Raw genomic sequence first — 144,179 nt, forward strand, 5'->3', positions numbered from 1 at the left:
GTTCAAGAAAGGCATTTGGAATTCTATTACTTTAAATCAACCTTGCAAATAAAAGTTTGCGAACACGATGCTATTAAGCCAGCCCGGGGTTTCCTTCCGGTATCACAGCTGTGTTGGCAAATGATTCCCAAAGCCATTATGTAAAGCGTGCGCCACGGCTTTGGGCTGCATTTTACATGTTTACTAAAACTTCTGTTTGCCATTACTCTAAACACATTAGGGCTCAGCCTGTAAAATCTCTTCTGTATCACAGCAAACACACTACCTGAGCTTCTCAGAGAAAACGCCGCAGCATTTATGTACTAGATTTTGTGTGGACGGCTGGAGAAGTCTAAGTTTATAAGCTTGTTGGAAGACGGAAGACTGAACTCTGTAGAGAATTCTTATCCATGGTAATTCTAGGAATACGTCAAGGCTTAGCCATTGCTAACCATAAGGAACTCACCCCCTCTAGCTGCTAACATTATCCTGAAACGTCAGACAGTGTGTTCAAGTACAATTTATGGATTCAAAATGCCAATATCTAAGAGCTGGCGCATCAGAGAGAATTTGGAGGCTGTGAGTCTTCTTGGATCCTTGACTCAAGTTTCTGGCAGATGGGAGGGACATCCTGTGGTACAGTATTGGTTTTCCCTGATGACTCACGCGGATGAATGTTTGGTTGTTTCGATTTTAAACTGTTCTTCTCAACCAAAACTGAAACTTAAGAGACGCTATCCCCCTGGAATTTTTTTGCACCTGCAAAAACAGTCATGTTACTAAAATCAACTGTTTTTGCTGCACGGGCCATTGCACATGACAGTGCTGTTTCTCCAGTCATGTGTGTAAGCAGCCGTTGCACAATCCAGCACAATCTAGTCCAGAGAGCTCACAGTCTCTGTCTGAACATGTTTGAAGCAGATATGGAGAAACTGACCAGCCCTCTGAAAGGCCGTGCGCCTCGTTAGAAGAACAACAGGTCAAAGCACTTCAGAAAAATGCTCTTAGGCAGTGTGAACTCTGAAAAGCCCTGCATCTTGATCCTTCCCCAGCATGACTCAAGTTCTTGGACAGACTTAACATTTTTGCTAAAACCCGCTATTAAGCCTGGCCACTTCCTTCCTCCCAGGCACTATTTTCAGTAGCAGAGACAGGAGCCCCTGCACCTGTTGCCACCAAAACCCTCATCTGCCCGCAGAGCAACGCCCACGCTGAGACATGGGATGGTCTCAGTGTCCAGAGGGCTGGTCGGGGTGCAGAGGCCAGAGAGCCTCCAGAGGGAACATCCCATGGACCATCTTCCTGCATCTCCTGACCAGACTATGTGCACAACCTGGGGCTCTCCTCTCCAGGTCTGTGGCGGGCTGTGTTCTTTTTTTTTTTTTTTTTTTTTAATTTTTTAAATTCATTTTAGAGAGGCCAAGGGGAGAGAGCAAGAGAGAGACAGAGAGAGAGAGAGAGAGAGAGAAGAGCTGGCTGTGTTCTTAAGGGGTGCAGCCAAGAGTCCCAACCCCCTTCTTTTGACATTGATGTGATGATCCCAGGGGAGAAGGAGGAGACCCAGGGCGACCGCCTACTGTGAAGCCTACCTGAGTCCACACGCTGGGAAGTAAATGTGGGCGAGACACAGCCCTGAGCAGCTTACAGTGCTGGGGACTGCGACACCCTGGGGGGAGGGTCTACGCAGGCAGCCGAGGGACAGAGAGAGAGAGCTGGCTCCCTCACCAGCTCTGATGATCCTGGCCCTGGGTATGCCGCAGGGTGGAATTTCCGGATGAGGTGGCTGAACACCACCAGGAGAAAACCAGTTCCTGCCTCCGTTCTTTCCAAACCTCTTTCCAAACCCAGACTGGTCTGAGACTCTGGAGAGCTGTCAGGGAATGCCCGGGACCCATCTTGGCTACTTGCTTGCAAGCCTCTTCCCAACATGCCTTTTGTCTTTCTTCTGTAGACATTTGGCAGAATGGCGGGGATTCTTATTTTTCACCTTTTATCTGGTTCTGTTTGTCCATTGCTAGAATAACAGGGGGCTTTTTCAAACCTAATGAATGCAACATTCAAAGAATGGCCTCAAGCAAATGGAATGTCTAAGGTTTCATCCTTCTGGCTTAGACCAGGAGGCCTCTTGGGGCTTAACGTCTTTTTCATTCATTTGCAAAATACTTCCAAAAGCACAAGTTTGAAAACTCAGGAGATCTGAAGCCAAATCACTGATCTTCCTATTCCTAACATGTTCATCTCAGTAGCAGTTACCCGATCTCTAGTACACCTTAGATTGGGGGAAGTGGGGGATTCTATTTTGGGGTTTTGATTTCCAGTGGATTTGTGTTGTGTGCTTCTTATCCACGTCTATTTCTTCTTCTCTATAAATACATTTAAATAGAATAAACACCTCCTTTGGCACAGACTTCACCAAAACATGGAAAATACGCTCTTGCTGAACATGGATTTATTTACAGAGACTTGCAAATGGTGTTCAGGAGGGACGTGCTGGGTTCTCTCCACGTTAGGACGAGGCGGAAGTCCCCGTCACTGGGGTCACAGTTCCCAGCTGTACAATCTCCTCGTTTATCAGGGAGGGGCCTGGGTGCTGGCGGTAGAGAAGGGAGACTGTTGTCCCCAAGGCCACCGTTGCGCGGCCCTCCCTACTGAAGCGCACACACCACCAATCCCCTCAGGGAAGCGTATCAGCCCGCACAGATGCCAGCCGCAGGAAGCATGTGTCCCCAGTCCTTCCTCTAACCGACGGCTAGTCCGAGGCGCGGGTCCCTGGGACGTCCCACCAGCCTTCCTTCCTCCTGTCCGCCCTCGGCATTGCACTGGGTACCTAGCTTGTTTGCCTACAGACGGGCGTGTGGCCCTTAGAAACGACACGGCCTTCCTCAGCAACCGTTTAAAACAGGATTCTGTTTCTCGTGGCCTCATCAGCCGGCCGGGGATGTACTTCCACGTGCTTTTCCAAATTTTGCATTTTCTTTCACCCGACAAGGTTCCTTCCATCCAGGAGTCTGGTGACAGCCACGGACCGACATGTAGGAGCCGGTGGGATGGAGGTGGGGACCAGCGGAGAGCTACCGAAAAGGGCGGGACGTGAGCTGGGAACTCCTTCTGTGCTTGGTAGACGGAAGGGGGGCGAGCCAGACAGGCCCCCCTGGACCCTTAGATCGCCAGACCCTGGGACTCAGGGCTACCTTCTGTTATTGCTTCTTTAAAATCTGTTGTAAAACAGGGTGACTAAAGAAAGAGACTGAGCTGTAAGTCACGACGAACTAGGGGAAGAGGAGGGCTTCACTGAGGCAGCCGGGAGCACATCTTGTCTGCTCCCAATGCTCCCCTTCTCTAAGAAAGTGAGGTGTCCCCGGGAGACGGAGGCAAACCCAGGCCCCCAAGTGCTCCTCACAGCCGGGCCACCATCGGTGCACGGCATTGCGACACCAGCACATCCACCGGGATAAGGCTGCAGTTAATTTTTGTTTAGGGCTGGATAATTTTATGACCACTCATTATATCTGCAGCCACACACAGAGAGAGGCATAAAAATAGCCCTTTGTCCTTTTGCTGCAGGAAGCTTTTTCAAAGATTAACTGAGCAGTCTCCTCCACAACCCCCCCGAGGGGGGAGGTAGGTAGGTGGGTAGGTCTCCGTACCCCGATTTCACAGATAGCACCGGCGCCTGCGCTCAGTGCAGTGGTTTCCCCAAAGGTCAGGGGCACACCCTGAAATCCTGAATGGGTGGCAGAGTCCGGGGTCCTTGCATTCACATTTCCCACTCGAAAAGACAGGCCCTAAGTTCTGAGACCTCTGTCTAAGGCCCCAGGTCCTAGGAAGAAGAAGGACGTAGAGTGGGAATAAACATTTCCTGTTCTTGAAGATGTCCTGTCCGTGGGCCCGGTATGGGACATAAGTACAGGTTTTCAGCCATACTGAGAGGCTTCTGCATGAGAACAGGAAAAGCACAGAGGTGGGTGGCCTATGCTCCCAGCAGAGGATAGGGGTGAAGTGGTAAAAAGGGACCCCCCCCACCCCGTCATCACACCAGACTTGGGCTAACCTCATGCCCTTGACTCTGACGACCTACGTGACCTTGAGTAAAGGTGTTTTCATGTTAAGTCTGTTTCCTCCCTGTGGAACGCGGATTAGTCCCTGCTCTGTAGACAACCCTGGACGGCAGAGGGTGACCCCAGAGAACACCCGCACAGCGTCGGGCCCAGGACGAGCCTCGGCAGAGGCAGCCACTGCTGTCCTCACAGTGGGCACGTCTGCGGTTTCTCACGGTGGAAAGAACAATGTCTGGTCCCCAAGAAGAAACGATACTCTGTCAGACCTGTCCCCGACACAGTAGATACAGACAAAGCCAGGTGGGATGCCCATTAAAAATTTAACTATATATCATATTCATTTATTATCAATCCACAGGATAATTTGATTGCTACATGAGCTCATAAAAGCTTTTTTCACCTTTACAAAATTAAAAAAAAAAAAAATGTGCCACAAGGATGTAATAACAACTGCTGATAAACAAGAAAAGGAATCTTAAAATTATAAATTTGCTGTAGAAAAGATAAAAAACAATTATATTTTCTTTAGAATTTTACCTTGAATAAAATATTCCCCTGTATAAAAAATAAAAAAGCTTGCTCTGGTTAGAATTAGAGTAGTTTTTTCTTTTTGTCTTCAAATCTGGGAATTTGCATAAGGTCTCCATGATAAGTTTTCCTTGTACCGCGTGGCATTCAAGCATAGCAGATTAGAAAGATTTTTCTTTCTTTTCTTTTTCTTTTTTTTAAAGCAGTCTTAAAACGGGATATGTGTGAGGAAGTTGGGGTTTCCTCCTCCTCCTCCTCCTCCCTCCTCCTCCTCCTCCTCCTCCTCCCTCCTCCTCCCTCCTCCTTCTCCTCTTCCTCCGGCAGGTGGAACACAGACTTTGCTGGGAGGAGAAGGAGGAAAGGAACAGGGAAGGCTGGGCTGAGAGGTGTGATAAGGGCGGGGGAGGGGGACTGAATGTGCTAGAAGTAGGACAAGGTCACAAAGTCAATTTGTAAGTGCTTTACGATAAGGTGCAGAAGCCGACGGCAACGTCGCTAGTACTGCCCTATGTACATATTCACAAGAATAAAAAATTCCAGCTAGTTCACATTTTCTCCTCCGTTCCCGAGGCATCCACGCCACCGTGCTGGCCTTGACCGCGGGCAACGCAGCGCCTCGCCGCCTGTGTGGGTGTTGGTCCTATGACGTCCTTGAACTTGAGGGAGCAGCCCTGGGAGACCCAGCAGGCTCTAGAGAAACACGTCTACCAATGGGCTGGAGTCCTGAGTTAAAAAGAAGCTCCGGAACTGGAGTTGGACACAGCAATCAATGTTCTATTGTCAAGGCTTTTTTTTCCCTTAGATTTGTCTAAAACAGGTATCAGAGAGAAAAATAAAATACAAACAAACAACAAAACAAAAAGCCAAGATTATCCCAACAACCACCAGGGGAAATCAAAGGCTTTTAACAGCTCTTGACACGGGCCTGGGCGATGTCCGACGTCTTCTTGATGACGCTGGCCCGGGTCTCCCGGTCCGGCCGGCTGCTGCTGGGCGCCGGCGCCACGGAGGACGTGAGGGGGTGGTCTGGGTAAGGGGGCCAGGAGCTGCTGAAAGGCAGAGGATAGCTCTCTTCTTTGATGGTGACCTGGAGGTCCGGCTTGCTGGACGTCACGAAGGTCGCCATGCTGGGCAACAGGTAGGTGCTCCGTGTCCCCATGTTGCTGAGGTACTGCTTGCCTTCAATGTTCCTCTTCCGCCAGTGTGGCCGTCCCTTTCAAAGAGAACAATGAACATGTGGATTTGCTTGGCCTTCTACGGAATGGCTGTTTTAGAACATGTCCCTCCGCTTCCCACGTGTGGGTGTTTAACTGCATTTCTTAAAAGAGTCGTCGAAGGAACAGCAGCTTAGCAACTCGGGTGAAACCCATGCCCAGCTGGCTACGCACGGCCCAAGCCATGGTTTCTCTTCCCTTTTCATCAGTCCCGACGGGCCCCCTGTCCCAGAAACACAGCCAAGACAGCTCTGGGAAGGCAGGAGAACAAGGCAGCCACTTGGTTTCTAGTTCCCCTCTGCTCTAGCTGCACCGCCCAGTCATCGGGCAGGTGGCAGGCCCTGATGGCTGCTTTGCCATGCTGACTTGGTTCCTCTCGATGGCCCAACCCGGAACTGAGAAACCCAGCACCGGGCGGCGAATGCCCCTCCACAAAGAGCTAACTAACTAGCCTTGGGGGTCGCGTCACTCAGAGAAGGAGCTGGAATTCTGACCTTAAAGAAACAGGGTCGGAATGTACGGGACAATCTCACCCCGTATTGTCTTTTCTGAATTCCTGGACAAGACTTGAAACTATTTAGCATACTGGGAAACCACTAATTCAAACCACCACCAGCCAGTCTCTCCCTCCCTCCCTCCCTCCAACACAGACACAAAGCCAGCTTTAGCAGGAGGGCTTCCCATCACCATTACAGCAGTTTCCTGCCATTGTGCCAGCCCAGCCTAGAGCAGGGAAATGAGGGGCCAGGCTTCTGACTCAGAGTCAAGACTGAACACACACCTGGGCCCTGGCCCCTGGGCAGGGATGGGGGGGGACTCCAGGTGCACCTGGAGATACTTTTGCTTAGTGCTTTCTGACATTTACTTCTGGCTGTAGCTTTTGGTCACTTGGACAGATTATTTCTGCATGTGAATGAGGCTGTTTGGGGCGGTTAAGAATATCAGTGTTTTCCAGGCCTGGATGTCAGTTTCCTTTTCCGGCTGTCACAGCCTCTCTTTCTAATGGTTTAATGTCCCGCCCCCTTTTCCTCCAGGTCAGTTCCCGAAGCTTAATTGTATAATTCAGAATCCAAAAGTGCGGTAAGTTTTATGTTCTATATACTTGACCCCGCCCCACACATACACACACAAAATCCAAAAGTAAAACGCATGCCCAAAAGAAAAGAAACTTAACGAGCAGCTAGGAAAGCCGAGCGCCGGTCGGGAACGCGGTCTGCGGCCGCAGCGCAGGCGCGCGCGCAGGCTCACCTCGGTGCTCTCTTCGTCGCTGGGCACGCTGTCGGTGGTTTCGCTTTCTGTTCACAGAGAGAAAAAACAGGCCGTCATTCCTGCCGCACGAACTGCTCCGAGGCTCGGGCAGTGTTTAACAAAAATGTATCAGCATTTTTTTCCAAAAGAGAAACGGGTAACTTAACACCCAACATCTCCGTCCCCCTGGTAAGGTCGAACACTTGCACTCGGTAGACGCCCTAGTGAATGGGTCTCTCTGATCTGATCTGGCCCTTCCAAGAAAGAGGGCTTGGTCGCTGTGGTGGCCGTCTGCTTACTGCTCCCCTCGCCCTCTGCTGGCTCCGGCCTCCTCGCGGGCCTGGCCTTCACCCCTGCTCTGCCCACAGTGCCCACTGGTCTCTTCTGTCCGTGCCCATTAGTTCATCAGGTCCCCACTGAGAGCCTTCCCACATCACCCCCGCTGGACTCAGATCCCTACCGCTGCACACCCCTTGAGTGGTTATGTCTCAGCTTGTAAGCTGTATCTGGCTCCCAGGTCACAGTGGGATCCTAGTGAGCGGATTCTAGGGTGGCCGCCTGATCTTCATCCTGGGGTTAACTTTCCTGGTTGATTCCCTCCTGGGAGTGTGGATGGGACCTGTGACTTGCTTTACACCTACCGAACACGGCGAAGGTGACGGGACGTGTGCAATGACACCACGTGAGGCTGAAGCCTGTTTTGAGGACTCTTTCCATTGTTGGATTCAAGGGAGCAAGTGGCCATGTTAGGAAGACTCTCGTGACAACAAATAAAGGTCTGCTTCCAGCTCACAGCCAGCAGGAACCCAAGGCCCTCAGTGTGACAACCCGCAAGGAGCTCTATTTACCGTGTCCCCAACAGTATGTGCTGAAATGTAGACACCCCCGCCCGCCCGCCTGCTGTGACCCTCGGCTAGGACAGCAGCCGTGGGCTGCACCTGGCCGCAGGTCTGTGCAGGTAGAGCCTTGAGCCACGCAGTAGGTCACCTCCCGTCACTGAGCTGCAGCGTCCGTCCTTGTCTGCAGTCAGGAGGACACCTCCTCCCAAGGAGGGTTACGTGACAGGTGAGAGGTGTGGGGCAGGGCCCGGCAGGTGGCCTGCGTCAGCAGAGGTCACTGCACCTTTGAACAGAGCTGGGCCAGCCACGGGCTTGTACAGGCTAGCTAGGCTCACAGCGACCCCGTCATGAGCTAGTGGTTACAAAATCGCCCGTACGTAGGTTATGAGATGTTTTTAAGTAAATAACATTTACTTTGTCAGTAAAAAAAATTTTATTTACAAACTGAGCCACAGGTCTATTCCCTAAACAAGGGAGGAGAGCTTGCTGACCACCAGGCTGGTCCTACCCTGCAGCCTTCTGGCACGTGTCTTGGCTCCTGCGCTCCAGTGACTTCTCCCGGGCATGCGTGATTGCTGACGGGGACCATGAGCAACTACAGGGCAGCCTCTCCTCTCCCCAGACTGAGCAGACATCCCCAGAGCTTCCCCGACTGGGAGGGACAGTCCCTCGGCTATAATGGCCCTCCCTAGCTGTCACTCCCGCGGCTCCAGCCTTGGACGGAATTTCAAAACCCCTGCTTGGCTTGTCTGTGCTCTGAAGCCAAGGTTTCTCTTCCTTCACTGGGTCTAGGCCCCTCCTAGATACAAGCAGAGGACAACAGGCATGCTTTGGGGGTGGGAAATATGGGAAAATGAGCAGTTATCACCGAGGTCCTGGGATTCCACCCCAGCCCAAGTCACAGTGGCTGGAGGGGTTTGGAAGGCGGACCCTGGGTGAGCCCGTGCACTGACCATGAACATGATCAGAATGTTACCCGCCTAAGGCATCCAGTTTCCAACGTCAGAGAAACAGCCGGAGACAAGAAAAGACCCGTTTTGAACTCGTGTTTTTGGCTGACACAAATGTTCACTGAGAGTATCGTTTCTAAATTAACATCGATGGTTCTGGAGTAGCTATGAAGACTCTCCATATCAGCAAACTGAGATTTCTAACGTCACAGTTGAAAAGAATGGCTCCGAGTGCCTTCAGTCTAAGAGCAGGAGACGCTTGAAGCTCAGCCCAGGGACCCAAGGCCCTTCTCTCTGCAAGGGTCCCCAAACTTTTTACACAGAGGGCCAGTTCACTGTCCCTCAGACCGTTGGAGGGCCGCCACATACAGCGCTCCTCTCACTGACCACCAATGAAAGAGGTGGCCCTTCCGGAAGTGCGGTGGGGGGCCGGATAAATGGCCTCAGGGGGCTGCATGTGGCCCACGGGCCGTAGTTTGGGGACGCCTGCTCTAGAGTAACAGTGGCTCTCACAGCTACCCCCAAAACAATGTGCTTTGTTGGGAGGACTCATGCCTGTTTTTCTGGCTGTAGGTCACCATTATTGTCACTTTTAAGATCCATTCTTGTCCCACAAATGAGTTCATCGCAGCGGCTGCTGCTGCTTCCAGATCAACGTTACTGCCTGTTGGTCAAATAAGTTTGTAAATATGATATATATATTTGCTCACTTATATACATAGTTTGCATTGGGTGTGGGAGACAGGCTGTAAGCAGGCAGGGTCGTTATAGCCTAAGGCTTAGTTTTAAGACTAAGCCTTTCCCACCCTTTTAAACTAAGATCTTTTCAAAACTAAGCTTTTCCCCACACCCTTGACTGTTGCATGATGTGGGGTGGTGCACTCTCATGAAGAATCCCATTATGCCTCAGATAAGTGACTTTGTATCAGAGACTTCCTTGTTTGAATACTGGATTAAAGGTTTTGATTTCTACACTATAAAATGGGGCAGAGGAGTCCATGCTGGAGGAGAACAGAGAAAGGCCATGTGGAGGAAAGGAGAAGCAGCCAAGATGGTGGAGTGCTGAAGGAGAAGCCAGTTAGTGCAGAGAGAAGGCGATGGGGACAGAGGTGAATAAGGCTGATGAGGTAGAAACCTTGGATTCTAGGAAACTCGGATAAGTCAATGGTTTTGGGAGCCCTGAATGGAAAGGGAAGCGTTTTTCCACTGTGTGTATTACTCGCCCGCCGGGTGCAAGCTACAATTAAAGCTAATGGCCCACCAGTTCTTGACTCCGTTGTTTCATTACCGTCTGTCCAAATCAAATTTGAACCTTCACGGGCCAGGCAGCTGTGATGGTGGCCATGGCTACTGGCTTTACACTACCGAAATACCCACGCGAGTTACTTCATTTTCCCTTTGGGTTACTTTGGATTTTTTATTTTTTTATTCTGAGTACAACAGAATAAAAAAAAAATTGGGAGCTGCTTCCCCAGCATGGCCTGAATAAGTTCTGAGAGTCCTAACAGGGACACGAGTAATTCACTTCCTCTCTCTGGCCTCAGTTTCCCTGAAAGCACTGGGCTGAGAGGGAAGGGGGAGGTGTGGGTCAGAGGATCCCAAGCTCCTCTTCTAGAGCTGCAGTTCCAATTCCAGGGTGAAGCTCATCTTGGGGTCCCACTCCACTTCAGCCCAGCATTACTGTCCAACCCTCAGAGAAACATCGGGGGGGGGGGGGCGGGACAGTAACTTTTATGGTCAAGTCTGTCCGCACTCTGACATCCTGGTACGTTTTCTGGAAGGCTCTTGTTCAACAAGTTTTATTAAGGTTGACAAGGGTTTCTTCCCCTCCATCATCTGCTTGATTCCTTTTCACTAGAAGGCTGGATTAAAAGGTTCCAATCAGAGCCGTCTTCATCTCAAAGAGACTTTTATCTCTGCCCCACCCAATGGAACGCAATGGCTTCCATGAGGACCTGAATGAAATCTTTAGTGCTGGCTGTTGGTCGGGAGGGGAGCCCCAATCTCTGGGCTACCACCGGTGACTCCTCCCTCTGGGCCGTATCCCCCCCCCCCCCCAGCTGGTCTCCCTCCTCCCATCCAGCCTGCTCCAAATCGCTCTGGCGCTGTTGGATAAATGAGTTTGTAAAATTTGTATTTTTTGAGTTTGCTCACTTTCGGTGTGTGATCTGTGACATTGCAAATTACAAATTACCTTCCTGTTTGGGAAGGGCCATTGTCTTGCTAATGTTTGCTGGAGGAGAGGTTTTGGAGCCAGAAAAGTTTAGAAAAAGAAGAGAACATAGGGAGAAGCCATGTTGGCAGAGAAGGGAGAAGGGATGCGGATGGGGAACCAGAGCTGAGGGGCTTTGCGAGCTCTGCTGAGACTGGTGAGGCCTTTGATTCCAGGAGGAACCGGAGAAGACTCTTCTGGTTGTGGAACCGGAGAATGTGTCAGGGCTTTGGGAGCCCTGAGTGAGAGGGAAGTGTTTTCCCTGTGTGTTCGCTTGTTGCTCGGTGCGAGACTTGGACAAAGGAACGGCCCACCCTCTTTTGGCTCCCCTGTTTCTTTGCCGTCTGTCTGGATTCAGCGGGAACCTGCACGTACCTGGCCGCGACGGCGGCGGCTGCTGGCCAGACGGGTCGGTTTCTCTCTCAGAACCATCACAACCCAGTAAAATCCCGGGGCCACACACCAGGCAAGAGGCCACGTAATGGGAGACCTTTAAAAATAAAACGACTCGCCGCTCGTTTCCCAAGGTTGGGCTCTGAGACATCCCTCGCTCGCCAGGAGGAACGTTTTATGAATCCAACTAGGATTTTATGTCGCCTTAAAACATCCAGTGCAAGTACTTCGAACTCAAAGACACTGTCTCCCCTTTTGCTCGCTCACCATCATGTTTAGACCGGGGAGAAAACAGACTTGCCACATTGACTGTGGTTTGGTCATCCCGCTGGGACGGTATTTCAGTGATGGGGGGGGGGGGGATAGCTAACAACAGCCTCCAAATACCAGTGTCCTAAACAGATGAATGGAAGTGGTTAGAGGAGGTGGAAATTCAATTGAATAATCAGAACAAAACAAAACAAAACAAAAAACCCTGTCAGGAGGAGAAAAAAAAAAAGCCAACAGCCAAGCCTGTTGGGGGAACATAAAGGTAGAAAGGTGACTATAACCAAAACCAAACCAAAACAAAGCCCGAAACCTGCCCTTCCCAGCAGTGTGCCCTAAGATTCCCGACGAAGACTCAATCCAGCCATCCTCAGTAACAGATACGTTGCTTCAGCATCTGGAGGCTCAGAAAAGCCACAGTGACCGAACATTCTGGCTCCAACCACCAAGCCTCCCTCCAACGGGTTCTGGAGAATTCAGACAATAAAAACAACGGAAAGATCTGAAGGCCAGGGTCCCAACAGAACCCTGCTGCCTGCCAGCCCGGTGCTGACATCTTTCTTTTCAAACCTATGCCAACGTCCCAGAAAGGGTAGTGACATTTTCATTTCTCCCTCCTGAGTCAGCTGTCCTCGCCCTTCTTCTGCTAACGTGAAGTGCCACTCCTGGCAGGACAGCAAGAGGAGGTCCCACCAGAAAACCCGAGGAGACTTCGGAAAAGTCTTACTCAACACACAAAACAGGAAAGTGCATTCTAAAGCTCCATCCCCTTAAAAAAACAAAATAAAACCCTACCTGGGGGGTAAGGATGCAGCAGGCTGGAGCAGCCCCACCATACCGGCCAACACTACGTCAATACAGGCAGGGCAGCTTTGGGTCCCGAGCCTCAGCTCTCTCTACAGTAAAGCCAAGGCAGGAACACTGTGCCCCGCCCCCTGTGGTGGGTCTAGTGGGAGGACAGGGGGTCACAGGGACGTGCGTGTGTTCTGATGGCAGAGCGCAGCATTCAGGGGGCAGGGCGGAGAGCAGGCCTGTGGCATAAGCTCCATGTGGGTTCTAACTGCTCCCCTGTTCTCTGTCCCTGGACACACTGCTTTACCCACGTCGGCCCCCGTGTCTGGATTTCAAAGAGAGAACCACGAAGGTACCCAGAGTGATGAGATGATGCCCACGGTAACCAAGTGGCTGGGTCCCGAGCATCAGCAATTTCCAGGGCACAGTGAACATGCCAGAAGCCGCAGTGGCTTATCACGGGGGACTGGCAAAGACCACCCAGGGACTCACGCAGGCGGTCGAAAGATGCCGGATGGTTCCACAAAGGGAGACGGAGCTTGTCCTGCTTGACAGAGTCTAAGCTGCTCGTGTGTGGCCAAGGCTATGCTCACACTGCTTCCGTGTTCCACACACAAACTAAAGTTAGGGCCTGAGCGCAGGCTGCTACGTGAAACGAGCCCGTCGCACAAGGACAGGAGGAGCTCACCTCTAAGGGGGACAGGGTTTCGGTTTCGCGAGCTGAAAAACCTTCTGGAGACGGAGGGGGCGGTGGCTGCACCAAGACATCAGTGCGCCGGACGCCACAGGAAGGCAGGGCTGGCCAGTCTGACGTGATGTATGACTTACCACAAGTTCAAAAAGGAAAGTTGGGGTTCAGATGATTTAGAAACTGGTCATTCACAACCAAGCTGTCACTGGGATGGCACCCTAACTGAAGGACACTTGATGTGACCGCATATGCAAAGGACAGTGGGGAGAAGTCCTGGACCAGTCACTAGAGCTGACCGCAGTTACATGCTCGGGCCTTGGCTTATGTCTGTTTAATGGCTGCAAGCAATAACATGGACTCAGAATTTATATTTCCTGATGAAAATCGAGCCCCATCCCCCAAAATTAAACAGTGATCACTGGGAAGAGTATATAAGATGATGGGACAACGGGGCCACCACTTAAATCCGGAAGGACGGAAGGACCCACTGAGTCCGGTTCTAACCGGTGACTGTCTGGGCCAATTCCTGCGATGAGGCGGCCATTCCCCGGGGAGGCAGCAGCGGGCCCAGCTGCCTGGCCCTCTTAGAGGCTGTGCTCAACTGAAAAGGAAGGGGACACACGTGGGGTCGCGAGGAAGCCTGGTGGCATGGAACGCGGCTTGGGGTCTGACGGCTTCGTTCAAGTCCTGACCCAAACACTGCCCGGCTGCGTGACCGGTGCCCTGGAAGAAGGATCCCTGAGGTCCTACCCAGCTTGGTCCGAATTTCTGAGGATTTGTGCCATGTATATAAAATAGGCTCAGACGAACTACTTCCTCAGAGAAACCTTCTTCTTTTTTTTTTTTTTTTTTTTCATTTTTCTGAAGCTGGAAACAGGGAGAGGCAGTCAGACAGACTCCCGCATGCGCCCGACCGGGATCCACCCGGCACGCCCACCAGGGGGCGATGCTCTGCCCATCCTGGGCGTCGCCATGTTGCGACCAGAGCCACTCTAGCGCCTGAGGCAGAGGCCACAGAGCCATCCCCAGCGCCCGGGCCATCTTTGCTCCAATGGAGCCTTGGCTGCGGGAGGGGAAGAGAGAGACAGAGAGGAAAGCGCGGCGGAGGGGTGGAGAAGCAAATGGGCGCTTCTCCTATGTGCCCTGGCCGGGAATCGAACCCGGGTCCTCCACACGCTAGGCCGACGCTCTACCGCTGAGCCAACCGGCCAGGGCAAGAGAAACCTTCTTATTTGTTAGTCATGCATGGAAACATCACGGGTGAGCAAGGAAAGAAATGCTGTGACCACGTCTTCTGAGGATAAAAGTGTCCAAGGTCCGTTGGTTGAGAAAATTAAAGCCAAATCCATCCCCAGGGGAGAGGAGAGGCTCTTTTCCCAGGAGGAACGCGGGCGACCCTGGGTTGAAGGGCTGCCCTTCGCCGCCCCTGCTCTGCCCCAGAGCTCCCCCCCCCCACCTGCTCACCTGCATAGGAAGACACTGGCGAGATCTGCAGAGGGTACAGCTCACTCATGCTGACCGGCTGCTCGTCACTCTCGGTGGTCACCTCTACCACCTGGCAGATATCTGGGGGATTAGTGACGATCTCTTGATCCTCGATGTTGTTGTCCAGGTGGGATTGTCCTACAACTTCAAAGAAAAGAAAGCCATGAATGCACCAACGTCTCCTGATCTCACAATTCCAGCACTCGCTCTTAAGATACATAACCTTCCAAAAAAGAGCCCAAGAGCCAAAAAGTCAAGATGCTCGGCCGCCATGTGGTATCTGCATGAAACTGAAGAACGAGGCTTAGCTTGGGTTCCTGTCTCCAGAGAAGCTGTCTGCCAACAGCCTGGCCCCCCGGGACCCTCCACAGCGGACCCGCCAGTGGTGCTTCCACGGGGCAAGGTCCCCAACTCAACCCAGGCACAGCCCAGGCGGCAGGACCACAGGCTGCACCCAGACCTAGCCCCGGGCCAGACAGACAGTGCCTGAGCCCGACCCATCTCCGTCTTCTGCTCTCACTCTGAACAAACCTGCTGTGCTAGGTTCTGGGTCCCGCGGTTCAGAGAGACACGATCACATCTCAGGAAGAAGGAAGGGCCACCCAAATGACCCCACTGTGGCCTTTCTAGCAGTGGGGTGCTCTGTTCACACTCCCAGCCCCCTTCCTCCTCTGCAGGCAACATGACCCCTGGCTGGAATATCAGAACGATGACCCCTGGCTGGAATATCAGAACGATGGAACACAATCAAAGGCGGGTTTAACAGACGGCGCACTGGGTGCACGCCCTGGGCCCCGAATTCTGAAGGGCCCTGCAAAACCCCAACTTTACATTTTTTTTTTCTAATGACACCAAGTTTGGTTTCATCTGCGCAATTTTAACATTAACAGTACATAATATTTTTTATTTATTTAAAAATATGGTTAACATGTGTTTTTATTTTCCCTGTCTCTCTCTCTCTCTCTCTCTCTCTCTCTCTCTCTCTCTTTTTAAGGGGCCCAATATTTTCTTCTGTGCCCGGGGCCTCAACCGACCTTACTCCGCCTCTGAACAGAATGGTTTCCCAGTCCTAACACACATGAGGAGCGCCGACCCCCCACAACACGGACAAGATGAATTCTGACCACCTGGCTCTGAATCCTGCCTCATTTTTTCAAAATGAAACTTTTTAAGTTTGAGAAGATGACAGATTCACAAGCAGGCCTAAGAGATAACCGAGAGAGGTCGTGGGGGCCCCTGACCCCAGTTCCCTCCCGTGCTCACTCCGAGCGGAACCGTAGCACCCGGTCAGAACACTGACAACCGTCCGTGCCTCTTGTCCAGACCCCTTCCGTCTCACTTGTATTCTTGGGCGGGTGGGTGTGCTTAGTTCTGTGCGACTGGATCATATATGTAGCTTCCCACACCCGCCACCCCGGTCGTCACACGCCTCTCCTACGTTCTCCTGTCGTAACCATGTTTACCTTCCTTCGGCCGCCTCCCCTCACCTCTGCTCCCTGACGCTGACTCATCTGTTTCCCATTCCTCTCATTTTTGTCATCTCAAGGATGTGTCAGAAATAGACTCACTCCGTCATCTTCTAAGATCGGTTTGTTGTTGTTGTTGTTTTTCTCTCAGCACAGTCCCCAGAGATGTATTCATTCAGGCTGTGTGCAGCACAGTTCCCAGAGATGTATTCGTTCAGGCTGTGTGCAGCACAGTTCCCAGAGATGTATTCGTTCAGGCTGTGTGCAGCACAGTTCCCAGAGATGTATTCGTTCAGGCTGTGTGCAGCACAGTTCCCAGAGATGTATTCGTTCAGGCTGTGTGCAGCACAGTTCCCAGAGATGTATTCGTTCAGGCTGTGTGCAGCACAGTTCCCAGAGATGTATTCGTTCAGGCTGTGTGCAGCACAGTCCCCAGAGACGTATTCGTTCAGGCTGTGTGCAGCACAGTTCCCAGAGATGTATTCGTTCAGGCTGTGTGCAGCACAGTCCCCAGAGATGTATTCGTTCAGGCTGTGTGCAGCACAGTTCCCAGAGATGCATTAATTCAGGCTGTGTGCAGCACAGTTCCCAGAGATGTATTCGTTCAGGCTGTGTGCAGCACAGTTCCCAGAGATGTATTCGTTCAGGCTGTGTGCAGCACAGTTCCCAGAGATGTATTCGTTCAGGCTGTGTGCAGCACTAGCTGCTTCCTTTTCACTGCCGAGCAGCAGTCCCTGGGCCGGATGTCCCCCGGTCCAGCTCAGCACCCTCCCAAGGATTTCTGGGTCATTTCCATTCTTTGGCTATTACAAATAAGGCTGCGATGGACGTTTGTGCACAGGTTTTGTATAAACCTAGGTTCCTATTTCTCTGGGATTAATGTCCAAAAAGGCAGTTGCCGGATCGTGTGGCAATTACACGTCCAGTTTTACAAGATGCTGCCAAACTGCGGTCCAGAGTGGCTGCACCATTTCCCACCCCCACCTCCAGCGGACGGCTCATCTAACTCAGGCACGTGCTCACCAGCTGGTGGTGGCGGCGCCATGATTTTCCTTCAGCCGTTTTGACGGATAGGTATGGAGTAACAGTTCATCGTGGCTTTAATTTCAATGCCCCTAATGCCCTACTTTTATACAGAGCTGACCTTATATTTCGGCTGGCTAAAATTAATGAGATGGAATGTACCTGGAAACTGACACCAATCAACAAATGAGAATAACATTGCTTTCCCGAGGGTCTCAGCACTTTGCCATCAGAATCAATGGTGTACCTATGCGTCACGTGTAAGTTATTTTAATATTTTTATACCAGGGAACATGACAGGGAAAAGTATCACTATCCTGTTATACATAAAGAAATTCAGGCACAGAGAAGGAGAATGACTTGTCCAAAGTCACAGTTTGGATTACACGCAATGCCCTTTGCCTCCGACATTTCCGCGGCCATCTGCAAAACGTTCGGGTCGGGCAGCAAGGCGGCCACATTCCCGTCTCCTCGCAAACGCAGCCTCGTGGATGAGTTCCTGTTTTCACTGCTCCCAGTATCTTAATTGCTCGAGTGCTTTTGTTTATAACTGAGAACCTGTTTTGGTTGCATTTTTTTTTGGGGGGGGGTGTGATGAAATGACCAGCATAAGGCAGGGATAACAGTACCTGGTTTCAGCTCAGGGAGTGTTTTAGGAGGAGCGAGAACTCACGAGTTCTGTGATGAAGACAGGAGAGGCCCCACAGAGGCTGTGAGAGGAGACTGCAGGATGTGAGAAAAGCGTCCACTAGCCGCGGCACACAGAAGGGAAGGGAAACTGGATGCTGCTTGGGTTTTTCCTGGATGGGATAAAATTTTTAAAAAGGCAGGCCAGGCTAAATCTGGCCGGCAGACTCCCAAACTCTTATTTTATCCTTTAGACTATCTATTTGAGCATGAGAACATCAATTATGCAGCTCACTAGACACAGACTGAGCGCCGACATTGACCTCTCTCAAGTTTCTTCTGCCTCTGCTCCCAAATAAAATAAAACAGCAGGGAAATGAGATTTCCCAAGTCCTCAGAAGCAGTGGGTGGAGACAGAACCCTAACAGGGTGTAAGAGTGTGTGTGTGTGTGTGTGTGTGTGTGTGTGAGAGAGAGAGAGAGATTGAGGAGGGGGTGGGTATAAGCAATACCCACGCTCAGGCAATTAAGATCTTGTATAAATGTGACTTATACGAAAGCCACTTTAACTCCACATACTGCAAAGTTCATCTCTCTCTTTTGCACCATCGTTCCAAATAGAGCGCAAGCTAACTAGATGTAGCAACAAGGGGCAGCAGTTCAAGCATCTTTCTGATTATATCCCTTTGTTCTGACCAAGAATTCTCTCCCTCCCTGTTTTCCCCATAATACCCAGGTCTGTGATTCAACGAAGAAAGATTTACTGAGCACCTACTTGGTGCAAGACATTCTTGTCAAGGATGGGGAGGGGCAGCGAGACCACTCTGGCCAGGGACCCGGTGTGTGAGAAGTCCGGGCGGGTTGGGGGCCACACGGAATAACGGGAGAATGAGTTTAGCCCAGACGTGAAGAGAGAGAGACGGGGAAGCAGGGAGAGGCCGTGTGACGAGAGCTGAGGAAGTGGAGTGTTTTTTCCAGTCCGAGGAATCAAAGGCTTCAATGGGGCAGTGACGCGGAGTTGGGGGGGGGGGGCGGAGAGGGAGGACAGCGGGCAGGATCACAATGCCTCTGTTTTTTCAGAGCCTTTTTCTGACCACCCCAGAACAGACTGACCTCTCTTTGCCGAGAGCCTCTCACTCACTGTCCCCGATGTTGAGCTAAAACTACAATGTGACACGACCTTGTGACCGTTCTTGACTCTCTGCCTCGCACTGCAAGTCAATTCCATCTATCTTTCCTTAGGTTTTTACTGGAGTGTCATCTCCCAGTCCTGCTGGGGCCCGTGAGAGGGTGGCGGACCTGGGGGGGGGGGCAGATGGTCCTGCCTTGCCCAGAGCAGCTCAGTGAGCCCCCCGCTGAGGAAACCAACAGAGGAGTGGACGGACAGACCCAGGCTCCCTCACTGGAGCCGAGGCCTCCAGGGGTCCACGGCCACTTGCAAACACCGGATTTAACAATGCATGTTTTCTAGGAATTTTCAAGACCTCTAGCAAGTGCACCTGATTAGATCTAGAAGGAGTGTGAGAAAGACATAGCAACCCATAGGTCCAGACGCTGCATGCAGGGGGAAGGAAATGACCTGGAATGCTCAAAACGTCCTACATCTCGACAGCAGTGGTGGTTACACAACAGAGTGCATCTGTCAAAATTCATCGTATTGTACGCCCCAACGGGGTTACTTTTGCTGTGTTCCGCTTAATGTATTCCACTTAAGGCAAAAGCGGAGAGATAAGCGCCCCTACTCAATTTTCCAAATAAAATTTATTGGGGCAATGTTGGTTAAAAACATTATGTCAACTTCCGGCGTACAGCTTTATAATAACACCACATGTGTCTACGCTATCGCCTGCCCTTGACCCAAAGACTCGTCTCCTTCTGTCACCACAGATTTGACTCCCTTACCCCTCTTCTTCTGAGTGCTGGTGACGGGGATTCAAAAGGAAGTCTTTGTTTCCCGGGCTACCATCTGGACCCCCAGTTAATATCATTACAGTATCTTTAAGGCCAACCACCCGCTCGGTGTGTGGCTTTATGCCTTGGGCAGGAACAACCACTTGTCTCCACCTGAACATCACTATGGACACTTTAGAACTTTCCAACTCAGGAGTCGCAAGCCCAAGAGAGAAGCAGGGAAATCCCAGCATTGGACATGTTCTCTGACTGTGCCGCAGCCCCCTCCCTAATTAATCGTGTGTGTGTGTGTGTGTGTGTGTGTGTCTCTCTCTCTATGTGAACTCATTTCAATCTTTGCCCCAACTGACAACACACACGATAACTTGAATCATGACAACTGAAAAGTCACAAGAATAAGCAAACTTTGTAGCAATCTGCTACAGCTAATAAGGTCACAAGCAGCAGCCCGGTAGATGCTCGAGTATCCCGATAGATAATAATAATAAGAACAAAACCTAACATCCCCTGCAGGATTAGCTTTGCCTCCCCCCAGGCTCCCCTACAGGACCCCACACCCCACGAGGAAGGTACGATCATCACCCTCATTTCAGACACGAGGACAGACATGAGGGAGAGTTAAGTAACAAACTCAAGGTCAGTCAGTCAGTTAAGTGGCAGAACCAGGACTCAAGTTCAGCTCTTCCTGACCCCGAAGCCCAACTGGAGTCCTTCGCAGCCAGGTCTTCCTAACAGACAGAGTGAATGAGTTCAAACCGAGCAACTCTTGCCTTTCTAAGCCCCTCCTAGGATGAAAACCCTCGATTCTCACCTTAATGAGACTCTGGGCTCATAACCAATAATGAAATTGCTTTTCCCCCAGCTCTACATCAGATGCCAAGGGACGGACGTCTTCCAAAGGTCAGGGGAGCTAGAAGCCCACTAAGATCTTCTAGCTTATGAAGGTCAGCACTCGGGGAAGAGAGTCCCCCACAGGGATGCAGTTTCATCAGGACGGAGCTGCTGAGAACTGCAACAATATTAATGGCTGGTTACTGATGAACCGGCTTGATTCCTTCAAAGGTCATTCTGGCTTTATTAACACTTGTTGACTTAAGGTAGGGCCCCGCCATCGAAAGCCGTGGCCCCCCCACGCCCCAGAGAAAGCTCTTATTAAAAGTGGAGACTATCGGACGCGAAAAGGAACGGCTTTACAGCCGAAAAGAGCTGAAACCCGGGGGGGGGGGGGGGGGGGGGGCTGGATCAATCGTCCACGTTGCCAGGCAGCTGCAGAGTCAAGAATAAAGCTTGTGAAGGAGGGCATCTACTACCAGGCCGTCACATGGTCCCGTGGAAATTCATTCTTGACCCGATCTGAAAGTTTTGAGATTTGAAACTGTTACTATCAGCCCCGATGACACAGCACAAAAGGGAGGCTACTTTCCTCACTCAAATATATTTTCAATATATTTTGATGAGAGCATCGTCATAATCATGATAGATAGTATATGTTTTACTATCTGATAGCCACACAGTGACTTTTCCGTTACACGCTTTTGATCCTCGTAACAACCCTGCGAGGGAGGCAGGGTCGGTGTTATTATCTCTCTGCTTTACATATGAGGAAACTTGAGTCTCAGCAAGGTTAGGGGATTTGCCCAAGATCACACAGTAAGTAAAACACTGCAGAGCTAGGTCTAGAAGCCAAGTGTTTTAACTTCTGATCTACTGTACTTAAGTAATAATAATAATATTCAACTAAAACACGGCCCTCGTTTGGCTCAGGAGCCCAAGAGCAGTGGCCGGAGAGAGAGAGTGTGCGGGCCAGTCAGTGCAGAGAAGGGAGCGCTGTCCTCACAGGGCAGGCTGTCCCCGCCCGCAGCAGGTGGGTGCAGGCGCCAGGTGGGGCAAGAGGGTGACTGACATGGCGCTCGCTCGTACTCTTCCGGCCCCACCGCCAGAGAAAACAGCACCACAAACAGGGGAGCAGATACCTCGTCCCAGCAAAACTCAAGTCGAGTTCAACAATATGTCTCAAGGCTCAACCGTCTGGGAGCAGAAGTCTGGGTCCGACTTCTGGGGCTGGCAGCTTGAATTGACCGGTGGAACTACACTCACTGGGCTGTGTTGGAAACTCCCAAGCAGCCGGCTTTCTCTCTGCCTGGGCCCACGGAAGGCGCATTGTGCAGGACAATTCAGATTCAATCACAAGTATAAAAGAGGTAGGCAGGAACCAGGCCCCTGGGGCATGAGGGAGACTCCCGGTCTTTGTCCTGGTGAGACTGGCACTTTCTTTTTTAATCGCTCAGTGTGGAGGAGGGATGGGGAGGGGAGAGAATGAAAGCAGAGAGGAGGTGACTGGGAGGAGTTTCAGAAACAGAAGGGAAGGATTTGGGAAACACAAGGACATGACAAGATGACAGGACAAGACGCAGGAAGACAGGATTTCAGGTTAATTATAAGTGAGGGGGAGGGGGAGGGGGAGGGGGGAGGAGAAAATATATATAGCCTCATAAAGAGTCAGCCGGTGTCTTGGGTAAACAAAAACTTCGAAAGTTGAAAAGACCACAGCCAAACTCCACCGGCAGCCGGGGCTGCCGGCTGCACCCGGTGACAGAGAGAGCGAGCCAGGTAGCCCCACCTCTGTGACCAGGCTTTCCGAGGCGGTGCGCTGGAGGAAAGTAAGGTGTAGTGCTGGTTCGGAGGCTAGGCATAGGGTGATACCTTGGTTCACTTCTCACATAGAGTTCCACATCGTTCCGAGCTTTCTAGGGGTCCTGGGGAACCTGGACACCTGTCCCGTCTCTGGCCCCTGCTCCTGGGGGGTGGGGGGGTGGTGCACACACAGCTCAGTGCTCCCAGGACAGCGCATGGGGCACAGACAACCCAGGGACCTTCTCTCACTCGCTCTTAAGAGGGGGTGCCGTCCCGCTAAAATTCCACCCAAAACTACCCTTTATCTTATAGATGGCATTATTGTTATTATTATTTTTGCATCTTAAGCACCAGGAAAAGTGGCAAAAACAACAAGGAACAGAGGAGCTGGGAAAACTGAAGATGCAGTTCCACAGCCTGGAGACACCTCTGGTGCCAGAGGCCCTGCGGGGGTCCTGGGGGGGGGGTCTCTATGTTGTGAATCACTGTTCTGCAACTTCCATCCTTCCTGTGGACACCTGAGTATTCAAGCCTGCCTAAGGACCTAATCAACGCTTAAAGTTAGTCAAATGTGGAAACAATTACCAAAAAAAAAGTTCATTCTATAAGATGTATTTTGGGCAGCCAAAAAAAAAAAAAAATCCAGACAAAGTCCAATGACACTGCTTCCTAATTTCTGTATGGGTAGTCACACAGGATTGCTTGACTTCAGGGTATAATGAATAGCCTCCCTTTTTCGTGGCAATCTTGGCTTTACTGAAGGGTGGGGTTACCTTTTATCAAGAAACACAATGGAGTTATAAAGCACTGCCCAGGCAAGTCTGACAGACCGCCGGCACCTGCAAACCTCTCACTCCGGCCTGGAGACCTGTTCAATGCGGTTCAGCAACAGCGCGGCCCACCCGGGCACTGCGCCAGCGGACCACAGTCCGCCCCCGAAAAACAGAAGTTACCGCACACGAAATAATACAGCGCTGAAGAAAAGGAAAAAGAAAAATAAGGCGTGTTTTCTCCTTCCTCTTAAAGGGAAAGCAGGGACAGGTCTGGGGGTAGGGGGTGGGGCTGCTAACTTGTGCCTCTAACCGCAGGGAGAGACGGGACCTTAAAAGACGTTTGTGTCTTGAACACAGAGAGTCGTGCTCCTTTTTGCTGTGCCCAGCCAGCCTAATGGGAAGGGGCCCTGGGGTGTTAGGGGCTGCAAGGCAAGACCTGGATACAGCCCACTGACAACTGCAAGTGTGCGTGCATGCGTGTGTGTGTGTTTGCACGTGTGTGTGCACGTGCTTTCCTGTTATGATCTGTGGCAAGAACTCAAGTAAAACCCAGCAGTCCAGCACGAGCTCATTCGCCAGGGCAAACAGGGCACTTCACGTTCCACACGCCGCCCGGACCCCCGACACACCGGCCACCCTGTCCCGGATGGACCGGGCCAGGGGGCCAGTCTCTGCTGGATTACGTTAACGATTTGTCAACCATCTGGCCCAGCTGAGAGCCTACGGACACCGTGAAGACACACTGCTGTCACGTGAACCGCTCATTTCCGCCCCGGTTCCAACCTCAGCAAGGTGTGCTCCCAGCGGCGGAATGGAAAGCTCTGGAAGCTTTCAGCTGGGTGCCTCGTACAAAACTGAAACGAACTCTGGGTTTAGAAACAAGTGAACTGAAAGCAAAAAAAAAAAAAAAAAAAAAAGGTGTCGTTTGAAATAAAGCAAGTTTCAGGAGGTTCCCATTCCACGGTGGCCTTGGAAGTGGAGGCCCGGTCACCGCTACCCACCCACCCATCACCAAGACGGGGCATCGAGGGTCACAGGATGCAGACAAAAGCCCTGCGAAGGGTTTACCGTCGGAGGCAGCGCGGCTGTCAGCAATGACCACAGGTGACCCATTCTTCAAAATACTCGTGTGGAGCCACATCGCAGATAATTACATACCTGCATCAGCCACCAACGACAACGAAAGGGGTATTCCAACTCATCTGACTGCCACCCATTATTATTTTATTATTGAGCTGAGGAAGAGAATCACATAATTCTAATAGGTAGTTCCTAACCAAACCTGCATGCGTCTGGGCCCCAGAAGTAATGGCTAAGTCAGTACCACGCCCCGGTGGCGCCCATCACAGCAGGGGCAAAGAACAGTATCCTGACTGTGAAGTTACAGACTGAGACTCAACCTAAGTAAATAAAAGCCCGCTGCTGCCCCGACGAGAGGGTGGTGAAGGCCTGAGGGCTTGGAAGGGGGGGACCCGGGGGAGGACAGCTGGGCTTCTGGTCAGGCCAGGAGCCTCACTGCAGAGGGGCAGTGACAAGGACGCTGGACCCTGATGGCCTCTCTCAGCTCAGAACGACTGTGAACTCCACACAGACAGCCCAGAGTAACGTGAGCATGGGGGGGGGGGGCAAGGCCAGCCTGCCCTCAACGCACCCGCTCCTCCTCCTCTCCGCGTCCAGCCAGACCCCCACCGCCTTGCTCAAGGGGCGCCCTGCATACGTGGCCCCCCCTACAACTCCCAGACCAAGGGGAACGAAGGTGACTGACATCCTCAGCCACTGCGACCTCCCAGCCATATCGAGCTGAGAACAGCCATGGGGGGGCCCGGCAGGAGGCCCGCCCAGGCAAGCCCTGCCAGTCCCGCTGGTATCTCTCTGGTTCCCACCCAGCGTCATGCTGTCTACAGTGGACAGCAAAGCTCAGTGAACAAAAGGTACCTGAGGGCCAAGCCCACCGCTGGATTCCGGCCTGGGGCCGGGCCTCCGCAGTGACACAGAGTCCCCACCAACCATTCATGACAACATGGCAGCGACCTCATTGAGATGTGACTCACCCTTGTCGCCCTCCTGGCCAAGAATCTCCAAACGGTGCTTACATTGTGTTTGCATGTCAATCATCTGTGCACTTGACTGTTATACTTGACATTTTTTAAAAGTATAGTTTTTTTTTGAAACACACCCTCCCGCATTTTGGAAAGAAAACCCAACCTCCTTCCCATGGCCCCGCAAAGACCCCCTGTGACCTCTTCTGCCACCCTCTCCGAAGGGCCCCACAGGGCCCCGTGGTGCTGAGTCACCCTGGCCTTCCTTCTGGGCCAGCCCCCAGGCCTGCCCTGCAGGGCCCTCCTCACCCACCCGGCTGCAGGGGCACCGCCACTCCCTGGAGAAGCCTCCAGTCTAAACCCAGTCCCTGACCCTCTCTCCTCTCCACTCTCTTCCTCTGCAGCCTTGGTTATCTGTGGTTTGTTTACTGTCTCCTTCTGGGGAACCCAGAACTGGGCTGCCTTGTTCCCCAGCCTAGTTCAGTTCTTGCTCATGGGGCCGAGTCTGGCATATCGATGGTGCTCAAACCTCTCCGTGGAACCAAACTGTGCCCTTTGGCAACATGTCTCTGTGCCCCAGGGTCTTCATCTGCTAAGAGGAGTGCCACTGTGGTGCTGAAGGAAGTCTCCCCGCTCCTTGTTTCCAAGTTAAATAAACAGCTTTGCCCACGTGAGCAGTCACTGAACAACTGAGAACTGCTAATCATCAGCCACTGGGGAAATAAAACCCTTCGCCTCCCTGGGCTCTCCAGGGAGGTTACTCTCAGCCTGTTTCCTTGAGGCTGAGCCCTCCGGGTCCCTTTGTCTGACCCTCCAAAATCTTTCTTTTTTAGCCTTGCAGCTGGGGACCAGAACTTGCATTCTGAGATGGTTCCAAGGCCCCCTCCCAGTGACTTTTTTCAAATCACGTTTTAAAACCCCAGAGGGCTGTCCATGTGTATATATATATATATAAAAAGAGATGTCAAAAACAGTTTACCTATGATGTTCACCGTACTATCCACTTCATTTTTTATAGCTGAAGTCAGGACCGCATACTCAGGAGAAAGATCACTTACTCCATTACTAAGCCCCAAAGATGACTCAACTGGTTCTTGCTAGGAAGAAGAAAAGAAAAAAGAATTGAGACCACTTCCTTTTTTCTCCCTTTCCTCAGCTTAAACCCTACCCTGGCTGCTTTCTTTCGTGCCAGGGTGACTTCATTCCCTCACTCGCCCAATCAGCCTGGAGCCTGGGGAGCACATTTCCACGTGGAGCTCCTCCTTGGAGGAAATAGGAACAGTGCATCTGCTTGCCTTCTGAACGCCTCCACCTGCAGGCAGTACTCCAGGGTTGAGCAGAGCTGCGGAACTATCTGTGTAGAGCAGGGGTCCCCAAACTTTTTACACAGGGGGCCAGTTCACTGTCCCTCAGACCGTTGAAGGGCCGGACTATAAAAAAACTGAACAAATCCCTATGCACACTGCACATATCTTATTTTAAAGTAAAAAAACAAAACAGGAACAAATACAATATTTAAAATAAAGAACAAGTAAATTTAAATTAACAAACTGACCAGTATTTCAGTGGGAACTATGCTTTTCTCACTGACCATCAATGAAAGAGGTGCCCCTTCCGGAAGTGCGGCGGGGGCCGGATAAATGGCTTCAGGGGGCCGCATGTGGCCCGCGGGCCGTAGTTTGGGGACCCCTGGTGTAGAGTGTCATGTGCCTCGATGACAAGTCTTCCTTCTCTTGGTGGAAGGGGTGGGGGGGGGGGGTGCTTAGAAGACCCAGTGCTTGGCTTTCTCTCAAAGAGAGGAATCATGCTACTTCCTCTTTAACAATTATTTCTAAGGAAAATGCCTCAACCTAGGAGCCCAGAGGATGCTGTGGATACATTTTTTCTCAGAAAAGGTTTGCCCTGGACTCTGGCTACTTGAACAACCTGCCCTGAGTGGGCGGCTGCTAACAGGGCCAGACTCAGGGCCAAAGCCCCCCTCCCCCAATGGAGGGACGTGGAGCAAGCCCACCCACAGCTCCACACGAACGCCTTTCCAGTGCCTGCGCGCCCCGCCCCCTGCCGCCCGGGAGGCTGCGCGTTCACGCGGCTGAAACAGTGGGGCCCCTCTCCCTCTCCTTAGGAGAGCCCCCGGGAGCTGCTGCAGTCGGGACGCCCTTCGAGTGCCTGCACGGCCCCTGCCCTGCCGCCCGGGAGGCTGCGCGTTCACGCGGCTGAAACAGTGGGGCCCCTCTCCCTCTCCTTAGGAGAGCTCCCGGGAGCTGCTGCAGTCGGGGGCGCGCTGGAACCCTCCGCGCTTCGAGGGCGCCAGCCAACCCCGGGAGAGCCGGTCCCGGGGGACGTGCGCACGGCCCGCACCGCGGCGGGAGAGCTGCTTTTCCAAGTGAGACTGCACGTGTGTCTGTGACAGCAGTGGAGCCAGACACACACACAAAAGGAAGCCACACAGGACGAGTCCTTTGGGAAACCACGCTGGAGAGGAGGGTGAAGGGCGGAAAGCACTGGACGGGACGGAGATCACGTGAGGCCGCCATGACTGTGCTTTGAAAAACCCAGAATGTTGGACACCTCTAAGGCACATGGGGCACTTTTATCAATTTATTTATATGCTACTTGGAATCAGTGACAACCCCCCCCCCCCAACACACACACACACACAAAGAGACTTAGGGAAGTCACACAGAGAAGGAGGGAGAAATGACTTCCTCCTTCATGACCCCACCTGGCAAACTCCTACCCACAGTAACTAAGTTCAAACACACCACTTCACTGGACAACTCATTTCTAAAAACAAACAAAAATCGTACACTGTGTGGTTGACCAGATGGCAACCAAGGGCGAGCGTTAAGGAAGGTGCGGGGACAGTCTCACTGGGCAGGACCGTCACCCCTTCTCCTGAGGCCTCTAGCACTTTCCTTCTTTTACAAGTTCCACATAAGGAGTCTGTCCTTTCTGGGGAAAACCCAATTGCTGGTGACTTGAGTCACCATCTTTTCTCTTCCCTTCCAGCCAAACTTCTGCAGGAGCCCCTGCCTGCCTTCCCCGCCTTCGCCCAGCGCCCCGAGTTGGAGCCTGCGGTCCCCCCGCCACTCGGCTGCAGACACCCAGTATCCGGCTCCCTGGGCCCGAGCTGCGCGGACACGTCGCTCAGACCTGAGGTCAACGCCTGGCTCCTCCACTTCTCACCAGTCCCAGGACTGTACTGAACCTCTTCAAGCCTCTCTCCCGGCATGGAAGACAACAACAGGACCCACGTCACCAAGATCGGTGCAGACTAAAACGTGGTGAATAGGCACCTGGCACTTATTTTAAAAATGCGATTATCTAAGGTCGCCGACACAACTCTGCGTGCCCCAACTCAGTGACCTTTCCTCGCGTCCCTTTCCCTCAGCGCCACACTGACACCTGCACCTCCCTCCGGATGAGATGAGCAGGTGATGTTGCTGCGACTCCCCACCTTCCTGAGGACTCCTTCCTTCCGCCCCGTTTCCCCAACGCCCCCTTTGCATGTCCCTGCCGTCTGGCCCACGCCTCCATCACGTCCACTCGCTCAGTCCTCCCTCAAAAGCAGCTCCAGAGCATCTGAAGGGATTACAGAAAGAACTGCCACGTTACGGGGCTCTTCTGTCGTCTCGGCTATATTTTTTTTTACTCATTCCGTGTCTAGCTTTCTTTTAACTAACTGTAAGGAGGCCGTCAGTCTTGCATCTATTTAAAAACCTACATTATTCTGATTTCTCAGTTGAAGACCTCTCAGTGTTTCAGAGGACCTACCGTTTCATTAGTGGCGAGTGATACTTTTATCACTTTACACGCGAGAAAACCATGACTCAGAGACTAAATTAATTACCCGAGGTCACACCGCTTTTAACCTGCGGACACACAGGAACTGAACTCTGTCTCTGATCGTGGAACCTGGGCTGATTTCAGGAGCTTTCCGTTTCAGTCAACCCTGTGTCGCCCACCAGTTCCAACGGAGACTGAGACAGAACGATCTGCAACACCGCTGACCCCTGAGGCCTGCCTGGTGTCCTGCACTGCCTCCGTAACGGAACGGAGTCTCCAGTGGAGACTGGGTCTGACCCCCCAGGCCCGCCTGGTGTCCTGCACTGCCTCCATAACGGAACAGCGGAGTCTCCAGTGGAGACCGAGTCTGACCCCCCAGGCCCGCCTGGTGTCCTGCACTGCCTCTGTAACGGAATGGCGGAGTCTCCAGTGGAGACCAAGTCTGACCCCGCTGAGCACTGCTTCACTCCTCCCATCCCGCACTTCAAAAACGACCTGTCCATCTCAAAGTTGCCAGTGCTACCATCTTGACGGCACAATCACTCTGGAGGACAGCGCCGTCAGCCGTAGAGTGAATGGACCCGGCACCTCCCTGAAAGGTCTCTGACCGGGTACAGAACAACAGGGATCCTCACTGGACTCAGCCGGAAGTTTTGAAATGATTGGAATAGGATGCAAGGGTGATCTGGCTGCGACATCTGTCACCGCATTGATCGCCAGGGTTGAAATGATTGGAATAGGAATATCTACACCTAAACTCACTCTCTCTGTATCTATCTGTCCATCCATCCATCTACCTACCTACTTATCTACATTTACTTATTTATTTACAGCAAGGGACCCAAAATAAACACAGGAAGTACAGTTCTCAGTGGAACCTGTGCCCGGACACCCTCCAGGGCGTGAACGGTCTTTGTCCACAGTGTCCCCTGTTCCTCTGTGGTGGCTGCCCCTGCCCTGTCCCCACTCTGATTCTCCATAACCGGGCCTGGTCAATCCCAAACCAGGCTGCTCTTTCTGTTCCCTTTCTTACTGTAGACAGAGGCTCTAAGTCAGGTCATCTTGGTTTCTAACCCCCTCACCTCGCCACAAAAAAAAAAAAGAAAAAAAAAAAAAGAAAAGACTGCTTGGGTTCAGAGCCCACTGGGGGACGGGGGTGCATTAACGCTGCCAAACAGTTATGTCCAAGAACTTCTTCTCTCCTTATAAAAACCCAAGGTTTGGTCCACAGTTTAAGTGATTTTAGAAAAAAAGCAAACCTCACAAGACAGAGTTCCGAGGTGGGCCAGCCTTCTTGAGACCTCTAAAGTAATACAGTGTTGGTTGGCCCCAGCTACGCTTGCTGGAAGGGTTTGAGTCACAGGACAGCAAGGGTCACTCATCCTGTTGCTCCAAGCCCATTGTGTCTCATCCCTGTGCCACGGTCCCTTGTCTAGATGTCCCTTCCCTAAGGCCAAAGATAATGGTCATAAGACCATTTCCCGCCCCAACCCACCCCCCACCCTCATAAGTGAATTCTGTGCAAAGCCAGTCAGTCTCCTCGAAGCCAAATTTAAGAGCATCCTTACGTCTCTCTACTGACTAAAATGTCAGGCTGACAGCTGACCTTCATCAAAGTAATGCAGGGAATGCACACTGCACACCACAGAGGCCACGAGGCCACCAGGGACAGGAGCTCTAGGAAAACAAGCTGAAGCTTCCTGCCTGGTCCTCGAAACACCTTCCGTCCTGTCCTTCTTTCCCGGGAACGAGACCGTCTTCATTCTCTCCCTCCCCACTCTCGCTGCGGCTTCCCCTTGCCTGGCTCACTCTTCTCTTGTCTTCTCCTTGGGCCTCTGTCTGCACGTCCTACAGCTTCCCCGTGGGAGAGGCACCTGTTTCCATGGCCCCCGAGAGCACCTGGAGTGAGGGACCACACGTCTCCCCAACACCTCCCCGAGCTCTCCACCCACCTGCCAGAGCCAGCTTCCTACCGGGACGCCTGCCGTAGAGGCTGTCATTTCATATTCAATCCGTTCGAAGTTAAACTCATCCTTCTCCACAAAGCACGTGCTCCTCCCAGCAATCCCCTCTATGAGGGCTGAAAAGGCAGGGCCTCCCGTTTGACCCACTCCTGTCTTCAGCCTGTGTCCTCTTCCCTTCTCCAGAGGAAGGTCTCCTCCTCTCCTCTCTGGTCCAACTGCCACCGTTTTCATCCAAACTTCCTACCACAGTCTCTCCTCCCCGCATTCCTTCCTATCACCGTGAGAAAACCTCCCTTAAATAGCGATTCCATCACACTCCCCTCTTCCCCAGGGAGCGCACCTCGATCACACTGCCCTCTTCCCCAGGGAGCGCACCTCGATCACACTGCCCTCTTCCCCAGGGAGCGCACCTCGATCACACTCCCCTCTTCCCCAGGGAGCGCACCTTGATCACACTGCCCTCTTCCCCAGGGAGCGCACCTCGATCACACTGCCTTCTTCCCCAGGGAGCGCACCTCGATCACACTGCCCTCTTCCCCAGGGAGCGCACCTCGATCACACTGCCCTCTTCCCCAGGGAGCGCACCTCGATCACACTGCCTTCTTCCCCAGGGAGCGCACCTCGATCACACTGCCCTCTTCCCCAGGGAGCGCACCTCGATCACACTGCCTTCTTCCCCAGGGAGCGCACCTCGATCACACTGCCTTCTTCCCCAGGGAGCGCACCTCAATCACACTGCCCTCTTCCCCAGGGAGCGCACCTCGATCACACTCCTCTCCTCTTCCCCAGGGAGCGCACCTCGATCACACTCCCCTCCTCTTCCCCAGGGAGCGCACCTCGATCACACTCCTCTCCTCTTCCCCAGGGAGCGCACCTCAATCACACTGCCCTCTTCCCCAGGGAGCGCACCTCGATCACACTCCTCTCCTCTTCCCCAGGGAGCGCACCTCAATCACACTGCCCTCTTCCCCAGGGAGCGCACCTCGATCACACTCCCCTCCTCTTCCCCAGGGAGCGCACCTCAATCACACTGCCTTCTTCCCCAGGGAGCGCACCTCGATCACACTCCTCCCCTCTTCCCCAGGGAGCGCACCTCCGCCTTCCTTCACAGCATCAGCCACAGAGGCTACCGAGCCAGTCACTCTTCAGACTGAGCTCTGCCTCCTACCACCCTCACCCCAACCCCGTCTGATTGAGGTTGAAGGACTGAGCGCCTCCTGCGACCAATGAAGGGACTGCTCTAGTATCGGCCCTGCCAGGTGGTCATCTAGGCTGCGCTGGAACAGTGACCGGAAGCGTGTTGTTTTTGAATCCGGCTCAAGTCACTGAGAGCCACCAGCTCTACTAGCGAGTTCTGCTAAACCACTATCTGCCTTCTGCAAGGTCTACCCAGAGGTCTGCACTCAGAGCCCAGGCAGCCCAGCCGCCTCCCTCCCCAGTGCCCTGGGAGGTCCTAGACTCTGCTCTCCACCTCCCCCAACACAACGATCCTTTGATCTGACAGCGATTCATAGTTTCACAGCATGCATCTTTAGTCTGCAAAGGACACTCTGGGGCAGGAAGGATTCGTTTCTGATCCGCCCTGCCCACCTGTTTGTTTCCCATTGTTCCCTCACACAGGCTCCTGCTCTACTTACAGCCGGTTTCCTGACTCATCGCTGAAGGCCACACAGCAGCTCTAATCTCCAGGCCCTCATTGTAGGATGCTCCGGGGAGGGGGTGCAAGGGAACGACTTCCCTCTGTCCGGGCTGTCCCCCAGGCCCCGGCTCAGGTCCCACAGCCTCCGAGCGCTGGGAGGCACCGAGCTGGTGAAAGACGCAGGTTCTGGGGTCGGACTAACCGGGATTGAAACTGCAGCTCCATGACTGTGTGACCTGGGGGAATGACTCAACCGTGTTGTGTCTCCAGTTCCTTGTGTGCAAAAGGGAGGTGACCTGCCCATCACAGGGGGCACTCGAGGAGGTAACCATGAGAGCCGAACACTTGGTCGAGGCCCCAGAACGCCAGCTACCACGCCTCTGTTATACTCACTCTGTCCTTACTGATCTTGACCTTGTGACATTTTTGAAACACATATCTGCACTGATAACGTACAACCTAGTATTACTCACTATTGCGTTCCTTATCTTTACTTCCTTGAACAGCCAGTTACCTCCACACAGGTGGGGTTTTAGTTCACGTGCAAACAGCTCACTGAGTCCCTAGGATACACTCACTAAGAGAACATCAGGGAACACGGAGGCGGCACTTCTGCGCCTACTACACGGTCAGTGGCCTCGGGTCTCAGGGAGCTGAGACAACAACATACGGCCCGGAGATACACTGCCTGAGTGACCCAGGAAAGGTTCGGAGGGTGGGCCCGTGCACTCGGAACATCCTGGGCTGGTTAAAACCTCCATCCGCCTTGAACTGAATGAAGGTTGAGAAAGAGCCGGCTTCAACAGCAAGTTTTCACACCTAGTGACAACACACAGGCCGAAATGTCCTCAGTGGAAGCAATCTACCTAGTCTATCCAGAGGCACAACTGCACGGGACACACTGACTCAGAGCCCAGGTGTTTTCACGTACAACAAAAAGCAACGTATTGCTAGGTCAGAGAGGAGAAGGGCCTCCTCACACACTTCCAGACAACCTGGAGAGTGGACTTTCTCCAGAAACAGTAAGAGAACACTCGGGCATTCCCAGTCACAGGCCACAGAACTGGGGAGGCCTTACCCACGGTTACACTGGCGGACAGATGCACGCAGATTTAAATTCCAAAGATGAGTCACCTGCCCTCTGCCGAAGGAACAATGTCCCTTTGAAGGGAGGTTTCCGATATTAATCACATCTTGGCCACAGGAAGATTTCACAATGGCCACTCCGCTGGGATGGGACTTGCCCTGCACCTTGGTCTCCTCACAGGAGACCTCTCTCCCTGCTTCCCTGGACTGAGACGACCGAGCCCCGCCCAGGGCTGTGCCTTCCCCGACTTGCTCGTCTGAGTGGCCTCGAGGAACACAACGCTACTGCTGATGTGACTGCCACGGCCCTGCACTTATGAGAACGTCACGTGTCACTTCTAAGATGCACATTTCCACATCCCTGAAAACCAATGATGTGTCACAATTTTGTTGCAAGCAGCTTTTCTTGCTTTGAGATACATAAAATAATGATGTGTTTTATAATCATTGGCATTGGATCGTCACTGGAGTATGGTGGACCACGTTTCAGGAAAGCTGGTTGAAAAGTGAGCATCTGTTACTCCATTATCATTTCTCCATTAACTGAGATTATGAAATTAAATCTGCATTCATGTAAAACCTGCACTCCTACCCTACATGTTATATTGATTTATACATCTACGTGGTGGTCCACCAACACTCACACATGTGTTTACTGATCCCATTTGTACTGATTATCTGTTCTGTACCAGGCACTGAGCTAGAAGCTGTGAAAACAGAAGTAGGATCTAATCATAATGAAGATTGTAGGAAGTTCTTCAAAATTACACATTTGTGGGGAAGCTCTACTTTTCTGACTAAACAACACTAATCAAAATGTAGGCCTAAGCCCTGACTGGTTGGCTCAGTGGTAGAGCATCACCCCAGTGTGTGAATTTCCCAGATTTGATTCCTAGTCAGGACACACAGGAGAAGCAACCATCTGCTTCTCCACACCCTCTCTCTCTCCTTCTCTCTTCCTGTCCCACAGCCATGGCTCAATTGGTCAGAGCAAGTTGGCCCCAGGCATTGAGGATGGCTCTGTGGAGCCTGGCCTCAGGTACTGAAAGTAGCTCAGTTGTCGAGCAATGGCCCCAGATGGGCAGAGCATCACTCCTAGGGGGCTTGCTGGGTGGATCTCAGTTGGGGCACATGTGGAAGTCTGTATCTCTGTCTCCCCTCCTCACACTTAAAAAAAAAAAAAGTTGGCCCTAAAATATTCCAAACTATGGAAATCATAATAGGTTTTTTCAATTACAAGGAAAATTTAAATGTTTTAAAAAGTGATGTACGGGAAACCTATAAATTAAAAAACACTTGAGACATATCCAAAAATCACAATGTATAGACCATCTACGAATTTTGATTAAAATAAACAGATGGTCCAAAAATTATAACATTTATGAGACAACTGAAAACTTGAACCCGGACTGGGCATTTGACGATACGGGCAATTGCTGCCAGTGCCTTCAGATGCAGTCATGACACTGCGTTTTTAAACACCACCTATCTTTCAAGATATACAGTGAAATACTTATTTATGGAAGAAATGATATATCTGGAATTTGTTTGAAAAAATTGAGTTAAACCACGTGAAATTGTTTTTGTAGGTAAGAAATGACTATCTGCCATTTTTTTTTATCGGAATAGGGAAGTAGGTAGAAGAACTAATAAAAATCAAATGGCCTTGAGCTGATGAATGCTGAAACTGGGGCGATGGTCTACGGAGTCAATTGTATCCATTTGTCTCCTTCTTGAGTGTAGAAAATTATTCCACAGTAAAAAACAAAACAAAACCAGGGCTTAATACTGTGTTATATTTAAAGTAAGTAAAAAACAAAAACAATGAAAATAAAACTGGAGGTATGGCTCTTTAAAATGCTCTGCCTAAAATATTTATTCCCTGTCGCAGAAGTCAATATGTCTGAAACATTATGTATTTATCTAAGTTTTCCCTCAACTCTTAACTACCTTCACAAGTTTAGCTTTCTATCTGAAGTATAAGTTTTAATATTTTTTTCTTCCTAGTTTGAGTAACTGGCTTGTGTTTTAAAGATCGTACTATCTGGACAATCCAGTTTTTTTCTTCAGCAGTTATTCTAGATCAGAAATCAGAATACTTGGGTGTCTCCTTTAAGTTTAGTTCTAAATAATAGAGTGGCCTTGGCCAAATGTCCCATAGCTTCTGGGTCCATGTTCCTCGACTCTCTCAAGCCTCAGTTTCTTCATCTGCAAACAGAGCGTCGTGAACCAGACTATCTTCCCTCTGATGGTCCAGGGGTTGGAGACTGCAGGGTCTGCCCTTCACCCAACAGCTGAAACTCACCCGCAGTTCTGCACAGGATATTGGCCTCTCCACTGCCAGTTAACAAGTCACCCAACTTACACACCAAGATCCTTGCATACGGGGGACTTCAGACCACACAGCCGACTGAGCGGCTTGCTCACAAACACAGCCCTGTGGCACACCTCAGAGAATGATGAGAGCTGGCTTCACAGCGGAGCAGGAAAAGGCCTGTGAGATCCACACTGATACAGAGTCTGATCTCACGGCTGGGTCCCTAACCTAATGGCCTGTCATGGGATAGATCTACAAAATATAGATGACACATATTAATACAAGTATATAATATTTAATGTACTTTAAAATATATTTAATGGTCTGAAAATGTGCTTAATGGTATCAAAGAGTGGCTGGTTGCTGGGGCTTAGGGGGTACCGAGGGACCAGCTGGCGATAGTGTGGGGACTATCATTGTCAATTTGTGACTTCATTCATCAACTCCTCCATGAAACCAGATGAGGCGGGGATATGTGTACTTGAGTCTACAAGTGGGCACATGCCGAAGAGGAGACAGGTAAAGCATGTAACACACAGCAGCAAAGGAGGAAAGATTAAGTACTTCCCAGAGGTCACGGTACTTGTCTCTAGGAGACAGACTATGAATCATTAACACAGCCACAACCTTGGCCTTCCCCTGAACAACCAAAGATTACCTTGATGTGCTTAACTCTGTCTTCTTTTTCTGTCTTTGGTTTCTTTCCTGTGGCAACAGAAAAACAGTTTGGGGTGAGTTCAGGAAGAACACGCAGGGAAACAGTTCCCCCGAGTTACATGCGTGAACCTGCACGTGCTATATCTGTGCATGGCCCACACTCCTAACGTGTTACTGCCCTTGGTGACCTGACAGTCATTTTTCCCCAGTGCGGTCAGGGCACAATTATCATCCGTGGTGTGAACTACAGGTGTGGAAATTAAGAAATCACAAAGGTAATACAACAGGTATTAATAGATACTGAGTGACCGTTGTGTTGGTAAATCTCTTCCTCTACCTTTTTTGGAAGGCCGCTCAGACAAGGGTAACATCCGGTACACTCGGAAGGCATTATTCCCTTTCTTGATGCTTTTATCCTTGACTTCTTCAATGTCAGGCAAGGAGTTCATGGCACATCGAAAATTCGCCTTCCATGTTTTTGGATCAGGTTTATCGACTCCTGGTTGATGCTTTCCTAATAAAATAGCCCAAAAAATTAAGGTTAAGGAAGAAGGAAAAAAATTAGGTTCAGAGGAAACATTTCTGGGGACACTGGATTGATAGCCAAGTAGTACAGAGAACCCCTGGAATCCCAGGTTATGCCAATAGGGACCAGCATACTGATTTCCCTGGGACTAAAGTTATTGGGATGCGGGAATTTTTTTTTTTAAATCTGGACAGTTCTGGGCCCTGGCCAGTTGGTTCAGCGGTAGAGCGTTGGCCTGGCGTGCGGGGGACCCGGGTTCGATTCCCGGCCAGGGCACATAGGAGAAGCGCCCATTTGCTTCTCCACCCCCCCTCCTTCCTCTCTGTCTCTCTCTTCCCCTCCCGCAGCCAAGGCTCCATTGGAGCAAAGATGGCCCGGGCGCTGGGGATGGCTCCTTGGCCTCTGCCCCAGGCGCTAGAGTGGCTCTGGTCGCGGAAGAGCGACGCCCCGGAGGGGCAGAGCATCGTCCCCTGGTGGGCAGAGCGTCGCCCCTGGTGGGCGTGCCGGGTGGATCCCGGTCGGGCGCATGCGGGAGTCTGTCTGACTGTCTCTCCCCGTTTCCAGCTTCAGAAAAATACAAAAAAAAAAAAAAAATCTGGACAGTTCCAGGCAGATTGGTACAAGGTGGTCACTCTGATTTTACCAAACAGCTTGATTAAAAGAAGTTAATAATGGTAGAAGAATGGAGAAATAATGTAAATCAGTGGTCCCCAATCCCCGACCGGTCCATGGGCCATTTGGTACCGGTCCGCAGAGAAAGAATAAATAACTTATATTATTTAGTTTTATTTATATTTAAGTCTGAACGTTTTATTTTTAAAAAAATGACCAGATTCCCTCTGTTACATCCATCTAAGACTCACTCTTGATGCTTGTCTCGTAAGTTCGACAATTATATTTAGAAGTACCACAGTTTTTACGCCGGTTGCATAATTTTATTTTGTGCATTTATCCGTCCCACCCTAAAGGCCGGGTCCGTGAAAATATTTTCTGACATTAAACCGGTCCGTGGCCCAAGAAAGGTTGGGGACCACTGCTGTAAATGACACAGAAGGCTGGCAGGCAGGGAAGCCAGTAAGCACAGACAGATAACCAGTGTTTCGTTTTCATCTGACTCTCAAATATTAAGTCACAAGCCCATTCCTGTAAGTAGCTCCTTACTTAAATTTTGTTGTAAATAGATATATTTTTGACTTTGGGGAAATCGATTCTACCCCAGTGTACAGCTACAGACAGGTAAGTTCATCATGCTGGCACACGCCTGGGGAACTTAATCCCAGCTCTACGTGCTAGGAAACTTTAGGACTCAATGGGGTTGTTGGAACATCACTTCTGAGTGATGAAGTTTGTCCCTGAAGTGTCCCTGGGTGTGCCCGGGTGCAAGTTACCAGCTTTTCAGAGTTGTCGTCACGAGACCATCATCCAGGAGATTTTATGTATGTAGTAAAAACAAAAAAATAATGTATCATAGAACTGAAATTTGCTAAGAGAGCAGAACTTCAATGTTCTCAGTAAAGAAAAACAAAAACACAACCAAAAACCCACAAATAATTAAAAGGTAAATAGGCGAGGCAATGAATGTGTTAATTAACTCAATGCGGTGCATCCTTTCACAAGGATGATGGCTATCAAATCGTATCTTTACATAATTAAAAGAAAATGAACTCACGAAACCAACAAAGAAATAACAGCGCCCATCTCTGTCAAGGAGGCAGGGGCGTCGATACCTGTGTGGATTGCCCAGTTTCTAAAGAGCGGGGCATCCTTCTCCACATCCCACCCGTGTCTGGCTGCATGCATCCAGGGGATCTGAAAAATCTTCTTTTCCTGAAAAAAAAAAAAAAAAAGGAAGTCAGAACTGTAGCCCTGGCTGTCAGGCCCCCACTGCGGAGGGCTCTTCAGTCCCAGCTGGTAGGATTCACTGAAACACCCCTGCTTCCCCAGTAAAATCTACTGCCAACCAAACCCACTTCCCCATGGGGCACCAAGTCGTGACAGTCCACCCGGGTGAGATCGGGGCCCCACGGAGTCCAGAGGAACAGGAATGCACCCCGAGGGCGCAGGGGACGCGGTGGGTTGCGCCCAGGGGGTCCCGTTATCTGTGCCGTTTTTCTTTCAAGAACCATAGATAACTAGACGCTGGAGGAAATTTCTCATGCTTATTCTTATCATTTATTTCCACCAGTTGGCGAAGCAGACCTCCAGCTTCCTCAGTAAATTAAAAATTAGGCAACTGTCCAAAAATAACACCCATTTGTGCTGCGAAAGGGAAGTTGGGCATATGTAGCCACTGGTTGCAGAGACCAAGTGCCTCACTCCGCTGGGTACAGAGATGTATCGATTATGTGGAGATGATACTCCTCGAGCAAAGTCCCTCCGTAAGATTCCTCTTCTATCAGACACTTTCCTCCCTCTCACAACCCAAAAGACAACTCAAACTCGCTTCTACCAAACCCCGGCAAACGTGTGACTAGAAGCCACTACTTTGGGAACAAAGTCACACTCATAGTACAACTACACATGGGTAACCTGGTTCAGCCAGCAGCACCTGGGCACCTTACATGTGACTACACGTGCTCACATGGCCTCAGTTCTGGTTTTTTTGCAACAGTCTCATGAGCTACACGTATGTTATTATTTCCACTTTACAGTTAAAGTGGCTGAGGAACAGAATTAAATTACTTGACCCGAGGAACTCAGGGCAGTGAGCGTCTCAATTCCGGACCAAGGTCAGGAGACCCAATCTCCATTCATTTTTCACAGCACACCTGGCCTCCAGTGTCTGGATTTACAAGGTTTCCAGTTTTACAATGCATCTGTTGACTTGGATTATGTGGAGATTAAAGCCCAGGAAAAATAAATTTGTTTTTAAGCTCGCAAGCCGGTTCTGAGGATCCCCAGGTCTGGGCATCCCTGCACCACGCCCCGAGGAAGGAGAGGAAGGTCAGTAGGGGTTTCCCGCCACTTCGGGCTCACAGCGCAGGACAGAAAGGGACCCAACCGACCTCAAAGGGGCTCGGTGCCTCTCCAGGGAACCGATGACAAAGCCTGAATTCAAAGTATTTCAGTACATTTGAGAGTTCCCCCAAAATGGGTAGAAGGGAAAATCCTGCCTTATTTAAAGCTCAGTCAGTAAAGAAGAACCGAAAGTGAGACTTCTCATCAAGTCCATCTGGTATCGCCCACCCAGAGGGGAGCGTCTCTGGGTCGCCGTGTCTACCCGGGCGGCCGTCAGAGACGGACGCGGTGAAATCTTACTTTTCCATGGACATGGAAACCCCGAAAGGACTTATTGGAGGAAAGAGCTTTTCCTGAAATGCACGGCCAGCACCTACAGGTCCAGACTTCAAGACACAGCCCCTTGAAGAGTCCTGCTACTTCACAGGTTTCTAGGTCAGAGGAGTTCGGGGCTGACGCATCTGAAATCTATCTCATGAGACACAGAGTTCATCTGATAAGGTCTTTTCAGGCACGGCGTCCGTGCAGTGGGACGTGCACACAACCCAGTCTCCTGGAAGCCATGCCAGAATCATGAAGTGATGAAAGTAATAACTGAACTCCGCAAATATCCGCCATGGATCCCCTTGTAATGCGCGAAGATACCTAAGGAGGCGGAATTAATGCCAGATAAGCACATAAAAAGACTCTTAACACCACTAATCGTTAGGGACATGTAAATCAAAACAATAATGAGATACCATTTCACACCCAGTAGGGTGACTAGAATAAAAATAATAATGATGATGATGATGAGTGTTGGTGATGATGCAGAGAAACCGGAACCTCCAGACGCGGCTGACGGGGCTGTAAGGTGGGATAGCTGCTGGGGGACACAATATGGTGGTCCCTCCAAGAGTTAAACTCAGATACAAAGTGCCACATAGGATATGCTTCCACTTATATGAACTATCCAGTCTAGGCAAATCCATGGATGGATGGATGGATGGATGGATGGATGGTTGGAAGGAAGGGAGGGAGAGAAGGAAAGAAAGAAAGAAGGAAGGAAGGAAGGAAGGAAGGAAGGAAGGGAGGGTAGGAGGGAGGGAAGGAGGGAAGGAGGGAAGGAGGAAGGGAGGGAGGGAGGGAGGGAGGGAGGGAGGGAGGGAGGGAGGGAGGAACAACTAATAAGCATCACACATATTCCCTTGAAAGACCGTGTTGAAAGGTAACGGTAAATTCATTTAAACCTGAAAGAGATTCTAACCAGTAAATGTCCCGGTCAGACCACTGTGTTGTATGGGATGGATCTGAGTGGACTGTGACATCAGACTGCGCCAACAGCCCTGACTGCCCAGCCTGCACACATGGCGGCTGCACACACCATGTAGGACCACATGAACCTGAGTCCACTCACGTTTACATCTAAGAGCGTTGCTTGATGGAGAAGAACATTAAGATGACCTTGAGCAATGCAGAACAAACATACCTTGGCCCCAGGTGGAAACCAGTTCTTTTATTTCCCTCTGCCTCTTCTCCCCTCACCCCCAATATTCACAAGATGTTCCAATTTCACTTGCTAGTTTTGTGTGGACTCCTTACCCTGTTCCAAGACGGCCTGATATGTGCACAAGCCGGTACCTGCCTTCAGTGAAGAGAACGGGGAGGTCTGGACCTATCTGCTGACCTCTGCTGCTGGGCAAACGGCCTGGCCTGGGTCCAGGCAGATCTCTGATATGAAATGAGATCATTGGTGAGCAGAGTGGGAACTGATTGAAGCTACCAGAGAAACAATGAACCTGGGCGCCTTCCTTCCTTCCTCTAGAAGTGGCTCAGGAAAACCACGAGAGAGCAACTGCACAAATCCAGAGCGAAACTGGTCCTTTCAATGAACCAATCGCAAGAAGGCAGAAAAAGAGGGGGTTCTGTTCACAATCAGGAGAACTTTGAATGACAACAACCAAACACAACGTGTGGACCTTCTCTGGGGTCTGACTGAAAAAAATCAATTGTAAGGAGGTGTTTTGGGAATATTCAAGACATTCTGAATATGAAAGGGGCAGAGATGAGTCTAAAAACATGATTAATCTTTGTAATGGACAATGGTACTATGAATATATGAGAAAACATTAAGTCTTATAGATGTCAGAGAGTTGCCACACACACAAAGATAAAACAAAATGTTCGTAACGGTTAACTCTAGATGTGCATTACCAGATCTAGATGGGAATCTGCTATATTATTTTTTCTAGTCAATAAGCTATTCAAAAATACTATGTGTATTTGCAAATAGTTACAATAAAAAGTATCTGGCCCAAGCCGAGCCCCCTTCATGAGCTCATTGCAATGCTGCTTTGCCCAACTTCCCCACGACTCCTTCCGAGGGATCCACCCCCTTTTCACAGCCACCCTCCTCCCAATTTACTGAAAGCAGGAGATGGAAACAAATCTAAGGCATTAATCAACCATCTCTTTGTCTCTTACAAGAATGTAGTAGATTTGATAGACCATCCATTTGAGAGAGAGGTGACAACTGGCAGTGTTCTTAAGTCTAATTACCTTAACAGAACAGTCAAGCCAGTCAAAATCAATGGGTGTGTCAAAAAAAAACAACCACAAACAAACAAACAAACCTGAAGAAAAACTCATTCTGTTCAGATAACAAGGAATATGCTTTAATTTCACACTCTAAATCAATATAAGCAATGTTATCTTATTCTTCAAAATATAACCCCCTACTTACTGCTCTGTGCTTTGATTTCCTTGTCTATAAACTAGAAGAAAAAAATAGCAGTTATGTACCCCTGTGGTGGGGATTATGTGAGTTAAGGCACATATGTTACTTGGAAGCTTACCTGGTACTTAATAAAGGTTAGTCTTCACTGTCAGTAGTATCACTGTGACTGTTACCCAGTGCCTGATGTCTCTTCAGCTCTCCTTGCCTACCATCGCCCCTTTCCTCAGACCTCGCTGTGCACCCCGCTAACCGAGCAGGCCAGGGCACAACCTTAGTTCTTATCTGCTTTTTTGGAAGAGGCTCGTTGCAAAGCTCCTCCAGGATGCAAATCCAAAGCACGATAGAAATAGCAAGCCTAGAAAAATTATATTGCTTGCCATCAGACCTTAAGATTCACGACAGGTCACATGGAATGATCATATGGCTTCCTTAAGTTATTTCTGTGGACTTCGTACCCCCATTAAGCTAAAAATTAGTGGGAAAAAAAAGTTGATGAAGGAAAAGGAACAAAAAGAATTAAGATTTGAGAGATATCTGAAATGATCAAAAGAGGTCAGAAGTGATATTAGTTAAAAAAAAAATGAAGCTGCAATATCCTGTTCAGTTGCTAGAAGTGGCTGCAAGCTGGCCCCGAGCTCTCGGCATGTGATACAGAGATAAAGCCTGACCAGCTAAATGATTCATTCATCGTGCCCTTAAGATTAAAAATGAGGGGGTAGGTAAAAGAGGAAAAAGAAATTTGCTCAGAAGAACTGCAATATTCTTGGTAGTGGAAGAGAAACATCCCTTGAAGGCCCTCTTTAAAAAAGCATAATCTGCCCTGGCTGGTTGGCTCAGCAGTAGAGTATCCTCTTGGCATGTGGGAGTCCCGGGTTTGATTCCCAGTCAGGACACACAGGAGGAACAACCATCTGCTTCTCCACCCTTCACACTCCCTTTTTCGCTTCTCTCTCTCTCTCTCTCTCTCCTCCCTTCCCGCAGGCATGACTCGAATAGTTCAAACAATTTGGCCCATGGGCTGAGGATAACTCCATGCCTTCGCCTCAGGCAGCTGAAATAGCTTGGTTGCCGAGCAACAGGTAGATCCTAGTCCAGGCACATCTGCCTCCCTGCCTCCCTACCTCTCAATAATAATAATAATAATAATAATAAAGCATAATCTATTATATTTACTTACTTTTTTAAGTCATAACTATCATCTCAGGTGTTCTTTACTATTACAGACACTGTCTTCCTTCCTTCCTCACCCTTACCAGGTAGGGTCAATTAAATTGAGAGGTTGAGGCAGGTGAAGTAAGGAGGGTTTATGTCTACATGGGGCTGTGTATGATAGAATGGTTCTCTTTTTTTTAGGACAGGTAGGCACATAAACAGGGTTTCACAATGAAGATAAAGAGAAGACATTTTATTACTATGTTGTAGACCCGAAACTAAACTAAGATGGAAAATCAACTGTAATTCAAAAAAAAAAAAAAAAAAAAAAAAAGAAATGAAAAAAATTTTCGTTTAAGAAAAGACATTCTTAAAAGACAAAACAAGTTTTCTTTACAGAGAATATATTGGAAAACAATCAATGAGCTCCATTCCCGATATGAACCCCTGCAGCCTCTGTGTCCTTTCACCCTCAAAAGTCAGGAGAGGCCAACAAGGAATTTAGAGGAGGAAGAAGGTGATAAAAGCACAGGAAGAAGCTTCCGGAAACAGTCATCCCAAATACCCAGGGTGAGCTGAAACGTAAGTCAAAGGTGATAAAAATCTTTCTACGACAACGATGTTTTTATGATCATTTTTGCTTGGCTGATTTTGCAATTAACAAGCATAACATGTTGAACGTGAAGAACAATTTTGTTTGCGGAGGTCCGCATGCACTCAAGCGCACGCGCACGCGCGCACACAGGCACCCAGCGCACTCACCTTGTTCAGCCACTTCAGCCCCGGTATAGTGTTGGAGTTGATCTGGTCCTCCAGCCACGGGCGCATGCGCATCCTTTCCACCGGCATGGTGCCCCTCTGCGGGGAGAAACACAGCGTGAGGCGCTTCTGCTGCCGTGCCCACACTGTCAGGTTCTACACCCCAGCCCGGTCCTCTTCTAGTGTCTCCTTCCTATGACCACACGGCTATGTCTGTGGGGACTGGTGGGGTACGGCATGCTGAAGGCCTCTGCCTAGAGCCCCCTGCCCCTGCTAGAGCCCCTTGCCCCTGCTAGAGCCCCCTGCCCCTGCTAGAGCGCCCTGCCCCTGCTAGAGCCCCCTGCCCCTGCTAGAACGCCCTGCCCCTGCTAGAGCCCCTTGCCCCTGCTAGAGCCCCCTGCCCCTGCTAGAGTGCCCTGCCCCTGCTAGAGCCCCCTGCCCCTGCTAGAGCCCCTTGCCCCTGCCCCTGCTAGAGCCCCCTGCCCCTGCTAGAGCCCCCTGCCCCTGCTAGAGCCCCTTGCCCCTGCTAGAGCCCCCTGCCCCTGCTAGAACGCCCTGCCCCTGCTAGAACGCCCTGCCCCTGCTAGAACGCCCTGCCCCTGCTAGAGCCCCCTGCCCCTGCTAGAGCGCCCTGCCCCTGCTAGAGCCCCTTGCCCCTGCTAGAGCCCCCTGCCCCTGCTAGAGCGCCCTGCCCCTGCTAGAGCGCCCTGCCCCTGCTAGAGCCCCTTGCCCCTGCTAGAGCCCCCTGCCCCTGCTAGAGCCCCCTGCCCCTGCTAGAGCGCCCTGCCCCTGCTAGAGCCCTTGCCCCTGCTAGAGCCCCTTGCCCCTGCTAGAGCCCCCTGCCCCTGCTAGAGCGCCCTGCCCCTGCTAGAGCGCCCTGCCCCTGCTAGAGCCCCTTGCCCCTGCTAGAGCCCCCTGCCCCTGCTAGAGCGCCCTGCCCCTGCTAGAGCCCCTTGCCCCTGCTAGAGCCCCCTGCCCCTGCTAGAGCGCCCTGCCCCTGCTAGAGCCCCCTGCCCCTGCTAGAGCGCCCTGCCCCTGCTAGAGCCCCCTGCCCCTGCTAGAGCGCCCTGCCCCGCTGCAGCAGGCGGGTCGGGTCATTCCAGAGGGGCGGCCCAGCCTGCTCTCCGAGGAGAGGGTCCCAGGGAGGAGGCCGGGCAGGCAGGAACTCAGCTACCTGGAGGGCCCGGCCACCTCTGAGTGACCTTCCCTGAAGCCGGGTCCGACCGGCTCCCAGTCGGGCTGTGTTTCCAGCAGACACCGTCACTGCCCCAGGCACACAGGGCGCTCATGCTGTCCAATACCTGCGGCTAGCGTCCTCCCACAGACCAAGGGTGGACAATCAGTGCAAAACGGTAGTCGCGAGAAAAGCCTTCTCATTAACACTTCAGTCCCCTGTGTATGGGGATTACAGAAATGCCTGGAGCCCCTACCACTGCCACTTGAAAGCGGCAAAGGAGTCCATTCACGGGCGAGGTTTTGCACTAAACAGGAGTCCCTCCTGACGCCGCCCACCTACTCCCAGGCCCCCGGCGTCCTGCTCTGGCTTCAGCCTTGCTCCTAGTTACAGCTGCTCTCAGTGGCTCCCCCAAGGACCTCTGGGCACTGCCCTCTCCCGCTGACCTGATATCACCCTCCTTTTCCCTTGCACTCACTCTCCCTCTGAAAAGTGCTTCATGAGCTAAACACCTTTTCTCTGCCATCCACTTGATGTTCTTCCCTCCCCCCCCAATCTAGACGGCCTTTCCTTTGTCCATCAGGTTACATCGAGTAAAACCACTAACAAAGAAGTACTGTCAACCACTCATCTTCATCCCCCTTACACATGTATTTCTATTTAATGCGGATTCAAAAGCCAAGACGATGCCCGTTCAAGCCTCCATTCTATAGGGCCTCGCGACAGTGTGACATCATCCTCTTTCAACCCTTAGCTGTCTCTTTTACTCATTTCCTCTCCAAAAAAAAAAAAAAAAAAAAATGACCTCTGAAGATTCTATTCAGATGAATTGAAGCTGAGATGACTGAAGTCTCATTAACTCCCCTGTCCAGCTCGCAGAGGACTTCCCCTCCTCTGTGCCCTGCCTCCAGCTCCTGCCAGAGTGCAAGCATCACTGCCCCACCGCGTGGGGCCGCACCTTGTTCCTGGGGAGCCTGATTAACTCTGGACTGAATTCTAGAGCCCTGGTCGTCTCTGTGTTGCTGATGCACTCAGTGTTCCCGATGCCTGCTGCTCCCTGCTCACACCATGCCCTCTCTCCTTCCTCCCTGGGCCTTGGCAATCCTTACCCATCCTCCCTCTCCGCAGGACTCGCCAGACCACGCCACCCTGAAGGAACCCGCCCTCCTCCCATGCCCACAGTACTCAATGACCTTACACGCACATTTGCAAACCAAACATAACTGTCAACTTTCAGCTGTGTACACTCTCCCTTCCTAACCAAGCTGTCAGCTCTTTGAGAGCAGGAACTCTGCCTGTCATGGGTCTCTTTATACCGTATTTCCCATGTGTAAGACACACCCTTTTTTGAAAACTTTGGGGTCTAAAACCTGGGTGTGGCCCTGGCCAGTTGGCTCAGCGGTAGAGCGTCAGCCTGGCATGAGGAAGTCCTGGGTTTGATTCCTGACCAGGGCACACAGAAGTAGCCATCTGCTTCTCCACCCTTCCCCCTCTCCTTTCTCTTTCTCTCTCTGTTCCCCTCCTGCAGCCAAGGCTCCATTGGAGTGAAGTTGGCATGGGCGCTGAGGACGACTCCACAGCCTCCGCCTCAGGCACTCGAATGGCTCTGGCCACAACGGAGCAATGCCCCAGATGGGCCGAGCAGGTGGGCTTTCCAGGTGGATTCTGGTCAGGCGCATGCAGGACTCTGTCTGTCTGCCTTCCCACTTCTAACTTTGGAAAAAAACAAACAAAAAATTGGGTGCATCTTATAAGTGGTTGCAGATTTTTTTACTTGCATTTCCCGCTTTTTCGCATGGATGAGGAGTTGTATGAATTTTATGATGAATAATACTTGAGTTCAATAACTTTATATAATACATATTTTTTCAAATTTCGGGCCCCAAAATTAAGGTGCATCCTACCATGGGAGCATCTTATACCTGGGGAAATACGGTAATCCCACACAGCCCCAGTGCTGCCTTCCTCCCAAGAGAGTTCAGTATGAGAACCAGGCCAGTTCTGAAGACCAGCGGGCAGGCTGCTGCTGCTGCAGGTTGGCTCCGTCCACTCAGCTGGTGGCGTCAGGCCATCCTTCTCTGAGACAAGCAAAAGAAACGTCAAGGACAGTCCATAATAAGAACATGGAATGGCCACAAGGAGCCCCAAATAGAGCTGCTCTTAAAGGTGCTCAAGTCGTCTCACTCATTCAAAGATCCTTTACAGAGAACGATACTCCAGGAGGAGGACAAGGTAAGACATTCCCTGCCACCTAGGAACGCGCGGAACGGTGGGACAGGAGAGAAGAGACTCGGCACAGCACACACACAGCGCTGTTTACAGACTGCAGAGCCGGGGGCGTGGGGAAACACTGTCCACAGAAGATTCCCTGGGGGACTGACCACAGGGACAGCTCTGCCCAGCAGGGTGATGAGCACCAACCCGGGCTCAAGATTTCAAGACCCAGAGAAGGGCAGAGCAGTGAAGAAAGTCGAGGGAGCAGCAGGAGTAGCTACGGTAGTCACGAGTCCTTCTGAGGGGACAGCACAGCAACAGAACTGCTATGGACGACTGTCCTGGTCTGTCTAAACTCAGCAACATAGAAAGTGACCGGTAAAAAATGACCCTGCTTTCAATCTGCCGTGATGGTCACATGATATTTCCTCCCATATATTTCTTACAAACTATTTAGGGGGAAAAAAAAAGGGTCACACCTAAAAATACTTCAAAAAGCTCTCTTTAGGCCCTGGCCGGTTGGCTCAGCAGTACAGCGTCCACCCAGAGTGCGGAAGTCCTGAGTTCGATTCCCAGTCAGGGCACACAGGAGAAGCGCCCATCTGCTTCTCCACCCCTTCCTCCTCTCCTCCCTCTCTGTCTTTCTCTTCCTCTCCCACAGCCAAGGCTCCATGGCATCCACTTCAGGCCGTAGAATGGCTCTGGCTGCAATGGAGCAACACCCCAGATGGGCAGAGAATCGTGGGCATGCCGGGTGGATCCCAGTCAGGAGCATGCGGGAGTCTGTCTGACTGCCTCCCAGCTTCTAACTTCGGAAAAAATACAAACAAAAAAAAATAAAAAAGCTATCTTTAAAACAAAAGTTTATATGGGGCAGGACGATCAATGTCATTATTTGCAGATTCCATCTTTGCAAACTCTCTTACTCACTAAAATTTATTTGTAGAACCCAAATCAATTCTCGGGGTACTGTCATGGTCATTAGCAAACAAGCATAGAGAGGGGGAAAGTTTGGGTCTTCCAACATAACCATTCCCAGCTGAGGTCTGACCAGACGACCTTCTGCCTTAGTTCACACTATGAACAAGTATTCTCTTCACTGTCTCAACACTTTTCTGCTCTGTAATACCCAGCAAGGATGGTTTGTCTGATTTGTGGTCCAATGCTCCTAAGCGCAAGAAGGCTGTCACGTGCCTTATGGGGAAAACACATGTATTTCTGGCATGAGTTACACAGTGTTGTTGGCTGTGAGTTCAATGTTAATGAATCAGCCATTATTAAAGACGGAGTCTTTAAATAGAAACAGACATAAAGCAAGATCACTGATTGGTGGGTGAAAATGCTGTGATCAGAGGCTCACAGGAGCCTTAAGTTCTTATAGAAAGAGGGGAACTTTGCACAGAGACTCACACAGAGAACGCCACATGAAGACACACAGAGGAATGGTGGCCACGTGAGGACAGACGCGGAGGCTGCAGGGATGTTGGAGAGGCAAGGAAGGGTCCTCCCCGTGAGGCTTCAGAGAGGGAAGAGCCCTAACAAGCACTTCGATGCTAGGACTTCTGGCTTCCAACACTGTGAAGAGACTCATTTCTGTGTTGTCAGCCACCCATCTAGTACATGCACTCTGTCCGGCAGCCCCGGGGAACTAAGACAGGGGCCCTCCGAGTAGGTCACAGGGCGCCAACCCGGAGCACAGGTGAAGGCGCCCTGAGGGAGTGAGAAGGCAGGGGAGACTCGGCTCCGGCCCCAGGGCAAGGGGGGGGGGGCAGGGCACCAGAGACAGGCTGGCCCTGCAGGGCCTGGAGCACCATGCTCACGATGGAGCCCGCCATGCCAAGGCTGAGAGAACACTGGAGACTTATATGAATAAAAGGTATGATCAGTTTTATTAATAGTAAAGGTTAAGAGCTGATTAAACTATCTAGACCAGTGCTTCACCCACTCGAATGTGCAGACAAATCTCAACGCAGGAAGTCTAGCTCAGCCCTGCGATGAATAAGCTCCTAGGCCCTGGGACCGCACTGAGGAGCAAGGCCGCAGGTTAACTTACATTTTTACTTGGCACCTGGTTCTTCCGTGACTTCCTGCAACGTCTGGTCATCCTGGCACACAGACCTCATTAGTGTCACTGTCAGATTCCGGTGCGTCACTTACCTATTGGCTCAATCCTTATGTACATACTAAGCCTTTCTAACCAGGATGCCACTCTGCCAAACCTCAAAGTTTATCACTTACCAACCAAAATACTATGGAAATCACACATGTCAAATTTTTTCTTAAGTCTCCAATCAGGACTGTCGTTAATTATAAACAGATTTTTAGGGAAAGTAAATACGGCAAGGACCTTATCAGAGAAGGGAAAGGGGTATAAAGGGCTTCATTTATTTGGGGTTTTTTTGTTTGTTTGTTTTTTGGGTTTTTTGTTTTGTTTTGTTTTAATAGACAGCACATCCCTGCTGATACAAAATGAAAAAGCAAGCCTTTTACATGAAGGCACTTCCTTTTTTTTATTCGATTTTATGGAGGGGTGCCACCTCCCACGCTGAACAGGTAATGAGTGACCAGTGGTCTTGGCACACGACACGACTGAGAGAGGGTACAGCTTGACGCGGAATGTGAGAACGCACTCGTCCTCTGTGGAAGAAGCAACGGTGGAGCCCTCCACGGACACTAGCGCCGGAAACTCCCCCTGCAGTTTGGCACTGTAAATGTATTTTATTTCCAGGGATGTAAAGGCTTCGGTGACGGTCCCAGAGGGTCCGGGGACTGAGTACCGAGAGTGCTGAGTGATACTCGGCGTGCATTTTCTAGCTTCCACCAATGACAAAGTGACAGGGTGGTCTTCTCTCTACAACACAAGTTTCCCACAGGCACCAAGGCCGCGGGCACAGGAAACTTAAAACAAAGCAGAAGAAGGCAGGGAACAAGGTAGAAAAGACCCAGAGAACTAAAATACCCCAGGAACCCAAGACTGGGTTCTAGTCCTGATTTTGGCCATCACTACAGTGTGTCCTTGGGCTGGTCACTCAGGCTTTCTAGACTGCACTTCGATCGTCTGGAAAAAAGGAGGAGGTTCACCACGATAATGGCTGAGGTCATCGAAGATTCTAGGAATCCTTTTGTAAGGCGAAGACTCATTCTCTGATTTATCTCTTTTATAAGCCTCTAATCTTGTGCAGTGTTGCTTTGCAAAGTGAAATGCTCAGATTTTATGATTCTCTAACTCTAAAACATGAAGCATCTACCCTCAAGCCTGAAAAGTTCTGTATATATTTTTTAATGTTTATTTTTACTGATTTGAGAGAGAGAGGGAGGGAGAGAGGGAGAGAGAGAGACCAGAACATTGATCTGTTCTTGTATGTGCCCTGACCCAGGATCGAACCGGCAATCTCTGTGCCTTTGGGATGATGCTCTAACCAACTGAATTATCCGGCAGGACTACCCTCAAGCCTGATAAAAGGTACTTTCTGAAATCAGCTACCACGACCCCTTTGAGTCTGGGTTGGGATCAGGTTCCAAACCATGGTGTCGTGCTATAAATCAGTTCGTTACAGGGCGGGTAGACAGAATGTTACTGCATAAAGGCATGCGAGTTGACCGCTGTGATTTATAGGGCGGGAATCATGTTCCCTGTCAAGTTGACAATGCTATTAGTGGCCTTAACAGATCTTGGTGTAGTCATAGCAATGACAGCTAGTTATTGGACACTTACTGTATGCCAGGCATTAACACCAGGGTTTTCTACGAGTCTCTCACTTAACTCTTATAACCCCAGAAGGGAGGACCGTCATTACCCGATGTTACAGATGAGGGGAGCGCTGGGGAAGTGCTTGTAAAGGCCACCTGCTGGCAAGCAGGGAGGCCCAGACTCTCGCTCAGGTCTGTTGGAGATGCCCGAGCTCAGAAACCCCAACCTCAGCCTGCATCTTACTTTAGGAAGCGGTTCTGAGGGCCTTTTCCCTGTTCTGCCTGAGCCTTTCACTACTCCTCCTCTGTTTTGCATCCACTGACATATTAATCTTCCTAAAATATCACTTAAACAACTTACTGTCCTGTCCAAGAGTTTCTGAACGTCGCTGCTAGCCTGAACGCAATACAATCTTCGGCTGAGAGAGGGGTGCTCTTGGTCAAGCCCAGGAACCTCACAATGACTACTCAACAGAAAAAATGGCAGACAGGAGACCATGGAAAGATGCTTTCAGTTAGTGCAAGAAAATAACTGCTATTCAAAAACTTTACATACGGCAAACGTTTCCTTCAAGAATGAAAAGGAAATAAAGGCACCAGAGAAAAACTTAGGAGAATTTCCCACCAGTAGCAGGGCTTATCAGTTACAGAAGATAGGTCACGCTCCCCAGGGTCAAAGGAAATAGGTCAACACTGGGCAAGGGTGAAGGTCCAAGTATGGGCACGTGGACACGAAGAAGCGGGGTGACGCTCGAGTCTGCGTCACAGAAGCTGACACCGCAGTGCTTGGCCCCGCCTTACAACTGCATCATCTGTTCCAAATGAACTCATGAGGGTTCCTGTCCCCTAATAGCCCTCCTTACGATGCCACGTGCCCACCCCTCTTACCAACCCACGGAAATGCTACCCTCCCAACCGGAGCGAGCTCAAGTCCATCCTCCTCCTCCATGAAAACATCTCTCCCAACTCGAACCTCTTGACCCTCTTCTCTTACTTACTGCATGCATTGCCGGCAGTGCCCGGTCAACCAGTGCACCAACACGTATGTACTAAACATACCTTATTACAAAAGAAGTAAATAAACCGTGCTATGAGCAATGGAAGAAGATTCCAAGTTGTGTACGACACGATCACTACCCTCAAGGAATGAATACATCAGCTGGGGCTATGAGACATAAATCATGGAAAGGTATCTAATACTGTAATTATTACTACAAAGGACCGCACGAGAGATCAGAAGGCAGCATGTGATTAATTGCCAGGCAGGCGAGCGAGCTCATAAAGGACACATAAATCACTATTAGACGGGTTTGCAAGGGGAAGCTCGATGGTAAAGAGCTTCTAGGACAGGGAGGAATTACCCCGGCAGAGAGAAGGCGGCAAAGCCAGGCAAGGGAAAGGGTGGCGTGGGTGGCCAGAGCAGGACAGAGGAGGAAGACGTGCTTGCTGGTGCGGGCAGAGCAAGTGGCTTACGCACCAACAAGGTCAGCTGGCATGCGGGAAGCACACACTGGGTACTTTACATAAGTCATCTCTCACCCTCACAACAGCCCTCATCAGTTAAATATTATCGTCCCCACTTTACAGATGAGGGAAAGTACAGCTGGAAAAGGTAACAAAAAAAAAAAAAATAGTAAAAAAGAAAAATGTGTCCTAGTCCCCAGATGAAGGACCAAGGTTTGAACCCTGGTCTTTGTGGAAGGTCTCCAATGCCCAGCTAGAGACGACTGAAAACTTCTGAATACCCACGTTTCACCGCCATCAACCGAGCAGCGTTCTCTACAGGGGCCGACGGAGGCAAGGGAGGTGAGCTGGAAGCTACCGCTCTGGTCCAGGATTGTGGCTACGGGAATATACAGAAACACACACACACTCACACACACACACTCACACACACACACTCACACACAAGTGGCAATACACTTGTGGGAATAGGACAGCAATTTTTCGTAGTAATTTTTCCAGGATATATAGTGATCCTCAAACCACAAGTTCCTCTTACATGACACTCTACATGCCTCACACTGACTTTTTTTTTAGCAAAGGCAAGAATTTCAGCACAAAATGATGTGAACTGAGAGGACACTGGAGTTGAAAACTGAACAATCATCATCGTCATCCCCATCACATTCGTTCAAGCGTTCCCCAGAAACCGTAGGCTTTCCCCGCACCGCTGCATTTACCCTTCAGACCAGCTACGTGAGGCTACAGTATCTCACCTCCCTCCGGCAGAGCAGGGCATAAAGCTGCAGAGCTATGAGGTGGTAAAGCCAGCATTTCAAATCCAGACCCGCCTGACTCCGGAGAATACGCCAGAAACCTCTCGACCAGTGTTGTTTCAAACCTCAGGGTGAAACCCATCTGAAAGCAATTTATTGGATTAAGGTCAGCACTGTACCGTTCGCGCTAGGAGAAGGCAGAATAGAAACTGTGCGAGTCCCCCACATAAGAGTGAGCACTGCTTTATTAAACTCTTGTTTTCCATTTTACGTTCTAACTGGCTCTGTGGTCGAAAAAGTCTAAGAAGCACTGCACCAGGCAGAACTGCTTCCCAGATGTGGAAGCAGATGTGTGCGAGCGTGAGCACGTGGGTGGCGGGTGGAAGGCGGAAAGCAGAAGAGAAGGCGTACGCCCTTCGAGCTGGACCGACTCCTGGCAGACGGAAGGGAGATGGATGCAGGAGCAGTTTCACGGCACGCTCAGGGCTGAGAGAAGAGACGATGATTCTGTATTGGGGGGCTGGCGGACTTTGGGACGTACCCATTCAGCTCTACTTAATACCGCTCTGACTACAGTGTTGAGATCGCCTCACACTCCTGTGGGATCCTGGAGGATGCAGTCAACACGTAGCGTTAAGTCATGACATCAGAAAGACATTACCGCCTGGATGGCGTGCCGGATACAGAATAAAGCCTGCCTCTGGGTGAGCATACTCTTCATACCAGTGCCGAACCAAGTTTTAAGGATTTGTTCAACTTCAGGAAGAGTTCGTTCAGCCATGGCAATCCGCTGTAGGAGAGCCATTGGGTCCCAGATGTGGGACCTTAGTTCACGGATTTATTGTTTTATTCTCCTGAACTTTTCAAAAGATGCATGGCAGAGAGTCGCTCAAGGGATTGGGTCTCTAACCCAGTTTCTCTCAAGGTTTTAGGCAATTCAAGCATGAATTCTCCTAGTCGGTGGAAACCCAACCTTGAATGATGTAGCAGGATTGCTGTATATGGTTAGTCTAAATAGATCATAATCCATAGTTACACTTTTCTCTTCACCTAAGTCAGCATCCCAAAACTCTTTCTGCAATGTTATTATTACCTGAGGAATTTAAAAAAAATTCTGGCCCCATGCTAGACCTACTGAGGAAGGATCTCTGGGGCTCAGGAATCTGGAATGCTTTATTGTTCTGGGATCATTCTGATCTCCCTGGGACGTATCACTCCATTTAGTGCCCATTCACCCAATGGTCTTCCAGTTTCCACGTTTAGCAAACATCTTCTATTGAGTCATGGGAAACGGGGAGGCCAATGGTGAATAGATTTCGTTATGAATGGATATAAATGCATACAAAATTAAAATTCTAAAATGCCTTTAAATACCACAGAATGCGTTTCCCACGCTGAGAACTATCCAAACGATAGTTTTGCATATTCACCGTTCTACCCACAATTTTCTTGTTCAGCATGTTTTCTGTTATCCTTTTAGAAGATATTACCATAGCTCCTTTACCGAAATTACCCCGTCTCTGACCACAAGCGATGCTGGGATCTGAAACAGTGTGATTTGGCCTCTGACACTGTGACTGCACTGAGCCCCAACCCGAAGTCAAAAGAGAAACTGACATATGGCCTCCACGTGTGTGCTCGAAAGACACCAAAATATCAGTGGTTTTCAGTAGTGTTAGGGGCCCCACAGGCGTTCTAGAAACAGTGCCCCGTCCAGGGAGGAAGCCTGGAAAATATACGGAATGCGTGACATCTATGAGGATGTGCGCTTTCCCCAGAGAGACAGTCCGTCCTGTACAGCCGGCTCCGCTCCCCTGCCCCCTCCCCCTGGAACGTCCACGCTCTGACCCCTTCTCACCGCTCCTGTGCACCAACTCACGACAACGGCTGGACGACACCGTCAGCACAGGGAGACCACGAGCGCCTCGCCTGAGCTCTCGGGCTCTGCAGACCCCGTCTGCCTCTCCCTCATGGGTTCCTGGTCCCCACAGCAGTGGCTCCGGCTCCTTCCACCCTCACACTCCCTGATTCCCCGCCATGCTCATCAGTCCCTGCAAATGACCTCGCCTCCAACGTCAGGGAGAAACACAGAGCCCCCCACCCCCCGCCCCCAGGCCCTTCTTTCTGAACTGCTGACGCCCGCCCAGTGGTCCCTCTTCACACTTATCCGGGCTTCTGTGGCCTCTTTTTGCCTTCTCCCGACCAGGTGGGTGGCAACGCCTCTCCACGACAGGGCACGTGGAAGGTTTGAGAGGAGAAATACTCTGGTTCGTTTCTGGTCTACTGGATTGGAAATACCTTCGGGGTATGCAAAAAGAGGTGTCAGGTGGACATTCAGGCTCAGGAAAGAGGTTTAGCGTAGAAATAGCCACGCACCCCTTCACGTATTGTTCAAACGCCACCTCTTCCAAGGCCTGTCAAGCCCAACACAAAACTTCCCTTGGATTCGTAAAGCACGCCGCCTGTAACATGTGTCCTATGCTGTCCCCTTTCATTGTTATGTGCCTTACTCCACTGAGACAAAAGCTCCTTCCCAGCTGGAAACCTACCTGAAACCTAAGTTAATATTGCTACGTACGTCAATTATGGAGTCTTGTACTTGCACCCTGCAGGTAACCAATAAATACAGACCAGCCCCATCCGGCAATACTGGACATGTTCTCTATCCCCCCCGGTCCGGCAAGGGAGCCACTAGCCAGATGTGGCTACTGAACACCTGCAGTGTGTTGGGTGTGAATGAGGAGCCATCCGTCCTCAGCAATGGACAGAGTTTCAAGGCTGGTTCTAGTCTTTCCAAGCCACACTGAGTGGTCAGGTATCTGGTAAAAACAAAGTAGCTACACAGAACGCCCCTGCCCCGCGGGATTTTCCTGAAGAGGCAGGTTACGTACCTGCCTATTTTGAATAAAGCCCCATTTTTAAAAGCCTGACTCATGCTCTAGCCTAACCCTCTTTGGGAAGGCAACCTGTGGGTGGGTGGGGAGCTCCCGTGTAAGTCTTATCCTGGCCGAGACCTGCCAGCCCATGAAGACACCCCGAGCAGGCAGGCATGGCGCGCACACCCCACAACGATTTTAACCAGGGGTCCCCAAACTTTTTACACAGGGGGCCAGTTCACTGTCCCTCAGACCGTTGGAGGGCCAGACTATAAAAAAAAACTATGAAAAATCCTTATGCACACTGCACATATCTTATTTTAAAGTAAAAAAACAAAATGAGAACAAATACAATATTTAAAATAAAGAACAAGTAAATTTAAATCAACAAACTGACCAGTATTTTTCAATGGGAACTTTAGGCCTGCTTTTGGCTAATGAGATGGTCAATGTCTGGTTCCATATTTGTCACTGCTAGCCGTAACAAGTGATATGACACGCTTCTGGAGCCGTAACGCGTCTGTCCCGCGTCACCGGAAGTAGTACTGTACATGAGCGACACCGTGCTTTGCGGCGCCGCCACATACAGTACACTGACCACCAATGAAAAAGGTGCCCCTTCTGGAAGTGCGGTGGGGGCCGGATAAATGGCCTCAGGGGGCTGCATGCGGCCCGCGGGCCGTAGTTTGGGGACCCCTGATTTTAACAGTAGCTAATGGGTAGTGAGTGCGCAGTGGGGTGAGGCAAGTTCTCAGCTCATTAGGACCATCAGTGTACTTGATTCTCAACAACCCTGTAAGTTAGGTGCTACTTAAATCCCTATTTTATAGATGAAAAAACAGAGGCGCATAAGGTTAAGTAACTTGTCCAAGGTCACAGAGGGACTGAGTCATAGAGCTCAGGTTCAAACAGGAGTCGTAGGCCCTTACTTAGCCTTGGGACTATGAGGCCAAACTGGGGTCTACATAATGAGGTATGGGGAGCCCCATGGCTCCCAGTCCCCAGTCACACACAGTGTCCCCACCGGGAGCCTGTGCTGAAGGCTCCCCAGCCAGGGCCGAGAGAGCTGCCACAGACACACCTTTCTGGTCAGGGATGTTCAATGGAGCATTATTTATAACAGCAAAAAACTTACATTGATCCAAATACCAGACAGCAGGACGATAATTAAATACAATGTGGCAGAGTCAAACAATGGAAATATTGTGACTATGGAAGGCTATTTCATTTGTGTGGGAAAATACTCACCATATATAAGCTAATATGGAATGGCTTTATAGAATTATACATCCTATGTGTATACGATATGTATCCTATACTAGTAATACTTAAGTTAGTATAGCTCAGAATATAGTACAAGTTCGCACGTGAACAAAAGCAGGGAGTGGGGGTCGTTGTCCAACCATCGGCGCAACACACTTCTGGGACACACTGGGCCGTGGTGGCTTCCCCACGCTGTTGGGTCCCAGTGCTGAGACAGTCCTCTGCTCTTGGACAGCAATGACAACAGTCAGAGCTCACCCAACACGAGGGCTGCGGCCAGCTCTCACAGACCGCCACCACCGCCTCGAGCGGGACTAACAACTGCACCAGGACAGCGTTATGTGGGCTGGAACCGGACAGCTACGGGGGCGGGGGGTTGGCACCCGAAACCCAGGCAGCACTGGGTCAGCCAAGTAAGTTTTCCGAACAGAGTCACGGGCTGCGATGCTTCTACAGAACGGGGTGTCTTGAGGGGTGCAGTTCCACGAGGAATCATCTAGTCCTACAACATCGCAGTGGGTGCCATCCTGCGTTCACGCCAAGCCCTGAGATTTCCCAGAGTCCCAGCGTCAGCACAGCGCACTCATCTGAGATCAGAAAATAAGAACAGTGTGACGACAGGCCTTCTCCTTAAACCACCCGGGAAAGCGTCTTCCTACCCTTCCTTCCTCAGTCCCTACCCCCCTTTATGAATAATTTAGTCCCAAAGCCCATTAAATGAAATGGAGCAAAGCAGATATACTAGATTGAATAGTGTCCCCAAAATTCATGTCCCCCTGGAAAGAGGCCTTCTTTGGAAATTGAGTATAAGTGAGCTCACACTGGATCGGGATGGGCCCCAACTCCAACATGTCCAGTGTCCTTCTAAGAGGGACATTTTGCACATGGACACACACAGAGGAGAAGCCTCATGAGACGGAGGCAGAGCCTCAAGTGGGGCAGGCACAGCCCAGGAAGGCAAGGACTGCCAGCTGCCACCAGACCCACGACAAAGGCCCAGAGCAGATTCTCCCGAGAGTCCCTGGAGGGGACCAACGGCCAGCACTCCGATTTCTGACTTCAGGTGCTTTGTTATGGCAGCACTGACCAACGTAACACAGAAGTCATTAGAGGTGGGGGGAGCAGTAACAGCTCAGTGGGGGGAAATGATATAAAGAGAGTGTCTGTGGGGGGGCACTGAAGCCCGTGGGGGGGGGGCGAGGACAGACGCAGTAGGGACGCCAGGCCAGAGCGGGGTGTCAGGGCCCAGGACGAGTGAATGGCAACAGCCCCACCAGGGTGCGGCAGCCCGAGGAGGGAGGTGACGAGGGCATCTTCGCTGAGGTAGGGCAGGCAAGGGGGCATGGGATTAGATGCATATAGGCAACTGAGTCCATTAATATATATATGAAGGACAGTGGGAGCCAGGTGTCTCCCTTTGCAGAAGGAAGTTCAAATACAGGGGGAAAATAAAAAATAACTACTTTCACCCTGAGTATTAGATTAGAATAGGGTGAAATTCATGGTTTTTACATCTCAATAAGTACAGAGATTAAGATTGATATAAAAAAGTAGGTCTGTGTAAGTAAATGTATCAATAGTTCATATATTCCCTAACCCAGTCTCTGCAGAAAGGCCGGGGTGGCAAGACACCCATGGTGACGGGCACAGGTAGTGCCCAAATCTTAGTTTCTAAATACCATTCTCCACTAAAAGGAATCAGGGCTTCTTGAGGAAATGGCTCATTCTATGGCAAGGACAGAGAAAGCAAGAGATGAGCCTGAACCATCCGGGTGGGGGGGGGGGGGGGCTGCAGAAAGCAAGGAAGCGCACCAAGAACGCTGGGAACACACTGGGAGAACGTCACCACCAAGGTAACGGGGCGCCCCGATCTGAGACAATTTGAGCACTCACATAATGATTTTTAAAAAATGAGTTACAACCGGCCCTGGCCGGTTGGCTCAGTGGTAGAGCGTCGACCTGGCGTGCAGAAGTCCCGGGTTCGATTCCCGGCCAGGGCACACAGGAGAAGCGCCCATCTGCTTCTCCACCCCTCCCCCTCTCCTTCCTCTCTGTCTCTCTCTTCCGCTCCCGCAGCCGAGGCTCCATTGGAGCAAAGATGGCCCGGGCGCTGGGGATGGCTCCTTGGCCTCTGCCCCAGGCGCTAGAGTGGCTTTGGTCGCGGCAAAGCGACGCCCCGGAGGGGCAGAGCATCGCCCCCTGGTGGGCAGAGCGTCGCCCCCTGGTGGGCGTGCCAGGTGGATCCCGGTCGGGCGCATGCAGGAGTCTGTCTGACTGTCTCTCTGTTTCCAGCTTCAGAAAAAAAAAAAAGAAAAAAAAAAGTTACAGCCCACTGAACAACATAGGGACCTATGACGAAGGACACAGGGAGAAGAGAAAGCTTTTCCACACAGTAGAAAGCCAACTAACGTGTGGAAAGATGACCGAACTAGAAGATGGCCGTGTGGCAGCTGTCACAGCGGTAATGACTCAGCCAGGAAACATCAGTGGATGCCAAAACCAGCAGGGGAAAGGCTGATGAGACACGAGACACGTGCGTCCTCTCAGAGTGCCTCCCAGAAAATGTGTTTTATCACAAAGGGAAAAGGAGTACCTTGATTGACAATGGAGAAGCCGGAGGGATACGCCCTCGGGTCAAATCATCAGAAGAATATCACCAATAAGGGAAAAGCCCTGCGCCCCCGAAAGGACGCAGCAAGGAGCGAGAGAGCCAGCCGCACGCCTGGGATACTCTCACGGAAAACGAACCACCTGACTCTAACCACGAGAAAGCCACCAACAAACCCAAACTGATGGACACTCCATAAGGTAACTGGCTTGTCATTGTCAAAGATGTCAAATTCATGGATGTTCAGGAGAGATTCAAGAGGACTGACCCCTGAGCCTGAATCGGATTCTTCTGCTACGAGGGACATTACTGAGACAACTGAGACAACTGGCACACCGGCAGGGGCCTGTGGCTCAGAAGGCACTCCGATGGCACGGCGGTCACACTGGAGAGTGTCCTTGAATGAATGCACGACACTCCAGTGTTCATTTTGGCAAGTCGGTCTCTGAAGGTTCAGGAAACACAACCATTGTGCTATTTTTGCAGCTTCCGTGTAAGTCTGAAATTAGTTGCGAAGAAGACGACTTGGGAGAGAAAGACATGAGCAAAGGACACAAGTGATTCATTCACACGCGGTCCGGAGGGGAAATCACAGCATTTCTGCAGATACAAGCAACTCGAGAAAATTCCCTCCTGTGGGACTCAAACTAAACTGCTGCAGTTCCTTCTTCCTGGACCCCAGGCCCCACGACTGGACTAAGTACAGCCATCGATCACTGTGCCGCTGCGTCCAGGAGGGCGGGCGCAGTCAGGCAACCATCGTCTGGACCGGGAGTCTGGAAGCTTCACTTCCTGGGGAAGAGGAGGCGTGATGTTTCAACCGAGGGTTATGTAGAACGCTGAAAGAGAGATGGCCAAATAGCTCGCCTGCACGGTTTTTGTTTCTTCCTTTTTACTGAGTTTCTTGAGATGACACTGGTTAACAAAATTATACAGGTTTCAGGTGCACGATTCTACAACACTCCGCCGGTACACTGTACGGAGTGTTCCCCGCCCTCACCAGCCTGGCTTGAAGACGGTGCTCAGATCTAAACGTCAGAGACAACCTCCAGTCCAACTTCTGCAAGTCCTCTTTACTCGCAGTTATTTCAATCTTACAAACACAAGGTTGGCCACCACGTGAACTGCCTCACCTCGCAGGTTAAGTGACAACAAAGGAAAGGGGTCAGCCTGTTGTTCTCAAGATGCACCCATGCTGTCACAAACAACACGAGCCCACAAAAACTCACAGACACGGACCACAGTGTGGTGGCCACCGGAGGGGAGGGCAAGGGAGGGAGGGTAAAGGGGATCAAAGAAATGGTGACTGAAGATTTGACTTGGGGCGGTGGGTACACAGAGCAATACACGGATGATGTATCGGAGAATTGTATACTTGGAACCCATATAATTTTGTCAACCAATGTCATCCCAATAAATGTAATGTTTAAAAAAGTACAAAAAATGATTAAGATGGCAAATTTTATGTTATGTGGGCCCTGGCCGGTTGGCTCAGTGGTAGAGCGTCGGCCTGGCGTGCGGGGGACCCGGGTTCGATTCCCGGCCAGGGCACACAGGAGAAGCGCCCATTTGCTTCTCCACCCCTCCCCCTCTCCTTCCTCTCTGTCTCTCTCTTCCCCTTCCGCAGCCAAGGCTCCATTGGAGCAAAGGTGGCCCGGGCGCTGGGGATGGCTCCTTGGCCTCTGCCCCAGGCGCTAGAGTGGCTCTGGTCACAGCAGAGCGATGCCCCGGAGGGGCAGAGCGATGCCCCGGAGGGGCAGAGCATCGCCCCTGGTGGGCGTGCCGGGTGGATCCCCGTCGGGCGCATGCGGGAGTCTGTCTCACTGTCTCTCCCGTTTCCAGCTTCAGAAAAATACAAAAAAAAAAAAATTTTTTTTATGTTATGTGTATTTTACCACAATAAAAAAATTGAAAAGGAAAAAGAAGAAGTCAGGAGCACCGCCCCGGGCTGCGGGGACGGCGTTTACTAGCGATTCGGCCCCTGGAGGCCCCCCCCTGTTCTCTGCAGGACACCTCAGGCCAGCTGCCCTCTCCCCAGAGCTCCCAAAGCTGGCATCCCCAGAGCACTTCCATTTTCTTTCATGACAACCCTGCCACTTGCCACAGCCTTCCATGAGCTTGGCTCAAGGAAGGCCTACCATGAGTAAGGGTTTTGCATTTCCTTTCTCATTTACACCTTATCCTCCACTTGTAGAATCCGGGGCCTGAGTAACCCTCAGGTGGACGTGCTCGGACTTGGCTGAGGAGTTCGGTACCGGCTCTGGCCTCAGAGGAACACGCCGGGCACACACTCACAGTCCTCCCAGAGAGCAACTGAACTCGATAGGAACAGAAAGTGAAACCGACGATGGGTAGGAACAATTCCTTCCTTCAGCACAGCCGTACCAAACAGCCAGCCACTGTGACGGCTCTCCCCACCCCCAGCCCCAAGCTGGCATCGGCCCTGCAGCCCGAGGACTTTGTAAACAGCACAGACACGATCCACGCACGCCCACAGCTGTGTGGGGGCCGGCGTCACCTCCCTGCCTGGTCCTTGCTCCCTGGACCTCTAACCGCCGGCCTGCGGTCCACCCACGGCCTCCACAGACTCACGACTGTCCCCTTTCACTGGCTAACTGTCTTAGCTTCGAAAATCACTTCCATAGCAAGCCTCCTGAGTCTCCCCCGGCCAGGCCGGGCCCCAGCTAGACATTAACCTCCATGAGGCCGGAGACCAACGCTGTCTGCTCCCTCTGTGCCCGGGGCCTACAGCAGGGCCAAGGCCGAAGCTTAATGAACGAACTATGAACTCACTGTGTGGGCTGGCAGCGTGACCATCAAAGGGGGCGCACAGAGGGACTCTCCAGCTGAGTAAAAGCAGTTACAGTGAGGAAAATGACGATGTGCCATTAATAAAAAAAAAAAGGGTACATATAAATGCCGTGAGAAATGCCGTCTAAGAAAGTAGTGGGGTATATACATTTTAAAAATTATTTCTCATGAATGCTTTCTATTATTTTAAGTTTTCAAGACATCATCTGGAGCTGGTTTATTGCAAAGCTTTATATATGAGTTCCTTAGGAAAGTACTGATGCTTCCCAACATGGCGCTGCCCATACCAAGAGTTCAACAGATGTTTGTGATGGTGACCATATCCAAATGGAGCACCTTCAAGTGTGAACGGACTCCTTGTCTTGAAGTGAATGTAAAGAGGGACTGTCCCTGTTCAAACCAGACAGTCCTCTGGTTACAGGAGGCAGGTGCTCTGGGAACAGGTTCAATATCTTTTATTGAAAATGCCTGGACCAGGCGATGTTGCAGAATTCAGAACCTTGTGGGTTTGAGAGAGAGGATATGGTGCATACACCATAGAGAACGTAACTCCCACAGCCATCGGAACCCCTTATTCCAATCCAGAAATATAACATGTCTGTAGTGAAATGTACACATTCACATGGATTGGAACGGCATAAAGCTATCTCTATGCCAAGTCAATGCAGCCTACACTGTCCAATGAGTCATGCCCCAAATTTCCAGATTTCAGAGCTATCTGAATTGCAAATGAGGGATTTCGGATCTGTTCATTGATTTCCAGTTATTTCTATCCTCGGAAAATACTGTTCCCGTGTTACACAAGAAAATCGGCATCTTCTCCTTTAAATTGTACTTAAATTACAAATTAACCTGGAAAGTACTATATTTAAATTAGTGAATAACAGCACATTTTTAGTCCTGAAGTGGAAAAGTTTAACGCAAACTGTGCTGGCAGAGTAGAAAGTGGGCAAGACTTTTACTGAATGTTTTTATAAAATTTGAAATCTTAAGTCACCATTTAAAAATGATTGATTTTAAGTTAGATCTGCCTAGTAATATGTATACATGTTTTACTTTACCAATTTAATAAATAAAAAAACTTATTTATAAAATAAGAAAAGCTTTCAATAAGATTCAAAATTTCTTTTAAGTAACTTCCATAAGGTTCCTTTACAATGATGACATTCTTTCTAATATTTTAAATTTCGTTTCAAAAATTAAACTGATTACAAAGAACACTTTCATGAATATCAAGTTAGGTTGAATGTGTTGGTTTATTGTTGTTCATGCAGTACGAACGAGAACTATCGTCATCTGTTGAGATGGGTCCTCCTGTTTATTATAAGCCCTCCTGCTCTGTGGAAACCATGACATGAAACAAAAAGAGTACTTCTAGTAGCCCAAATGCAAACGTACTCAAGCAACTGTCTGGAAAGTTCACCTCTTGAGTTCGGAATGAAAGGGCAGCAGCAGAAGTATGTCTGCAATGTGGGAAGTTAACACGCACCGGACTGGTGAGTATTTAGGCTCAGAGCGACTTGGGTAGAAATTCAGTTCGGAGATCGCTGGTTACGTACCGGGCAGTGTGAAGAAAGAAAACGAAGTCAGGCTCACGATGGTCACGGTGAAGAAGCCCGCAGACTCTACCCTCCCCCCCCCCCAGGGTTAACAGTCACATGCACTGAATCGAATTGTTTATCAATATATGCATAAAAAACATCAAAACCTGTTTCCAAAACTAACCGTCTCCTGATTCCTTGGGAGCTGAGGATGGTTAGGTGACGATGGCAATGACCGTTCACAGCGCACCTAAGACGCGCCTGCTGGTAAGTGCTATGCACAGTGTCTCCCTAAACCCTCACAAGAACCCTGACGGGCGAGGACTACCTGTCACCTGTCTTGTCTTAAGAACAGGAAGCTGTGGCTTGGTCTGTGCCCAAGCTGATTCTCTGTCGTGGAACTCCATGATCACTGGGACAAGCGTCCAAAACTGGGCATTCACCTCGACTGGGCAGCATTCACCTCCACGTGCTCCCTGGGTGCTTGAACACGAACGCCAGAAAACTGGTGTGTTTCCCACGCTCAATCTACCTGGACAGCACGCTGCTTCCTCATGCTTGGAATATTCTGGGAACAGGAGTATCACTGTCCCCCGAGACTAAAGAACAGAGATGTTGTGGCATTTCCTAACACTTTCTGCTTAGCCGGTCTCTGTTCTGGGGGAGGGGCCTTTAAGAACACAAATGCCCCCCACTCGGGGATAGAACTAGGAGATGAGTGAGCTGTCTGGGGCTTTTCCTAAAAGAGGAAGTCTTCTGACCCTGCATGACTCCAGGGCTGCACTGTGAACACACTTTCTTTTAGGGGATTTATCTCACCACATGTGACATGGGTTTAAAACCTGAAGTCCCTAAAGCAAAACTTTGTTAAACTTCCACTGCCTGGGGTGATTGACGGTGACCACATGAGACCCCCAACAGGCATCCCTGACTATCAGGCATGGGTCCCACCAACACCTCAGTAAATGAGGCAGGGGTCATAAAGATAGAAGAGTTAATAAACACTGTCTCCTGTCTTTTCCTTAGCCTTTTTCTTAGTCTGCGGCCAACAGGACAGGGAAAGGTGCTGGGTCTCTTCTTTCTTAAAGAACACCTTCCCAGTTTCATGGAGAACTCCGTGATCCAAGGTTTTGCCTCAGGAAAAGCATTCTGCCCCTACCTGATGAACCAAGAATGAGAATTAAAAAAAAAAAAAGAGGTCAAATCCATAGCCAGGGACTCACAGAAGAGTCTCATCACAGCAGTCCTGTGTTAATTTTCCCAAGGGAGGAACAGCAGAAAAGGCAGCAACAGTGTGGGCTGTGAACCACCTACGTTTCCAAAGCCCAGCTTCGCCACTGATCAGCAGTGTGACCTGGGGCAGGTTACTGACCCTCTCTGATCCCATGGGGCTTTGTGAGGATGAGATGAGGAATTAGGTCAAACATCAAGTCTAGCACTTCCTATCTCACAGGTGCTATGGGTTGGGGTATAAATAGGTACAAGATTTCCAGACAGCAGCTTGGCAGTAACTATCAAGAAAGATTTTTAAACGGCATCCTTTGAGCCAGCCACATCACTTCTAGGAATGTTTCGCAAGCAATTTAATCATGTGTGACGCATGTTTTCTTTAAAATATATATTTCTTCAATGATCATTAAATCTGTTGTAGAGACAAGTATAATATTCTGTCTTACAAAAAAATAAAAAAGATGAGCCCTGGCCAGTTGGCTTAGCGGTAGAGCATCGGCCTGGCGTGTGGGGGACCCAGGTTCGATTCCCGGCCAGGGCACATAGGAGAGGCGCCCATTTGCTTCTCCACCCCCCCTCCTTCCTCTCTGTCTCTCTCTTCCCCTCCCGCAGCCAAGGCTCCATTGGAGCAAAGATGGCCCAGGCGCTGGGGATGGCTCCTTGGCCTCTGTCCCAGGTGCTAGAGTGGCTCTGGTCGCGCAGAGCAACGTCCGGAGGGACAGAGCATCGTCCCCTGGTGGGCAGAGCGTCACCCCTGGTAGGCGTGCCAGGTGGATCCCGGTCAGGCGCATGTGGGAGTCTGTCTGACTGTCTCTCCCCGTTTCCAGCTTCAGAAAAATACAAAAAAAATAAAAAAAATAAAAATAAAAAAAATTAAAAAGATGAGAAAGTCTTAGGAAAATGCACAGATAAATTACTTTCCAGATATACTTCAGTTAGGAAAACCTAACAGCATTTTCAAAATCCATCGACTTTTTAAAGAATACGTTCTGGCAGAATTCATAGAGAGTAATAAGAACCTCAAAGGATAGATCGACTTTGAAAAATATTTCATAAACTGGAAATCCTGCCGGGACCACTGGGGGTGTCTGGCTCCAGACCCCACTACCTAGATGGCACCAGATTCTGCAATTCAGCAGAGCAAGAGTGGGGCACAGACTTCAAAGCATATGGGCCCGGGCTCGTACTGCACATTCGAACCTTCTCCCCACATGGAGAACAGGAAAGACACAGCCCCCCTTTCCCCTGAATCAGCATGTCCTCTGAGCGCTGCCTCTGCAGTTCAAGAGTGAAGCACACTCTGAAAGGCACAGCTTCTCCTCTGGGGCGTTACGTGGAGAGTTCGTTTAAGACTGTCCCTCTTTCCGTGGGTAGGTTGGCAGCCCTGGGCCATCCATCAAAGTCAGCAGTTTGAAAGGCCGGAAGAGACATCTTTGTCCTCAAGGACACTTTAGGTAAAGTAAGGAAAAAGTTACATAAGATGGTGCAACTGAGAAAAGTGTGGCCAAGAAACTGGACAAATGACACACACACACTCGCTTGGGGAAGAGGAACGAGGCAGGAAATGGGTTGTTGATGTCATCCCCAGTCCCTGCATCCCTACCACTTCCTTTCCGCCCTCCCAGACCTACAGTGGGTGTGCTTTGTCCCACCAGGGACACAAGAAAGACAACGGGACAGAGGAGAAAGGAGATGGCAATGCTCTCGGTATGTAAGTTTGAAAAGTCAAATGACAGGGATTCTTAGAAGGGCCAGCTTACTGGAACCTTCCAGGAAAACCTTATTTGCATAAAATGACAACACTCTTTGCTGTCATTTGTTTTCAGATCCATTCCTGGCAGACTGGGCCTTCCCTAAAGACCGCCTGCTCTGAAAAAGGCTGACCTCCGAGGGGGTTGCCTCTCTTTTCCCCTGGATGAGAGCGGGCTGGGCCTGAAGCCCCCCCTTCTCCCTGTGGCTGCCACTGTCCTTTGGGGATTTCCTTTGAGTTATCCCCTCTGCCAGTAACCTCTCAAAAAAAGGTTACCTAATATTACTGTTGTTGTTATTATTCTTACTAAGCCACCAAATTCAACTTTTTAAATACAAGTCAGGCAGGAACACAAACTGTGAACGTATGCACTACAGTGTTCATGAGTCTGAGTCTATTCCTGAGATAAGCCATCCTGAACACCAAGGAATTCCAATCAGAAAAGAGAGCCAAAATTGCTACCCACTGTAAGTACAGGAATACCTCTGAAGCAAAAACTCATCTCTCCTCCACACACTGCAGAACTGTCTTCAAATATTTTTAGAAGTCACTTACTGCGGCTAAACAAGTTCCAAATAGTCCCCGGAAGTTGGATTTGGCGTCCACCATACTGTCACTACCTCTCCACCACCACCACCACCGCCACCGCCACCACCACCCCTGCCAATCCTTCCCGGGCCACACTGGTTTCCTCCCAGGTCCTTGTTGAGGCGGAATGTGCTGGAGAGAGCTCGGGTTTGGTGTCAAGCACACCGGGATCTGAACTTCCGCACTCACAACCTGTATCTTCTCCAAATCTTAGTTTCCACATCGATAAAGACATCTTAATAGCAACTTGGACGACCTAGTCTGAGAATGACTGAAAGGGCAGTGTATATGAGAAGGAAACGCCTGGCATGATTGCTTTGGTCTCCCCCTGAGACTTCCCCAAAGAAGTTTCAGACAGGAGAGCCAGTACCCCTCCGAGTAACGAGCGGACCAAGCAGCTTCCTCGTGAGGAGGCCTTCTCCTCCTCAAGGCCCGTCTCCTGGAACACCGGCCGAGTCACCACTCCGCACAGGGCGGGCCAGGTTAGTCTTCCCAAACATCTCTTCACCTCCGCTGAAATCTTTCAGTGGCCCCACAGCACCCCTTGAACAAAACCTGGGCTCCTGGCCACCACGATGGAGCCCCATCCCAACTATCCGACTTCCTGTCCCGCTGACCCCTTCCACCGTCTGAACAGCCCGCAGCTCACGGCTTTGTATACTGGACTTGAAGTCAGACGCCTCTCTGTATAAAGTCCTTGTGAGCAGGAATCCCATCTCATTCACCTTTAAACCTCCCAAAATACCAAGCACAGTACCTTGCCCATAATATGTAGTAAGGATTAAGAAAGTAGATCAGTGTCTCCCACAGAACCCTCTGGGGGTGGGGAGTGAGGAAGAAAAGGCAGAGGATGTCAACTGTATGTTGTGATGGATAAAACTCAGTAGGAACCAGTGATCAACGAGCAGGGGTAAATGAGTGCAAAAACATGCAACCTATGAAAGAATCATTTTACTCTTGTCAAGACATTTTCTGGGCAAATCAAGCCAAGAACGATAACAAACTTTTCAGTTATACTTACTGAATATTTCATTCAAAAAAAAATAATAAATCTTATTGAGCCAAGTACTGTGTCAAGCACTAGGAAAAACTGCGTGTGTGGGCGGGGTGCAGGCTGCCACAAGGAGGACGCGATCTCTGTCCTCAAAGGTTTGCACTGCCATAAGCAGCCGCTCTGAAACCAGGCGTCGTGGCCCAGAACTCACCCTGCGGAAAAAAACGAGGATGATGAAACTTTAGACCGTGCCCTTTATGGGACAATGTCCCCCATGAAAACTGAACACAGGCCCTCGACACAACTGGCTCTCTGTTCATTCTCTGCATCAGACTCACCCTACCATTTCATCAGCCTCACAGTTGATAATGAGCCTGCATTTTATACGGGTGAATTTTTGGAAGGTATTTTGGGGGAGTTTTACTATATTATATAAAAGCCTAGGAGAGAGAGAGAGAGAGAGAGAGAGAGAGAACTCTGGAAGGCTTCAAAGAAGAGGGGTCATCTGAACTGGGCCGGGGAGGGTAGGAGCTACTCAGGTGGGTAAGGAGGAAAGACATTCCAAACAAAATTAACAGTAAGAGCAAGGGCGAACGGGAGGAAGGGCGGACGGCGCATTTGAGCCATTAGTCACCCCAGGAGCCATGTCCCTGGGAAAATGGGTGCATGTGGCAGAAAACCAGATTGACCAAGACTGGCTGCCTCGCAGAGAGCCGCTCGTCCTTGTACCTGACACAGTCCCAAGGCACATCAAACTGGCTGACGAGCTTTGCACCTGCTCCCTGGCCCTGTCCCTTACCGGAAAACACGGCCCACGGGCCCTGTAGCTCTAAGGTGCTACTGATGGGTCTGTGTCTGGTCAGAAAATAACAAAGGTTGAGCATTACAATTCAGTTCAACCACCTCTTATCGAGTACTGGGTATTGCTGAGCCCTCACGTAACGCACGGGCACTCAAAAATTTATAATGGGGTAAAAAAGGCAATCACTGATCACAGATATAGAATGTGATATATTGAAATATAGCAAAGAAATGTCCAGGGCCCTTGAATAAAACCCTCAGAGCTTATCCCTACAATGAAACGAGGAGCCCAGCAGATAGCTCATGTAAGCTATCAGTGCAGCCAGACGGCCTAGCTGTACGGCCTCCGCACCCGATGGTGGCACCTTTCCCACCTCAGTCAGGCTGTGGGGATGCCACCAGCTCCCTCTGCGAGGCCTGAGAGTCCCTGTAATTCAGGCTTGACCCCAAGGTTCCATGAACCGGCCCTTCCACGGTGTCAGTCAGAGAACCTCACCAAGCGCCCGCCTGCCTGGCAGCCAGGAGCCTCCTAACCCAGCAGGCAGACCCACTGCCAAGACGCCCCCAAGATCCCAGCACTGTTTGGAGCCACTAGGACAGGGGTCCCCAAACTTTTTACACAGGGGGCCAGTTCACTGTCCCTCAGACCGTTGGAGGGCCGGACTATAAAGAAAACTATGAACAAATCCCTATGCACACTGCACATATCTTATTTTAAAGTAAAAAAAAAAAAAAAAAAAGGGAACAAATACAATATTTTAAATAAAGAACAAGTAAATTTAAATCAACAAACTGACCAGTATTTCAATGGGAACTATGCTCCTCTCACTGACCACCAATGAAAGAGGTGCCCCTTCCGAAAGTGCGGTGGGGGCCAGATAAATGGCCTCAGGGGGCCGCATGCGGCCCGCGGGCTGTAGTTTGGGGACCCCTGCACTAGGACGCCCTGTCCTGAAAACATGTGCTGTTCTAGGGCCTGGTTTCTGGGCACCTTGACCCTCTCTTGGTGCCCTGACTTGCGTGTCTCCTCCGACTTAAAAACAACTGTCTGTCTCTAGCTCACTTGAGTATTGCAAATCTAGTCACGATCACTTCCCTCTATGAACCCAATCCAAACAAACCAACGCGAGTACAAAGAACGTCTGTGCACCTGTGCATCACTTCCTCTTAGAAACGTATGAAAGCACCTCCAGGGCAGGCTGGTTATTATCAGCACAGCCCAGGGTGCCTATGGATGACAAATACCCCTCCCCCTCGTCTCCGTGTCCCTCTTCAACACGGCGGCAGGCGTGTGGCGCTACCACACCCACCTGCGAAGAGCATAGACCCTTTTCTGAAATGCAAGGGCAGGAAATGCTGCAAATCCTCAGTAACCATCTCCCCAAAAACTTGCCCTGCCCTCAGATCAGAGCCTTCCTGACTGGTTAACACAGGACCCCGTGCCCTGGGGCCACCAGGAAGGGACTCTGACACTTCTCTCTGCTCCCATGGCACCAGAGGACCCTTCGTGCACCCAGAGAGGAAGGAATGTTCAGGCCTTCATGTCTCTGCTCTTGCCGTTCTTTCCCACGAAGATGCCCAGCTCACCCGTTTGCCACCGAGGGCACACCCTCCTCCTTGTGGCCGGTGGCACGTTGGTGGCGTAGCACACCCAGTTTCTCTGGTCAAAGACACCCCTCCTTCCAGCTTCCTCCGCAGCCTTTCCCCGGCCGCGCTTTCATTAAGCACAGAGCCCAGCCTTTCCCTCTCTGGAGAAGGTCGTTCACTGGCCCGCCTGTCAAACCACCAGCTCCTTGAGCATGAAATTTTGGACTTTCCATCCACAGCATGGGGCTTCACCCCCGGCAGTTCAGAAAGGTCTGCCGGAGGAATTAATCCTCCTAGGAGTTATAGTTAAAATATTTGTTTGCAGCCCTGGCCGGTTGGCTCAGCGGTAGAGCGTCGGCCTGGCGTGCGGGGAACCCAGGTTCGATTCCCGGTCAGGGCACATAGGAGAGGCGCCCATTTGCTTCTCCACCCCCCCCCCTCCTTCCTCTCTGTCTCTCTCTTCCCCTCCCGCAGCCAAGGCTCCATTGGAGCAAAGATGGCCCGGGAGCTGGGGATGGCTCCTTGGCTTCTGCCCCAGGCACTGGAGTGGCTCTGGTCGCGGCAGAGCGAAGCCCCGGAGGGGCAGAGCATCGCCCCCCGGTGGGCAGAGCATCACCCCTGGTGGGCGTGCCGGGTGGATCCCGGTCGGGCGCATGTGGGAGTCTGTCTGACTGTCTCTCCCCGTTTCCAGCTTTAGAAAAATACAAAAAAATATATATATATTTGTTTGCAGAAAGAAGTCTTCGACTCACTTCTTGACTTCCATCATTAGTGTATTTGCCTCCATAGCACTCAAGGCCAATTTTAAGGCCGTTTTTTAAAGAGTTGGCCCCAAGCCTGAAGGAAATACAAATTTTTGCAATTCCTCTTGCCCTCCTGCCTTATGTCAAACGCGGCCATTATGTACCTTCTCTCCAATTATTTATAACTCCCTCTCAGTTATAATCCATACAGTATGTTGCCAGGGTGTATTGTTCAATCAAGACCAACTTCTACAAAGGAATGAGTGAAACGAAAAAGTTTAACAGACTATGAAAGTAAACCAACAAGAAACTTGCTGCTGTCAAGTTGTGGTATTTCACCGAATTTCTTCATCTACCATCGCCCATATCAGAACAAATACATGGTTTCTCTCCATCGCTAATTCATTGTTAAGTACACAAATGTTTTTATCCATTTTACTTAAAAGACCTGTTATTACAGCAATAAAATGTCCACCCACTCACATAATAGCAATGAACTATTATTAAGTGTATTTTGTTTTAGGCCCTGGCCGGTTGGCTCAGCGGTAGAGCGTCGGCCTGGCGTGCGGGGGACCCGGGTTCGATTCCCGGCCAGGGCACATAGGAGAAGCGCCCATTTGCTTCTCCACCCCCGCCCCCCCCCCCTCCTTCCTCTCTGTCTCTTTCTTCCCCTCCCGCAGCCAAGGCTCCATTGGAGCAAAGATGGCCCAGGCGCTGGGGATGGCTCCTTGGCCTCTGCCCCAGGCGCTAGAGTGGCTCTGGTCGCCGCAGAGCGACGCCCCGGAGGGGCAGAGCATGGCCCCCTGGTGGGCAGAGCGTCGCCCCTGGTGGGCGTGCCGGGTGGATCCCGGTCGGGCGCATGCGGGAATCTGTCTGACTGTCTCTCCCCGTTTCCAGCTTCAGAAAAATACAAAAAAAAAAAAAGTGTATTTTGTTTTAAGTTTCATGACCCCAGATATTATTCTCAGTCCATTTTTACTCATTTTTATCCCAATACCGCAAGAGTGATAAACCCAAGGGTCTTTTTCAAGGGCCTCAAACACAAAAGGTACCATGTGAGCAGCTGCTATAATTAATTCACTACCATATTCAAGCACTGCTAGAAATTTTAGGAGTCAATACACACATATAATACACAGTCAATACTTCTTGACTGCGGAATTCAACAATACATACTGAGAACTTACTGTGGACACATACTCCCGGGGCCAGTCATTCACCTTCTCCAGCTGAAGAAATAGAGGAGCTGACTAGAGTCCCCAAGGAGACTTCGCAGTCCAACACTGTGTGGGAAGGTTAAGCAGGCTGACCTGAGTCCCCATGTACTTACTTCACTCAGTATCCTGTGCAGGTGCTCTAACAGCGTTCCGCCGTCTCAGCTTCTTTTGTTGTTTGTTTGTTTTAGTTTATTGTGTTTAATTTATTGCCATCTCAACATTTTCAAAATGTCATTGTGCCACATGTGATTTATGTTATAAGGGAGAATCTCCATTGGTTTTTCAGACCATACTAGTGTGTCATTTTGGAGCACACAAAAAGAACGACTCAATCATCCTACAACGCAACAACAAAAACCGCCAAATCATCAATTCAAAAATGGGACAAGACCTGGAATAGACATTTCTCCAAAGAAGATTTATAAATTGCCAAGAAGTTCATGAAAATATGTTCGCTATCGCTAGCTATTAGGTAAATGCAAATCAAAACCACAATGAGATACTACCTTATACCAATTAAGGTGGCTTTTATCAAAAAAACAAAAACAGAAAATAACATATTTTGGCGAGGACACAGAGAAACTGGAGACTTGGTGCGTTCCCGAGGGGAACGTAAATGGTACGGCTGCTGTGGAAAAGCGGCGGCTCCTCAAATGCTAAACACAAAATTACCATATGATCCACTAGAGCAGGGGTAGTTAGTCAACCTTTTTACACCTACCGCCCACTTTTGTATCTCTGTTAGTAGTAACATTTTCTAACCACCCACCAGTTCCACAGTAATGGTGATTTATAAAGTAGGGAAATAACTTGACTTTATAAAATTTATAAAGCAGAGTTACAGCAAGTTAAAGCATATAATAATAATTACTTACCAAGTACTTTATGTTGGATCTTCACTAAGTTTGGCAGAATAAATCTTTGTAAAACAACTTACTATAGTTAAATCCATCTTTTTATTTATACTTTGGTTGTTCCGCTACCGCCCACCATGAAAGCTGGAACGCCCCCTAGTGGGCGGTAGGGACCAGGTTGACTACCACTGCTCTAGATTAAAAGCATTGCCAGCAGGGACTCAAACAGATACTTTTACCCCAACGTTCACTGCAGCATGATTCACAATAGCTAAATGGTAATAGCAACCTGAGTGTTCATCAACAGATGAATGAGTTAAAAAAAAAATGGCGTAAGGAATGCCGTTCTGATACACGCTTCAATGTGGATGAACCTGGAAAACATCTAAGTGAAATAAGTCAGTACCAAAGGACAAATATTGTATGATCCCACCTACACGAGGTACCTACAGTAGGCCAGTTCCGAGACAGAAAGTAAAATGGTGGTTGCCAGGGGCTGAAGGAAGCGGGGTTATTTTTTAATGTGTCCAGTTTCTGTTTGGGATGATGCAAAAGTTCTAGAGCTGTGTGGTGACGGGGTTGCACAACACTGTGAGGGCACTGAATGCCACTGGATTGTATGAAGATGATTACAGTGGTAAACTGTATGTTGTATAACCTTTACCGCACACAGAAAAAGAACTAGACCTGTGTTTATAAATTCACTACTTGCTGCCACTGTTTCCTTCAGTCCTGTTACGGATAATAATTATTCTTTCATTCCAGGCAGCCCGAAGTATCTACTGGCCAAACAAGACAGAGAGAGTGAGAGGGAGGGAGGGAGAGGGGGAGAGAAAGAGAAAGGAGGAGGAATAAGAGGTGGAGGAATGGAAGGGGAAGGGGGAGGGGGAGGGGGAGGGGGAGGGAGGGTGAATATGAACAAGTGAAGGAGTTTCAAAATTAAATAGGGCCAATTCCCCTTCATGGTGATGCCATCTCAAACAACAGGAGGAGAAAGCCTCCCCGGGTCAGATTCTCCCAGCACCCCCTGGGGAGGGGTTTAAAGCACTAGTACAGTATTTATTAGCGCCCTGCTAGTCCTGGTGTCTACCCCGAGGCAAAGAGAAGCAGACAACTATCAGGACTTACCCACACGGTTTTCCTGAGTGACAAAGGACACCAGACAAAAATAAATTGCCTTGGCTCTGTGGGTAAGTCCGTTGCTTCAACCCAACAATTACAGTCCAAGTGAATCCATGGAGGCAACTGTAAGATACCATATGTGATCTCAAAGGAATTTCCCTGCATATATGCTACAGGATGAGTGTTTGTTAAGAACAGATTTATTGTTAATAACTAACCCACCAATAAAGTAGCAGCTCCCAAACGTTTATCTCCAGTGTATCAGCAATGTATCAGCAATGAGCTGGATTCTACCTGCCCAACTAAATGTGGAAGAATTGTAGAAAAACAGCCACAACAACAAAACAGTATGTTGTTTTACGCCTATGACATAATTTACTGAGAATCCGACTTTTAGAAAATAAAATGTATACCGTTGGCAAACAACGTGTCATCTTAGCACCGCTGTTTCCCCTACAACCTGAGACGACGCCATGTGGCCCGTGGAAGAGCCTCAGAAGAACCCTAGAACCCGTACAGATATCTAAAGTCACTTCCGGAACGCTGGTCACAGCTGCCAATTGCTTGGTTCGGTTTTATCTTGCTCCGTCCATCGGGCTCCCAACTAGGAGCAGTGCAGACCCGCAACCTCGCTAACTCAAATCCAAGCTGATTGTTTTTTTACCTTTTAATACCGCCCTCTACATAGAGTTGCCATTGAGTAAATAACTGTTCAATGAGTGACTGACTGAGCAAAAACCCAGTTTACTGACCTTTTCTATCCCATCTCCCTACTGCAACCTGCTTTTGAAGGGGGGGGAAAAAGTCTTCAAGCATTAAAATCCCCTGTAAAAGAGGCAAATCCTCCACTACAATATCTTACATGCATCCTGATGCCTTGATCTTCAGTGTGACCACACCCAGAAGTGGAAATAGCAGTTCATCGACATTCCCTCCCGGGGCCTTCCTTCCAGGCTCCCGAGTTTCCACTCTCATCCTAGTAACGAAGACGGGAGGTGAGTAGGCCCATCTATGCGGGCAGAACAACCCACATGCCCAGGGTGTCCTCTTGGGACACCAGCCTCACGGCCAATTCTCTATCCCCATTCCACCTCGAGGACCTCAAGGAAACAGTGCATTTGAGTGAAGTGTTTCCACACAACCAAGATCCCCAAAAAGGCATCAATAAAGATTTACCTACGAGATTACTATTTTAAAGTGAGATTATACTTTCCTGTTCTTCTGTCAGTGGCAAAATCCCCAAACCTACCAGAATTCACTTAAAACTAATCTATGGTGTTTTTGTTGGAAGAAAGCGATCAGGCGAGCTCTGAGCCTCTGAGCAGCTGCTAAAGGGTTGGTTTAGCCTTTATTTTTCTAGCTGCTGGCCCTGCTAACACGACTCGGTGAAGGTCGTATTTAATCTCGCGGAGATATGCTACCTAAGCAGTTCTTAGGTAGGCTTCAGTAAAAATAAATTGCCTTGGCTCTGTGGGTAAGTCCGTTGCTTCAACCCAACAATTACAGTCCAAGTGAATCCATGGAGGCAACTGTAAGATACCATATGTGATCTCAAAGGAATTTCCCTGCATATATGCTACAGGATGAGTGTTTGTTAAGAACAGATTTATTGTTAATAACTAACCCACCAATAAAGTAGCAGCTCCCAAACGTTTATCTCCAGTGTATCAGCAATGTATCAGCAAACATCGTTTATTTACAGTGTGTCCGTAAAGTCATGGTGCACTTTTGACCGGTCACAGGAAAGCAACAAAAGACGATAGAAATGTGAAATCTGCACCAAATAAAAAGAAAACCCTCCCAGTTTCATACCTATTCAGTGCAGTTCGATGTGGGCTCACGCGCAGATTTTTTAGTGCTCCTTAGGTAGCTATCCTGTATAGCCTCTACAGACTCATCACTGACTGATGGCCTACCAGAATGGGGTTTCTCCACCAAACTGCCGGTTTCCTTCAACTGCTTATCCCACCGAGTAATGTGATTCCTATGTGGTGGTGCTTCGTTATAAACGTGCCGATATTCATGTTGCACTTTGGTCACGGATTTGAATTTAGCGAGCCACAGAACACACTGAACTTTTCTCTGTACCGTCCACATCTCGACTGGCATGGCCGTGAGCTGCTCCGCTGTATACACGGTGTTACGTCATCACCTGCGCATGCACACATGCTGCCACATCATCCTACAGAAACTGGGAGAGTTTTCCTTTTATTTGGTGCAGAGTTCACATTTCTATCGTCTTTTGTTGCTTTCCTGTGACCGGTCAAAAGTGCACCATGACTTTACGGACACACTGGATATGTACAAGAAGGTATTAGTATCATTGGTGCTTAAATGTCCAAGGAATGGACCAATAAAGATTTGTTTAAAGGCCTCAGTGGGAGGGGGACAAAGGAGGGGGCAGTGGGGGTGGAAAGAGACTTTGCATGGGGTAAGGGGGCACGATGCAGTGTGCAGATGGTGTTATATTGAGTGGAATCCTTGAAAGCATGTCAACACAATATTTTTTTAAAATAATAATAAAATAAAGGGAACACTGTGGGCACAGTGGAGGATGCCTGGGCTGGGGGCATGGAGACTAACTAGGAGTTTGTTTAAAAAAAAAAAAAAGACAAAGGCCTCAGTGCCAAAAAGAAAACCAAGCAAGTTTCCACCCTGTGGGTGCTGAACCCCTGAGTAAAGGGACCAGTGCCCGTGGTCACGCACAGAACACACATGTGGCTGGGTATCTACCGCAAGGTCGGTCTGCGCCGTCCCCTCCGCGCTGGAATCCAGCCACCTCCGCCAACCTCTGCTTTACCGCTGAAAATCAAACCAACAAATACTTATCCAGTCCTTGCTGCGGATCAAGTGCCCGTGGGAATGCAGAGAAAACCCGCCCCGATCCTAGCTCTCCAATGGAAAACTCCCAGGAGTCAACGACTGGCTTTCGTAACAGCTAGGCAAGATTCAAGATGCTCGTGACGAATCGCCGTGGCACATACTGTGCTTTTGCTTCTGAGGAAATTCACGGCGTTTTATTATTTTAGGTCCGGTTGGCTGATGGAGGCCCAGGGAGATGCAGGCGGTTGGAACCAACCCGGCCCCTCCTACTCTGCTCTCCTTCAGTCCTGCTGGCATCAGTCCCTGTGTGACCCTGTGACGCCTCCTCCCCACACTTCTCTTCCCATCCTGCTTCACCCTCAATCCGCCCGGCCACTGTGGCAGCTGCCACTCATATGTTACGATGCACTGAAAATGTGTCCAGGCTGAATCAGGGTTAGCATAATAGACACATTGGATTGATGACTGAGTATGAAAAAAGGGACATAAATTATCTTTATATTCATTACATGTTTCTATATTAATTACATGTCGAAATGGTGTTTTGGATATGCCGAGTAACATAAAATGTTATTAAATTAATTTCACCTACTTATTTTGGTTTGCTAATGTTGCCACTAGAAAATTGAAAATTATACACGAGGCGCACATTATATTTGTATTGGAGAGTGTTGTCTTAATCAGTCTATATATATATTCTCTTTTTGGCTGTGCTTTGGCATTCTGCCTCTGAACTCTTAATAGTTACGCTAAACCCTTGTTTCATACCAATCCAAAAATGTCTCCAGTATCTATAAAGGGATAAAGATATTCTAAAATATTTTCAGACAAACATTATGAATTCAGAGGTTTCTTAATTGTGAAAAGTCAGAAGTCACACTCTGACTTGAGTCATGAGAAGTCATTCTCCAATAGATTTGTACAGGTTGGGAGCAAGGGGCATAAAACTTCCCTGGGCTCCGCAGGCCTCCTGTGACACAGCTTAGCGACCCGAGACACAGGACTGTCTACAATAGAAAGTCAGGGATCGTCTGCCTTCACCGCCTTGAGAAATATTTCTTCTTCACAAGCCACAAGAATTGGCGATGTAGCCGTTTGTCTAAACTAATTGCCCTGATCCATAAAACGGAACTGAACTTCCCTACCTCCTCAGGAAGGCCAAATGGTTACAGACTAGGTCCCTAAGTTAAGTTCCCAAGGGGCCACGAGGACTCATCTCTCTAAGTGAGTCCATTTCAAAAGAGATGCAGCTCAGACCTTAGGGACGTCTCCAGGTTGTAAAAGCCTTCTATTCCAAAAGGTTAGGATGAGAACCTAGAAAGAGTGCAACCCACACCCACGTTCCACCGGTTTCCATAGCATCATCTGAGGGTCTACGTATGGGGACCAAGGCGGCAACGCCACTCCGCTGTTGACTTGGTTGTAAAGAACTCTTTTCTGCTACCCCAGTGTCTTGAGTGTCTGCAGTATTCCCACATATAAAGACGTGTCTGTGAAGTAGGATAACATCTCAGATCCTTCACAGTTCTTGACAAAACAAGTGTGTCCCAACCTCAACAAGGAGCCATCGATCTAAGGGGCGTGAACTAGCAAGCGTTGTGCCGGGACCTTCTCTTGTCACTGACTGGGAAAGCCCTGGGTTGCGAGCCTGGCTTTGTACACGACAGGAGAGAGCTCTCAAATGGCCAGGTCCAGGCCCAGTCTCCTCACCAGCCACAGCCAACCCACTCGTCTCGATCTTACAGTCACCGGAAGGGAGGTCGGACGGGACGCTTTAGAGTCGTCTTGAGAATATTTTTCCGCTTATAAAAGGAACTGTGCTGTTGGATTAAATGTGGAAAATACAGGTGTTTCAGGGGTGAGGGAGCAGACAAACACCACTCTCCCACCATCCAAACACTTCCTTCCAGGTGTTTTTGTTTTAAAGATGTATATACAAATACACACACACACACACATTTTTTAAAATAAAATGAAGGTCACAATTGAATATCCTCTTTTTCTCCACTCAACACATAACATAAACATTTGTCTCTCATTAAATGCCGAAACATGAGTTTGATAAGCCATCCAGACTCACGGTCTGGACGTGCCATGTTTCACTGAAATGTGTTCCTATGGCTGGGTACTGAGGTTGTTTCCAAGTTTTCACCATAACAAAAGCTAGTTCAATAAACATCCTTGGGCATAAATCTTTGTTCCATCTCTGGTTACTTCATGTGAGTAAGTTCCTAGAAGTGGAATTACTGGAATAGACAGTTTAACATTTTTAAGACTTTAAGCATATAACACTACACTGAATTCCAGAAAGTTAATTTCGATGTACAAGTCCAAGGACAACATGGAGGGCTTGGTTTCCAACTCAGTGACCCGCAGTGCCCAGTCACAGCGTTCGTGGCTCAACGTGAACTTACGCCCTCGGTTCTCCAGGGGAACCCAGCACTGGCCCGTTTGTTCTATTTTCCCGACTCCCTCATCACCTCCTCCCACCCGACAAAAGTGAATCAGCAGCAGGCAGACCAGCCTGGGGGAGAGAAGAGGGCAGAAGGGAGCCAGGGCGGCATTCCTCATCTATTGTATCAACACAGGCCTCCCTCAGGGGGCCCCTGGTTGTCTCCAAGGGCAATCTGGGATTGAGCGTGAGGCCTCAGGTTGGGGAATCAACTCCTCCAACCTCCCCAGTTCTCACACTACCTCTAAGGCAGCTTCGACCATGCCCCTGTGACAACCGCTCACAGCCTCCTGTGTACTTGTGTCAAGCTGTTGGGTGCTGAGCAGTTTTCCCAGCAGATGTCATCATCACAAGGATAAAAGGCCTAACTCCAAAGTCAGAAGTGGGAGGTCCTCCAGTATGCCCACCTGCCCCTGAGTTACTACTATCAATTAACTACCAACATGCTCGCACCATCTCTGAAATGCTTTCAATGACGCTTGGGGCAAGACAAAACTTCCGCCTGCCTGACTCCCTCCTCTCTCCCACTCAAGGACTCCGGAGGCACTACTGTGCTCTCCACCTTATTCTCCATTTTCATCACCCTGCCTAGGTGTTAGGACACTCTTCTCATCACTGTCATTTTATAATTCTTCAATAATTCTAGGGTGAGGAAAACCAAAAAACCCCAGCTTTCTTCAAAAAAATAACACATTAGACACTCCTTGAAGTAAAGCAGTTTGTACATAGGGTATTTATTTCTCACTCAAAATGTCAACCTCACGACATGGGAAAGTCACTAGGATTCTAAGGTTATGGGGCCAAGACAGTGTATTCTATTTATAAAGTATTTCTTTATATACAGAGCTTACAGAAATCTGACATTCATAGGCTCTATAAGAACAAATTCAAGCCTGACTTGTAGTGGCACAGTGGATAAAGCATTGACCTGGGACACTAAGTTCCCAGGTTTGAAACCCCAAGTTCTCCAGCTTGAGCATAGGGTCGCAGGCTTGAGCGTGGGATCATCAATAAGACCCCATGGTCACTGGCTTGAGCCCAAAGGTCACTGGCTTGAGCAAGGGGTCAGTAGTTCATTTAGAGCCCTCCAGTCAAAGCATGTATGAGAAGCAATCAATGAACAACTAAGGAGCCGCAACTATGAGTTGATGCTCATCTCTCTCCCTTTCTCTCTCTCTCTCTCTCAAATTAAATAAATAAAAAGAACAAAGTCAATCGGATGCTCATCTTTCCCTTGATCACATTAGGTGTGTGAGTATCAAATGCTCTTACACAGATAGCAACAGACTGCTAAGTACACCTGAAAAGAAATTATTTATGAAAATTACACAGCAAGTAGTTAACTCTCAAAAATGTTTGTTTAATGAAAGCTGGACAGGCTCTACCACACAAAATCCTAAGCTAAGGTATGCTATTGAACTGAATTGGTTTTGTCCTTGAGATACAAGTGCTTAGAATCCATCATCAGAAAAAACTGTACGGCCTTCTGTTTCTCATAAAAATGGGGACTCCGAGGCATGCACACAGGGCATGAGACATACGGAGACATTTTTGTTCAAGGCTAGTTCTTGCTTATGGAAGCTAAATTCTAAATTAAAAAGAGAGCCCTGGCCAGTTGGCTCAGTAGTAGAGCATCAGCCTGGCGTGTAGGAATCCCAGGTTCGATTCCCAGCCAGGGCACACAGGAGAAGCGCCCATCTGCTTCTCCACCTCTCCCCCTCTCCTTCCTCTCTGCCTCTCTCTTCCCCTCCCGCAGCCGAGGCTCCATTGGAGCAAAGTTGACCCAGGTGCTGAGGATGGCTCTGTGGCCTCTGCCTCAGGCGCTAGAATGGCTCTGATTGCGGCAGAGCAACACCCCAAGATGGGCAGAGCATTGCCCCCTGGTGGGCATGCCGGGTGGATCCCGGTCGGGCACATGCAGGAGTCTGTCTGACTGCCTCCCCAATTCCAGCTTCGGAAAAAAATACAAAAAAAAAAAAAAAAAAAGAGAGAGAGAGAGAGAGAGAGAAAGCCCAAACAGAAACAAACAAAACAAACCCCTAACTCTCTACAACCTTCCTAAGCAGAGACATACCCATAACACAAAGTCCTCTGGTCTCTTCAGAATGGAAAATTCAACGTTTCACAACCATAACAATACTACCATTTGCGTATGACAAGCGTGGTTAACAGGGGCAAAGCCAACAGGGAGTGCCCACAGACTCCCTATTCAAAGCACTATCTAAAATGGCAACAGCAGGTTCCACCTGTTTACCTTCCTATACATTGTAGCCTCTGAGCCAATGGAAAAATAAAAAGATGCGGCTCTGAGAGGAAATCCCTGGTCCAGGCTTCTCCACCCTTCTCTGTCCCACACCCCGAAGGGACAGGGATTCGGGACACACCCGGGAATATCAGAGGCTCACGGAGAGAAAGGGGGTTCCTCAGGGCTGGAGGGCAAGGAGAGGAAGGGGCCCAAGAGTCTCAAATCTGAGGGTTCCTGTGTGGTTCCTAACAGCCCTTTCCCCCTAGGTGATTCTCATACACACGGTAAATCCCATCCAAGATGACAGAATTATGCAGGCCCATTTTGCAGATGTGAAAATTAAGGTCCAGAAAGAGGAAGTGATAGGCAAGTCAATAAAAAAAGAGCTGAAAACCAACTCCAGGCTTCTGGACTCTAGACTTCATGCACCCCCCGCCCTCCCCACTACACAGAGCCTTGGATGTGGCTGCTTGTCACAAATATTTAATAAACAAGTGAAATAAGGGCACACTATTTGCATTCATTTAATAACATAATCACCTGGGTTACTACACTTGTTCATACACCCTGGGGTCCCCGGATCTGCAGCAGATCTCGAAGGTACTGATGGCAGTCGGAGGGTCCTGGGCGAGTTCTCAAACCTCAGAAAGCCTTTTAAAAGTTTGTGAGTTTATGTACAAAACAGCTGCCCAGGCTATCCAAAACATCACTTTTTGGCTGGAATTAGGTCAACTAGATTTGACAATTCTAGCTCTCTCCAGTCGGTTAGGGGTTCTGATTAATCAGAAGCCTCCGTGAACATTCCTGGGTAATCAAGATAGGCATAGCCAGTCTTCTAACAAAATGAAGTTTGTTTCAGAGACGGTTTGCCATAAGATGGAGCTGGTGAAGGGGGAAGTCATTTTAAAGGGCTCTCTGAAGGTCAAATGCTAGCAACTAGGGCCTCTTGCACGCGCCCCACGAGGCCAGGTGGAGTGCTGGGGACTGTTACAGCTCAGCCACAAGCACTGTGGGCTTCATTTCCTGCCTGTGTTTCCCTCGGTGTTTTATATAAAATATTGGCTTCAGGCTTCAATCTGGACCGTATAGATAATTTATTGTTCTTTGCTAAAAAATAATAATAATAAAAAAAAATCAAGATTTAATCGAACCCCCTCACTCCCATTCCCACCACGAGGACCATTCCTCAACCCTGCCTTGGTCAAATATTGATCACACACAATCAGGCCAAAGGTAGGACAGGAAGGGGGCAGAAAGCCGTGACCTTCTACCCTGGGGGAAGGCACATGCTATCCCCTACAGACAAAATAACTACCTCTACTGTTAATACCTGAAATTTCATAGCAATTTGTATTATTTTTATATACTACCTACTTTTATGTGTTTTTATGACATAGATTACAAATATACACTATTCTATGTATTTTCACATATGTTGACACGTTATTTTTACATATGCAGTGTTGGGCACATAGTAAGCATTCGATAAATGCAAGTTAACTGAGTCCCTTTGAAGATGTTATAGTAAAACACTAAAAGCAGTGAAGGGCCTACCTGTGGTAACAGAGAGGGGGCTGGGTCTGAAGCACCGAAGGAGGGACTCAAAGTAAAGCACAGTGAGTTTGGGAAGATTTTTTTCTACTGTAAGGAGGGGAAATTCACTTGGTCCCACCACTGTTATTTTCATATCATTTGGTGTCCTTGATTATCATCTAACTTTTCTTGTGACCAAAAAAAAAAAAAAAAAAAAAGTCACTGACAATATCTTTCATCATTAAACATTTTGATGCTTTACATAAAAGTTATCCCATGTTTAATTCCTTACCACTATTTTGCTCAGAATAAGCAAAATCCCTTCTTGCTGAAAATTCTGTTAACAGAAAGTCAGTGTTTAATCTATATAGTCAGGGTTTTCTAGGGTTTTTAAAATTACTAATTATCTGACAATTCTGTAAATTAACATCATATGCATTGGTAGACTGCTGTAACTTACACACCTTCTTTCATAGGTACTATCTCATCCATTCCCCAAAGCAACCCTATCAGATATAGTTAAGTATTATTATCACCTTTCATGGAACTAATAGTAATAATCGCTGTATTTGTTCATAAGTCCTGTACTGACAGTTCACTAACTAGAATGAAATCTCCCTGGAGGGTAAAGAAATGATCTTCTTATTCCTATTTGAACCCACAGAGCCCAGCACTGTGTCTGGGGCATACTAAATGTTCTAGGGAAATTTATTAAATGAATGAAGGCCTTTGTCTGCTTTAAGCCCTTTTGGGTATATAATGCACATAATGGAATCATGTCCCAGATACCCTAATTTTAGAGTTCAGTGGTCTGTTCTCTATAAAAAAAAAATTATATGAAAATTCTCTAAAAACAATAGAGCTTACGTTTGATAATACTAAGAATAAAAGTACAATGTCTGTGAAACATGAGAATATCAATGCACATCAAAAGTTAAACACCCCAAGTCTCAAACTTGCCACTACGAAGTGTAAACATCTATAACTAGTTTTGATGTTGGATATTTGCCTAATACAGCATCTCAGAAAGCAGAGTAAAATCAGGGCCATAGTCTTTAGAGCTGTTCAGAACTTTAAGACAACCATTTATAGGCTATAATTTGCTTCCAATTTAACCACAAACCTTTACTTTTGATATGATCACATTTTTACAGATAATTGTAAAATTATCTGAGATATTATGAAATTATCTTTAACTTTTCAAGCTCCACAGAAGAAAAGACAACTCATTGAGAGAATGAAATATATAAATATTTACTATTAAGGAGATACAAATCCTAACAGACAAGAACTCTTTAATCTGAGAGGCCAAAATCTAACTTCTTACGCAACAGGCTAAGTTATAAATTATAATCATTCACTAATTACAGTGAAATTCTGGACTTTGCCCCATCAATCAATAGATATTTCAAGGTTACCCCTTAGAAATACCAGTTTAAGTTCTAAATACTGAATTCCATTTCCTGAAGCTTCCTTTAATAAATTGACAGGGTTTTCCAAGATTTTTTTAGGTTTCTTCCCCCCTCCCTTAAAAAAAAAAATGATGGGGTTTAGATAAAACTAGAGAAGCCTGACGAAGTTCAACAGCGATGGCCTTTCAGTCCTGGAAAGGGAGTGTGCATCTGTCTAACATCAAGACCATCCACCTTTGGCCCTCAGTCTCCAGACCCCTGTCGGCACCTGCCCTTGAGTACCAAAAACTGCAGGCTAAGTTCCAACATTATATGCAATCGGCCTGAAAACTATTAAATGACTGCAGGCTTGACAGCAACCTTAGTGATTCCTGAAAATCCACAACAGGAAATGTAACTATCCTCCACCCTCCTGAGCCATTCATCAAAAGCAGACTGAGTCACAGCAACCGGGAGCCAGAGGTAGAAGGCCACACTTACAGAAAGATTCTGCATTTCTCATTCCCTAACCAAGAACAAGGAGCACTGCTCACAGTGGAGGGAGGAGACTGAAGAGACAGGCAGCGGATAAACGTCCCCAAGTTCCAAACTCTGTACTATGGGGTTAAAAAACGAGATAAAGCTAAGCTGCTAATGTGTAGTCACCTCTATTGCCTGTCCCAGGAGTCACACTTACAGCTGATGAGCAAGGGTCGTGCCTACACCGACAGACACGGGCGCTTAACGGATGCCCTGAGCCCTGTCTTTGCGCCCGACTCTGGCCGCCAACCTTCTTCTCTTCTCCCCTCTAAAGGGGTAAGGACAGCAAATGCACTGAGACCTGGGGCCAAAGACAGACGCCGGCGCGTCCTGGGAGGGCGGGCGAGTTACATCCTAAAGCCTTTTGAACTTGGGAAGGCTTCCCAAACCGCCCCCCCAGGCCATGGCACTGCAAGCGGCCGAGGGTGGGCGGGCGCCACGACTGGCCACAGCCGGCAGCGCTGGGGGATGAGCCCGGCCGACCGGGCGGAAAGGAAGTGGCAGTCGCGGCTTTGCACCAACCATGTTCGGCCAGCGGGCGAGTGCCACTCAGCGCCCCGAATGGGGTTGGTGGGCGCAGGGCGGGCATTCGCGTCCCCAACCCGCGGTGATCCCAAGTGCCCCAGGGGACGCGGGCCCCCAAGTACACCATCAAGACACCGCTGGGTCCCCGGAGGCTCCCCGCCCCCACCTCGCCCGCTCCGTAGCCGAGGCGGGTCAGGCCCAGAGCGCGCGGCCGGCCCGGGGCGCCTGCGGGGACCCGGCTGCGCCCGGCGCTAGGCCGCGCCTGGGGCGGATGACCCCTCGGCGCAGCGCCTTCCCGGGACGCGCCGCCAGAGCCCCTCGCGCACCAGGACAAGTGCAGTGACAAAGCCACAGGGCCAGCTGGCCAAGGGAAAGGAGGATGCGACGTCCCTCCCAAGCGGCGGAGGCAGCGGCCCAGCCTTCCTAAAGCCGGGCGCGCCGGGCAGGCCCGGCGCCCATCCCGGCTCGGAGCCCGCGCGACCGCGACCCTTCCTGGATCACAGCGGGCGGGCGCCCCATCAAGTTTCCTTTGGCTCCGGCGGGCGGCGCCTCTCCCTCCCAGGCGCGAGGCGCAGGCAGCCGGTGGGTTCCTGCTTATTTACCCCGAGGCTGCCCGCAGACAGGCGCCTCCAGGCACCCAGAGGGACCCCGCTCCCCGCCTTCGGATCTGGAGGCAACAGCGTCTGTGTACACATACACACTTGCACACGATAATTTTGTTGTAAAAGGAGGCCCGACTCCAGCGGACCTGCACCCCCACACATCACACCTGGGGCGCAGAATCACACAGAGCAGGTCTGTGTCCATGGAGCCACCTCTCCGCATCTGCAAATCCAAAAGTGAAATTAAACCTCCACCGACCTCCTCCTCCTCCTCCTCCCTCTCTACCTCCTCCTCCTCCTTGCAGCCTCAGCAGCCCCAGTAGCAGCAGCAACAGCAGCAAAACCTGCTTCCCCTAAAATCAGATGATCCGTAACAGCCCCGACTGTTCCTCCAAAAATCGGTATTAATATTTATGAACCCCAGCATTCTTCTTCTGCAAAACATTGTGTCAGACCATCTGGACACATACACACACACACACACACACACACACACACACACACACAAACACACAACACACACACGTCCCCTCCGGTCCTCATAAACATGCCTTCAAGAATAACACACACGCACAGTCACAACTATTATTTGAAAAATGTTACCTCTCAGGGTGCTTTTTCACGCTACCAATGCAATTCCGCAAGGTTTAAGTGTTGCTAGGGTGTGTGAAATGGAAATGAAAGCCCGTCAGTTGAATAATCGCAGGAGCAAAACTAAAAGTTACTCCCCGGCTTGCCTGAGAACAGTCCAGATCGAAAGCAAAACAAGGAGAGGAAACTGCGAGGAGCCGAGGCTGGAAATCCCCCCGCCCCCCGCCCGCCCCGCTCCCTCCCTCGCCTCCCCCTCCGCCCTCCGCCCTCCTCCCTCCGCCCCTCCTCCCCACTGTTTGTTTCAAGCTTGTGCAACCGGGAGGTGGAGGCGGAGGGCGGGCGGCCGGGAGGTGCGGAAGTTCGCCGCCGCTGTTCATTGGCAGCGAGCGCCGCTTTCATCATTTCTCGAAAAGTCGATTTCATTTTCACTTCCCCACGTCGCGGCGGGAGCAACAAGCGGCTGTTCGTGAGTCTGTTGTTCGCACCCTGGGGCGCTCACACTCGCCAGGCAAACACTCGAGTCCCGTGCGGTGGGGGTAGGGGGGTCGGGGCAGGAGCAAGTGGCTGTGCGAGAGGAAGCGGGGACCTGACTCTCCATCCTATGGGCTGCCTGAAGGTTGGGAGGGGGGAAGGGGTGGGCGTCCACGGAAGCTAAGGGGCGCCAGCCATCCGTCCAGTTCGAGGGGCAGGTGTTAAGTGGCGGTTAGACCCGCTCTTCTCAGAGTGAATAATGGCACTCTAACACTGTCCACTAAAAGCAACACTTAACTGACAAGACAGCATTGCTTAGGTGTTAATGCAGGAGGAACTGGGCCAAGTGACAGGCGTCCTGAACCATATTTGAGCCCTTATCGGTGGTTGAGGGTATACCATTGGAGGGGCTGCCGCCATCTCTGACACCACCTGGCGCTGTTTTCCACTGAGGGCGATAAAGGCCTTAAGTCCAAGACTGAGTTCTCACGACACAAGTTACCTTACTGCAGGAGGACATGGGCAAGGATGTTAATTTTGCTTTAAAATGTCTTGGTCGTGGCTGGCCCAGGGAAGAGGCTTTATACTATGGTACTTCCAGCCAGGTTCCACTTTGGCCTCTCCTTAACTTACTAGCTGGGCGTCCTTGGTCAAGTTGCCGAACGTCACAGCTCAGTTTTGAGTACTGTAAAATGGGGGTAATGCAAGAAAACAGGTACGGCACCTGGCACCTTAAGGTGTTCACTCAAACTAATACAACTCACTTGGGGCCTACTGGGTTTTGGTCCCTTGCTTTAAAAACATTGATCTCATCTAATCATACCTGCTTCTTCCCTGACTTGAAGTTTGATCAGGCTTTTCCCAAACTTCTCCACCCAGAGAAAGGCCTTTCCTGGGAGGCCACAGATATTTAGATTCAAACATTTTTTTAAAGTCATAACTCCAAAACTCCTCTTTGTCACAGAAATACTGACTTCTGTGGACTGGAAAAAGAAAAGTGCCCAAATATGCAGAGACAGTGAAGAGGTAACGGTTTCAGGTTCTGCTTTGTGGATGTCTCAGAAATAGATGTCACATACACACTTTTCTTATCCCCTTTCACATAAGCTTATCTGACACAGCCAGTCACTTGTTTATTTTTTATAGCAATGACCTCGGCAGGCAATCAGTCACTATATACAAACTCTGTAGAATAATTGTCACCCTGTCCACCCAAGGACCCATATTAAAAACACAGTTTGAGCAAAAAAGAGAAGAAACTTGTGGACACGGGCAACAGTGTGGCGACTGCCACAGGAGCGGAGGGTGAGGGCTGGTGGAGGAGGGGATGGAGCGATGGTCACAGGAGCGGAGGGTGAGGGCGGTGGAGGAGGGGATGGAGCGATGGTCACAGGAGCGGAGGGTGAGGGCGGTGGAGGAGGGGATGGAGGGGATGGAGCGATGGTCACAGGAGCGGAGGGTGAGGGCAGTGGAGGAGGGGATGGAGCGATGGTCACAGGAGCGGAGGGTGAGGGCGGTGGAGGAGGGGATGGAGGGGATGGAGCGATGGTCACAGGAGCGGAGGGTGAGGGCTGGTGGAGGAGGGGATGGAGCGATGGTCACAGGAGCGGAGGGTGAGGGCGGTGGAGGAGGGGATGGAGCGATGGTCACAGGAGCGGAGGGTGAGGGCGGTGGAGGAGGGGATGGAGCGATGGTCACAGGAGTGGAGGGTGAGGGCGGTGGAGGAGGGGATGGAGGGGATGGAGCGATGGTCACAGGAGCGGAGGGTGAGGGCGGTGGAGGAGGGGATGGAGGTGGTAAGTGATGGTCACAGGAGCGGAGGATGAGGGCGGTGGAGGAGGGGATGGAGCGATGGTCACAGGAGCGGAGGGTGAGGGCGGTGGAGGAGGGGACGGAGCGATGGTCACAGGAGCGGAGGGTGAGGGCGGTGGAGGAGGGGATGGAGGGGATGGAGCGATGGTCACAGGAGTGGAGGGTGAGGGCGGTGGAGGAGGGGATGGAGGGGATGGAGCGATGGTCACAGGAGCAGAGGGTGAGGGCGGTGGAGGAGGGGATGGAGGGGGTAAGCGATGGTCACAGGAGCAGAGGGTGAGGGCGGTGGAGGAGGGGATGGAGCGATGGTCACAGGAGTGGAGGGTGAGGCCGGTGGAGGAGGGGATGGAGCGATGGTCACAGGAGCGGAGGGTGAGGGCAGTGGAGGAGGGGATGGAGTGATGGTCACAGGAGCGGAGGGTGAGGGCGGTGGAGGAGGGGATGGAGGGGGTAAGCGATGGTCACAGACTTGACTTGGGGTGATAAACACAGTACAGTGTTCAGATGATATACTGCAGAATTGTGCACCTGAAACCTGTATAATTTTGTTAAACCAGTATCACCCCAATAAAAACAAAAAAACAAAAACTGTATGTTTTAAAAAAATAAATAAAAATTGATCCTGGTTAGTTAGGTCAGTGGTAGAGCGTCCACCCAGTGTGTAGAAGTCCCAGGTTTGATTCCCTATCAGGGCACACAGGAGAAGTGTCCATCTGCTTCTCTCTCCTCCCTCCACCCCTCGCCCTTCTCTATCTAGCTCTCTTCCTGTCCCACACCATGGTTCAATTGATTCTAGTGCATTGGCCCAGGGTGCTGAGGATGGCTCTTTGAAGCCTCTGTCTCAGGTGCTAAAAATAGCTCAGTTCAATCATCGGACATAGATTGTGGTCACCAGGTCAATCCCAGTCGAGGCACATGCAGGACTCTGTCTATCTCCCCTCCTCTCACTTAAATAAAATAAATTTTAAAAGAGAGATAAATAAATAAAAATTAAAACCCAACAGTCATTCTTTTTATTATTTATTTATTTTTTATTCAGTGAGAGGAGCCAGGTAGAGCAAGACTCCCTCATGCACCCCCACCGGGATCCATCCAGCAAGCCCACTAGGGGTCAGTGCTCTGCCCATCTGGGGCATTGCTCTATTGCACAGCAACCAAGCTCTTCTTAGCGCCTGAAATGGAGGCCATGGAGCTATCCTCAGCACCTGGGGCCATCTTGCTCAAATCTTTTGAGCCATGGCTGCAGGAGGTGAAGAGAGAGAGAGAGAAGGGAGAAGGAGAGGGGTGGAGAAGCAGATGGGCGCTTCTCCTGTGTGCCCTGATTAGGAATAGAACCTGGGACTTCCACATGCCTGACTGACGGTCTACCACTGAGCCAACCGGCCAGGGCCCCAATAGTCATTCTGTTTAAAATTTTTTAGAGGGGGGAGAGAGAGAAAGAGAGAGAAGCATTGATTTGTTATTCCAGTTATTCATGCATTCACGGCTGATTCTTGTGTGGGTCCTGACCCTGGTTCAATCCCACAGCCTTGGTGTATCAGGACAACTCTCTAACCAACTGAGCCAGGGCTCAGTAGTCATTCTTCATGTCATCTTTCCTCCAACATACAATAAATCCTCACTAACATCATCATCTAAAGGTTCTGAGAGTTTAAGTAAAACTACATACAAGAAACCAATTTTATCATATACTAATTGATGTAAACAACGGTTAAGTTCCTGCAACATCTCATCAACACTATAACGAAACAACATTGAACCAAACAGTGTTATTCAAGGACCTGCTGTACTTCCAATCACTAGTATTCTATTGACCTGTTGATGCTACTCCCAGGTATCTCTGGACCTGCATCCTCTCCATCCCCACCACATGGCTTCCTTCAGCCACAGCAATGGCCTTGCTCTCTGTCTTCTAACGTGGGCACTGCCAGGCTAGCAGCCACACTACTCAGTTAAGTAGAACATTAACTTCAGGTAAGGTGCAATTCCAGTCCTATCCCTATCCTCATTATTTGAGAAGATATATAAAGTCCATAATAATCTGGCACCAAACTGCTTTTCCTGCTACTGTGCCCTGTAAGCCCTAACTCCCTCGTCAAACCAGCTGCCGCTCCTCTTTGTGAAAGAGCCGTCCTCGTGTTTGTTGTTTTATCCTGGGCATGGTGTCCAGCACATAGGCACTCAGATACTTGTGAATTAATAATTACTTGCCCTTGGTTCTCATAAAATACTTTAGAATTGAATAGAGTATTTTATTTTTTATATATAAATCTAGCCCTGGCCGGTTGGCTCAGCGGTAGAGCGTCAGCCTGGCGTGTGGGGGACCCGGGTTCGATTCCCTGCCAGGGCACATAGGAGAAGCGCCCATTTGCTTCTCCACCCCTACCCCCTCCTTTCTCTCTGTCTCTCTCTTCCCCTCCCGCAGCCAAGGCTCCATTGGAGCAAAGATGGCCCGGGCGCTGGGGATGGCTCCTTGGCCTCTGCCCCAGGCGCTAGAGTGGCTCTGGTCCCAGCGAGCGACGACCCGGAGGGGCAGAGCATCGCCCCCTGGTGGGCAGAGCGTCGCCCCCTGGTGGGCGTGCCGGGTGGATCCCGGTCGGGCGCATGCGGGAGTCTGTCTGACTGTCTCTCCCCGTTTCCAGCTTCAGAAAAATAATAAATAAATAAATAAATAAATAAATAAATAAATTTAATCCATAATTATTATACAACGTGCAGATAAGTTGAAAGAAGAAACGGTGCCACCTAAAAGCTCCCCAGTCAGGAACAGACCTGTTGATGTTTATATATTGCCTTCTAGTACTTTTCCTAAAGGTCCATTTCCACTCCTTCTCTGCGCAGTCTGTTATGTAACATTTAATAATGCCCATGGTTGGTGCTACCCATTTTCCATGATGCCTTTGTCACCTCCTCCTATCCTGGTCTATTTCTTGGCTGGCTCCTCTTCTGTTGCCAGCCCTCTAGATCCTGGTGTTCCCAGACATTCTGTTCTCATCCTGTCCTCTCATTCTACATTCCTTCCCTTGGAGTGTTCTTGCCCACACCCAAAGTTTCAGCTGTCACCATTCAGTGATAACGCCAAAACCTGTAACTTCTGAACTTGGGATGCGTCACTTCCTAGATGTCCCTCAGGTGCAACACACTGAACATATCTAAAACTAAACTCATAGTATCTTTCCCTACAACCTTGTATTTGTCCCTTCGCTAACCAGCCAGGAAACTGGGACGCATCACCAACTGCAGCCTGGAGGCCCTGGCGCTCCCTGAGGCGTGGGTATTGTGTCTAATTTTCCAAGCCTCCAAGCTCATAAAGCATAGAACAGATTTCACTCTGGTCTTACTATGTCCTTGATGACATGTTAGTGCAGACCAAAAATGTAAATACACCCCCCCCCAAACCCACATGGTATTGATATACAGTTAAGAAATATTTCTTAGCCCTTGGATGAGGTGCACATAGCCATAAATCTCTGTGGGAAAAAATAGGATCAATCTAGCAAAATATAACCACTTTGAAAGTCTCTGGAAAAAGTCACCTGTGCCATTCCAAGGAAATCTGACCAAACACCTTGACCTGATACACAAGCCATTGTTGGGGCAGTCTGCTGAAACTAGAGTGGTCCCTGCAGTCACACGTGTATGTTTCAGCATTCAGCAGTGGACGGAGGTCTTCAGAGAAGATCCACCTGGATGCATTTGTGTAGGGAATCACCTCCCTGATCTGGACCCTCTGTGACTTGGGTTGGGGAACTTGAAATAACCCTGAGTGTGAATGGTGATGTGAATGTGATCCCTCTGCAGACACAGGGAAGCAGGTTTCTTGGATGCAAACACCAAAAAACTGTGAGTGTGTGACCTTTGTGCAAACACAAAGGAATGCATGTGAACGGGCTCTAGGAAATTAGCCTAGAGGCTTATGGATTGCCTCTCCCCTGCAGCCCTGTTACATTCTTTCCCTTTGTCACCCAGTCTCCCTCCCCTGCAATCCTGTTACCTTCAGATCAATAAAAGCTCTGGGGAAAGGAGATTCCAGAGGTCAGTCCCTCTTGACGGCCTCTCCCCCTTCTCTTGACAACAGTTTGTGTCTTGAGCAGTTTTACTACCTAACACTGGTAGTTCCTAGTGGGCTGGAAGACTACAGACTTGGCCTGATTTCTTTCCAAGGGAATGGAGTAAGAACAGTGATTACTTGGACATGTGTAGTGATTGATATCTCCATGAATGGACCTCAACTAAGGAAGAAGTTTGAAGATACATTCAAGGTTACCCTCTTTCAGATGGGTTCTCAGTTTATTTTTCTAATAAATGAGAATGGCTTCATAAAATAATCCCTCAAGTAACAAACATTAAGTGCCTGGGAACTTGGAATACAGCAGTGAGCAAAAAAATTAAAATTTCTGCCTTCCTAGAAACTTTCTTACAGTCTAGTAAATTGGCATGTTAATTGCCATTGTATCATCTCACTAGTGGCATGGACATCACAGCCTTGAGAACTAGACATTAAAGTTAAGAATGTAGGGTATGATAGCATACTACTAAAGTATTAAGTATTCGTGGCCATGGTTAGATCAGTGACCCCTCTGTCAGTTGGTGTCCGGGTTTTCTCCAGAATCTTTGATACCACTCCTCTGCTGAACACGAGGCTCTTCTCCTTGCTGCTCATTCAGGGGGCTCTAAAGTCTTGGGAAATGAGTGTTCCACACTTGCCAGAGCAGCTGTCTGATGCAAAACATAGTTCTGCATTACAAAGACTAGTACTGCGAAGTTCACACTGAAAATACAGCCAAGTTAGATTGTAGTTGGACAGTAGCACTGTGAAAACATTGAAAAAACCTTCAGAGTTCAGGAATCATGGGCATCAAGTTGGAGAACTTGACGATTACCTCATGTAATAGTTTCTTCCATTTCATTAGAACCTCTGAAATGAAGTTCCTTTGGTTGCAATTATCCTCTGAAAATCGTGAATTTAAACTGAGTAATATATGGCCCAGTCCTTAGTAATGAATATAAAATGTTGTCCTGTTCCTCTGATGAAATAAGGGAAAAATACTCTTTGAAATGTGTTTTGCTGTGATTTCTCCGTTGCATCCCAAATGGCTTTGAAATATTCATTAGTTTAAAAAAAAAAGAAAGAAAGAAAGAAAGAAATATTCATTAGTGCTCCACAGTGATGAACGCTGGAGTGCTTTTATTCCTTTTAAAATCAGAAAGAAAGTGTTTATAGCTTTGCCTTGAAGTTTTTTAGAATTACTATAATAATAGCTTTGAGTATTAAAAATTTTTTAAACAATAAACAATTTTCTAACATAAGTTCAGCCAGCCACACAAGTCACCGGATCTGAACATTTGAAGAATTTTCTGTCACAGCGTTCATGATTTTTCTGTGAGCTCCTCACTCAGCATATGAAGTTTGGTGATAATTCCACGTTTTCTCTTTGTCCTGAAACTTCCTAAGGTTTGGGAATTCACAGGTGAGAAAGAAGAGTGTCAAAAGACAAAAAATGGAGCGTATTGTTAAACTTCCACACTTCCTGGAAAACCTTTATGTCTGCTAGATCCCAGATGTGCATGACAACTGATACATACTCTTGGCGCTGTCTCCTTAGCCTTGGGTGCAACCCCCGGACATTCCATCCAGGTTCACTGAGCGCCGCAAGGCCACCGACCTGGAGAGCTGCTGCGAGCCAGTCAGTGGGGACAGACAAGCCCCGCTCTCCCAGAGCCTGCATTCTAGTCATGACAGCAGACAGACAGACAAGCAGCCCAGGACCACAGCTACAGATTCGTATTTGTGTTCTCAAGGAGATTAGCGAGAGCTCAGAGGAAATACCAGGGGATCTAGATGGTCAGGGTTCCTCTGGCAAAGTGGGATTTAAGCTGAGACTTGAAGAGGAAGAAGATGCTGTCTGTAAGTCTCTAGAGCTGCCTAACAAAGTACCTCAGATCAGGTGGCTTAAGTTACAGAAATTTTTTGTCTGACTGTCATGGAGGCTAGAAGTTAAAAATGTGTAAATGGCACTTTATAGGTGATTTCAGAAAATTATGTCTTGAGAATGCTTATGATTTTTATATAAATTACATGTAAGTTTTAGCTGGTTTCTTCCATTGTGCTTCATAAAAAAAAAAATACCGATTCATACATATTACACCACATTCTTTTAAGAATATTAAGAATTTTCAAGTGTATGTTTTTTTAAGTTACATAGAAGATAACTTTTTCCTACAAGTGCTATATAGTTTCTCCTAGTCTTTTATTTTATCAAGATATTCATTTTTAAAATGCATTTGTTTTTATCTTAGCAGTTCAAATACTAACTCCCCAAAGGAACATTTAAGAAGCAACTTATAAATTAACATGTGTCAAGATCAATAGCTATTAATAACATTACAATAGCTATTAATAACTGATACATCCCATGACTATTATTAAAGTAATATTTTGCTTTGATTCACATCATGTTTTAAATACGCTATTTGAAAAAGATTAAGAAGATAAATTTATCACAACGAAAGAATCTTCTAACTCAGCAGTTCTCAACCTGTGGGTCGCTAGGCGACCCCTGTGTTTTGGTCGTTGGACCCCCGCCGGGGTCGCGACCCACAGGTTGAGATCTGCTGTTCTAACTGTAATTTTCATTTAACTCATGCATATTTCAGTTGCTCTATTCTTAGCAATAAATTCAAGTTCTTAGATCTCAAACATGAATGAAAACTCTAAGAAAAATAAACTTTTATGTCAAATTTGTTCTTTTCACCTTTCTTCTTGCTTGCACTTTCACATTTAGTCATTGTATTTCCTATTTTGTTTGCTTAACTTCCACATACAACCAGATTAGCAGAAGGGGAGAGAAAACATCTCATTTGAGGGCCATGAAGGAAAGGGTCTCTCGTTCTCTCTCTCTCTCTTACAGACACACACACACACACACACACACACACACTAGAAGAGGGTTCTCTGCATGCAGATGCTTATTTGGAATTCAGAACATTCTTTACCATAAAAATAACAAGCTAAAACAATAAGTATATAGTTCACTATACTTATAGGTTAAAGTAAGTTTGTGTGGTGGTCTGGGAGTACACTGGTTTATAACACTGTACACATGGGAAAATTTCATTCTGAAATCTTAACAGCTGTTTTCAAAGGAAGTTATGGGAGCACGTGGGTCCGTGGGCCTGGCATGCCCACCCTCTGCGGGGCTGTGCTCAGCAGTGTGAAGGCGAGAGGAAAAAACCTGGTCCCTGATTTCAGTGTACTGTACATTGGAAGAAGGGCCCACGGTGAAAAGATAATGATTTCACACAGATTGAATGAGGCTCTACTCCTGGGTAACACTTTAATACGTTTATCTGTTCACTCAGCATCTGTTTGTTGATTTTATACTAATTATCTCTCTCTTTTTCATACTTTAAATGATATTTTCTGGTATAAATAATGGAGTACAATATTAGAGCAATACAGACTTAGATGTAGCGATGGAATCAGAAAGAACTTTAACTTGAATGTCTTTCAAAACTGACTGATTGAATAAATTGTGGCTGATCTACAACAGTGGTCCCCAACTCCCGGGCCACGGACCGGTACCGGTCCGTGGGCCATTTGGTACCGGTTTTCAGAGAAAGAATAAATAACTTACATTATTTTCATTCTATTTATATTTAAGTCTGAACGATGTTTTATTTTTTAAAAATGACCAGATTCCCTCTGTTACATCCGTCTAAGACTCACTCTACGCTTGTCTCGGTCACGTGATACATTTATCCGTCCCACCCTAAAGGTAGGTCCATGAAAATATTTTCTGACATTAAACCGGTCTGTGGCCCAAAAAAGGTTGGGGGCCACTTATCTACAAGATGTTAGAGGAAATCAATAAAAAAAGAACAGATTAAGAATATCTGTTGATCTGGAGAAGGGATTAGGATGTATTGTAAAGAAAATCAATGGGGGAGGGGGAGGGGTACAAAGAAAACTAGATAGAAGGTGACAGAGGACAATCTGACTTTGGGTGATGGGTATGCAACAAGTGAACGACAAGATAACCTGGAGTTGTTATCTTTGAATATATGTATCCTGATTTATTGATGTCGCCCCATTAAAAATAAAATTATTAAAAAAAAAAAAGAAAAGATGCAAAGAAATGTTCATATTATGATCTCCCTTTGGCAAAGACAGCAGTGACCGCCCACAAAAAGAGTTTTAATTAAAAGGATAAAGGTGTACATACAAAGCTGTTAATATTGGTCACCTAAGGACAAGTAGGTTACTAATTTATCTTTGTTTCAAGGAAAAATGATTCTTTTAAAATAAAATGGAACTAAAGAGAACTAAAACCACCTTGACATCTGCTCTTTACTTTGTTAGGTTGTGTGTGTGTGGGAGTGGGAGTGTGTTCTTGCCCTGGATAATTAATCATAACTACATTTTTCTCGACTGTCCTCTATGTTTATGTCACTTGAGGGGACTCTGGCAAGAGTGCTTTAACCCAAAGCCACCCGAGAGACCCACGACGTAGGCATTTCTGCGCAGGCAGAAACTTCCGTTCCGGATGAGACCCCCCCGTACTCCTGTGGGAAGGGCCCACACAGCCCTTTCTGTATCTCTGCCACCCAGCCAGTACAGGGCAGTTTCCTCAGTGTGAAACTGTGACCCAAGGACCGTTGCTCTCATGCCGGCGGGAGCTCTGCTCTCATTAAGGGCTCTCTGCTTCATACTGATAAATTCTCCTACACCATCTTGAAGAACCAAGCCGGCTTCCTTCCAGCCAGCTGGACGTTCTCGCAGGAAGGAAGCCGGTGGAGTCTGGCCCACTGAGTGCGCTCTGACAAAGTGCTGTGTACATTTGTGCTCAACACTGCTGGTAAGTCCATGACACCGGTTCATTGGCCTCAGGAAAGGTGGGTATCTAAGTCCGGTCCTCTCTGCACCTCTTCAGAAGAATTATTCAGCAGGAAATAGATGTCCATTATAGGAACATAACACTTTCATCAATCAAGCCCAAAAGTAAACAATTCCAGGTGAAAAACAATGCTGCATACCCAGGACTACAGAAGGGAAGGCTCAGTAGACTTCCCGTAGGTGGTGGGATTTGAGCTCTACCTTAACAAATAGGGTTAAAAAATAAAAAGTAATTAAAAACATTTGCATGTACATATTGTATGTGTGTGTGTGTGTGTGTGTGTGTGTGTGTCTGTCTGTCTGTCTGTCTAACAGCTGCTTTGAAAAGTCTTGACAGAAGCTTCCAGACTTTAAAATGTCCTCATGCCTGACCTGTGGTGGCACAGTGGATAAAGCGTTGACCTGGAACACTGAGGTCACCGGTTCAAAACTCTGGGCTTGTCTGGTCAAGGCATATATGGGAGTTGATGCTTCCTGCTCCTCCCCCCTTTCTCTCTCTCTTTCTTTCTCATTCTAACTCTCTCTCCTCTCTAAAAATGAATAAATAATTTTAAAAAAATGTCCTCTCATCCCACAGAGAACAGCCACCTAACCAACTCATCTGGTCCTCAAGTCCAAACCAGTTCAGGTTTAGACCAAAGGGATTTTATTGAATTACACATTAAATACATTGGTAGCATTAGGAAAATAGTTTTTTCAATTAAAAATTGGAGATGGGGGTTAGGGGGAGACTCATAGATTCAACATGTGGAAGTAATATGTGCATTTAGTAATATCCTAAGGCAGCTCTTCGGCCTCTGAAAATACAGATTGAAAACTATTTCCTTGTGATTCTTGAACTGATTTCTTAGGAGTGAAGCAGAAAAGTCAGAGTCACCAGATCAGTGCCTGCAGGTGTGACTTCCTCGGGCCCTCTCAGGGCACGCCCCAGGGGGCCGGCTGATGATGGTGGTGGGCCTGTGTGTTGGTCACAGGACAGACAGGAGAGTAGCCTCAAGCTATGTGTGCCCTCAGCATTCCACTCACAAGTTACTTTATTCACATGGCTAGCTGTGTCTATTCTGAGGTAAAACATCTGGTGAAAACTCAAGAAGAAAATACCTCCTGTCCAGATGTTTAGCTTGTGGTCATGTAGGCAGAACACCTGTGCACTAAACTTGTATTCTATCCAGATGTTTGACGGTGTGTGCCTGTATCCCTTCTGCTATACAGTTGATTTCTTCCGGTTAGCCAATATAGAGTCAAAATTAGATTAGAATTTAGCTTCTTCCGCCTGACCAGGCAATGGCGCAGTGGATAGAGCATTGGACTGGGATGCAGAGGACCCAGGTTCGAGACCCCGAGGTTGCCAGCTTGAGCGCGGGCTCATCTGACTTGAGCAAAAAGCTCACCAGCTTGGTACCAAGGTTGCTTGCTCAAGCAAGAGGTTACTTGGTCTGCTGAAGGCCCATGGTCAAGGCACATATGAGAAAGCAATCAATGAACAACTAAGGTGTCGCAACAAAAAACTAATGATTGATGCTTCTCATCTCTCTCTGTTCCTGTCTGTCTGTTCCTATCTATCCCTCTCTCTAACTCTCTCTGTCCCTGTAAAAAATAAAAATAAAAAAACTAGCTTCTTTCCAAATTTAGGCTTTAAATAAACAAGATTGAAGGGATTGATTATAAGAGTTCATAATATGGTAAATGTGTTTTCTGCTATAAAAATGTGAGAGACTTTTCAGAAAGGCAGAGTAAAGACAGACCCAGTCAATCACCTTCTCAAAATTCACCAGAAAACAACATTAAGGAGAACTTCAAATAAACTTTAATATCACTAAAGATATGAGAGAAGGTATTGACTGCATTTATAAAATAAAAACAAAATGATAGAAAATGTGTATCTGTCATTAGGAAACTAATAGATGTCTGTACCCAATATGTATGGAGACAGAATTTTGAAAAATAAGAAAGGCTAAACAGAGAGAGAGAAGGTCAAGCTCAGCACCTGCGAAGGGAGCTGGAGGGATATCTTTGAGAAGCAAGCAGGTCTGTATGAAGAATAGAAAGGCACAGGAATAGAAAAAATACTGGGCAGATGCAGCAGGGTAAATTACAAGTCTATGTCAGGAGCAGTGAGATCCCTCCAGTTCTCCACCACGTCCAGGTCCCAAGCAGTCTGTAGACTTCTCTCCCTTCATAGGAAAGTGGGCAGATGTGGAGTTCCATCCAAAGGGGACTGCGGGAGTCTGTATGCTGAACAGTGACATCTCTGTCCCCTTTCCAATTCTCAGGTCCAGAACCCCCATATTCAGAACAAAACTGCCAGAGGAGGTAGGAGGTTGCTCCCCCAGAGAAAATGCCTGCAGACAGGGATATCTGGAAGTCCTCAGTAAAAACCCAACTGGTCCCTAGCCTGCCTCAGTGGAGACCAACAGTGTGTACAGAAAGCTTCTGATCAGGTACATTTGGGGTGCCTTACTTCTGAGAGGGAACACCCACGCCCTGGTGGGATAGCTCATTCGGTTAGAGGTTAGAGCTTCCACCCAAAAAGTGAAGGTTGTGGGTTCAATCACAGATCAGGACCAGATCGATGTTTCTCTCTCTCTCTCTCTCTCTCTCTCTCTCTCTCTACCTCTCACTAAAATCAGTAAGTAAACTTAAAGAAAGAAAAAGTGAACACCCAAGGTGTTAAGAAACATTATAACAACCATGATGAAAACAATAAAGAACTCAGAGGAGGCCTTGGCTGGGTGGGTTAGTGGATAAAGCGTCAACTGGGCACTCCGAGGTCACGGGTTCGATCCCTTGGTTAAGGCACCTAGGAGAAGCAATATGTGAGTGCACACCTAAGTGAGACAACCACTTGATGCTTCTCTCTCTCTCAAATCAGTAGAAAAAAAATTTTAAATAGAAAAAACTCGGAAGAAACAAAGATGATGCAGAAAGAGAACTTCAAAAATAATCTTTAATTAGCATCTCTAGAGATGCGAGAGAAGATATTGACTGCATTTATAAAAAAATAGAATTATATAAAATTAGAGAATAAGAAAGGCTTCTAGAAATTAAAATTGACAGATGTTTTTAGTATTTTAGAATAATTGGAAGATAAAACAAGTAAATCTCAAAGTATAATTTTTTAAAAATGGATGAGAGGCCCTGGCTGGTTGGCTCAGTGGTCGAGCGTCGGCCCGGTGTGTGGAAGTCCTGTTTCGATTCCCAGCCAGGGCACACAGAAGAGCCCGTCTGCCTCTCCACCCTTCCCCTCTCCTTCCTCTCTGTCTCTCTCTTCCCCTCCAGCAGCCAAGGTTCCATTGGAGCAAAGTTGGCCTGGGTGCTGAGGACGGCTCCATGGCCTCCACCTCAGGTGCTAGAATGGCTCCAGCTGCAATGGAGCAATATCCCAGATGGGCAAGGCATCGCCCCCTGGTGGGCATGCTGGGTGGATCCCGGTTGGGCACCTACAGGAGTCTGTCTCTCTGCCTCCCTGCTTCTAACTTTGGGGGGAAAAAAATGGACAAGAAAAAAATAAGAAAAGTGGATCCTCAGTGCAAGAGGTTCAATTTCTAGTAGAAATTCTAGAAAACAAGAATTGAGATAACAGTAGACAGGAAATTAGGAAGGCATAAGAAAATTCCTCAGTAAATTTTAAAGAATATGATTTTCAAAATCTAAAAAGCACCCTAATGTCTAACACATGTGAATAAAAATAAGTGAAGACCTATAACAAGACTGTCATCACAACTGAGAACTAAAGGGACAGTTTGGCCATGAAAGAGTAACAAGGACTGGATTTGACCTCTTGCAATAAACACCTAGAAACCTGGACAGAACCTACAAAACCCTTGTACTCAGGCACTGAGCAGCAAGCAGCACGGACTAGGACCCTCGAGGGAAAGGAAACAAATGATGTGCGCCTGTGACTACCTGTGCTTTCTGTTGGAGGCGATTTTCACACTGCACTGCAGTGATGGGGGGACCCAAACAGACCCAAGAAAGGCACTGAGGAAACAAGGATCAGAGATCAGGGAGGCTGAAGCCGCTGGAAGTCATAAGGCAAAGTGCTCAAAAAGAACTTGTTATATAGAAAGAGAGTTCCAGAAATGTGTATGGTGTCTACTGTGTACTGGATCAGGTATGTGGAAGCTAGTACTTCAAAATCCTAGGTAAGAGTGGCTCGGGCTTGATGAACTAAATATTCCCAGAGCTCGCACAGACTCAAAATTTACTGAGTCCCCAACAGCCAAAGTGAAGAGGCCTTACTGATCATCCAACTCCCCGGATGAACAATCCCTGGAGTGAAGCCTATTTCCTGTGTGCCCTCAGCAAAGCTTAGAGACAGGTCTTAAAGGGCTACAGCTAATACACAAGTGAAACTGCTTGCATAAACAAAGCCCCAAACTCATCCAAGTAAGATGGAAAACAAACACACAAAAATGCAGATCTTCAACAACATAAAATATAGAATGTCTAAAATCCAATAAAAAAATTTCTAAACTAACAAGAAGTAAGAAAACATGACTGTGGGAGACTGCAAGTGGCAAAGCTTTTGTAAGTTTGAGGCTTAGCAGAAGGCTAAGTTCCCCCCCACCACCTCCATATTGGCATTGAAGCTGAGTATTTGCACTCATTCCATCCCCCCACTTCACTTGCTTAAGTTGCTAGAAGCAATTTACATGATGTTCCTTTCACCCTTTGTTTGTTCAGATGTTGGTTGATTTCAGTTGTGCATGGTGGGGGGATTCCTGTTTATGCCTTAAGTGGATTCCTGTTGATGCCTTAAGAGAATTCCTGTTTTTGCCTCAGAGTTGTGACTTTGTATCGGAGACTTCCTTATTTGCATATAATAAAGCAAACTGGAGGCTATTTTGCTCTGTCTTGCCATGAGCTTGCAGAGGCCTCCGGGATCCCATCCTATTTCTCTTTAAGTCTATTTTCTTCATTCTACATTGTTCTTACTCAGCACCTGGAATTACTAGCCACACTGGTTCGTGGCACATGACTAGTAATCAAGAAAAAAATCAATTTCAATGTCACCCCAATAAATTCAACCAAAAAAAGAAAGAAGAAAAATCAATCAATCAGAAAAGATAGAAATAAAAGTCACAGATGATAGGGTCAGCAAAGAGGGATATTTTTAAAAGCTATTATAATTGTGAATGTGTATTTAAAGGAAAAATACACACCTGATAAAAGGAAAAAAAGGGAAGATATTGAAAAGAATCAAACAAAATTAAGATAAAAAGCACACCATTTGAAAAGAAAGTTTCACTGGATGAACCCAGATCCAGATTTTGGTTTCTAAATCCACTCTCTAGTAAAAGAAACCAGAGAGCCTGACTGGTGGTGGTGCAATGGGTAGGGCACCAACCTGGGATGCAGAGGCCCCAGGTTTGAAACCTCAAGGTCACTGGCTTGAGTGTGGGATCATCCACATGATCCCATGATTGCTGGCTTGAAGCCCAAGGTCATAGCCTTGAGCAAGGGGTCACTGGCTCAGCTGGAGCCCCCCGGTCAAGGCACGTATGAGAAGCAATCAATGAACAACTAGGGTGCCACAACTACAAGTCGATGCTTCTCATCTCTCTCCCTTTCTGCCTGTCCCCCTCCCTCTCTCCTTCTCTCTGAAGGAAGGAAGGAAGGAAGGAAGGAAGGAAGGAAGGAAGGAAGGAAGGAAGGAAGGAAGGAGGGAGGGAGGGAGGGAGGGAGGGAGGGAGGGAGGGAGGGAGGGAAGGAAGGGGGAAGAAAGAAAGAGAAAGAAAGAAAGAAAGAAAGAGGGAAAGAGAAAGAAAAAGAAAGAAAGAAAGAAAGAAAGAAAGAAAGAAAGAAAGAAAGAAAGAAAGAAAGAAAGAAGAAAGAAAGAAAGAAGAGGAAAAGAAATGAAATGACACTAGGGATCCTTAGAGAGCCGATGGATTCTAGGGCTGAGTACAGTAGGAAATACGTGGGAGGGAAAGGAACTACAATTCAGAACCCTGACAAGCACTGCCTCAGACAGGTGGCCAAAGTCAATATCATCAGTGACATCATGTTGACAACAGGGACCCTTAATTTGATGTGATGAGAATGACACTCGACCTCTGCGGTCTTCCTCCCCAAAACCTATAGCTCCAATGTGGTGGGCGGAGTAATGGCCCCCAAAATGTCCACGGACTGGCAGTTGAAAACTACTGTCTTATGACAAAAGGGGTTTTGCCGATGAGATTAAGGATACAGACTTTGGGATGAGGAGATTATCTTGGATTATCTGGGTAGACCCAACCTAATCACAGGAGTTCTTAGAAGAGCCTTTACTGGCTCTGTGGTCAGAGAGAGGTGTGACGCTGGAAGGAGAGAAATGGAAGGGTCAGAGAAAGGTGCTGGGTTTGTCGATTGAAGAAGTGACCACATAGGAACTATAGAGGGCCGCTAGAAGCTGGAAAAGACAAGGATGTCAAATCCCCCGTGTTCCCAGAGAGGAACACAGCCCTGCTGACATCTCAACTCCAGCCCAGTCAGACTCGGGTCGGGTTCCTACCTACAGAGCTGTAAGTAATACCTATGTGTTGTTTAAGCCACTATGTGTGTAGTAATTTGCTACCACAGCAATAAAAAAAAAAACCTAAGACATTCAGTCTAACCATGAGAAAAACATCAGACAGATGTTTTTGTCTGATTTGAGGGATATTACACAAAACACCTCCTCAAAGCTGTCAAGGTCATCAAAAACAAAGTCTGAGAAACTGTCACAACCTAGAAAAGCCTAAGGACATATGAAAACGTTATATAATATGGCATCCTCTATGTGAGAAAGTACACTCGGTAAAAACTAAAGAAATCACAACAGCATATAGGCTTTAGTTAATAGTAACGCATTGGTATCGGTCGTCCAGTTTCAGCAAATGTACCACGGTAATAATGTAAAATGTTCACAACAGGGGAAAGGAGAGGGGAGGACGCAGGAACCCTCTGTGCTGTCTTTGCAATTTTTCCATAAATCTATGACTTCTCTAAAATAAAAGTTTATTTTTAAAAATTCACTGGGTAGGATTAGCAGCAGATAAGACTAAAAAGACCAGGGGATGTGAAGTCACAGGAATATAATCCAAATGAAGCACAGAGATAAAAAGAGGCTGGAAAGATAAACGAGACTGAGTGACCTTTGGGACAATGCAAAGCAGCCTGGGACTTGGTTCCGTGTCTATAACTCAAGTCCCAGAAAGAGGAGAGAGGGGAGGCCAGGAAAAATAACTCGGAGGAAATAACGACCACAATTTTTTCAAGTTTGATAAAAACTCACAGATGTAAGGAGGTCAAGAAATCTTAAGCAAGATAATCAATTAAAAAAAAATAAAACACTCAGGCATATCATAACCAAATTTCTGAAAACATGATAAGAGAAACATCAGAGAAGGAAAAGATATATAGAAAAGAATAAAAATATAAATGACAGTAGACTTGTCCTCAGAATTTTACAAGCCTAGAAGAAAATGGAATGATACTAGTCAATAATTATGTTGATGAATGAATTCAGTTTTATAAGCCCTGTTCTGGATATAAAACCTAGAATTTAGGTAAAGAGGTAAGATTTGCATACTAGGAACAATGAGGAAATAATCCTAAAGCAATGTATTAAGTTGCAGGGTGTACATAGGCAAATTATGCTGCCAGTTCCCTCAAGTAACCTTTTGGCAAGGATGGAGTTTACTGTTGTAGTGGGTTGAATAATGTCCCACCTTCCTCCCCCGCAAAAAGGATATGTCTATATCCTAGTGCCCAGAACCTGTGACTGTGACCTTACTGGAAATTGGGTCTTTGCAGATATAATTGAGTTAAGGATCTGGAAATGATATTATTCTGGATTATCCCAGCTGGACCCTAACTGCAAAGACAAGTGTCCTTAGGAGAGAAAGACACATCCACAGAGGAGATGGCGACGTGAAGACAAAAGCAGAGGTTGCAGTGCTGGTGCCGAAAGCCGAGGAATGCTTGCAGCCCCCAGAGCTGGAACAGGCAAGGAGGGACTCTCCGCGGGAGCCTTCACAGGCCAAGGACGATGGTCATGCCTACACTTACGCAGTGTATTTATTAAGTTCATGCTATGTACCCGGCACTCTGCTGGGCGCTTCAGGATCGTATTCCCATTTTAGAATTGTATCACCTCTGCCTGGTCTGTAGAAGCCGGCTCCTTAATGGGATCCGCTTTTACTTCTTTCCTGACGGTCCATCTGGAGTCAGGTGCAACAGTGTTGATAAACTACATCAGTCACTTCCCTGCCTAAAGCCCTTCGGTCACCCCCATGGTGATTAGAATAAACTCCACACTCCCTCCAATGGCCCACAAGTCCTTTGCACATGGTCTGGTCGTGCCGCCCGAACTCGCTCCCATTTCATCTGTACCGTTTTCTTCCCCTCTGTGCTTGAGCCCAGGGGTCAGCAATCCACAGCCCCCAGGCAAGATCCAGCCAACTGCCTGCTTTTGTATAAGCCCCTGAGCCAAGAAGGGCTTTTACATTTTTAAATGGTGGTGGGGGGGGGGAGATCAAAAGAAGAGCAATACTTCGTGACATATGAAGATGACATGCAATTCAAATGTCAGTGTCCATAAATAAAATGCTGTTGGAACACAGCCCCACTCATTCATGCATGAATTGTGCAGGGTGGCTTTTATGCTACAATAGCTGAGGAGTCGCAACCGAAACCCAATGGCCCCAAAAGTTCAGTTATTAGCTGGCCCTTTGCAAGCAAAGTTTGCCGGAGCTGCTTTAGTCACTCTGGTCTCTCTCCTCTCTGTTTCTAAAGCTTAGCCTCTTTATTCTCTCCTCCGGGCTATTTCCTGTTTCTTCTCCCTGGAAAGTTTTCTTCAGCTCTTTACATGGCTCGTTTCTTTCCAGGAGGTCTCCCTTAACATTGGACAGAAACAGGACAAGGTCACATGCTATTAGAGTGAGCTATTACCTATACAAAGACCAGTCTCCAGTCCTGGATAGCGACCATGGCTGTAGGATTCTTTCTTTCCTATCTGGGAGCAGTGAGGAAGTGAGGTGCTTACAGGAGGCCAGGGTCGGCTCTGAACTGCAGGGACCTGGCGCTGCCTCCTGCCGTCGGTACCAGCAGATGTCCCGCCCCTGTTGCACCAGGAGACAGGCTGGGGGAAGCTGCCGCCTGTGCATCTCTCAGGCTCCAGGGAACAAAGGCGGCTTCAGAGCCCCCCTGTGTGGTCCCACTGGCCACATGGCTGTCCCGTCCTATCCTGTAAAGCAGTGTGCGCAGCCCAGGACTCCAGGTGTCACTCGCGGACGTCAGAACTACAACGGAAGGCGAGGTTTTCTCTCACAGCTGCACAGGAACCACAGAGGAGTCAGCAACCCTCTGGATAAGAGGCAGAGACAATGAGTACTGCATTTCCCCATGTATAAGACGCTCCCATGTATAAGACACCCCGTGATTTTGGGGTCCAAAATTTGGAAAAAAAAAATGCATTACATAAAGTTATTGAACTCAAGTTTTATCCGTCATAAAATTCATACAACTCCTCATCCCTGTCAAAGCTCCCATCCATTAGCTTGTCCTCGTCTGTGTCTGATGACGAATCACTGTCTTCAACAATGAGCACAAAAACAAGCGCGAAAAAGTGGGAAGTGCAAGTAAAATATCTACAACCACTGTATAAGATGCACCCAGTATTTAGACTCCAAATTTTTTGAAAAAAGGTGCATCTTACCTGTGGGGAAATACGGTATATGTGCTGTCTCGGGTGAGGCGCAGGGAAGCTGGATGCAGGGCGCCCTGTGCCTTGCTCAGCAGGAGATGTCGCTGTTGCTGCCGCTTCCACTGCCGCTGCCGCTGGCACACGCCACAGTGACTACAGCCATGTCCTCTGTTACAGTAATACAGTCATCATGAGGCTGTCAAGATACCAGACGCTGACAAATCCTACCCGGGGCGCCCAGAGATGATCGGTGATAGGAGCGCTACAGGTACAGCCAGAACCATCTGCGTCTGCAGGTGCCGAGGCGCCGCGAGACTCCCCGCTTGTTTAAGGAGTGGACGGCAGTCTAGGGTCTGACGCAGGACATGCTTGCAAGGACAGAGCCATGGGAATTCTTCAAAATGGACCCCAGGGCCTAGGGCAAGAGTCCCATCGTCAAGAAGGAAGGCCGAACTCCGAGCTGGAATAGCTGACCTGGGCAGAGGGTGGGACAGGTGAGAGTAGGAGGCAGAAAGTAGACCAGGAGCCCGGTGCCGGCACCTGGGGTGGGACATCCGAAGCGAGGGTGTGGTGGGGCTCTTCCTTCCGCGGCCACAGCAGAGCTACATAGCTAACTATGCCTTGTCACCACCCTGTCCTCCGCCTCTGCCCACGCTCACCTGCCCACACCTTCCTGGGTGGATTCTTGCCTGGCTGCCTGGCACACCCCAGTGGCATCCACAGCTCTGCCCATTCCTCCCCTGCACAGAACCAGGGAACCAAGATGGGGGCGCAGGCTGGGCCAGGTGAGAGGCTGCTCGCCAAGGCCGGCGGCCACAGGTGAGCAAGGACACGCCAGGCCCCTGGCAATCTGCAGTGTTCCCGTGGCCCGGACGGAAGGCACGATTCCATGTGGCAAGGGCTGACCCTCTTGCCCACTTTCAGACCCGGTTCTCTCAGCATGTATCTCTGTAGCAGCTCATCAAGAGTCCTCACTGCTGGAGGCTGGGAGGCGGGAGACAGCACGGGTGCTGAGGAGAGGCGGCCACGGGGTCTGAGGAGAGGCGGCCACGGGGTCTGATGAGGGTCAGGCCACGGGGTCTGAGGAGAGGCAGGGCCCGCTCGCGACCGCGCTCACCCTCCTCCACTTCGCGTCCACCTTCCCTTCCCGGCCCCAGCCTGGCGGGCAGACAGGGTTACCGCGCAACTGTTCAATATTATCAGCCAAACAGCATTCTCTTTTACACAAAAGAGGACAGTTTAGGATTATCAATAAAGTATAAAACAGTGGGTATGTCAAAGATGAAGACTGAATATTTTTTAAGACTTTGGGTAAATTTTCACATACAGTTGTGCTTTGTGAATTTCCAAGAACATATTGTACTGTAGACAATGTTATGGGCTGAATCATGTCCCCCTCCAAATTCATGTGTTGAAGCCCTAACCTCCCCTGGACAGACAGACAGACAGACACACACACGCACGCACACACTGTGTTTGGACATAGGACCTTCAACGAGCTAATTAAGTTAAAGTGAGTGGTCAGAATGGGTTCCAAGCCTACATACAGCCTTTCTAAGAGGAGTTGGGATATAGACAGAGTTGGACACCAAACATGTGCACGCCCAGAGACATGGCCGTCAGAACACACGACAAGAGCGCGGCCATCTGTGAGCCAAGGAGAGAGGCCTCAGGAGAAACCACCTCTGCCCACACCCGTCACCCCAAACCTCCGGCCTCCAGCACGGTGAGAAAACACATTTCTGTTGTTGAAGCTGCCCAGACTGTGGCACTCCGTTATGGAGGGTGGCCCTGGGAAGCTAACGCAGAGAACCTATTGCTACCTTAGTGAGCACTTTGGGACATGCTGGGATAGCGCTCATAAACCACTTCAGTACTATTTTGTTAAAATTTACTCTGGACAGGTAGTCATTTTCATCTGTTAGCATATCTGGCGTCACTGGTTTATAAGCACTAACTTTCCCTGCCTTGGTGTCAGTTCTTTGCACTTGACTGACTCACACATATCCTTAAATGGCCAGTCTCTGTGCATCCTCAGGCTGGACTTCTAATGCCTGGCCAGGGGGCTTTGGGATTGCGGTGGCTTTGTATGGTGTCCATGCAGCGAGGCTGGAACTACGTGTCCAGAAAACCTGAGCAGCATCGGAAGGCAGAAGCAGGACGGCAGCCATGTCTGCAGGCGGAAGGCCGGGGCGCGTGTCTGCTGGCTCCTCTCGTTGGTGGAGGGCAGTGGCTCAGCCATAGCTCCTCTGACAGCTCCTTCAGCTTCTCCGAGGCCTGGTTAGGTTTGTGACTCCGCGGCGAAGTGCCCCAGCATCTCCGCAGGTCACCTTCATCATCGAAGGTGGAGGACTAGAGGTGTGAGCGACCGACGTGGGACACGTGGGCTCCAGTTCACTCACATGGGTTCCACCTCATCCACACAGATGCCAGCTTGTGTTTGCTCTCTTCCTACCCTCGCCCCACGCCCACCTGCCCCTCAGAAAGCCAGCTCGTCTTGCTGGCAGCAGACCCAGATCCGACACAGGGACAACCGGTTACGCAGGCGGCTTAGCCAGCTCCCACAACCACGTGTGTTCTAATCCCTCCTAGACATCCGTCCCTTGCTTCTCTTGGAATGGCTTTGCTCCTCTGATCAAACTTTTACTGATGCAGAGTTTGGAACCAGAGTGGGGGCCTCTGTAATAAAAACCCAAACCGGGTACACTGACTTGGGGACTGGCCTTGAGAAGTCTGTCCGGGAAGGGTTAGATAAACTTGAGGGAAACACCATGGGAATCTGGAAGAAAGGAGACATTTTTATGAAGTGGTGGAAAGGTCGGCAACATGGTAACTTGGAAAACAGAAAATGCACTAATGAACTGTATGATCTGGCCAAGGACACCAGCTAGCTCACACAGGCACAATGCTTAAAGTGCCACCTGGCCTCGTCCAGCTGCCTACAATAAAACAGGAGAGTACAAAGATAAGCTAAAGAACAAACTGTTAAACATAGAGGTGACAGGGCCCACGGAGTTTAAAAATCAAAGGGTTGCTCATTCTTTGATGAGCAACAAATTAAGAAATGGCTTCTGGATCTGGTTCCAGGAAAGATGGAGAGAGCAGACCCCACAACCTCTCTCTCACAGCTGACATCTGAAAACACTGTGCAGAATCCATAACGCAACTGATGAGGACTCTCCTCAACTGGGGAGGGAGCTCAGAACTTTAAGAAAGACTGATCAGGTGGTGGGGGAGTGTCCTGGGGTTTTTTCCTTCCACATCTCTCAGCCTCGATTCAGGACAACCTGGTCCTCGAGCTTCAGAAGTTGCACAGAGAAGGATCCAAGAGAAACCCCCTGTTTGTGACCAAAGGAATAGGAGAGGGAGGCCCAGTGTGACAGAGTCATGAGAAAAGCCTCTGTTCTTGTCCCCCCCTGACTTATCCTAATGTCATAAAGCAGTGAGATTTGGGGGTCTTGGGGAGATGAGTGTACTTTGCACGCGGAAGGGGTGTTAGTCATCGCAGCCGAGGGGTAGACTGTCACCCACTGTATCACCCTAAGATGGCCATAACAATGTCTCCCTTCCCATGTGCTCTTTTAACAAAGTGATTTTGTCATCTTTCATCAAGAGGTAGAGTCTTTGTCTCTTCACCTGGAAGCTTGGGTGAACCTTTGTGACTACTTCAACCGAAAGAATATATTAATAGTAGACGTGATACGACGTGACTTCCAAGACACGCTGATAAAAGGCAACGCAGTTTCCTCCTGGCTTCTTTGCTGCTTCTTCGGACACTTGCTTTTGGAGCCCAGCTGGCATGCTATGGGGAAGCTCGGGCTACACAGAGAAGACACGTGTGTGTCCTGACTGCCTGCCAAGGGCCGGTATTAACCCCACACTCCAGGCCCAGCCACTGTCCAGCTGCAACCACGATGAGAGACCCCAAGAAAGACCTGCTCACCAAAGCCAAGCCAACCCCCCCCCCCCAGTTGTGAGAAACACTAATAGCAACTAATGTTTGTTGTATTCTGTCCCTAAAGTTAGAGGGGTTTGTTATACGGCAATAGGTAACTAGAACAAGAAGCATAAAACAGCTGTTTTGATTGCCTGTTCATCTACTCTGAGTCTTGCTCCAAATCCATCATCCTACCTCCCTCTTGGAACCACCAGCCCTACCTATTGTTTGCTAAAGTTCCTCCACCCAATCGTTCCCACACTATGATTATCACTTCTCATCTCAGTCTTTAGGAAGTTACACCTTCTTCATTGACCAGGGAACCCCATTCCCAGACACTGACACAGGAATTGCCTCCAAGGTCACCCTCAGTAACCTCACCCACCAGAAGTGGGACCAATAAAGTCAGAGAAAGGGTCCAACGCGAGGTGGGAATAACAAGCCCAGACAGATCAGAAGCCTAGGACCCCTCGTGACAGTTAGGAAGAGCAATGAATATTATCATTTTACTTGAAGTGTCATGTTATTGAAATCTAGAGAAATATAGAAGAATAATAAATGGAAGACTGAAAATAAGAAAAAGAGAAAGGATGAAATTGAACGGGAAGGGGCAGCCCAGCACTAGTAGTGCAATCCTGAGGTCGCCGGCTTGACCCCGAGGGCTCTGGCTCCAGCCCCAGTCAGTGGAGTATGAGACACAATCAACAGGTGCACAGCTCAAAGTGGAACAACGAGCTGATGCTTCTCTCTCTCCCTTCCCCCTCCCTCCTATCCCCTGTCTCTCTCTCTCTCTTTCTTCCTCTCTCTCTCAATAAACACATAAATAAAAGATTGAAAGTAAATAAATAATAAGGGGTAATGGGCAAAAAAAAAAATGGAAATAATAAATAGAGGGTCAGAGAAATAGGGAGGGAAAAGAAGGTCATGAGGTAAGAAATAGAAAATGAGAACAAAGACCAAGTACAGTCCCAATACTTGAGAGGTATGTTAAAATACCCACTGCAGACATGGCGACACTTTACCATGTATAATCTATACTTCATTTAAAAAGTAAATAAGGAGGGGGGAAAGTATATACTAAATAGACTATTGTATTCTGATCATATATCTCTGCTGTTAGAACAGTAACAGTCAAGCACCATAAGTTATTATCTACTAACAATGCAAAGTTATGAGATTTGGAGATGGGACCTAAAATGTGGAGTGTACTACAGAAAAAGACTCCACAAGGATGACTCTGCCTTCTATGGTACATATAAGACGACTGATGGAACGCATTGAATAAAGGAAGCTGACTTCCTGACCATCTGTTAGGATGTTAATCATTAAGGAACAAAGCAAGCTATACCATTAAATAAATCACACTGAAAGAATGCAACTGTTGTGGTAGATATAGAGATAAGTAATATAACAAACAATACAGTACAAACCAACAGTCTATAGAATGTGTCCTTGCTTAAATAGCAAGACACCAAACAAAAGAAGCATGTTCTTTTTTATCTGTAGCCCTTGTACAAGAAACCATTACTGTAAAATGGATGACAAAGGGAAGTTGGGACCTGCATCTCTATTTTTGGATGAGAAGAAATGATTCTACCAATCAAAGATAGATCCTAAAAAGAGAATAATAACCTAGTTTGCTTCTGGTAGCACCTGGTTTGAGAGGGCGTGTGACAGAACATTTCAGCCAGTGGGTCTGGGTACATGATTACAAGTGGGCCAAAATATGAGTCCCTCTTCCCTTGGGGTGGCCATGTGCGGCCCCATGCATTTACCACGGTGTGCAATATACACGTCATGTTCCACTGTTATCATTTTCTATTTGTATCCAGTGAGATGGAGAAGGTTGGAAAACTGAGTTATAGTTGAAGTTGATTCTTTAATGAGGAGGCCTTCATGTAGGTGACAAAGTCTATGCATAATCTACCCGGATTCCAACCTAGTTCAGGAGATGGGAAATCCATTTCATGCTACCTTACTATTCATTTCAGGACCTCCCCACAACCCAGGCTCTACTCCCAAATTTACATAATGAAAGGTAAAGTAAGGTAGGGAAGGGTAATGGGATGAAGGGCCATTTGTCCCTGATCAGCTCACAGTGACCTTGGGCAAATTACAGAGATCACCTGATGAGACTTTCTTCACTGTATAGATGAAGGAACCTAGGTCAAATAGCTTGAAATATGAAAGGCGTGGCAAGTGGTAACACCAAGACAAGAACCCCTATTCTCGCCAATCCCAGTATGGGGCTTCGATTGCCCTTGAACCAGACTACAGATACAAGTAAATTAGTCATTTAAGTAAAAGAAAAAAGTATCTACTATCTGTAAGGGAGATCAGCAGAGCTGTGGTCCAGGGAGACTGGCCATCCACCATACAGGACAGTCAAAATGGGCAAAGGGCCTTGGCATGCTCATCACATTTAAAGATCATGGTTTTGGCCTGACGTGTGGTGGCTCATTGGATAAAGGGTCAACCTGAGGTAGCCGGTTCGAAACCCTAGGCTTGCCTGGTCAAGGCACATATGGGACTTGGTGTTTCTTGCTCCTCCCCCTTCTCTCTCTCATATATATATATTAAAAATATATATATTAAAATATATAATATAATATATATTATATATTAAAATATATATATTATATTAAATATATATTTAAATATATATATATTTTTAAAAGTAAAGACCAGGGTTCCGCCCCGCTGCCCCAGAAACCCGAGAATTGATTGCATCATGGAAAGACACTCACACCAGCTACCCCCAGATCCCCGAACTATAAACCAGAATGCCAGTTACTGCTTTACAAGGGGGAATAGGTCTTCGCAAAGACTATTTACTCCATCCTCAGTGGGCCCGCCCAGTTACCCAGATTCCTTGGGCTGCATGTGGGCATGAAGTCAGAGCACAGGAATCTGGCTCCATCCTGGCCCACAGCAGGGGAGTTCAGGGGCTGCCACTTCTACCCTCCCTCCGTCCCCTCTGCTGAATTCCTGCTGTCTAGCTCTTGCTGGGGAGGGCGCCTCCAATAAGTTCATGTAGATGTCCTGATATGACACACTGATTAGTTCCGGGCCTCTCCGCCTCCTTAGTCAATAAACTCACTGACTGTTCTTTAGTCTGACCTTGTGCCTTATCTCTCGCTACCTCCTCTTGTAGTCCCAGAGGTTAACCTTATCTCAGAGCTGTGTCTTAGTGTTACCCCGCGTCCGGACTGCAGTTTCGGCTAACAGCAATGCCCAGTGACTAGTCTGGGTGTCAACCAAAGAATTCTCAAGGGCCATATTTTGAGATGCCCTCACATTTGGCACCTATTATAGTTGTTCATTTAAAATTTTCACCTCTAGCACATGGGGCTGATTTGGCTGCACTGACCCACACTTGAGCATAACTCTAGTGATTCTCACCCGTTGGTCCATTTTCCATTTCTTTTTCCTCTTTTTCAATCTTTGGGCTACCTTGCCTCCCAGCCCTTATACCATGACACTCACACACAGGTATCAGCGGGACTGACCAGCGACCTCCTGGACAGAGGTCCAAGCCGGCTGTGCTTTGGGTCCAGAGCTACGCTGCCACTTCTCCGCCATGAGACCTCTAGGTGCCTCAGTGTCCTCATCCGCAAAATGGGGACAGTCACTTCAGTCACCTGTTTTCTTCACAAGATGGCTGTGAAATTCAAATAAGATAATAAGTGTAGGTAAGAATACTGTGAAAAGAATTGGCAAGCCATACAAATGTAAGAAAAACACGCAGAGAATTTGCAACAAAGAATTAGGTATTCACATTCGCGTAATGAAATTTGGCTTTTGTTTCTTTTCTGCACCTAATTTTTTTTTAATTTTTAATTATTGATTTTTAGTGTGTGTATGAGCGAGAGAGATGGGACCATTGATCTGTTCCTGTATGTGCTCTATTGGAGATCAAACCGCAGCCTCTGTGCTTCCAAGACGATGCTATAACGACTGAGCTATCCAGCTAGGCACACCTAATTAAATCAAAAGATATGTCAGGTATAGGATTCTTAGGGAACAGGATTACATTTTTGTTAGGCAAGAGAAATATGCCCTCAAGTGCCCTGGGGATATAATGAATTTGGTTTTTCTGTGCTTTATTTAATTTTTTTTTTCTTTTTACAGAGGCAGAGAGAGAGTCAGAGAGAGGGATAGATAGGAACAGACAGACAGGAACGGAGAGAGATGAGAAGCATCAATCATTAGTTTTTCATTGCGACACCTTAGTTGTTCATTGATTGCTTTCTCATATGTGCCTTGACCGTGGGCCTTCAGCAGACCGAGTAACCCCTTGCTCGAGCCAGCAACCTTGGATCCAAGCTGGTGAGCTTTGCTCAAACCAGATGAGTCTGCACTCAAGTTGGGGACCTCGGGGTCTCGAACCTGGGTCCTCCACATCCCAGTCCAATGCTCTATCCACTGCGCCACCACCTGGTCAGGCTCTGTGCTTTATGTTTAAAGCCCTATCTGGAATTCTTACAGCTTTTTATCCTTCCAAATCATTTTGATACCGATGTAGGAAAGTTTAGCAGGGATATGCTAAATATATATTATTTTATTTAATGAGTGTCTTTATTAATAATTACAGTTCATCATGTGACCTGCCTTTTCCAAAGCAAGAGTAGGTACATGGCAAGCAAACCCCTGTGCTCCTTGGAGAAGAAAAAGCAGAGACCCAAATGAGTCAACTTAATTAGAGTTCACCTGGAATGGCTGTGGGATGCAGGCAGCTTGCACTCTGCCTCATGGCAGGAGGGCCTGGGCCTGGCCTGTAACATCTCAAAGACCCCTGTTCAGGGCAGCCATAGATGCACTGGCGGTTGCTGCAAGGTGTAGGGATTTCATTTTCAATAAAGAGGGCTCTCCAGCTCCAGTAATAACCTGCAGCTGTTTGTCCACTCAGTGCAAGAGGTTGAATGTTGTGCATTGTCCCTGGAGCTGCTGCAGACCAAAGCAAATATTTTCCAAGAATTAGTGAAGGGCCACCTATCAGTGGAATTTAAAATATTTCTCCAATTAAGCTCCAGACGTACACAGTCAGTTTTGAATGTGAGAAGAAAGGGAACAGCAAGTGAGCAGTGTGGCTATAAAAAAAAAAAAGCTGTTCTTGAGATGACAAAACCCTGTTTGGAACAGACTTCCCCCGGAATAAGGAAACACCTGTGTGCAGGGGGCGGGCAGAGCCCTCATTCCCTCTGGGCAGAATGAAAATCTGTGGACTTGTTAGTGGTGTTATCTAACGGTCAGTAAGGGAAGCACACTTCTGCTGCTATGAAGCTGTCTTTTGGGATACTGAATTTAAGCTGTGTATTAAAAAACAAGACTCAGAAAGAAACTTTGAACCTCCCCCCCCCCTTTCCTGCCCAAGAGATTCAGACAGAGAAAGCGGCCCCAGGAAGGAGATCTGAGGGTGTTCTTCTGAGCCTAACTTGAATTAAGGGTGGTCAAGAGGAGGGCTTCAGGCAGGGCCTGTAGCTAGAGACCCCTGGACCCATTGTGCTGAGTCATCTAGCAAGGATCTGCGGGCCATGTGAGTTCTGCTCCTCCTCAACTACCTGTGAATCTCCCATTCTCGCTTCTGAAGTCAGCACCTGCCCCACCCCGCCCTTACCTCCCCGCCCTTTCCTCCCCGTCCTAAGTGACAATTCCCAGTGTTGCCCCGCTGTCTCTGGAACTTGCCTGCGAATGTGAATGTCCTGTGTGCCAGCGTTAAAATTTGATTTTCTTCTGTTACTCTGTCTCTGTTAGCTTGACTATTAGCCCAGATAGAAGAATTTAGAAGGTGGGAAGAAAAGTATTATTATTAGTTTTTAGCCCCCACAGTTTACATCTAGAAGAAGTAAATGCCTCCTAACAAATGAGTGGTGGTGTACTTGGTGGGACAATATTAGTTGAGTGAATTCATTAGTTCACCCCATAATTTTAGTAACATTTTAACTTTAGGGGGAGATTTCCTTTATAAAAACTCTCCCAGTCTGGTTCAAGCTTTTTTCTGAAAATTCTGAACTAGGTGACAGAAAGGTTTAGCACCGCCCCCGAGAGACACCCATCGGCACCTGGGCGGTGTCCTCCTGCGTCTGCCCAGGAGCTGGAGGGCCTTTCACAGTAGGGCCGTCAGTCATGAAGGGAGTGACAAGTTGGGGTCCCTGTAAGGCACACTGAGAGGATACAGCAGAAGAAGGAGAGCAGTGGAGAGGAAAAGGAAATATTCCTCCATGTCCTCCCCTCTGTCCTGCCTAACTGCATGGCCTCGCCAAGATCACAGGCCCCCGCAGCCCTCAGGGACCCGTGAGACCCAGGAGTCTCTCTGCTGAAAGAGGCTCTTGCTGTGCTCAGTGGCCGATCTAACCTGGAGCCAGTTACCTTTTCTTTTCCGCACCTCTCTGACATCTCTGGGCTTCTTTCCAGTGACATCACTAGTCTCGGGGGTGGTACAAATGGAACCAACCCACTGTTGCCATGCCTCTTTGTTCAGCTGCTTCTTATTACAAACTTTTTCCGCCTAACACATGTAAGGATGTGGACCGTAAATGTACATGCAAACATTCTGTGTGTCAGAATTGAGAAAAACGATGAAGCATTTGGGATGTCCTAGTTTCAAACAGGCAATACCAGCCGATCCTTCCGTCTGATTCTGTTAAGAAAAGGTGACATTCTGTGGACCCCAGCCCCTGCCATCAGGGCAGTGCCTCCCTGAGTCACTCCTGTGGGCTCAGATGGGTGACCAGACCTCAGAGACTGCCCCTGGGCTGAGCTGAGATACGAAGGTACTGTTTTTAAGCATGGAGTTTCCTACTCAGGACTTCCCAACTCACTCCTGTCCCACCCTATTCGGGGGAGTCCATAGACTCACTTGCTCACATGGTGAGGCAGGGGCCACCGCTGGCCAGGCTGAGCTATTTCCACACGCAGAGCTGCTATGACTCACCCTCTGCAGTCCGTTACCTTCCCACTCCTCTCACTAGACCTGCTAGTCCTCTCGCTCTGACTCCTGCAAACCCACTTATTTTCAAGTTTGCTCAATAACCATGACATTCAAACCCAACCTGCTCCATGCACAGTGTGCTGAGAAATACACAGTGAGAGTCGAGGGTCCACAGAAGAAATAATAACCACAGACCGAGAGCTGTTTTCTTGGATGGCGGGTGGTTAAGAAATCGCTGCTAATAAGAGAGAACAGCAAGTTTTAGGACATGTGCCATCCTGCCCAATTGAATTAAGGGAATGTAGTCATCCTGACTGGCTATGTTCAGGAAGTCACTCTCGATTTTAATTGAATCCACAGGCTCCTGCATGATTAGGAACAGAATACTTTGGTGCCCAAACTGGATTGAGCTGGTAGCAATAGGCCAAAATGGTTTTTATCATAAAAGACACTCAAACTTACTTCCCCCATGGCTCTCCCAGGTCCTGTTGCCAAAGTTGCAAAAGGAAAGTAAAAAAACAACAACGCTTTTTAGGGAAGGTTCAGGTCCTTCCGACATGGTTCCAACTGACAGTACAATTTTTAAAAAATGCACTGAACACAAAGGGAGGATTGCAGCTGGATCTAAGAGAAACTTTCTGGAAGAAAAAACAAACCAAAAAAACCCCCATCAGTTTGGTGTAAAGTCACTGAAACCAAATAGCAAGAGGCACCAAGTTCTTCCACCCTTCCATCAGACACCAGGAACTTAAAGAGATTTTCGGGGATGCAGCCGTTCCTGAGTTTGCATCCGAAGTCCACCTATATCCACTCGGAGTCCAGGGACTGCAGAAGCCTCCAATGCTCTGCAAACAGGAAAGTGCTCAGCAGCTTCATTCAACAAATATCTGCCGAGTGCCTACCATATTTCAGCCCCAAGACACAGGGGGTTAAAACAACAGTTAGTTGCCTTGGATATCAGCCCAATAAATGTAACCATTGGGCTATTAGTAGGAATCCCAGATATATATATAATATATATATATTCAACATGAGCCTGAATCAAAAATAGAACCCATTCTCTATGTTGTGATTTTTTTTAAATGTCTTTGCTTTAAAAGTTAGATCAATTATGAGCCACAGCCATTTACTATAAACTGAGCTCTGGACGTCCGTATGCAGCTCTCAGTGGAAGGTTCCCCAAGATGTCTGTTAGCGCAGCTCTTTAGTCTCCCGATGTTTAAAACCTGGGCTTTCTGTCTTCCCTTCAAAGCTGGTGGTAGTCCATCACCCAAATCCGAGCCTGTGAATCATATACTTAGCTCTTTGTACTCGCTTACTACCCAGACCCCATCAATACCGCATCCTGTCACTTTACCTTTTAAACACTATTCAAACAATACAGTAATGATCTCTTCAGTAGACACTGTGCTAGCCATTTCTATGATTATCACCCCATTTTACAGATGAACAAATATGAATACAGAGGTTAAATAACTTGCCTAAGATCACAACACGAGTATTTTGCAAAGTCAGTATTCACGCTCTAGTCTGTTTGATTCTCAACACAAGAGTTCTTAAACCCTGTGCCTCTAACATAGTCTCATCCCTTCTTCTGTCTTTTTATTGGTCTTCTGCCATCACTCTTTTTCCTAGTTCCTTTTTTTGCCCTTATTATTATTACTATTAGAGTGAGAGACAGGAAGGGAGAGAGAAGGGGAGGAGAAAGAAGAGAAGCATCAACTCGTAGTTGTTTCACTCTAGTTGTTCATTGATTACTTCTCATATGTGCCTTGACAGGGGACTGAAGCCTGGCCAGTGACCCCTTGCTCAAGCCAGTGACCTTGGGTTTCAAGCCAGCGACATTGGCCTTCAAGCCAATGACCTTTAGGCTTCAAGCTAGCAATTTTTGGGCTCAAGCCAGTGACCTTGGGATCATGTCGATGATCCCGCACTCAAGCCAGTAACCCCACACTCAAGCTGGCAAGCCTGCCCTCAAGCTAGTGTCTCCACATGCAAGCTGGCGAATCCACACTCAAGCCAATGAGCCCATGTTCTAGCTAGCTGGAAAACTCAGGATTTCAAAATGGGGCCTCAGGGTCCCAGGCCAACACTCAAAGCACTGTGTCACCACCAGACAGGCTATTATATATTTTTTAAGTCAAATGTATAGAGCTGTAATTTATGAAAATATTTACCCCCTTTAAGTACACTTTGATGAGTTTTGACAAATATATATGGCGTGTAACCACCACAATCAAGATACAGACCATTTCCATCACCCCAAAGGGTCAATGTCCTTCACTGGCTCCCAGCCTTAGCAGTTACTACTCTGATTTTCCTCTCTGTACTTTGCCTTTTAAAGAATGTAATGTAAACGGAATAATATAGTATACACCCTTTGTTATCTGACTACTTCACTTAACATAAAGCTTTTTATTTCATCCATGTTGTTGGATCAGTGGTTCAGGCCTTTTTATGGATGAGCAGTATTCCTTTGCATGGCTATATCACTGTTGGTTTATCCATCACCAGATAAAAGACATTTGGATTGTTTCCAGTTTGGAACTATATAAATAAAGCTTCTAGAAATATTCACTTATTGGTCTTTGTATGAACACATCTTCCTTTATCTTGGTTATATAAATATATAGGAATGGGGTTATGGGTTGTATAGAAAATGTATGTGGATGCTAGATTTTATCAGAATTTTCCAAATTGTTTTCCAAACTGGCTATATAATTTTGCATACAAACCAGCAATGAATGACAATTTCAGTTGCTCAACATCCTTACTAGCACTTAGCATTGCCAGGCTTTTAAATTTTAGCCATGCTTACATGCATATTATGACATTTCATTATGGTTTTGTTTGTATTTCCCTAATGACTTGGTGGTGTTGGCATCTATTTTGTGTGCTTATTTGCTACCCATTTGTCTTTTTTTGTTTTTTGTATTTTTCTAAAGTAAGAAGTAGGGAGACAGGGAGACAGAGAGACAGGCTCCCACATGTCCCCACCGGGATCCATCTGGCATGCCCACTAAGGGGTGATGCTCTACCTGTCTGAGCCATTGCTCCATTGCAACTGGAGCCATCCTAGCACCTGAAGAGGAGACCATGGAGCTATCCTCAGCTCCCAGGCCAACTTTGCTCCAATGGAGCATTGGCTGCAGAAAGGGAAGAGAGAGATAGAGAGAAAGTAGAGGGGGAAGGGTGGAGAAGCAGATGGGCACTTCTCCTGTGTGCTCTGGCCAGGAATTGAACCCAGGACTTCCATACACCAGGCCAATGTTCTACCGCTGAGCCAACCAGCCAGGGCCCCCATTTGTCTTTTTTAATGAAGCATCTTTTTATATCTTTTACTCATTTTTAATTGGGTATTTTATCTTTTGATTACTGAGTTTTAAGAGTTTTATATTCTACATACAAGTCCATCATTAGATACATGTTTTGCAAATATTTTCTCCAATTCTGTGGTTTCACTGTTCATTTTCTTTGCAGTGTCTTTCAGAAAGCAGAACTTCTTAATTCTAATTAGAACTTACTTTTTTTTCTTTTATGATTCCAGCTTTTTCTTTCTTATCTAAGAAACCTTTGCCTAAGCCAAGGTCACAGTTTTCTCCTACATTTTCTTCTGGATGTTTTGTAGTTTTAGCTTTTACATTTATGTCTATAATCTATTTCAAGTTTACTTAGTATGGTGCATGATAAGGGCCAAGGTTCACTCCTTTGCCTATGGATGTTCAACTTTTTAAACACCATTTATTGAAAAGACTATCTTTTCTTTCTTCATTAAATTATGGTACCCTAAGTCAAAATCAACCAACCATATATAATACATATATATATTTCAGTTCTCTTTAGGCTGTTTCATTGATCTATATACTTATTTTTATGCCAATATCACATTGTACTAAATACAGCAGCTTTATAATAAGTCATACCAGGCAGTATAAGTTCTCCATTCCTCCTTTAAAAAATCATTTTGGTGAAGACTGATGCAGTCACTGTGGAAAGCAGTATGGAGTATTTGGACTGTTCTAGGTCTTTTGATATAAATCAGCATTTTGATTTTGACACAAAGCTTGCTGGGATTTTGATTGGAATTATATTGAATCTATTGATCAATTTGGAGAGAAATGGCATCTTAATATTGAGCTTTCTAATCCATGAATGTTATTTAAGTCTCCTTTAATTTTAGTAACATTTTATAGTTCTCTGTAGGTTTTACTTTTTTGTTAAGTTATTCCTAAATATTTTATTTATTTATTTATTTATTTATTTATTTATTTATTTTTGTGTATTTTTCTGAAGTTGGAAACGGGGAGGCAGTCAGACAGACTCCTGCATGCGCCCAACCGGGATCCACCCAGCATGCCCACCAGGGAGCGATGCTCTGCCCATCTGGGGTGTCACTCTGTTGCAACCAGAGCCATTCTAGCGCCTGAGGCAGAGGCTACAGAGCCATCTTCAGTGCCCGGGCCAACTTTGGTCCAATGGAGCCTTGGCTGCAGGAGGGGAAGAGACAGAGAGGAAGGAGAGGGGGAGAGGTGGAGAAGCAGATGGACGCTTCTCCTGTGTGCCCTGGCCGGGGATCGAACCCGAGACTCCTGCACGCCAGGCCGATGCTCTACCACTGAGCCATCCGGCCAGGGCCAATATTTTATTTTTTGATGTTAATAATCATATTCTATTTAAATATCCAATTGTTTATAACCTTGTGATCTGTGACCTTAATAAACTCACTTATTTGTTCTTGAAGCTTTTTGTAGATTATTTGGGATTTTCTATGCAAATGATCATGTAAACTGTGAATAAAGCCATTATTACTTTTTTCTTTCAAATCGATACAAATTATATGTAATTTTCTTGCCTTGGTGTTCTGGGCAAGAAACCTAATACAATACCAAGTAAAAGCTGTGACAACTGACATCTCGCCTTGCCCTCATTCTTAGGGGTGAAGCATCAGACTTAGACCATTAAGTATGATGTTACCTGTAGAATTTTCATAGATGACCTTTACCAGATTAAAGAGGTCATAATTTAACACTCATTTCCTAAGACGTTTCTTTGCTTATCATGAATATGCTTAATGTTGTAAAAATAACCTTTTTCTGCATCCATGGTTTATCTTTTATCATCTGTTGGTATACTAAATTATACTGATTGATTTTCAACCTTTTAAAGAGCTTTGCATTCCTTGCATAAACCCTACTTAGTCATAATATATTATTTATTTTACATATTGTTAGATTACGTTTCCTAATATTTTCTTAAGGATCTTTGTATCTGCACTGATAAGAAATATTAATCTGTAGTTATTTTTTCTGTATATCTTCTTCTTGTTTTGGTATCAGTGCAATGTTGGCTCATTTTCTGGAAGAGTTTGTTTGTTTTGTTTTCTGGAAGAATATGTATAGAATTTATACTCTTTATTTCTTAAACATTTGGTAAAGTTCACCACTAAGGCATTCTGATTTGGAATTTCTTTGGTGAAAGGTTTTCAAATATTAATCCAGTTTCTTTTATTCAGTTACTTGAGGAAAAGACTATTCAAGTTATCTGGTGTTTTTTTGAATGAACTTTAGTATAATAGTTTGTGTTTTTCCAGAATGTTTCCATATACTTAAACTATCAAACTTATTGGCATAAAGTTGCCCATAATATTTTATCCTTATTATTGCTTTGATATCTGTAGAATCTGTAGTGATGCCTCTCTTCATTCCTAATGTTGCTCCTTTGTGTCTTTGTTGTTGTTGTTCTTCATCAGTCTGGCTAGGGATTTATCAAATTTGTTGATCTTTTCAAAGAAACAGCTTTTTGTCTTATTTATTTTTTCTGTTTTCCCCATTTGCTAGTACATTGATTGCTGCTTTTTAAAATTATTTATTTCCTTCTGCTTGTTTAGGTTTAATCCATTCTTGTTTTCTAGGTTTCTTAAGGTGAAAGCTTAGCTTAATAATTTGAGAATGTTCTTCATTTCCAATATAAGCTTTTAATGCTATACAAATTTTCCTGTAAGCCCTGCTGTATCCTAGAGATTTGATATGCGTGCCATCCGTTGTATTTAAATGATAATATCCTCTCATTTTCATTGTGATTTCTTCATTAAACATGGGTTATTTAGAAATGTGTTGAATACTATTGAAATATTTAAAGTTTATCTCAGGTTCTTTTGTTACTGAGTTATAATTTAATTTCATGTGATCAGAAAACTTTCTTTGCCTGAGTTTCTGCATTCCACGTTCCCCCTCATAAACACACTTGAAATAGAGAATATCACTGTACATTGCTCTGGACTGATCTCCAGACAACAGTGTGAATAAAGCCAGGTGGAAATATACCTTTTATGTATTTTCAATGAAAGGAGAAACACACAACAAATTTTTGAAAATGACTTCCCTATAGGACAGATTGAAGAAACCAGGCAGCAATGAGGGGTAGAAACTAGATTTCTCTGAACATACTTTGTGTTGTAGATTTTACTTTGGAAGCAGGGGTTTTAAAAAACATTGCCCAAACATATAAGAAAAAGAAGACCACTCTTAAAATTTAAATCAATATAATCACCAAATCATACAAACTAGCAAAATGGCTTTTCCACTATGCTTTGTATTTGCTTATAAAAATAAACAGATGCTTCCTTTGGATCTTCCTAAAAGTATTGTGGCTTCACTTGGCAAAGTAGTTTTTATCTGGAATGCAGAGAATAGAAAGGGAAATACAAACTAGACTCTCAAAGAGGCCATTTTGTAGTAAGAAATTCCCATTTGCTCACTTTTCTCCTGAGTAAAATGTTTAAATTTCTATTTTGTGTGAGGAAAGCAAATCTAATCGTATCACTCCGCTGTTTAAAATCCTTTAAGAACTCCCCACTGCTTCCCTGAACAAATGTATCTGAAGTGATTTCAACTGATTCATGAATAAATACTTTCTCAGTTTTTAACTGTGGTACGTTTTATTGTAAAGTGTATTAGAAAAATAAAATGAGCATAACAAAACGGTGACTTCAGGGCTATTATTACTTAACTAAAAAGTGATTTTAATATTAAACAAAAAATATTACAGAGATCACACGAATATGGTTTTGTTTGTTTTTTTTGTTTGTTTGTTTTTCTGAAGCTGGAAACAGGGAGAGACAGTCAGACAGACTCCCGCATGCGCCCGACCAGGATCCACCCAGCACGCCCACCAGGGGCGACGCTCTGCCCACCAGGGGGCGATGCTCTGCCCCTCCCAGGCGTCGCTCTGTTGCGACCAGAGCCACCCTAGCGCCTGGGGCAGAGGCCAAGGAGCCATCCCCAGCGCCCAGGCCATCTTTGCTCCAATGGAGCCTCGCTGCAGGAGGGGAAGAGAGAGACAGAGAGGAAGGAGGGGGGGGGAGGGGGGGAGAAGCAGATGGGCACTTCTCCTGTGTGCCCTGGCCGGGAATCAAACCCGGGTCCCCCGCACGCCAGGCTGACGCTCTACCGCTGAGCCAACCGGCCAGGGCCACGAATATGGTTTTTAAAAATGTTTTTGAAGAGAGGGGGTGAAAATAGATGTTTCGGAAACGGTGGCTGACAAGATAACATTGAAGTCTCTCTGCACGGCACACAGTGCTGGCTTCTTGCCCAGCGCTTTATGCTTCAGCAACGTACACCAAATATTAGTGGTTTTTCCACTCCCCAAACTGTATCTTGCCTTCCGAGGCCTAACCTTTCCTTCTCTGCTGCCCTCTCAGCTCCAAATTATCCTTGAAAACAGCTCTCAGGCAGACTGTACATCTGTACTTCTGCTACAACAGCACTTCCGCACAGTCTATGGAAATGGTGTCGTTGAACATTTCTAACCCACAGGACTCTGAGCTCCTGGGGCAAGGATTGTCTTATTCATCTTTGCATCTTCAGTGCCGGCACAGTGATTATTAATTCAGAATTTCCCTGCAGAAAACCTAGAGTCGGCATGGAATATGCTTAGTCATGAAATGGTAGCACTTTTATTGAGTCTCTTCTATGTATATGGCATGGTAATAGACAGTTGGGATCAAAGAAGAAAAATAAACTCTTCAGGGAGCTTATGATGATGTCATTTAATCATGAAAATGATTTTATAAGTTGGAAATTATTCTGTATCCCCCAGATGAGAAATCTAAGGCTCAGAGTGGCTGTAGTAGAGCATCACAGTTAGAAGAGTTGGTTCTGCCATTAAAAGAGCCTGTGTTTAAATCCATTGAGCATTAAATCATCTAAGCAGATTACTCGGCCTCTCTAATCTTGGTTTTCTCTTCTGCAAAATGGAATAACAACACCTACCTCTTAGGGTTATTTTCAGGATTAAATGAGATAATATCAATAAGGTGACTTGAACAGTGCCTAGCACATCATATTAATTAAACCTCTGTGTGTGTGTGTGTATGTGTGTGTATTGCATGTATTAAATCTGTATATAATCACAATAATTATAACGATAATATAAAAAAAGACTGTCGTGTTGCTTCATGTTATTATCTCAAAAACAGAAGACATAAATACATTATACCCAAAAACAATTTAAAAGCAAATTACATCTTTATGCTATCTTTTGAAAATGTCATAGAGGGTTCATATCATTCATAACACACACCCAAATGTCTGTGTTAGCCTCCTCGTCCAGCATGTAGCTGCCCAAAGCCCTGTTGATCACAGCACTCCACTGCCACCAATCTTTTTCTCCCTGGGTCCCCCCCCGCCCACCAAAACCAAACAAAGCAAAACTCTCTCTTGAAACACAGCCTATGTAGGCTCTTCTTCTGTTTTACCCTCTCACATTACCTGCCAGATTTGTTATCTTATTTCCCCAAGTAACATTCTGCCCTTTATTCTAAATCAATTTTGCTGTGAACCTAAAACTACTCTCTCTCTCTCTCTCTCTCTTGACTCTGGGCCAAACATTGTATGATTCATTAGAGTAATAAAATAAAACAACCAGTATTATTTGAACATTTCTCATCCAACAAGCAAAGTTCCAATACTTCATACATATGATCTCACTTAGTCTAGGATCCCCCCCACGCCCCTTTAACTTGAACCTCATCTGTCGTAAGGTCCAGTTACCAAGATGGCAAAGACAGACTTCCTCTTAGGCAGGAGAGGAAACCCCATAAATATGTTACTTTTTCTTCCCATGTCTCATTAAATTAACCTTCAAAAATCACAAACTCGGTAATGGAGACAGCATTTCTCTCTGCTTCCCAAGGCTACCGCCTCTGCAAGCTCAATGAGAAGAGTCTAGATTATGAAAAGCAGAGGCGTTTCAGACGACGGTGAGAGGGAACAGATCGGTGGCTGCCAGGGGTGAGTGTGACGACAAAGATATGGCACGGGGAAGTTTATGTGGTGGTAGAGCCGCTCTGTATCCTGATTGTGCTGGTGGACATATGCATTTATACATGTTAAAATTCATAGACTCTATTCCCCCAAAAGTCCATTTCACTGAGTGATGATTTTTAAAAAGGAGCAGTTCAGTACTTAGAAGTCTTCTCTGATACAATGTGAATAAAATTGAAGTTGACCCCAAACTTAAAAAGTAAAAAATCAAAGCTGTTTTTCCTCTTCCAGCAGAACTAAGCCAGGGCGAGCCCCAGGTAAAGCTGTGACTAGGCCAAGGCTCCTCTCCATCCTCTGTCTCCCTATCCCAGCCACCCCCCACCCTGCCTCCCTCTTCCCACCCTCCTGCGACCCTGCCAGCAGGGCGCTCCCCACAAATGCACAGGCTCCAATGCCACCCTGGAGCCGGGTCCCTGACACCCTGCATGGGAAGGCTCCCCCCACCCTACACCCATTTATCAAAACTCGTTTCCTCACCATGAGGTTCCGCTCTCAGCTAATCGCCATAGCAGGAAGGATCCAGTAACTCATGTTCGCCGAGTGCAGGTGTTAATAACCGAGAGTGAGTGAATGGGCTGGAAATATCAGTCGCGAGTAGGCAGATAAGGGGACAGTTTGGGGACAGGGAAGCGAGCGTTCGCACCATCGTTCAATTCATTCCTTGTAGGTCCTGCCCATTCTGGCCTCAAAATAAAGAAAAGCTGCCACAGATATATGTCATTATTCCTCTTCTTAAAAGTCTTCAGAGTAGTGGGAGAGGCTCTATGAAGGGGGCAGAGGTTACACGGGAATTCTGTTTTTTTTCTGTTCAATTTTGCTGTGCACCTAAAAACACTCTGAAAAATAAAAACACTCTACAATATAAAGTCCATTAAAAAAATAAGTCTTCGGAGTCTTCCCAGTACAAATGCAGCATCACAATTCTTCAGTATAGTCTGGGGAAAACTGACCATATTATTCAGTGGAGTAACAATAATAAGAGCTAGTATTTTTTGAACAATAATCTTTATGACAAGCTCTGTTCTGTTTTATATGTATTATCTCATTTAATTCTCTAACAACCCTAAGAGGTAGACACTCTTATTATCTCGATTTTCCAAGTGAGGAAATTGAGGCAAAAGAGGCTAAAGCCACCTGCCGCCGTAGACAGGGAGACAAGGGAGACGTGCCCCCCACCGGGATGCATGGCTGGCTACTTCGCGCACCGGAGGGCGGAGGGCGGCAGTTAGCCTTCCTCTGTCAGCCCCTGCAGGGCTGAGGCCATGCAGGTCCTGGGTAGCACACGTGTTTCTGCACAAAGTTAGGTATAAACACCTGGCCACTGCTGCCCAGAGCAGGACACTGACGGTCCAGAGCTCCCGGCAGGGGCGGCTGAGGCTGTGCTGGACTCACACCTCACTCCTACCCTTTCTTCCACACAGTCCGGCTTCTGCCCTGTCTTTGTAAGTGCTGATCCTTAATAAACACCCTACAGCCAAAACTGAGAGTCAACGTCGGCCTCCGGAGGACCCAGTCTACAGCGCTCACCCGGGATCACAGGGCAGCCAAGCGGTGACGCCACATGTCAAATCCCAGCAGTCTGACCACCTGTAAGCACTGTCACACGCTGCCTCTAAGTATAAAAACAAATAGCACTCCAATAGCAACGGTTGAAACTATCATTTGGAGTACCTGAAACTCTAACATTAATTTTTTATAAGAGCTTTAGTGAGTTATAATTCACATACATACAATTCAAGGTTTTTAGTATATTCACAAAACTATGCAACCATCATGACTACCTTATTCCTGAATGTTTCATCACCCCAAAAAGAAATGGTTTCCATGAGCAGTGACTCCCCATTTGTCTTCGATTTTGGGTGGGCCTCCTAAACAATTCAAGTAGTTAATATGTTCTTGCAGTAATGAAATCTTTCTGCCATCCTATAAGGTGCAAGCTTTCTTCATTTCACTCTCTTTTAAAGAATCAAAGCCATAAACATTTTCAAATTTATTCTTTAAAAAAATTACAAAATATTGGGAGGAAATCAAATTGCGGTAGCACAAGTTATTAAACTAAAACTAACAAAACTGGAAACAACCTTCCTCTCTCTCTCTTCCCCTCCCGCAGCCGAGGCTCCACTGGAGTAAAGATGGCCCGGGCGCTGGGGATGGCTCCTTGGCCTCTGCCCCAGGCACTAGAGTGGCTCTGGTAGCAACAGAGCGACGCCCTGGAGGGGCAGAGCATCGCCCCCTGGTGGGCAGAGCGTCGCCCCTGGTGGGCGTGCCGGGTGGATCCCGGTCAGGCGCATGCGGGAGTCTGTCTGACTGTCTCTCCCCGTTTCCGGCTTCAGAAAAATACAGGAAAAAAAAAAAAAAGGAAACAACTTTGTCCATTGTGGGGATTGTTTAACTAAATCATGGTTCTTTAACAGGATGGAATAGTATGCATCTATTAAAGACCAAATAGCAACAAGGAAAAATGTCTGGTATAACATCAACCGTAAAAGCAGAATACAAAATTGCATCTACAACTACATAAAATATGTACATATGGACAGGGATCAAAAAGAGATGGAGGAAAATGAAAACAGTTGCTGTAACAGGCAGGATGTTGGAACTGTAAATTATTTTCATTCTTCTGAGTTCATTATTGTCAAAAATGAGTTCCTTACAATAAATTAGAATTGAAGAAAAATATGCCTATATCTGCTCTTGCTGGTAAAACTTCTCATTTAGAAAGGGAAGTGGTGTAACATTCTGGTTAAGAGCAGTGACTCTGGAGTCACACAGACTTGGATTTTAATTCTGGCTCTGAGACGTCTGAGACATGACCTTGGGCAGTAACCTAACCTGTGTAAGGCTCACTTTCCACAACTATTAATAGAAGCTCATAGCACCATCTACCTCATTGGGCTGTTGTGAAGATGGAGTGAGATGGAGCAAGACAGTGAGACATGCTGCCTAGCAGCACTTAATGCACGGTAGCGACTGCTGGGTTTTTTTGTTTGGTTTTTTTTGCTGCATAAGTAATGGTGGCAGGACTGACGACATTGAGTACTGACAAGGGGGCAGGGGACAGGGAACACCGTTTTTTTGTTTAAATATGCCACTAATAATAAATACCTTGAATGGCAATACAATTTTACACTGAATACATACACAGAGGACTTCCCATCATCTGCTCATCCCTTGATTACTCCAGTTCGGACTAAGTGACCATTACTTCCAAGGAGAGCTGGAGTTGCAGGCGTCACCCTTTCTTAGCCAGGCATCGCTAGACATCTGCGCGGTACTGACAAGATACTCACTGGTGTCCTAGTTGGAAACTTCATCAAAACAAACCACGTGCTGCTGAATTTGTGTGACTCATTTTATTAATTAATACAAGGCCTGCCAACTATAGTGTGCTCATTGTTGCCATTGTCAATAGTATCACCGTCACTAACAAAGAGTCAGTGTGGCACACTGAGCGGGCGCTCCCCACGGCTCTGTGCTCCCTCCCATTACCCGCGAGCTCTCCTCCTCTCTGAGGCCCAGGCCTCCCGGGCACAGGACGGCAGTGCAACCTAGCCTGCCCACTCAAGGACTCTCCGCCAGCTCCTCTTGCCCTTGCATCCATTTGTCCTCTCCCCTCTTCAGCGTATAAACATGCTGTAGCATATCCCACCTGAATAGAAACAGAACTCCCACTCTGGGTCGGGCCTCTTTCTTTGCTCCCCTTTATGGCACAGTTCTTGAGAATGGCAGAGAGCTGAAAATTACTAGAGCTAAAGGACGGAATTATGTATATGTTTCTCACTACTTTTCTAACTCGAAAGGTGTACTGAGCTATACTTGACACAGGCAGCTGGATATTTCATATGCACAATTTAATAACACACAATGGGCATATGCATGTACCTGTCAAAGCAGAACCACCATCACCACATTCAATAACGATCACGTCCATCACGCTTGAAAGGTGCCTCACGTCCCTTTGAAGTCCCTCCCCCCTACCCTGGCAACCACTGATATGCTTTCTGTTGCAACATATTAATTTGCATTGTTTAGAATTTTTATAAATGTACATACATTTGTACATTACGTCCTGTCCCTCTCCCTCTTTCTTTCTCTTGGTCTGGCTTCCTTCACACAGTATAATTTGAGATTCATGCATGTTGCAGCATGCATGAGTAGCTCATTCCTTTTTTTATTGCTGAGTATTATTTATACCACAGTTTGTTTATCCATTCACCTGCTGACGGACACTTGGATTGTTTCCAGTGTGGGACTATTACAATAAAGCTGCTATGAACGTTCGTGTACAAGTCTTCGTATAAACATATGCTTTCATTTATCCTGGGTAAATATCTAGAATGGAACGGCTGCATCATATGGCAGGTGTACATTAACATTTTAAGAAATTGCAAAACTGTTTTCCAGGGTGTTTGTAAGATCTTACATTTCTACCAGCAGTGTATGAAACTTCCAGATCCTCTACATCCTATTCAAGATTTGATATATAATCAGATTTTATAGTTTTAACATTTCAATAGTCATGGTTTAAATTTTGCATTTTCTGACTAATGAAGTTGATCATCTTTTCATATGCTTATCTGCCATCCGTGAACCATATTTTGGTGAAGCACCTGTTCAAATCTTTTGCCCATTTTCTTTAAGGTTGTTTTCTTTTCTTTTTTTTTTTATTTTTCTGAAGCTGGATACGGGGAGAGACAATCAGACAGATTCCCGCATGCGCCCGACCGGGATCCACCCGGCACGCCCACCAGGGGCGATGCTCTGCCCACCAGGGGGCAATGCTCTGCCCCTCTGGGCATCGCTCTGCCGTGACCAGAGCCACTCTAGCGCCTGGGGCAGAGGCCAAGGAGCCATCCCCAGCGCCCGGGCCATCTTTGCTCCAATGGAGCCTTGGCTGCGGGAGGGGAAGAGAGAGACAGAGAGGAAGGAAGGGGGGAGGTGGAGAAGCAAATGGGCGCTTCTCCTATGTGCCCTGGCCAGGAATGGAACCTGGGTCCCCCGCATGCCAGGCTGACGCTCTACCGCTGAGCCAACCAGCCAGAGCCAAGGTTGTTTTCTTATTGTTGAGCTCTGACAGTTTTTTTACATGTTGGATATTTTTGATTTATGAATTTTCCCCCCAGTCTTTTCATTCTCTTAACAGTGTATTTTAAAGAACAAAAGTTTTTATGTTAAGTCCAATTTATTGATTTTTTTCTTTGACAGAGAGAGAGAGAGAGAGAGAGTCAGAGAGAAGAACAGATAGGAACAGACAGACAGGGAGGGAGAGAGATGAGAAGCATCAATTCTTCATTGCAGCTCCTTAGTTGTTCAATGATTGCTTTCTCATATGTGCCTTGACCTGGGGGTGCAGGGGCTACAGCAGAGCAAGTGATACCTTGCTCAAGCTGGTGACCTTGGGCTCAAGCCAGTGACCTTTGGGCTCAAGCCAGCAACCATGGGGTCATGTCTATGGTCCTACGCTCAAGCCAGCCACCCTGCACTCAAGTCAGATGAGCCTATGCTCAACCTGGTGACCTCGGGGTTTTGAACCTGGGTCCTCCGCGTCCACTCCAATGCTCTATCCACTGTGCCACCGCCTGGTCAGGCTATCGATATTTTTAATGCCTAGTGCTTTTGATGTTATAGCTAAGAAATCTTTGCCAAACTCAATGCCATAAATAAATGCTTTCTTCTCAAAGTTTTATCATTTTAGATTTCACATGTAAGTCTAGAATTCATTTGAGTTAATTTTCATATACTGTATATTGTGTTGGGTTTTTGTTTTGTTTTGATTGGCACAAGGACATATAGTTGTTCCAGTACCACTGACTGAAGAAATAATCCATCCTCCACAGAATTCTCTTTGCATCTTTATTAAAAATCAGTTGTCTCTCTGTATGTGGAGATACATCTGGTCTCCCCACTTTGTTCCATGATCTATTTGTCTGTTTCTATAACAATATCATACTGTCCTGATTACTGTACCTTCATTAAAATAAATCTTGAAATCAGGTAGCATTAGGGCTTCAACTTCACTCTTCTTTTAAAAGTTATTTAGATTGTTTTAGGTCCTTTCACTTTCATAGAAATTTTAGAATCAATTTTCAATTTCTATAAATAAAAAAAAAGCCAGTTGAGATTTTAATTCGGATTCTAGTAGATCTATAGATCAATTTGGGAAATTAACGTCCTAACAAAATTAAGTCATATAACGTATTTCCCCATGTATAAGACTCACCTTAATTTTGGGGCCTGAAATTTGAAAAAAAAAAAGTGTATTACATAAAGTTATTGAACTCAAGTTTTATTCATCATAAAATACATATAACTTCTCATCACTGTGAAATGCAAGTAAAAAATCTACAACTACTGTATAAGACATACCCAGTTTTTAGACCCCAAAATTTTTCGAAAAAAGGTGCATCTTATACATGGGGAAATATGGTATATATGCCATTGAATAAGGTATATTTCTTTCATTGCTTCATTCATGTAGGTCTTCAACTTCTCTCAGCAATGTCTTATAGTTTTCAGTAAACAGGTCATCCATAGCTTTGTTAGATTTTTCCCCAAACTATTCTATATTTTTGACCCTACTGTAAGTGATATTGTTATTTTTAAAGTTCTATCTCTAACCAGAAATTGTTCATTGTTATTATATAGAATAAAACTATTTTTTGTATATTGGTTTTGTATAATCTCATTAATTCTAATAACTTTTTTGTAGATTTCTAAGGGATTTTCTAAATAGACCAGGGGTTAGAAAACTGATCCATCGGCCAAATGTGGTCTGATGCTTATTTTAAGTAACATTTTGCTAGAACACAGACATGCTCATTTGGTTATGTATTGTCTTAGGGCATTCCAATAGCAAAGCTAAGCAGCTACAACAGAGATCATATAAATAGGCATGTCATCTACAAATAAAGACTTTTTGTTTCTACAATACTGAATAAAAGTAATGAAAGCAAATATCCTTTTCTTGTTCCTGATCTTAGAGGAAAAGCATTCAGTATTTCACTATTAAGTAAGATGTTGATATAGATTTTTTTTTTGTAAAAGCCTTTCAATTACTACTTTGCTGAGAGGTGTTTTTTTTTTTGTTTTTTTTTTTCATTTTTCTGAAGCTGGAAACAGGGAGAGACAGTCAGACAGACTCCCGCATGTGCCTGACCGGGATCCACCCGGCACGCCCACCAGGGGGCGACGCTCTGCCCAGCAGGGGGCGATGCTCTGCCCATCCTGGGCGTCGCCATGTTGCGACCAGAGCCACTCTAGCGCCTGAGGCAGAGGCCACAGAGCCATCCCCAGCGCCCGGGCCATCTTTGCTCCAATGGAGCCTTGGCTGCGGGAGGGGAAGAGAGAGACAGAGAGGAAAGCGCGGCGGAGGGGTGGAGAAGCAAATGGGTGCTTCTCCTGTGTGCCCTGGCCGGGAATCGAACCCGGGTCCTCCGCACGCTAGGCCAACGCTCTACCGCTGAGCCAACCGGCCAGGGCTTTGCTGAGAGTTTTTAATCAAGAATGGATGTGGGATTTTGTCAAATGCTTTTTCTATTTCTACTGAGGTTATTATAGTTTTTAAAAGATTGGTTTGTCAAATTAGTGAATTATCTCAATGAACTTTAAATGTTCAACCAATCTTGCCTGCTTTATAAACTCCAGTTGGTCATGATGTATTATTTTGGGGGGTGTAATTTACTAAAATTTAATTTAGAATTTTTCCATTTATATTCATAAGGAATATTGGTTGGTAGTTTTCTTGTAATGTCTTTGCTTTTGGTATCAGGGTAATGCTGTCTCCATATGAATCAAAAAGTAAGTCCACCTTTCTGATATTCTAGAAACATTTGTATAGATTGGTATTATCTCCTTCTTAAATGCTTGGTACAATTTACTAGTCAAGTCACCTGGGTTTGGAGTTCTCTACGTGAGGAGGTTTTTAACTACCTACATATAGGGCAGTTAGGGTGTCTATTTCTTCATGAGTATGCTTTTGCAGTTCGACTCTTTCAACACACTATTCATTTAATCGAAATCGTTGGACTTACTGGCATAAAATTGTTCACAATGTTCCTTATCATCCTTTTCGAATTGGTAGAAATGTAGTGATGTCACTTCTATTGTTCTTGATACTGATAATTTTGTTATCGCTTTTTTTCTCTTCAGTCTAGCTAAAAACATATCACTATAGTTTACTAATCATTTTATTGATTTATTCTATTTGCTTCATCTTCTATTTTACTGATTTATTTTTAATTCAACTTACTTTGTGTTTAATTTTCTCTTCTTTTTCTAGTTACTTAACTCTTTGAGTAGTGAGTTATTTTCATGCTCTCTGACCTCCGGGAGTGAGTTCTTTTTCAAAAAATAAAATTAGTTCCAGTTCCAGTTTTATTAACTTAAAATCATGTTTGTTTGATAACCAATTTATGGAAACAAGAAGAAGGAACATTTGCCTTTTTTAATGTTGCCTTACACATTTTTAAAATAAAAATGTTTGTACAATGGTAGTCTGAATGGTCAGGAGGCACGAGGACATACACGAATGTCTGTACTACTCAAAGGGTTAAATAGGAAACTGAAGTTGTTAAGATCTTTCTTCTGGCCCTAACCAGTTAGCTCAGTCAGTTAAGAGTGTTATCCCAAAACTACAAGTTTGCATGATCAATCCCCGGTCAGGGCACACATGGGAAGCAATCAATGAATGCACGACTGCGTGGACAAATGAATGCTTCCCTTCTCTCTCCCTTCCATTCTGTCTCTAAAACAAAACAAAACAAAAAAAGATTAAGCCCTGGCCAGACAGGTTCATTGGAGCATCATTCCAGAGCATGGAGGTTGCTGGTTCGATTCTCAGGTCAGGACACAAACAGAAGCAGCTCGATGTTCCTGTCAAAAAAAAAAAAAATCTTTCTTCTTTTCCACTATAGTCATATAGTTCTGTGAGTTTCCTTCTAAGTACCATCTTTGTGTCATCCTATGCACTTTTATGTCTTTTTATTTTCATTTCTTTCAAATTACTTTCTCATTTCCCCTTTATTTTTTGACCCATTTGTTATTTAATTACAAATACTTGAGGATTTTCCAGTGATCTTTCCATCATTGACTTTTAATTTAATTTAATTGTAATTAAAGAAAAAACTTTGAATAAACTAAGTTCTTTAAGATATATTTGGAATTCTTTTATGGGTATGACTATGTTGGTATATATCCCATGTGTACTAGAGAAGAATAGTATTCTGTCGTGTTCTACATACATATCCCATGACTGTTGAGCAGGCTAATTTGATGGGTAGTATTCAAATCACATATATTCGTAGTGATTTTTTTCTGTCTTGATGAACGTCTTTTTGATAAATTATAGATTTATCATTCTTTGTTCTGAAATCTATTTTATTTGATATTAATATAGACATTCTGGCCATGGCCAGTTGGCTTAGCGGTAGAGCGTCGGCCTGGCGTGCAGGGGACCCGGGTTCGATTCCCAGCCAGGGCACACAGGAGAAGCGCCCATTTGCTTCTCCACCCCCTCCCTCCTTCCTCTCTGTCTCTCTCTTCCCCTCCCGCAGCCAAGGCTCCATTGGAGCAAAGATGGCCCCGGGCGCTGGGGATGGCTCCTTGGCCTCTACCCCAGGCGCTAGAGTGGCTCTGGTCGCGGCAGAGCTACGCCCCAGAGGGGCAGAGCATCGCCCCCTGGTGGGCAGTGTGTCGCCCCTGGTGGGCGTGCTGGGTGGATCCCAGTCGGGCGCATGCGGGAGTCTGTCTGACTGTCTCTCCCCGTTTCCAGCTTCAGAAAAATACAAAAAAAAAAAAAAATATATATATATACTATATATATATTATATACTATATATATATATAGTATATATATAGAGAGACATTCTGTCTTTTGATTAGTATGAACATGGTAGATTTTTTTTATTATTTTACTGTGAATCCATTTGTATCTTTGCATTTGAAGTGTGATTCTTATAGGCAGCATGTAATTGGGTCAAAATTAGCATATGCAAAAGCAAATTCTACATTATTCATTCTAAAAATCTGTTTGAATTTACACCATTTATATTTAATGTGATCACTGATGTGGTTAGGTTCAAATTTGTCATTTTTTCTGTTAGTTTCAATTTGTCCCATCAGGTCTTTCTTCTTTTTTCTTACTTCTTTTGATTTAATTTAATATTGCTGTTGTTGAGGTTTTTTTGGTTGTTGTTTTAGTATGAGGAGGGGGGAGATAGAGACCCCCACATGCACCCTGACTGGAATCTACCCGGTAACCCCCATCTGGGGCCAATTCTCAAACCAATCAAGCCACTGGCTGTGAGAGAGAAAAAGGGTGAGAAGGGGGATAGGGAGGAGAAGAGAAGCAGATGGTCGTTTTTCATGTAAGCCCTGACCAGGGATCAAACCCGGGACATCCATTTGTCAGGGTGACACTCTCTTCACTGAGCCAACCAGTCAGGGCCTAATTGAATATTTTTAATGATTTCATTTGATTTGTTTAGTTAAGTTTATTAGCTATAACTCTTTTGTTATTTTAGTGGTTGCTTTAGGCCTTATGATATACATCTTAATGAACCACATCCTATCTTCAAGTGACATTATACCACTTTATAGATAGTGGTATAATATCCATTTATAGTGGTATAATATCCAGTTCTCCTCTTTCACTCTTTTTACTATTATTAGCAGTTTAATTTTATACCACATAGCTATTATTTTTGTTTAAACAGTCAATTATTTTAATAACACTTAAATACTTTTTAAAATCTTATATATTTACCCACCTCTGGTGCTCTTCATTTCTTTGCCTAGATCCACCTTTCTGACTGTTATCATTTTCCTTCTATCTGAAGGGCGACCTTCACTATTTCCCAGAGTGTAAGTCTTCTGGTGATAAATTCTTAAATCTTTTGTACAGCAGAAAATATTTTTTATCACACCTTCATATTTCAGAGATGGTTTTTCCAGGTTCCAGAGTCCAGGCGGTCAGCTGTCCTAGTACCTTACAGATGCTGCCCTGCTCTGTCTTAGCACTTTAGTGCCTTACAGATGCTGCCCTGCTCTGTCTTAGCACTTTAGTACCTTACAGATGCTGCCCTGCTCTGTCTTAGCACTTGCCTTGTTTTTGGTGAGAAACCTACTGCCCTGTTACTCCATCTTGGCTGGAAGTGAAAAGTCTCTATTCCTGCTACTTTTGTTCATGAGAATGTCAGTAAGTAAGACAAATTAAGGGTTTTAAAAAGTACAGGATGGCCCTGGCCGGTTGGCTCAGTGGTAGAGCGTCGGCCTGGCATGCGGGAGTCCCGGGTTCGATTCCTGGCCAGGGCACACAGGAGAGGCACCCATCTGCTTCTCTACCCCTCCCCCTCTCCTTCCTCTCTGTCTCTCTCTTCCCCTCCTGCAGCTGAGGTTCCATTGGAGCAAGATTGGCCCGGGCGCTGAGGATGGCTCTGTGGCCTCTGCCTCAGGGGCTGGAGTGGCTCTGGTCGCAACAGAGCAATGCCCTGGATGGGCAGAGCATCGCCCCCCTGGTGGGCGTGCCAGGTGGATCCCGGTCGGGCGCATGCGGAAGTCTGTCTGACTGCCTCCCCGTTTCTGGCTTCAGAAAAATACAAAAAAAAAAAAAAAAAGTACAGGAAAAAGAAAGGCTCCTTGAAAGAGTCTTCTGTTTCTATTTCCTTCCTTCCTATTCATTCTCAACCCCATGTGAATCTTTTGTCCCCAACCCTAGTCTTCAGTGACTTCAGATGCACAATTCCAAGTCCCCATTCTACTCAGCCTCACAGTTGGTGACACAGGTAATCATTCCTTCCATTTTGAAACACTTTTTTTTTTTAACTTTTACATCCAAGACACCACACATTCTCTCCTGGTTTTGCTGTTATCTGCATCTCTGTTATTGGATCCTCTTCCCTTTCCAACCTCTAGAAGCTGGAGTACGCCACATCAGTGTCCAACTTCCTCTCCATTCACACTCCTTCCTTCGTTCATTTCATTCAGTCCCGAGACACTGAGCTCCATCTGGACACTTGCTTATTATTTCAGCCCTGATCTTTTCCAGGCTTACACTGTATATTTTTTATTTGACATTTCCATAAGGATTTGTAGTAGGAATCTCAAACAACATCTCCAAATGCAAATTCTTGATTTTTTTGTCCCTAACTTTCTCTCTTTCATCATGTCCCATCTGGGTACATGGCAGTAGTGTCTACTCTGTCTAAGTCAAAACCTTTCATTGCCCTTAGTTACTCTCTTTTGCTCAGACCCCCTATATAATTCATCTGCAAACCTGAAAAATCATATCTGCAAAATCCAACCACGCCTTACAAATTCTACATCTCATTCTGTACCAAGCCAACATCATCCTTCACCTGGATGACTAACATAGTCACTTCACTGGTTTCCCTATAACACGTTCTCCACCGTTCTCCACCACATAGCCATAGTGTTACTTTAAAAATGTAAGTAATCCTACTTGGCTTTTTTGCAGAAATTTATGTGCTGATCCTAAAATTCATTTGGAATTTCAAGGGATTCTAAATGCCCAAAAAAATCTTGAAAAAGAAGAACAAAGTTGGAAGACTCATACTTCCCATTTCGAAACATACTACAAAGCTATACTTTTTCAGACTGTGTGATAATGGCATGAGGAAAAACACATAGCTTCATATTATTGAATAAGGATCCAGAATGAAGCCCACACATCAACGGTCACTTGCTTTTCAACAATGCTGCTAGGGTAATGCAATGAGGGAAATAGTCTTTTTAATAAATGATGCTCGACAACCAGATACATGCAAAAGAATTCATTTGAACCTTACCTCACACCATTTATAAAAATTAACTCAAAATGGATCAAAAATCTAAATATAAGAGCTAAAACTATAAAAGTTAAAAGAAAACATAGATATAAATCTTCACATCCTAAAGTTAACGGTTTCTTGGATAGGATACCAAAAGAACAAGCAATCAAAGAAAAAATAAATCGGACTTAATCAAAATTAAAAACTTTCGTGCTACAATAAATACTATCAAGGCAGTGAAAAGACAACCTGTAGAACTGAGCGGAGGCCCTGCCAGTGGCTCAGTGGGTAGGGCACTGACCTGGCACATGGATGCCCTGGGTTTGAGTCTCAGTCTGAGCACACAGGAGAAGCGGTCATCTGCTTCTCTCCATCTCCCTCTTCCCCTTCTCTCCCTCTTTCTCTCCACAGCCAGTGGCTTGATTGGTTAGAGCGTGGCCCCAGGTGTGGAGGATAGCTCCATTGGAGGGCATCAATCTCAGGACCCAGATGGGGTTGCCAGGTGAATCCTGGTCGGGGAACATGTAGGAGTCTGACTCACTATCTTCCCTCCTCTCACCAAAAAAAAAAAGAAAAAAAAAAAATTGAAGAGAAAAGATCTGCAGATCATATATCTGATAATGGTCTAGTGTTGAGAATATATAAATAACTCTTATAATTCAATTTTTAAAATGACATAATCCAATTTAAAATGGGCAAATGATTTGAATAGACATTTCTTTAAAAAAAGATATTCAAATGACTAATAAGCGTATGAAAAGATGCTCAACTTCATTAGTTATTAGGGAAACACAAATCAAAACCATAATGGGATACCACTTAATGCACACTCCTAGATGACTATAATCAAAAGACAAAAACATAGTAAGTGTTGGTAAGGATGTAGAGAAATTGGGACCCTCGTACATTGCCGGTACAGCTGCTATGGAAAACACTGGAGCAGTTCCTCAAAGGTTACACATGGGGTTACCGCATAACACAGCCGTTTCAGTCCTAGCTAGCTATATCCCCAGGAGAAATGAAACACATATCCACACAGAAACTTGTGCACAAATACTCATAGCAGCTTTGCTCCGAACAGCCAAAAAGAGGAAACAACCCAAATACCTATCAACAGAAGAATGAATATGTTTTTGTGCTATACCCATATAATATTATTCAGCTATAAAAAGATACATGCACCATGAACGAACCTTCAAAACATTATGCTAAGTGAAAGAAGCCAGACATAAAAGGCCACGTATGGTGTGGTTCTACTTACATGAAATGCCCAGAGTTGTTAAATCAATATAAACAAGGCATAGATTGGGGGTTTTAAAGGCCCGAGGGAGAAGAATCAGAAGTGAATGCTAAATGAGAGGGTTCTTTTGGGAGTAATAAAACGGTCTGGAATTAGATCGGGGTGAAGGATGCACAATCCTATGAATATATGAAAATCACTGAACTGTATCCTTCAAAAGGGTAAATTTTACAGTGTCTGAATATATCAACAACAAATATAAAATGTAAGCCAGATCATGTTACTCTCCTACACAGAACCCTCCAATGACTTCCCATCACACTTAAAATCCAAAAGCCTTCCTTAGCCTACACGACTCTGTCCGGGCTGCTCCTTGGCTTCCTCGGCAAAGTCTTTGCCCCTCACTCTCACCCACCCTTGTAGTTGCCAGCCACACTGC

At 47.5% G+C, this 144,179-nt stretch overlaps 1 protein-coding gene across 4 annotated transcripts; it reads right to left on the reverse strand.

Moving 5' to 3' along the window:
• Positions 1-4,364: 4,364 nt before the first annotated feature.
• Positions 4,365-88,866, reverse strand: IRF2 (interferon regulatory factor 2). 4 transcript variants are annotated; one of them, XM_066380156.1, is made up of 9 exons: positions 88,685-88,866; positions 44,692-44,787; positions 38,831-38,930; positions 36,915-37,091; positions 36,579-36,625; positions 26,108-26,225; positions 14,636-14,800; positions 7,028-7,074; positions 4,365-5,778 (listed from the first exon to the last, which is right to left on the reverse strand). In XM_066380156.1, the coding sequence occupies exons 2-9, from the start codon at positions 44,776-44,778 to the stop codon at positions 5,470-5,472; spliced, it is 1,050 nt and encodes a 349-aa protein (XP_066236253.1). In that variant the 5' UTR covers positions 44,779-44,787; positions 88,685-88,866; the 3' UTR covers positions 4,365-5,469. The 4 variants fall into 4 exon arrangements, with proteins under 4 accessions (XP_066236253.1, XP_066236256.1, XP_066236255.1 ...); XM_066380159.1 differs by lacking the exon at positions 88,685-88,866 and adding an exon at positions 88,368-88,399; XM_066380158.1 differs by lacking the exon at positions 88,685-88,866 and adding an exon at positions 88,249-88,288.
• Positions 88,867-144,179: the final 55,313 nt, after the last annotated feature.

This window comes from Saccopteryx leptura, chromosome 4, assembly GCF_036850995.1.
Source record: "Saccopteryx leptura isolate mSacLep1 chromosome 4, mSacLep1_pri_phased_curated, whole genome shotgun sequence".
Lineage (NCBI taxonomy): Eukaryota > Metazoa > Chordata > Mammalia > Chiroptera > Emballonuridae > Saccopteryx > Saccopteryx leptura.

Bases quoted from the DNA above. Each gene is read 5' to 3' on its own strand.
- IRF2 (XM_066380156.1), bottom strand. From the start codon at position 44,778: ATGCCGGTGGAAAGGATGCGCATGCGCCCGTGGCTGGAGGACCAGATC. The intron at 38,931-44,691 runs GTGAGTGCGCTG...TTTTTTTTTCAG, and splicing joins GGCTGAAGTGGCTGAACAAG to GAAAAGAAGATTTTTCAGAT. The intron at 26,226-36,578 runs GTAATCTTTGGT...TCTTCTTCCTAG, and splicing joins ACAGAGTTAAGCACATCAAG to CAAGAACCAGTTGAGTCATC.